General features: G+C 42.5%; 1 protein-coding gene across 3 annotated transcripts; it reads left to right on the forward strand.

The window, feature by feature from the left end:
- Positions 1 to 1,313: 1,313 nt before the first annotated feature.
- On the forward strand, positions 1,314 to 118,653 carry ITCH (itchy E3 ubiquitin protein ligase). Of its 3 annotated transcripts, XM_062204060.1 has the most exons (26): positions 1,314 to 1,400; positions 6,250 to 6,326; positions 19,273 to 19,442; positions 35,240 to 35,330; positions 40,227 to 40,368; positions 45,367 to 45,491; positions 46,434 to 46,571; positions 54,952 to 54,997; positions 56,422 to 56,579; positions 58,425 to 58,620; positions 61,004 to 61,099; positions 64,079 to 64,253; positions 65,611 to 65,680; positions 74,260 to 74,344; positions 76,329 to 76,457; positions 81,936 to 82,008; positions 82,838 to 82,909; positions 85,348 to 85,436; positions 88,712 to 88,871; positions 89,040 to 89,173; positions 89,497 to 89,637; positions 100,679 to 100,799; positions 101,846 to 101,950; positions 103,427 to 103,523; positions 105,702 to 105,774; positions 115,280 to 118,653. In XM_062204060.1, the coding sequence occupies exons 4-26, from the start codon at positions 35,261 to 35,263 to the stop codon at positions 115,377 to 115,379; spliced, it is 2,595 nt and encodes an 864-aa protein (XP_062060044.1). In that variant the 5' UTR covers positions 1,314 to 1,400; positions 6,250 to 6,326; positions 19,273 to 19,442; positions 35,240 to 35,260; the 3' UTR covers positions 115,380 to 118,653. The 3 variants fall into 3 exon arrangements, with proteins under 3 accessions (XP_062060044.1, XP_062060042.1, XP_062060043.1); XM_062204058.1 differs by lacking the exon at positions 19,273 to 19,442; XM_062204059.1 differs by lacking the exons at positions 1,314 to 1,400; positions 19,273 to 19,442 and adding an exon at positions 3,478 to 3,498.
- Positions 118,654 to 119,966: the final 1,313 nt, after the last annotated feature.

Consider the following 119,966-nt stretch of genomic DNA (forward strand, 5'->3'; position numbering starts at 1 on the left):
TTATGAGAAAAAGCTGCCAAAAATTACATTAAAAAATGCAAATTTTCAGGCCCTACCGCAGACCTAGGAATCAGAAGCAGACAGGGCCCCCAGGGATCTGCGGTTTAAACACAGAACCACCTCCAGGTGATTAAGTCCGGACTGCAAGACTCACTGCTCTAGAGAATCTGAGTGGGGCAGGTCCTTGGAGTCTGTTTTAACAAGCTGTCCAAGGGGGTAATGCGGAACCATGGTGGTTTTGAAAGTACTTTGAAAAGTGTGACTTTCCAGATGGTAAAACAGTATTTTCATTAGGAGGAAGCAGGCTAAATAATAATAGCAAAGGTCACTAATTACTGAGTGCTTCCTTGTGCCTCTGAGTCACTACTTGCACAGCCTATTAATTCTCACAAACAACTATGAAGGACTTGGGAGGATGGATTGGGAAGGCAGACTGCCTAGGTTCTTGCCCGGTATGTGACTGTAAGGCGGGGTGACAACGGTCCTTCTCTCATTGATGTGTTGCGAGCAGGGAGGGAGTTGGGTGCTCACTCCTAGAGAACACCAGCCTCTCGGGGTGCCTCACCATGCCCATCATCCCCAAGCCTCCCTGTTAAAGGCTGGAGGAGGAGGGCTTGAGTCCACTCAGTGTCTGTTTTTAGCGACTAAGCTGGGGGCCACTTCTGCAGCGCAGTGGGTTAAGCCCCTACTTGGGATGCCCACAGACATGCCATATAACAGTGCCTGGGATCCAGTCCCACCTCCGCTTCGCTCCCAATCCAGCTTCCTGCCAAAGCATCCCGGGAGGCAGGGGAGGATGACCCAGGTGCTTGGGTCTCTGCCACCCACGTGGGAGACACAGAGGGATTTCCGGGCTGCTGGCTTGGGCTCCGCCATTTGGGTGTAAACCAGCAGATGGAATCTCTCTGTCTCTCCCTCTCGCTGTCACTTTGCCTTTCAAATAAAAACAACAACAACAAAAAAAGAAATGCAAATGATCAGCCTCTGTCCTAAATCTACTGAAACTCTGGGGGCGGGAGCTCAGCAGTGTAAGTTTTAAAAAGCCCCTCAGGCGATTCTATGCACACTGCAGTTTGGCACCTCCAGCTACAGTCTTCAGAGGTTCTGGTGGGCGGGGTGCTAAGAACAAAAAAGGAAAAAAGAAAGCGGAGCTGGGAGCCACTGGAGTCCTCACCTGGGCTGGGAAGAACTCCACGTTAGCAGCGCTCACCAGCCCCCAGCTCTCCGGGCCCGGCAGCCGGCTGGCGCGCAAGGCCTGCTGGGGCTTGTAGTCCGGGCCGCTTCCGAGTGGAGGCGCCTGCGCATTGGCCGCTAACTCGCTTTAGTCGCTGTGGTCGGGGCTCGGGACCGGCTGCCATCTTAGTCGAGGGACTGAGGAGTCGCCGCCGCCCCGAGTCCCGGTAAACACCCGCGGGCAGGCTGGGGGCGGTTCTGGGAGGAGGGGGGAGCCTGGGTGAGAATGACCTGAGAGAACGAGGGGTCGAGGAGTGCGGCGCCCGAGTCAGGACCGCCCCGGCGGCTGCGGCTGCTCCTGCCCTCCTAGCCGGTGTTCGTGGGGGGCGCGGGGAGCACGGGCCAGTGGTCGGGGCCGGGCGAGGGCTCGGATCGGCCGGACACACCAAAGGGCCGGCGCCTGCCGAGTTGCCCCGCGCCCCCTCGTCTCGTGGGCTCTCAAGTTGTGAGCGGGATGGGCCGCGGCGGACGTGGGCAGAGTCCATCCCCGCACCCCTCCGCCGCTCCCGGGGGCCACTCTCCCGAGGCCCGGCCTAGGCGCGGGCTACGTGGCCCTGTGAGGGGCGGCGGCCAGGCCCACCTGCCTCTGGTCTGGCCCTCCCGGGACTGTGCCGAGCCTTCGGTCTCCGGGAGGGCCCAGCCCGGCGGCTGCCGCCTCTGGTCTCTCCCACTCCCCTCCTCCCTCCATTGTCCCCCCGCGTGGTGGTCCCGGGCCGGGCGCCCTGGCCGGCGCCCGCCACCGCCGCCGCGGCGCCGACTGTGCCAGCCGTGGAGCTGTCACTGCCCTTGGTCCGGGGAGTGCCCTTTTCTTCAGAGAGAGTAGCTGTGAATGTGTTCTGAGGGCCGGAACGGGAGGAAGGCGAGACTTTTGAAGCGGTGAACTCAAGTTGTGAGACTCCGTTCGGGCCGCGACTTTGGAGAAACGGGATTTGTGCTCCCGAGGTCATCGTCGGGCCTAATGTTAGCCAGAGAAGTAACCAGGTGAACTTGCGAAGTATCCGAAACTCGCCTTTTCCCCCAGAACAGCTCAGCGGGCTTTGTGGTTATATGAGTATCCCAGCCTTGTAACATTTTTCTGCGGTTCTAACACCGCTGTAGTATACTTGCTTCGGATGGGGGGTGGGGAAGGAAGAGTGGGGTTTTTCTTTGCAAATGATTGAGCCTTTTTTTGGAGCCAGCCTCCTGTGGTCGGTCTTAGGTGGATCGCCCTGCATCTGTTCCTAATATAATTCGACTTTAAGGAAATAGGTAAAGGCAGTGTTATTTCCACCGGCAGAATCGGCGAAGGACTTGCTGCGTCTCTGAAAGTTATCATGGCAGATCTGGTGAGAGCCTGCACGGTGTATTGACATGTTTACTCAAGGTGCAATGACTTCATTTTTCGGATTTAAAAATGAAAGTGGAAATTCTGCTTTTTAGAACAGTGGGTGTAAGTCCAAAAGGACTTCATCTTCAGCGTGCGGGTCAAGGCAGCAGTGATGATGTGAGAATGAAAAAAAAAATATGAGTGCACAGAACTTCACTGTAGTCCAAAGTAAATAATTTCTACAGTCTTTTAAAAACACATCTTTACACCTATTGCGAGAGAAAGGCAAACCAGCGGTCTCCAAATATGACCATTAGGATAATGTTGTTTTAAAAGTAGACACCCAGCTTCTTCCGTCTGAGATTGATTTAATAAATCTGGGTTGGCTTCTGTTTGTTTTCAGAACATGCCTCAGGTGATTCTAATGGTCCTGGGAACTACTGAGGTACACAGTGTTGTGGACATACCAAGGACAGCTCAAGAAACTCTAGAGACTGAGAGAAGAGGAAGTGGTTAGTCCTGACTAGGGGTTGGCCAGAGGAGGAATCTAGACCTGCCCTTAGACCTGTGTTGGATCTTAGGTGATGAGCAGTTACATGACAAAGGTGAGGAAGAGGAAAGAGGGGGTAGAGAGAGGAAACATCTTAACCCTTTGTGATGGCCGGAAGGAAGGGTTCCTGGAGCCAGCAGGTGTGGGATAGGGAAGGAGAGCTTTATGAGATGTGAAGAATGAAAGGTACAAGGAAGCAGCTGTGTGAAATGTTCTAAATATAATGCTGGAAATTTTTAATTCTGTTGTCACTGGAAACATACAGATTTTTACACAGGGATGAGACGTGAGCATCTGTGTTTTAGAGCTTGCTCTGGTGATACCAGTGAAAGGATGGAAGAGTGGCTGTTGCAGAAGTCTAGGTGCGAAGTGACAAAGCCTGACGTTGGGGGAGAGACAGCTGGGATGGGTAAGGGATTGGATTCAGCTTTTTACTAGTGTGGTTTGTTCCTGTATTTTTGGTTGAGGATTTTGGCAGGGAAGCAAGTCTGTGTAACGGACTCATTTTCTCTCAAAGGAACCCATTAGTGAGTCTGAATAGCATTGCCAGGTTATTTACGTTAATAGTATTAGAGTGAATTCTCACAAGCATATATAAGAAATTAGAACCATGTCAGGTGCGATTTAGAAGATAACTTGACTGAAATTGATGACCGTCAACACAGCTGATTCAGGCTTGTTGGAAGTGTTTTTTGACAGTCTACCGAAATTTAATATTCAGTTTTTAGAGTTGGAGATATTATGTACTCCATTTTGGCAAATATATTTTGGTTTATAGGCCAACTTGAATTGAAGTAGCTGTCAGAAGAACTGTGTTTAGAAGGATTCTGGTTGCATGGATTCTCTGGAAATGTGTTATGTTTAGTGTTGCCTCCAACTGGTGGTTACCTAGTGGGTTACAAGGAGTCTTCATTAAGTTTATGGAAAATGCATTTATGAAAACGCTATGAATAGATTCAAAATATGTTGCACCAAAATAAATTTATCTTTTAATTTGATTTTTCACAAACTGTGTAGTACTCTTCTATATATGTGCCAGGTATTTTTTTTAAAAGATTTATTTTTTTATTTGAAAGGCAGAGTTAGAGAGAGATCCTCCATCTGCTGGTTCTCTCCCCAAAAGTCTACAATCACCTGAGCTGGGCCAGCCAGGAGCCTCATTCAGGTCTCCTACATGAGTGCTGGGACCCAAGCACTCTTCTGTTGCCTTCCTGGGCACACCAGCAGGGAGCTGGATGGGAAATGTTGTAGGTGGCATGTGGGTACAGGGGCCCAGACATTTGAGCCATCTTCTGCTACCTTCCCAGGCACATTAGCAGGGAACTGAATGGGAAGTAGAACAGCTGAGACTCAAATCAATGGCCATGTATGATGCTGACATCACAGGCAGCATTTTAACCCGCTGTACCACGGCGGCCATCACAAGGTATTCTCAGACTAGTCCAACCTATTAGTTTTTTGTTTGGTTTTAAAATTATTTAAAAATTTTTAAAGATGTATTTATTTGGGCTGGCACTGTGACTCATTTGGTTAATCCTCCACCTGCGGTGCCAGCATCCCATATGGGCGCCGGGTTTTAGTCCCGGTTGCTCCTCTTCCAGTCTGGCTCTCTGCTGTGGCCCAGGAAGGCAGTGGAAGATGGCCCAGGTGCTTGGGCCCCTGCAGCCGCATAGGGGACCAGGAGGAAGCACCTGGCTCCTGGCTTCAGATCGGCGTAGCTCCGGCCATGGCGGCCATTTGGGGGGTGAACCAACAGAAGGAAGACCTTTCTCTCTGTCTCTCTCACTGTCTAACTCTATCTGTCAAATAAATAAATAAAAAAGATTTATTTACTTGAAAGGCAGTTACAGAGAGAGAGAGAGAGAGTGAGCATAAGTACAAGTGCGATCAATTTTCCATCTGTTGGTTCACTCCCCAAAGGGCTGCAACAGCCATGGCTGGGCCAGACTAAAGCTAGGAGCTTCAAACTCCATTCTGGTTTCCCACATACTGCTTTTCCAGGTGCATTAGCAGGGAGCTGGATCAGAAGTGGAGCAGCCAGGACTTGAACTGACGCCCATATGGAATGCTGGTATCACAGGTGGCAGTGCAGCCTGCTGTGCCACAGCTCTGGCCTTTGTTTGTTTTTGAATTTTTATTTTTTTTAAAGGTCAAATAATTATCTGAAACTAGTTAAGAGTCAGAGCTAGGACTAGAACCAGCTTTTGCAGTGCTCAGTCTGGTATTCTAAAGAGCTTTTGGTGTAAGACCAGGGGGAAAAAAAAAAACAAATGAGGTATTTTCAGCTTATTCCTCTTGACTGTTTAGACAAGAGTTTAACAAGGAACTTTGGCCCAGAAACAAGTTTGTTCTGTTCATTCTGGCTGAAAAAATTTGTTTTAGTACTGGTGGGAAATAGTCACCTGTTTGATTCCCTCCATTCCCCCTCCTACCAACTCTCTTCTTTTTCCTCACCACTTCTGATTTTGGGTATTAGAGATTGATTTTCTCTACATAAGTTCAATTAAAAGCATGTAAGTTTTTTTCCCCCTGTATTTATAGTACTTAGCCAAATTCTGTGCTTATAATAAGCAGTCAGTAAAGGCATGTGGATTTTTTGTGGCTGTAAATGATACTGGCTTTGAGACAATATGAATTAGTAAAGGGTTTCACAGAATTGATTTGTAGCATTCTCTGATTGGGAGGTTAGCCCTCAGCTAAAACTGTTAGGTTGGAAACTATCCTCACCTCAAGGAGCAGTTAACCCTGCTATTCCTGCCCCTGTCTGCCTCTAATCTGGTAGTGCGCTTTCATGTAAAACTGTTGCCCCCTCAACTCTTTTTGCTTTTTTTCAGAACTGGCTGTGGTCAGATCCTTGGAGTGCTTTTTCTTTTCCTGTCCTTAGGGAATTCCCCCTTACGGGAATCATCCTTACAGTGATCCTTATATGTTTATGTTGCGATTTTCATTTGGCCACATGTCCTTTGTACCTAAGTTGATGTCATCCTGTTCTGTGTATGAATCATTCCCCCCAACTCACGCTCTACCTACCTGCTCCATCAAACATTATCTCCTGAAGAATTTTTTAAAAGCCTTTGTGCTGTGTGAGTCCCAAGATCATTGCAAATCTGGTGTGTTTAATCATAGAAATAATGTTAATGGACTCTCCCTACCCTTTTAGGTAACATGCCTTTCACAGTGGCCTTCTGGAGACAACGCCTTAACCAAAAGAAGTGATTTGAACTGTGAGAACTTCAGGTATGGCGACATTCCTACAAGAAAGATTTGGGGGCAGGAGTGATGCAGAGAACAAACCCTGGTCTCATATAACTACTGTGGTGAGATGTGGGGTGAGAGAGCATTGTTGGTGCTGGTTATGTCAGCTTATTGAAGAAATAGGCATTTTCCAAAAGCCTCTTCTACAAAGATTAGCCCATAAACTATACTTTTTCTTAACTTGGGTCCTCTGAGTTTTCTGTATTGCTGCATCATACATATATACTTTGCCATTTGTGCTGTTCTATAAATATTTTTCTATATAAACTTATCTAGATATTTACACATGTATTGGTAAGAAGTGGAGGAATTGAAAAGAGGGCCACATGGTTCAATGGAAGAAAGAGGATTTAGGAAGAAAAGTTTGGGTTCTGATTTGCCTTTACCGCTGACAAACTGGCTTTTGGCAACTTACTTAATCTCCTTGGACCTAAGTTTATGTATCTATAGCACAGAGGTATTGATTTTTATTTGTCTACTTTGTATGATTGTAAATCAGATAAAACATTTTAAATTTTCAGAAAAGAATGAATTCATATTAAGATAATCTTAACATGATTCACAGAATGGGAGAAATTTGGCAATAATATTGTGAAGGAAAGCATGAGAATAAGACATTACTTTAAAAAGTTAGGAGAGAGGGGGCTGGCAATATGGTAGGTTAATCCTCAGCCTGCAGTGCTGGCATCCCATAGGGGCACTGGTTCGAGTCCTTGCTGGTCCTCTTCTGATCCATCTCTCTGCTGTGGCCTGGAAAAGCAGTAGAAGATGACGCAAGTGCTTGGGCTTCTGTACCTGTGTGGGAGACCTGAAAGAAGCTCCTGGCTTTGGATTGGTCTAGCTCTGGCTGTTGAGGCCATTTGGAGAATGAACCAATGGATGGAAGATTTCTGTCTTTCCTTCTCATTGTCTGTAATTCTACTTCTCAAATAAATAAATAAAATATCTTAAAGTCAGAAAAGAGGAACACTACCAGATTTAAAAAAAAAAAAAAGCATAAAGTCAAACTGAATAGGGAGTGAATGAAGTAGAGCAGGTAATTTGGTAGGTAAGAAAGCTGAATAGGGACTGGTGTTGTGCAGTGGGTTAAGCTGCCGCCTAAGATGCGGGCATTCCATATGGGTGCTGGTTCAAGTCCTGACTGCTCCACTTCCAATCCAATTCGCTGCTAATGCACCTGGGAAGACAGCAGAAGGGTCTCTACCACTGATACGGGAGAACTGGATGGAGTTTCAGGCTCCTGGCTTTGGCCTGGCCTAGCCTGGCTGTTGTGGCCGTGGGGAGTGAACCAGTGGCTGGAACATCTCTCCTTTTTCTTTCTCTCTCAAAATCTGGCCATTTGGGGCAACCTGGATGAACCTACGGGGAGATATTATACTAAATGAAATAAGTCAGACACAGAAAATACATAGACAAATACATAATTTCACTTAAGTTGTCGAATCTAAAAATGTCTCACTCATAGAAATGGAGAGGAGAAGAATGGTTATTGGTTGGGGATTAAGAGAATGGGAAAAATGAGATGTTGGTCAAAGGGAACAAACTTGAAGTTATAAGATGAGTAAATTCTGAAGCCCTAATATACAGCATAGTAACTATAATTTGATGATAATCATATACTTGATATTCACTAAACATATCTGAGTTTTTTAAAAAAGATTTATTTTATTTATTTGAAAGACTGAGTTACAGAGAGAGGGAAATACTGAGACATCTTCCATTTGCTGCTTCACTCCCCAAATGGCCACAACGGCCAGAGCTGGGCCAGGCTGAAGTCAGGAGCCAGGAGCTTCTTCTGGAGCACTCTTGTCGTGGATGCAGGGGCCCAAGCACTTGGGCCATCCCCTGATGCTTTGCCAGGCACGGTAGCAGGGAATCAGAAGTGGAGCACCTAGAACTCGAACTCATTCCCACATGGGATGCTGACACTGCAAGCAGTGGCTTTACTGCTATGCCATAGCTCTGGTCCTGGGATTTTTTTTTTTTTTTTTAATATTTATTTGAAAGGCAGAGAGAGAGAGATCAATTGATTTTCCATCTGCTGGTTCATATCCCAAATATCAACAAGAGTCAAGGCAAGTTCGAAGCTAGGAGCAAGGAACTTTAACCAGGTCTCAAAAGTGGGTGGACCATCATCTACTTTCTTGGGCCGTTATCTCCTTTCTTCATATGCATTAGCAAGAAGCTAGATTAGAAGCGTGGGTAGCCAGGGCTCAACCAGGCATTCCAGTTTCTTGTCTCTCCTGTGAACACTGGTATTTATTATTTATTCATCTGTATTATTCAATCATCTTTGTGTTTAGCTTATATTTTTGTTAACTACTTGCCTCATAAGCACTCAAGACCAGTTATGATTTGCTTATGGTGGTGTCCCATTGTTAGAATCAAATGTGTGCTTAATTTGTTCTTTTTGATAATTATGGAGAGAAAGGAAGGAACGGTTAGATTATTTGTGAGAGACATTAGAAAGGAAGTGGGTAAGAGGGAAAGTAGATAAATGAGATCTCAGAGGAAGATGTCTCAGAAGAGGATGAAAGAAAAGGAATGAAAAATACGTAGAAGAACAACAACACAAAAGAAAAAGCAGATGGTGTTATCTGCAGTAAAGGAACAAGGCAGCTTCCTTTCTTCAGTGGTGATGTAATTCCTCTCAAAAAATATGTGCTAGGAAAGATCATTCTGTATACAGAGTATCTTTAAAATATTTCTCAAAGTATCTATTTCATCCTGAGTTCACAAAGCAGTTCTTGGTGGAAAGAGACCTGGGCCAACATTTAGGAGACCTAGGGTTTAACCATGGTGTTGCTGATCACTTAGAATTCTGTTATCTTGGGCACTTCACTTGAATTTCTCTGGGCCTCATTTTCTTCACTTTTTTATTGAATACTTTTTTTTTTTTTTTTTTAAGAAAGGTTGATTTGATTTGAAAGTCTGAGGCACAGAGGAAGAGGGCGAGATGGAGCTGGATCAGAAGTGGAGTATCTGGGACTCGAACCAGAATCCATATAGTATGCCAGCATTGCAGTTGGCAGCTATACCTGACCACAATATAAGTCTCTATTGAATGTCTTGAATATGATGTCTCAGGTCCTTTCTGGTTCATTCTCTTAATATATTTTGTGCTTCATGTGTTTGCTCACTAATTTTTGGGGGCTTTATTGATTCACAAAATAGGACTGCTATCAGAAATATCCAAAAATAAGACTTAAATGAGAAGCCGTGTGCTTTTTTTTTTTTCCCCTCGTTTGACAGGCAGAGTTAGAGAGAGAAAAAGGTCTTCCTTTCAGTTGGTTCATCCCCCAAATGGCCGCTACAGCGGGCACGCTGCACTGATCCGAAGCCTGGAGCCAGGTGCTTTCTCCTGGTCTCCCATGCGGGTGCAGGGCCCAAGCACTTGGGCCATCCTCCACTGCCTTCCCGGGCCACAGCAGAGCTGGACTGGAAGAGGAGCAACCGGGACAGAGTCCGGTGCCCCAACCGGGACTAGAACCCGGGGTGCCGGTGCCACAAGCGGAGGATTAGCCTAGTGAGCCGTGGCACCGGCCAAGCCGTGTGCTTTTTTAAAAAAAAACATTTATTTATTTATTTGAAAGGCATAGTCCCTTAGAGAGGGAGAGACAGAGATTCCCCTATCTTGCAGTTCATTCCCTAAAAGGCCACAATGGCTAGAGCTGGACTAGGCTGAAAACAGGATTCTGGAACTCCATCCAGATGTTCTGTGTGGGTGACAGGGGCCCAAGGAGTATCTTCTGCTGCTTTCCCACTCATACTAGCAAGGAGCTTGATCAGAAGTGGAGCATGCAGGACTCAAACTGGCATCCATAAAGTATGCTGGCGTCGCTGACAGAGGCTCAACCCACTGCACCATAACACTGTCCCCAAGAAGCCAAGTTATTTTAAGTTCTATTTTAAGCATTGACAAAAAAACTTGTGGGTAATCTAAGTTTAGAAATGTTCAGTTTGTAATATTCAATAAGCATTTATTAAGCCACCTTAGTGCTGGATTCCAGAGTATTCAGATATAAAACTGCTTCAAAGATTTTTTTTTGGGGGGGGGGGGGTCAGGGAAGCAAACTTGCTTGTTAATAATTATAAAAAAACAAGATTTTAAAGGCTGTAGAATGGTTACATTGCATTGTAATTTAAGATGTTGGTCCCTTTAACATAAGTGCCTCATTGTGGTAGGTATTGTAAAGCGTCATGATGGAAAAACCAGTTATTGCCCTCAAGAAATGTGCAATTCTTTTTACAGCTGGAAACTGCTTACCCTAGTAGATACACAAAGGGTCTTCAAAAAGTTCATGGAAAATACATATTATGAAAACTGCATGCATTTCAGTTTTTTTGCACCAATATAAATTTTCCTTCCTTCCTTCCTTCCTTCCTTTCCTCTTCCCTTCCTTCCTTTCCTCTTCCCTTCCTTCCTTCCCCCTTCCCTTCCTTCCTTCCCTCTTTCCTTCCTTCCATCCTTCCATCCTTTCATCCTTCCATCCTTTCTCTTTCTCTCTCTCTTTTAAAGATTTATGTATTTATTTGAAAGGCAGAGTTATAGAAAGAAGAGAGCTGTCTTCCATCTGCTGGTTCACTCCTCAAAAGGCTGCAGTGGCCAGAGCTGTGCCAGGAGCCAGGAGCTTCTTCTAGGTCTCCATGTAGGTGCAGGGGCTGATATGGGAGCTAGTCCGAGTCCCAGCTGCTTCACTTCCTATCCTGCTCCCTGCTAATGGCCTGGAAAAGCAGCAGATGGCCCAAGTGCTTGGACCCCTGCACCCATATGGGATACCTGGAAGAAGCTCCTGGCTTCAGACTGGCCCACCTCCTGCCATTGGCAACCATTTGGGGAGAGAACTGGCAGATGTAAGACCTTTCTCTCTCCCTCTCTCTTTCCCTTAACTTAGCCCCTCAAGTGAATAAATAAAAAGATTTATTTATTGATTTGAAAGGCAGAGTTTATCAAGAGCGAGAGCGATCCTCCATCTGCTGGTTTATTCCCTAAATGGCCAAAACAGCCAAAACTGTTTTGGAGTCCCATCCAAATCTAGGAGCCAGGAGCCTCCTCCGGGCTTCTCAGGTGGATGTAGGGCCCAAGGACTTGGGTCATCTTCCGCTGTTTTCCCAGGCACATTAGCAGGGAGCTGGTGGAAGTGAAGCAGCTGGGGCTGGTAGCGGCACCCACATGGGATGCTGGCATCACAAGCAGCAGCTACTCCCACTAAACCACAAGGCCAGCCCCGCCAAAACATTTTTTTTTTTTAAGGCATGAAAAATTCCAGAAGTGCTCTCTGCACTTTGGTAAGCTTTAATGTGCTTAGTCATTTATCTGAAGAAAAAGAGGACTTTCAAATGTAATCTTTTTTTTTTTTTTAATTGCAAAGAATCAGTTCAGTTGGTCACAGAGGTAAGGATACAAAAGGATTATATTGTAGGGGTTAACAGGGTATACTAGAGTTAGGTTTATTTGGAATATTGACTCTTCCATGTACTGTTGGGATGATCGTGGGTGAGTAGCTTAACTTTCGTGCCTCAGTTTCCTCATCTGTACATTGGGAATTGTAGCAGCATGTATCCATGGAGATAATATGTTCCTGCTTGAACAAAACTTGGCTCACAGTAAGCATGAAAATTATCATTTAGGTTCATTAATTGATTCAATAAGCTTATATAATGTTAGCATCATAAATCCCATGCATATGGGGCCAGCATTGCAGCATAAAATCAGGCAGTAGATAAAATCACTGCCTGAAATGCTGGCAATTCCGTATGGCACCTGTTTATGTTCCAGCTGCTGCCCTTCTGATCCAGCTCCCTTCTAATGCACCTGGGAAAGCAGCAGAAGGTACAGAAGTGCTTGGGCCCCTGCACCCATGTGGGAGACTCAAATGAAGCTCCTGGTTCAGTCTGGCCCAGCCTTGGTCATTGTGGCCATTTAGGGAATTAACCAGAGGGTGGAAGATTTCTCTTAATCCTTCCTCTCTCTATGTAATTCTGCCTTTCAAATAAATAAGTCTTTTTAAAAAATATTTGAAATCTTGGGAATGTACTCACCGTGTATCAGTGATTTAAAAAAAAAATGAAAAATGAGGTAGGCATTGTGGTATACTGGGTTAAGCCACTGGTTGGAATGCTGGTTTGAGTCCCACCTGCCCTATACTTCTCATCCAACTTCCTACTTAATGTACCTGGAAGTAGCCAATAATGGCCTAAGTACTTGAATCCTTGCCACCCATATGAGAGACCCCTATATATTTCTTAGCTCCTGACCTCAGCCTGGCCCTGACTGTTGTGGACATTTGGGGAGTAAACCAGCAGAAGGAAGATATTTCTCTGTATCTCTTTTCTTTCTCCCTTTTTCTCTTTCTTTTTCACTCTGCCTTTCAAATAAATTTTAAAAAAAGGTTTTTAGGAGGTGAAAAATAGAGGTAAAATTCATATAAAATTTACCATTTTATTTAACGTTTTTTTTCTAAAGATTTTTATTTATTTATTTGAGAGGTATAGCCACGGACAGTGAGAGGGAGAGACAGGGAGAGAGGTCCTCCCTCTGCTGGTTCACTCCCCAGACGGCCGGAACTGTGCTGATCTGATCCGAAGCCAGAAGCCAGGAGACTCCTCTGGGTCTCCCACGTGGGTGGCCCAAGCACTTGGGCTGTACTCTACTGCTTTCCCAGGCCACAGCAGAGAGCTGGACCGGAAGAGGGGCAGCCAGGACTCGAACTGGTGCCCATATGGGATGCCGGTGCCACAGGGGAGGATTAACCCACCATGCCACGACTCTGGCCCGCAGTTTTTTTTTTTTTTAACAGCTACTTTTAAAGTTTTATTTATTTACTTATTTTCATTTTATCTGAAAGTCAGAGAGACTTAAAGAAATCTTCTACCTGCTAGTTCACTTCCCAAATTCCTACAACAGCTGGGACTGGGTCAGGCCAAAGACAGGACACTAGAACTCCATCTGGGTCTACTGTATGGGTGTCAGAGACCCAACTACTTGAGTCATCTGCTGCTGCTTCCAAGAGTGCACTTCAACAGGAAGGTGGATCAGGAGTGGAAGTGCTGAGACTCAAACCAGGCATTCTGACATGAGATGTGGGCATCCTCAGTGGAATCTTCACAGCTGTACCAACTGCCTGCTTCCAATATTGGCTGTTTTTAAAGTGCACAGTTCAGTGTCGGCTCACTAGTAGTCTGTGGGGATGGCAGACTGAGTGTGGCCCGATCATCTAGCTTTTTTCTAAAGAGAAGCTTGAATCCAGATTTTGTAAGAAATCTTTATTTTTAAATGTTGGCAGCTTACGAATTCACACACTATGGGCCAAACAAATCACCACTGTGGACAAAATGGGACTTGACTTTCTGTGTCATAACCCATGTTCCCTGCTCTTTGGGAAGAAAGCCGTTACTCACTTAAAGATATAAAACAGTTCAAGGAGTGAGCATTGTGGTGCAGTGGGTCAAGCTGCTGCTTGGGATGCCTGCATTCCTCGTTGGAGTGCCTCAGGTCAAATCCCAGGACTGCTTCTGATTCATGTTTCTGCTGATGTGCACCCTGTGAAGCAGCAGATGTTGGCCCGAGACTTGAGTTTCTGCCACCCAGATGAAGTTCTTGGCTCCTCTGCCTTTCAAATAAATTCTTTAAAAAAAGACAAAAGACATAAGTCAAGCAACACCTCAGAGCAGTCTAATGCCTAATGATATATATATGTAGAATAATAAAGGCAGAGAAAAGGGTGGAAACATTGTACAAGGGTAGAGAGACAGGAATGGACTTGGGGTGACAGTAATGTAGTGAATAGATCAGTTGGAGTTTAGTTTAAGCTATTTTGTGCAGGCCTGGTATTAGGAAAAAATTTGAAAAAGTTAAGAGGCCGGTGCCGCAACTCACTAGGCTAATACTCCGCCTGCGGCGCCGGCACCCTGGGTTCTAGTCCCTGTTGGGGCACTGGATTTTGTCCTGGTTGCTCCTCTTCCAGTCCAGCTCTCTGCTGTGGCCAGGAAAGGCAGTGGAGGATGGCCCAAGTGCTTGGGCCCTGCACCTGCATGGGAGACCAGGAGAAGCACCTGGCTCCTGGCTTCGGATCAGCATGGTGCGCCGGCCATAGCGACCATTTGGGGGGTGAACCAACAGAAGGAAGACCTTTCTCTCTGTCTCTGTCTCTCCGTCTCTCTCTCGCTGTCTAACTCTGCCTGTCAACTTTTTTTTTTTTAAGAGACTAATTTTGGAATAACTTTGAAACTTATTGGCTGATAGGATGAAATGATATTTTATGAGGATTTATTTGTCAGTATTGAGTTCTGTAACATTTACTAGGATAGAGAAGGTCTGGAGGCAGAGAGACCATGCTACAGAGATGACATTGAAAACGAAATGAAGGGGACCAAAGCTTATGTAAGAAGCCGAAGTGTGGAGTAGATGACGTCCCATATTGCAAGCTTTTCCCATATTCACTTGTGAACATTGGATATGTGAAGATAATACTTTGTATGGTCTGCCCAACTTTGTGGATCTTGCTTCATCCCTCTCTTACCCCTAACATTCTCCTTACTGAAAGGTTGTATAAATATTCTTAAGATGTCCCACCTTACACTAGTGAAATAGAAAGAAAAGGGACAGACTAAAGTAGTTTGACTACTTAATCAAAACATACCTAGTTTTGGATTTTTGGTGATTTCAGTTAACCTCTGGTAAGCTTCATTAGATTTAGTTTATTTATACATGGAATTTTTGTATTTACTAAGGTTTAGAAACACTGAAAAATGGTTTGCTTTTGGAAAAGATGCAGAGTTTTGCTGCAAAACACTTGACATAATAATTCATGCATCAGAGTGTTTAAAGAAACCAATAAATGTTGTAAGAAGGTAGAGTATGTTTATTCTGTGTAACCTGAGAAAATGAATTTTAGGATTTAGTTTTCACCAGATCCTTTGTTCTATTTATACTTTCTCATGAAAATTTTCTTGACATACATGGGGAAGTTATTCCTTATTCTTGATTAAAATGCAAAATACTACATTTTAAATAATTGTTTTAGCAAGTCAACAAAATAGTGTTAGATTCAGTCTCTTTTTTTAAAATTTATTTATTTATTTGAAAGTCAGAGTTAGAGAGAGGGAGAGACAAAGAGAGTTTCTCCATATGCTTGTACCTTATCTAGATGGCTGCAACAGTCAGGCCTGAGCCAGGCTGAAGCCAGGAGCCAGGCAGGAACTCCACCCAGGTCTCCCATGTGGGTTTGCAGGGGTCCAAGTACTTTGGCCATTTTCTGCTGCTTTTCCCAGGCCATTAACCCATTAACAGGGGGCTGGAGTGGAAGCAGAGCAGCCAGGTTCCGAACCGGTACGCAGATGCTATACCATGATGCTGTGCCCTCCCCCCCCCCCCCTTCTTTCCTTCTTTCCTTTTGAAAGGCAGAGAGGGAGGGTCAGAGATCTTCAGTCCACTTGTTCACTCCTCAGATGACCAGGTCGAAACCAGGAGCCCAGAATCCCATCCCAGTCTCCCACCCAGTCTCTTAGGTATAGGGCCCCAAGTACTTGGGTCATCCTCTGCTGCTCTCCCAGGCATAGTAGCAGAGAACTAGATTGGAAGTAGAGCAGCTGGGACTTGAACCTGTGCTTTTATGGGATGCTGGCAATGCAGGTGGCAGCTTAACCTACTGTGCCAACACACTGCCCCCATAGTCTGAGTATTAAGACTATCTGAGTTAATTCAGCCTTTTTTTTTTTTAACTCTTTTTTTTTTTGACAGGCAGAGTGGACAGTGAGAGAGACAGAGAGAAAAGTCTTCCTTTGCTGTTGGTTCACCCTCCAATGGCCGCCGCGGCCGGTGCACCGCGCTGATCCGAAGCCAGGAGCCAGGTGCTTCTCCTGGTCTCCCATGGGGTGCAGGGCCCAAGCACTTGGGCCATCCTCCACTGCACTCCCTGGCCACAGCAGAGAGCTGGCCTGGAAGAGGGGCAACCAGAACAGAATCTGGTGCCCCGACTGGGACTAGAACCCAGTGTGCCGCAAGGCGAGGATTAGCCTATTGAGCTGCGGTGCCGGCCAATTCTGCTTTTCAAACAAATAAATCTTAAAAAAAAAAAAAAAAAAAAAAAAAGTCTATCTGGGGCCTGCGCTGTTAGCCAATAAAGCCGCTGTCTGCAGTGCCGGCATCCCATGTGGGCGTCGGTTCGAGTCCCAGCTGCTCCACTTCGGATCCAGCTCTGTTATGGCCTGGGAAAGCAATACAAGATGGCCCAAGTGCACCCCTGCACCCGCGTGGGAGACCTGGAAAAAGCTCCTGACTCCTGGCTTCAGATCGGCACAGCTCCGACCGTAGCAGCCATTTGTGGAGTGAACCAGCGGATAGAAGTCCTCTCTCTGCCTTTCCTTCTCTCTGTGTAACTTTTTCAAATGAATAAATCTTTTTTTTTTTTTGACAGGCAGAGTGGACAGTGAGAGACAGAGACAGAGAGAAAGGTCTTCCTTTTGCCGTTGGTTCACCCTCCAATGGCCGCCGCGGTAGCGCGCTGCGGCCGGCGCACCGCGCTGATCCGATGGCAGGAGCCAGGTGTTTATCCTGGTCTCCCATGGGGTGCAGGGCCCAAGGGCTTGGGCCATCCTCCACTGCACTCCCTGGCCACAGCAGAGAGCTGGCCTGGAAGAGGGGCAACCGGGACAGGATCGGTGCCCCGACCGGGACTAGAACCCGGTGTGCCGGCGCCGCTAGGCGGACAAATGAATAAATCTTAAAAAAAAGTCTGTCTGAGGTAAAGCAATATTTTCTTCATGGATGAATAAGGTTACTGGACTGAGCCTCTAAGAAGTGCAGAAAGTTGCTGCCATTACAGAGATACAGCAATAGCATCAAAGAAGCTAAGTTAAAATCTCATTTAATGAGGAATTTTTGCTTTACTTTCATAGTATGGTGTGACCTCGCTTGGGAGTTCATTTGTTCCAGAAATTAAAAGGGATTTTTAGTTGCTTCCTCTAATTGTAGTTCTGCTTTGGAAATGGGGAGAAAAGGAACATGGGAAAGGAATTAGGTGCATTTTCTTCTGTGAAAAGTTGGTAGATAACAGGAAAGCTCAGATTTTTTTTCTGTTCTTTTTAAAGATATTTATTATAGGTCTTAAATAAAGCTATATTCTGTATGTATTGAAATGTGTAGCACCTTGCTGTGACTGCTTTTCCTTGTGCAAAGTGTTGCTGACGTTTTTCTGCTGTCATCTCTTCACTTTTGTCCTTGAAGGTTTATACTTTTTTATTCCTGTCTTTCATTTTGTTGCCCTAATTTTAGTTGATTTTTATTATATCATTGATGTTTTCATTGTGAAGATACCTGTCCTCATTTTTTAAAAAATATTTATTTATTTATTTGAAAGAGTTATAGAGAGGCAGAGAGAGAGAGAGGGAGGGAGGGAGGTCTTCTGTCCTCTGATTCACTCCCCAGATGGCAACAATGGCCAGAGCTGCGCTGATCTGAAACCAGAAGCTGCTTCTCCGTCTCCCATGTGGATGCAGGGGCCCAGGGACTTGGGCCATCTTCTACTGCTTTCCCAGGCCACAGCAGAGAGCTGGATCGGAAGTGGAGCAGCCGGGATTGGAACTGGTGCTCATATGGGATGCTGGCATTGCAGGCGGGGGCTTTATTCCACAGTGCCGTTCCCCCTAATTTTTCATTATTTCGTTTTTTATTATTATAGTAGGATATATAACAAAATTTACCTTTTGGATCATTTTTATGTCTTCATTTCTCTGACATTAGGTATATTTACCTAGTTATGCAACCGTTGCCACTGCCAATCTGTTGAACTTTTTTTTTTTGACAGAGTGGATAGTGAGAGAGAGAGACAGAAAAGTCTTCCTTTGCCGTTGGTTCACCCTCCAGTGGCCGCTGCGACTGGCGCACCGCGCTGATCCCAAGGCAGGAGCCAGGTCTCCCATGTGGGTGCAGGGCCCAAGCACTTGGGCCATCCTCCACTGCACTCCTGGGCCACAGCAGAGAGCTGGCCTGGAAGAGGGGCAACCGGGACAGAATCCGGTGCCCCGACCAGGGCTAGAACCCGGTGTGCCGGCGCCACAAGGTGGAGGATTAGCCTGTTGAGCCACGGTGCCGGCCCCAGAACTTTTTCATCTTTTTAAAAATTATTTGTTTATTTGAAAGGCAGAGACAGAGAGGTTTTCCATATGCTAGTTCACTCCCCAAACCACCACAAGGTTTTCCATATGCTAGTTCACTCCTCAAACCACCACAACTACTAGGGCTGGGCCAGGCTGAAACCAGGAGCCAGGAACTGTATGCAGGTCTCTCACGTGGGTGGCAGGAACTCAAGTACTGGAGCCATCATTCACTGTTTGCCAGACATTAGCAGGGAGCTGGATTGAAAGCTGAGCAGCCAGGACTTGAATTGGCAGTCTGACTAGGGATGTGGGCGAGGTTACAGGCATTGCAAGTGGTGGCTTAAATTGCTGTGCCAAAATGCTGGGGACCTGTGTTTATTTTTATGATGGCTGTTCTTTGAATTCTTTAAAGATTTATTTCTTTATTTATCTGAAAGGCAGAGATACAGAGAGGCAGAGGCAGAAAGAGAGGCCGGCGCTGTGGCTCACTTGGTTAATCCTCTGCCTGCGGCGCCAAGCATTCCATATGGGCGCCAGGTTCTAGTCCTAGTTGCTTCTTTTCCAGTCCAGCTCTCTGCTGTGGCCTGGGAAGGCAGTGGAGGATGGCCCAAGTTCTTCGGCTCCTGCACCCGCATGGGAGACCAGGAAGAAGCTCCTGGCTCCTGGCTTCAGGTCGGCATAGCTCCGACCATAGCAGCCATCTGGGGGGTGAACCAATGGAAGGAAGACCTTTCTCTTTGTCTCTCTCTCTCACTGTCTAACTCTATTTGTCAAATAAATTTTTTTTTTAAAAAAAAAAGGTCTTCCATCCCCTGGTTCACTCCCCCAGATGACCGCAATGCCCGGAGCTGCACAGATCAGGAGCCAGGAGCTTCTTCCAGGTCTCCCACGCTGGTGCAGGAGCCGAAGAACTTGGGCCATCTTCCACTGCTTTCCCAGGCCATAGCAGAGAGCTGCATCAGAAGTGGAGCAAGGGACTGGAACCAGTGCTCATGGGATGTGAGTGTGGCAGGCAGCACCTTACCTGTAGTGCTACAATGACAGCCTTTTTGTTGTCTTTTTTCAGTAGGATTGTTTTTGGTTCTCTAATTATTTTGTAGGCTGCTGTCTGTTTCTTTTCTGCTTCTGTTCTACCACTATTCCTCCTCTGTTTCTGTTATTGACAAAGTAGCTAGAACCATTTACTCCTAAATATAGCCTCTCAGAGGATGATTGATTATATAAAATGTTTTTTTTTTTTTTTTTTTTTACAGGCAGAGTGGATAGTGAGAGAGACAGACAGAAAGGTCTTCCTTTTTGCCGTTGGTTCACCCTCCAATGGCCACTGCGGCCGGCGCGCTGCGCTGATCCAAAGCCAGGAGCCAGGTGCTTCTCCTGGTCTCCCATGCGGGTGCAGGGCCCAAGCACTTGGGCCATCCTCCACTGCCTTCCCGGGCCATAGCAGAGAGCTGGCCTGGAAGAGGGGCAACCGGGATAGAATCCGGTGCCCCAACCGGGACTAGAACCTGGTGTGCTGGCGCCGCAAGGCGGAGGATTAGCCTGTTAAGCCACGGCGCTGGCTGATTATATAAAATGTTAAAAGTAGTAGTTTCTGGAAAGGTGAAGATTGGACCTGGACTGGATCTTCACTGAATTTTCCCCTAGTTTTCAGTATCTCTGTTCTTCCTCTTTAACCATAAACCTACTGGGATAAACATTTATAAAGGATTAAACTTTTAGCTAAGTAAGTTCTTGTATTATTTTAGAGAAGGAAAATACAGGATTCTGTTGAAAGAAATTTGATTCTTTTAGAGGACTTGCTGTTACTGTTTGCTTAAGAAAATACCAACCAGCCTCAGTTTCAAGCAATGTTGTTATCTTTTGTGATTCTGAAGAGGAAGAAAACCTGTTTAATCATTTTAGTGATTTACTTTTATTTAAGTTGATTTCATTGTGTGATGGCTTCAAATTTCTTATTTTTAAACTATTTATTTATTTATTTATTTGAAAGAGGAAAGACAGAGAGAGAGACCTTTTGTCCACTGATTTACTCCCCAAATGACTGCAACAACCAGGGCTGGGCCAAGATGAAGCCGGGAGCCAGGAACTGCATCCTGCTCTCCCATGTGGATGGCAGGGACTCAAGTACATGGCCATCTTCTGCTGCCTTCCTGGGCATATTAGCAAGAAACTGGGTCAGAAGCAGAGGAGCTGGGACTCGAACTAGCACTCTCTAATGGGATGCTGGTGTCACAAACAGTGGCTTACCTACTGTGCCACAACAGCAACCCTTGGAATTTCTTATTTTGAGATGCTGTTTGTCAGAGTTGTTTGTTTTTGCTTTTGTCAAACAAAGGAGTTGTGAATGAGCTTAGTTTCAATATGTATTCTAGTAATTTTGTAGGGTATCAAACTGGGATAGGTGTGCGACACAGTGGTTAAGATAGCACTTGGGACATCTGCATTCCATATTGGTGAAGTACCTGGGTTCAAGTCTCCACCCTGCTTCGGATTCCAACTTCCAGCTCATGTGCACCCTGGGAGGCAGTAAGTGACGGCTCAAGTTCTTGGGTCCTTGCTACCCACTTGGGAGAACCGGATTGAGTTTCAGGCTCCCGGCTTCAGGCCGAGCTGTGAGACTGTGGTGGGAAAATGGGACAGAGAGGCGAGACACCAACGCTCTTAATAAGAAAACAGCTCTGTTTATGCCAGCAGACCCAGAAGAGTTTGTCTCTGAATTCTGGGCCCTGAATAAAGCAGAGCATTGTTTTACATACTCTGGCACAAACAACTTTAAGTTTTTTAGTACATATTCAGTTACATATTTGATTGGATAGTTAAAAGCTATAGCACTGCTAACCAACTGATATACAATGTTACATCTGCATGTATTAAATTTGCTTCAGTTGACCCAGTTGTAGTTGCAGTATTTCTCAGAAAGCTCTTACCATTTCTGCCCTCAGCAATTTTTTTTTTCTCTGCCTCAAGGGGGAGGGGGTCCCTGCCATATGCAACCTGGCCTGGACCTGACTATGCAGTGAACCAGTGGATGGAAGTTCTATCTCTTCTCTTTGCCTTTCAAATAAATACAAATTTTAAAAAAGTTTAAAGAAAAGGACCAAAGTGACTATGTTCAAGTTTAGCAGTGACATAGTATTTTGTGTGTTTGATTACATGTTATTTTTTTTGTCTGTTTTATGGAACTGTGATTTTAATTATGAAATTAATATTGAGCAAGGTCAGAGAGCTCTCTTTCCTTCTGACCTTGGGTAATCCGTTTTTATTGAGTTGTCTTATTATTTTTAAAGATTTTTTTTTTTAAGATTTATTTATTTGAAAGTCAGAGCTACACAGAGAGGAGAGGTGCAGAGAGAGAGAGAGAGAGAGGTCATCCATCTGATGGTTCACTCCCCAATTGGCCGCAACAGCCGGAGCTGCACCAATCTGAAGCCAGGAGCCAGGAGCCTCATCCAGGTCTCCCACATGGGTGCAGGGGACCAAGGACTTGGGCCATCTTCCACTGCTTTCCCAGGCCACAGCAGAGAGCTGGATTGGAAGTGGAGAAGCCGGGACTAGAACCGGCGCCCATATGGGATGTGAGCGCTTCAGGCCAGGGCATTAACCTGCTGCACCAGAGTACCGGCCCCTTTATTTTAAAGTCAGAGTTACACAGAGAGCAGGAGAGGCAGAGAAAGAGTGAGTGAGGTCTTCCATCTACTGGTTCACTCCCCAATTGGCTACAACAGCCGGAGCTGTGCTGATCTGAAGCCAGGAGCCAGTCCGGGTCTCCCACACGGGTGCAGGGGCCCAAGCACTAGGGCTGTCTTGTACTGCTTTCTCAGGCCATAGCAGAGAGCTGGATTGTAAGTGGAGCAGCTGGGTCTCGAGCTGGCACCCATAAGGGATGCCGGCACTGCAGGCAGCGGCTTTTACCCACTCTGCCACAGCGCTGGCACCTGAGTTGTCATATTATTAATGCATTGTAAGTTCTTTTTAAGTTCTGGATATAAGTCCTTCTTCAGATACTCATTTTGCAGGTATTCCAGCTTTTTTGTCTTATTTTCCTAATGGTGTATTTTGAAGAGTAGAAATTCATTATTAAAAAAAACATAAAAACGATTTATTTTAGAAGCAGGGAGACAGAATCTCTTCTTTGCTGATTCACTTCCCAAATTCCCACAATAGCCAGAGCTATGCCAAGCCAGAAGCTGGGATTCAATCTAGGTCTTCCATATGGGTGGCAGTCACCCAGCTACTTAAATCATCATGTACTGCCTTCCAGGGTGCATATTAACAGGAAGTTAGAGTGGAGGACAGAGCTAGGACTTGAATCCAGATGCTCCCATATGGGATGTGATCATCTCAAATAGTGGTTTAACTGCTTGGCTCAACACCTGCTCCTGGAAATTCATAATTTTGATGAAGCTCGATTTCTTAGTTTTTTCTTTTGTGATTGTTACTTTCGAGGTCATATCTAAAAATCTAACTGGGCAATCTCTAACTTCCCTGAATTTCTGTTGGTTTACCTGTGAGAAGATAGAAAGGATGTGTGGCATTTTGCTTCCTTTGAAATAATATTTTACTCTGTGTCTTGGGATTCAAAGAAGGGTAGTGGATAGAATACAAAAGTGATAGTGTAGGCAAACTGGAATGTAGAAATGGCATTGGTTTCACAATTCTGTTTGTTTGCTAATGGGTAAATGGTAATTCGGTTTCTCTCCTGTCCCAATATTTAGGATTCATGGTTGGAAATGATTATCTGTCATTTTCTTTTCTTTCTTTCTTTTTTTTTTAAGACTTATTTATTTATTTGAAAGGCAGAGTTACAGAGAGAGAGAGAGGTCTTCCATTCTGTGGTTCACTCCCCAGATGGCCTCAAAGGCTGCAGCCGTACCAATCTGAAGCCAGGAGCCTTCCCCAGGGGGGTCCAACATGGTACAGGAGACCAAGCACTTGGGCTATCCTCTACTGCTTTTCCAGGCCATAGCAGAGAGCTGGATCAGAAGTAGAGCAGCTGGAACTTGAACCGGCGCCCACATGGGATACTGGCACTGTAGGTGGCAGCTTCACCTGCTATGCCACAGTGCTGGCCCCTCTTCTGGGTTTTTAATACAATCTGAATAATAGTGCTTGTTGGCTTCTTGTGTTTTTGTTTTTGTTTTTGTTTTTAATTTATTTATTTGAGAGGTAGAATTACAGACAGTGAGAGGGAGAGATAGAGAAAGATCATCCATCGGCTGATTAACTCCCCAAATGGCTGTGATGGCCAAAACTGTGATGGCCATCCAAAGCCAGGAGCCAGGCGCTTCTTCTGGGTCTCCCATGCAGGTGCAGGGGGCCAAGGACTTGGACCATCTTCTACTGCTTTCCCAGGCCATTAGCAGATAGCTGGATCAGAAGAGAAGCAGCTGGGACTAGAACCAGTGCCCACATGTGATGCTGGTGCCCCACTTGGTGGCTTAGCCCACTGCATCATAGTGCTGATCTCGAGAATTCATGGATATTAAGAGGTGATCAGAAATAATTTGAGAGCCAAGAAATCCACCTTGATATACGTAGATAGGTTGTATAATTTTGTACAAGCATTATTTGCAAGAGAGCAATATTTATAGTAGTACAAAAGTAGGTAAATTTATTGTGATAGTCAAATTCCTTTAACTCCAGCTGTAATTAGTCAATCAAATGCAGAAATAATTTGCAGCAGTAGTTAATATTAAAAATATTTTTCAGAAAACTGAGAGAATGGAGAAGGAATTGCCTTCTGGAATACTTGGGTAGAAAGTACAAACCAGCTAATGCATGCTAATAACTGTTAGATCTCAGTGCCAATTTCCTTAAACTTTTGTTTTCATACCATTGAATCTTGAAAGTTGTAGCTTCCTGCTTTTTTTTGAATAAGATAGTTGTCTTTTTATGCATGTCTTTTAGAATGCATGTTGATGTATTCCATTGGAAAATGAGAAAGTCACTTTCAGTGATCTTGACATCATTGTGTGATGTTCAGTGCCAGTGTGTCACTATTGTGGGGGAGAGGACGATGGGTCCTATCCTACCTCTCTCTCTCTCTCTCTTTTTTTTTTTTTTTAAGATTTATTTATTTTGCTTGAAAGTCAGAAGTCAGAGTTACACAGAGAGAGAAGGAGAGGCAGAGAAAGAGAGATCTTTCATCTGCCAGTTCACTCCCCAATTGGCCGCAATGGCTGGAGCTAGAATCCTTTGATACTTTGCTCTTTTGCTAGAATAGTGATTTGGGAACATGCAGAATAGCACTGTTCTTGGGAGTCTAGTCGATATTTCCAGTTATTATATATGCTTCGGTATTTTAGGTTGTTGGAGAGTTTTACTTCATTAGATTTTAGTTTTCTGATTATCACTGTATTTTAATGCTTTGAACTCTGTACTTTGTGTATCCACAAGCAACTTTACGGTTTTGCATGATTTCCAAAATGTCTTTGGGTAACTTTTTAAAAAGAAAATAGAGGCTCATAATAAATTATTTAAGGTTTTCTAAGTTAAAACATATATGGCCTATAAAAGTAGCTGATTGTGTTGGATATGTTATTTCTTAATGTAAACCAAATTTCATAATATCTAATTTGTCAATACATAGGATACATATTTGAAAATAGTACTGTGTTGTTGCTTATGGGACAAGATGAAGTGTCTTTTCCACATTTTTTTTTTTTTTTTTTTTTATTTGACAGAGTTAAACAGTGAGAGAGAGACAGAAAGGTCTTTCTTCTGTTGGTTCACTCCCCAAATGGCCGCCACGGCCGGCGCTGCACCAATCCGAAGCCAGGAGCCAGGTGCCTCCTCCTGGTCTCCCATGTGGGTGCAGGGCCCAAGCACTTGGACCATCCTCCACTGCCCTCCTGGGCCACCACAGAGAGCTGGACTGGAAGAGGGGCAATCGGGATTAGAACTGGTGCCCATATGGGATACTGAGGCGGAGGATGGCCCAGGTCCTTGAGCCCTGCACCTGCATGGGAGACCAAGAGGAAGCTGCTGGCTTTGGATTGGTGCGCCGCGCCGCGCCGGCTGCAATGCGCCGGCCATAGTGGCCACTTGGGGGGTGAACCAACCCCCACCCAAAATGGCCTCATCTTAACCTGATTACACCTGGAGAGAGCCTGTATGATCAAATCTTGTGAGGTTCTAGGTTGCCAAGAATTTGGAGGGAAGGGGGAACACTATTTAACACATTACTTACAGTATGTAGCCTTTAAAAATATTTGTTATTTTCAATGTTTTATTTTTTTTTAAAGATTGATTTATTTATTTGAAAGGCAGATATATATAGAGAAAAATCTTCTATCTGCTGATTCATTCCTAAATGGCCACAATGGCCGGGGCTGGGCCAGGCTGAACCTAAACCCTTGGTTTCTCACATGGGTGCAGGTGCCCAATTACTTGCACTTTCCCAGGTGCGTTGGCAGGGAACTGGATTGGAAGTGGAGTAGCCGGGACTCGACCTGGCACCCATGTAAGATACTGGCACTGTAGGTGGAGGCTTAGCCTTCTATGCCACAGTGCCGGCCCCTGCTATTTTTTTTTTTTTTTTAAGATTTTTAAAAATTTATTTGGAAGTTGGAGTTAAATAGAGTGAGAGACAGAGAGAGAGATCTTTCAGCTGCTGGTTTACTCCCCAGATGGCCGCAATGGCCAGGGCTGGGCCAGGCCAAAGCCAGGGGGTTGGAGCTTCATCTAGGTCTCCCATTTGGGTCGCAGGGGCCCAAGTACTTGGGGTCTGTTTCTGCTTTCCCCAGGCCATTTGCAGGGAGCTGGGTTGGAAGTGGAGGAGCTGGACCTGAACTGGTGCCCATATGAGTTGCTGGCCTTGTAGGCGGCAGCTTTACCCACTATGCCACATTGCTGGCCCTATTTTCAATGTTTTAAATGTTGTTTTTTAAAAAAATCATACAGTAAAATGGGCTTTTGGTATACAGTTGATGTACACCACAGTTGGGATACAAAACAGCCCCATCTCAACAAGGCCTCCCTTGTACTGCATTTGTTAGTCATGCCACCTGTTACTCATATCCCCTGACAGCTCCTGATTTGTTCTCCAATTCTCTGATTGCTTTGGTGTGTGTGTGTGTGTGCGCGCACGTGTGCAGGTATAGTATACAGTCTTTTATTGCTATGCAGTAAATTATCCCCAGACAGTGTGTTAATATAACAATCATTTATTTTCCACAATTTCTGTAGGTCAGAAATTTGAGAGCAGCTTGGCTGAGCAGTTCTGTTTTAGTATCTCTCTTGTGATTGGAATCAGATTTGTTAAGCAGGGCTGCATTTATACCTACTCTTTAAAAAAGAAAAAAAGATTTATTTATTTGAAGGTAGAGTTACAGAGACGGAGGGACAGATAGAGATAGAGAGATCCTCTAACTGCTGATTTCCTCCCCAAATGGCCACAGTGGTCAGGGCTGGACAAGACTGGAGCCAGGAGCTTCATCCGGGTCTCCGAGGTGGGTAGCAGGAGTCCAAGTACTTGAACAATCTTCTGCTACTTTGCCTAGCACCTTAATAAGGAGCTGGTTCAGTAGTAGAGCACCTGGGACTTGAACCAGTGCTCATACAGGATGCTGGTGTCACAGGCAATGGCTTAATCCACTGTGTCACAACGCTGGCCACTCATACCTAGTCTTGACTGAAACTGCTTCCAAACTGAGATCTGTTTCCAAGTTGGAGCACTCAGGCAAACTGGTGGTGGCTCTAGGTGGGAGACTTTAGTTGTTCTCTTGGGGCTCTTCACAGGACTACTCGAATATCTTTATGGTATATCTTCATGGTATAGTGCCTTGCTTCTCCCTAAGTAAGCAATCTTGGAGATAAAGGCAAACATTTGTGAAACCCCCCCCCCCCTTTTAATGATTTATTTATTTTTCTCTCTCTTTTTTTTTTTGACCAGCAGAGTGGACAGTGAGAGAGAGACAGAAAGGTCTTCCTTCCATTGGTTCACCCCCCCAAATGGCTGCTGTGGCTGGCGCACTGTACCAATACAAAGCCAGGAGCCGGGTGCTTCATCCTGGTCTCCCATGCGGGTGCAGGGCCCAAGCACTTGGGCCATCCTCTACTGCCCTCCCGGACCACAGCAGAGCTGGACTGGAAGAGGAGCAACCGGGACAGAATAGATTTATTTATTTTCTACTTGAGAGTCAGAGTTACACAGAGAGAGGAGAGGCAGAGAGAGAGAGAGAGAGAGAGGTCTTCCATCTGACGGTTCATTCCCCAATTGGCTGCAACAGCTGGAACTGCACCAATCCGAAGCCAGGAGCAGGAGCTTCTGGGTCTCCCACGTGGGTGCAGGGGCCCAAGGACTTGGGCCATCTTCCACTGTTATCCCAGGCCATTGCAGAGAGCTGGATTGGAAGTGGAGCAGCCGGGACTCGAACTGGCACCCATATGGGATGTGGGCGCTTCAGGCCAGGGCATTAACCTGCTGCGCCACAGCGCTGGTCCCTATAATGCCTTTTGTGACCTAGCTTTAGAAATAGAAATAGTATACTATCAGTTGTGCCATGTGCTGTTGGTCATACAGGTCAGCCTTGTACTGAGGCAGGGGAATTAAAAACGTTTTTGAATAGGAGGAGGTCAGGATTATTTGGAGCCATTTTGGAGTCAGATACCATAGGTTCTAAATTTCTAACTGGCTAAGAGTTGAAGTCCTTTTTTTTTTTTTTTTTCTTCTTAACTCTATCTGAATTCCAAGGTGCTTAAACCTGTTATTCTTGCTCTTTGTGTTGCCCTGTAATGTTTTATGTTTATAAGGTTGAATGGTTAGCCAAAAACACTTGGCTTTTGAGATAAAATAGTTACCTTTTCCATTTAAAAGGTTTCTACTTTTCCTTTTGTCCATGATACTAGTCAGTTTTCTAAGTTATTGTAAGCTGTATTATATAGTCTTTAGGTTTTCTAGGAAAACATTCAAATTGCCTGTGAATTGCATGTTTTGTTTCTAATATTCATACCTAATGGCAGAGCTGGGGCATGAAGATCACTCTATTGATTTTTGTTGTCAGTCTTTTTTTTTGGACAGGCAGAGTGGATAGTGAGAGAGAGAGAGACAGAGAGAAAGGTCTTCCTTTTCCATTGGTTCACCCTCCAATGGCCGCTGTGGCCGGCGCATCGTGCTGATCCGAAGCCAGGAGCCAGGTGCTTCTCCTGGTCTCCCATGGGGTGCAGGGCCCAAGGACTTGGGCTATTCTCCACTGCCTTCCCGGGCCATAGCAGAGAGCTGGCCTGGAAGAGGGGCAACCGGGATAGAATCTGGCACCCTGACCGGGACTAGAACCCGGTGTGCTGGCGCCGCAAGGCAGAGGATTAGCCTGTTAAGCCACGGCACCGGCCAGTCTTTTTTTCTATTGTATTATTTTTTCCTTTGTTCCCTGTCTCTGTTCACCAAACTTGAGCAAATCCACTATTCTTATCTTTTTCACCCTTAATTACTTCTTTTTTGTGACATTTCTTTCCCTACCCAGTCAAAATTAGTTAGAACAGCCTGTAATTTTTTACTGTTATGTGCACATAGTGTGGTATCAATTTTCTGCAATTTGATTACTTATGTCATGATTCTCTTACATTTTAGACATTAAGAGGGTAGAAGCCCTCATCTTTGTGTATTTTTTTTTACTATTTATATATTTGTACTATTTTTTGTATTTTTTTACTATAAATTTTGTACATTATTTACTATTATCATGGAAGTCAAAGTGAAATTTTATGTAGTTTGTATTCATTGGTTATTTTTATATTGTTACTATATACCGAAGACCAAAAAGAGTTTTAGCTTCACTTATTCATAAGTAGTGGCTTTTTTGTATAGGTCATTAGTGCTCCTATTTATTTGGAGGAATTTTGGACAGTTGTTACTGGTTTGGGTGGTAATAATATTTTTAAGCCTTTTACTGTCTCAATGAGAAAGATACCCTAAATTTGAATTCTTTTGAGGTTTGAGAAAAAATTTATCTTGAGTATAATAACTTCTTCATTTTTTTTCTATTGATTGGATAAATATTTGCAGGCTTACTATTAATATGCTTCAAGCACTGTGTTAGGCTCCAGCAATCTAAGGATGAATGGCCCCTGACATTAAAACAATTTGATAAGGGAGACAATTTTGCAAACAGATAGAAAGAGACACATTATTTAACACGTTAGGTTTAAGGCTCTCTTTGGTACTTTCCAGATATTATGTCAGGTTTTTTTGTTTTTATTTTTTTAAGATTTATTTATTTATTTGAAAGGCAGAGTTAGAGGGAGAGATCTTCTATCCACTGGTTCACTCTCCAGATGGCCGCAAAGGCTGCAGCTAAGCCAGTCCAGAGTCAGAAGCTTCATCCAGGTCTCCTACGTGGGCACCCAGGGCCCAAGCATTTGAGCCATCCTCTGCTGCTTCCCTGGGTACATTAGCAAGGAGCTGGATTGGAAGTGGAGCAGTTGGGACTGTAGACAGTGACTTTAACTGCTATATCACATCTCTGGCCCCATTATGTCAGTTTATAAAAACATAAGTGTAATTAAATTATCCCCATTTTATGAATGCAGAAAATGAGCCCAGTGAAATTTAGTAACTTGCTGAAGTTCACAGAGCAACAGTTCTGGAAGGTCTATCTATGATCTGTCTGACTTCAAAGCCTGCGTACTTCCTTACCATGTTATAATGTCTCCTGTAATTCATGATGGGGAAATGATAATAAGAAGAACTTTGTTTTTGCTATGGAGTTTAGGTAGGGGGTACCAGGTAAGTTACGCAGAGGCAGGGAGAAGAGGCAGGGAGAGAGATCTTCCATCCACTGGTTCACTCCCCAAATGGCCACAATGGCCAGAGTTGGGCCAATCTAAAGCTGGGAACCAGGAGCTTCTTCCAGGTCTCCTATGTGGGTGCAGGGGCTGCTTTTCCAGGCCATTAGCAGGGAGCTGGATTGGAAGTGGAGCAGCTTAGATTTGAATTGGCACCCATATGGGATGCCAGTGCTGCAGGTGGAGACTTACTATTATGCCACAGCACCAGCCCTGAGAGACTGAGATCTTTAATCCGTTGGCTCACTCCCCACATGCCTGCAACAGCTGTGGCTGGGCTGTGCTGAAGCCAGGAGCCTGGAACCTAATCCAGGCCTCCCATATGGGTAACAGGAACTCAAGTTCTAGGGCCATCATTTGCTGCCTCCCAGCGTGTACATTAGCAGGAAGTTGGAATTGAAAGTGGAGCTGGGACTTGAACCCAAGCACTCCAGTATGGGATCTTGTTGTCCCAAGTGACATCTTAACTACTGTACCAAACACTTGGCCTCACATCTGAACCTTTGTTTTTTATAAATAAAGTTGTATTTGAGCACAACCCCTTTCATTTATAAGTTGTGTATGGTTGCTTTCACATTATAATGACCAGATTAAATTGTTGCAGATGTGATGTGGCTCTCAGAGCCTAAAATGTTTACTCTCTAGTCATTTTACAAAGTTTTTGCAGACCCCTATTTCAGAGCATCAACTATAGTGAATGTAACGATACATACTTTATGCTTTATAATGATCATTTCTAATGAGGTGACAAATGACCACATTAGTCACTATAATATAATATATATTCTAGAATATAATTAGTCACTAGAATATAATACATATTCTAATATATATATAATATACAATATAAAATATGTATAATATATAATTAGGCTCTCCCAAGTTGCAAAGTTTATTAGGTAATAGACATTTAAATAAAAAGATATTTGTCTAAATAAAGAGTTAGAAACATTACAGTCTAGGGGCCATTGCTGTGGCGTAGCAGGTAAAGGCACAGCCTGCAGTGCTGGCATCCCATATGGGCGCCAGTTCAAGTCTTGGCTGCTCCACTTCTGATCCAGTTCCCTGCTAATGTGCCTGGGAAAGCAGTAGAAGATGGCCCAAGTCCTTGGGTCCTTGTACCCACGTGGGAGACCTGGAAGAAGCTCCTGGCTTCTGGTTTTGGCCTGGCCCAGCCCTGGTTGTTGCAAGCATTTGTGAAGTGAAGCAGAGGATGGAATCTCACTTTTCACTCACACTCTCTTGCACTGCCTTTCAAATAAATAAATATTAAAAAAATTAAAACTAAATTTATAGGGTAGACATTTTTTAAAAAAGATTTTTATTTATTTTATTTGAGAGGTAGAGTTACAGACGGTGAGAGAGAAAGAAAGGTCTTCCTTCCATTGGTTCACTCCCCAAATGGCTGCAATGGCTGGAGCTGAGCCGATCTGAAGCCAGGAGCCAGGAGCTTCTTCCAGGTCTCCCATGCGGGTGCAGCGTCCAACCACTTGGGCCACCTTCTGCTGATTTCCCAGGCTAGAGCAGAGAGCTGGATCAGAAATGGAGCAGCTGGGACTTGCACTGGCGCCCATAAGAGATGCTGGCACTGCTGGCAGAGGCTTAACCCACTATGCCACAGCACCAGTCCCAAAAGAGTGATATTTTCTGTAAAAGAAAAAAAATGACCAGAGTAGGTAGAGCAGATTGTAATATTGTCAAGACAGAAGGTAGAACAAAAGTTTTAAGGTCACAACTTGTTGCCATTTATTTATTTATTTATTGGAGAGACAGAGTTATAGAGAGAGGGAGAAACAGAGAGAGAGGTGTTCAGTCCACTGGTTGACTCCCCAAATGGCTGCAACAGTGGAGCTGGGCTAATCAGGAGCTTCTTCCAGGTCTCCCATGTGGGTGCAGGGGCCCAAGCACTTGGACCATCTGACATTGCTTTACCAGGCCATTAGTAGGGAGCTGGATTGGAAGTGGAGCATCCAGGACTCGATCTGGTACCCATATATGATAGTGGCATCGCAATTGCAAGGCTTAACTTATTTTGCCACAGCACCGGCCCCAACGTGTTGGCATATTTAAGGAATAGAAGACAGGTACTTGAGGAGAGGGGAGAGTAAAAGAAATGTGATCAGGAAATTGGGAACAGGGTCAGGGTACTGTAGGTCAATGTGAGGATTTAGGCTTTTACTGTGATTAAAATGGAAGCTTTTACAGGATTGTATTTTTATTTAATTTTGTATATTTGGGAGGTAGTTGGAGTGGGGAAGAGATTGATCTTCCATCTTATGATTCACTCTCCAAATGCATGCAACAGCCAGGGCTGGACCTAGACCAAAGCCCAGAACCTGAAACTATTCAGGTCTCCTACATGGGTGACAGGGATCCAGGTACTTGAGCTGTCACCCATTGCTTGCTAGGGGGGAAGCTGGAATCAAAAGCAGAGCTGGGACTCTAACCCAAGGACTCCCAATATGGAATGCAGTCATCACAAGCAGCAACTTAACTGCTGTGCTAAATGGCTGTTTTAGAAGGGTTTGAAAATCACAAAAGAGTAATTTTGGCTGTGTTGAGGCTACACATTGAAGCTAAGCAAAGTTAGGGGGATCTGTTAAGTTACTGCACTAACCTAGGAGAGAGGCATAATCTAGGAAAGAGATGCTGTCAGAGGTAGCACTGAAAAAATTGGTGATAGGATGATAAGAAATGATCAGGGGGCCGGTGCTGTGGTGCAGCGGTTTAATGCCCTGGCCTCGCTGTCATCCCATATGGGCGCTGGTTCGAGACTCGGCTGCTCCTCTTCCGATCCAGCTCTCTGCTGTAGCCTGGGAAAGCAGTGAAGATGGCCCAAGTCCTTGGGCCCCTGAACCCATGTGGGAGACCCGGATGAAGCTCCTGGCGCAGATCTGGCTGTTGTGGAAATTGGAGAGTGAACCTTTAGAAGGAAGACCTCTCCTCTTTGCTTCTCCTCTCTCTGTGTAACTCTGACTTTCAAATAAATTTTTTTTTTTTTTAAAGAAATGATCAGGTCCTGGATATATTTTGCAGAAATACTAGAATTTATTGACAGGTTGGAAGGGAAATGTAAAGGGAGTTAAGGATGACTCCAAGTCTTTAGCATCTGGAAGAATGAAGTTGCTGATTGCTGAGTTAAGAATGCTTACAAATGGAGTAGGTTTGCAGGGGAAATCAGGAGTTCAGCTTTGGGTATTTAAGTATAGGATGTAAAATTGTTTTTTGATACTCAGGCAAAATTGTTTAGATAATTAGAAGTCAAGTCTGGGTTAAAGATATAAAATTGGTTGGGACATGTTATACAGTTGCTTTTTAAGGTGTTAAGACTAGGATGACCTGCATCCCAAATAGATTCTCTGGTTTGAGTTCCAACTCCATTTCCAACCCAACCTCCAGCTGACTGGCACTCTGGGATGGCTGTGGGTGATGGTTCAAGGACTTGGGTCCCTGTTGGACCTGAATGGAGTTCTTGGCTTTGGCCTTTGCCTGGCCTGGTCCTGGCTGTTGCAGGCATTTGAGGAGTGAACCAGTATGGAAGATCTCTTTTTGTTTCTCTGTCCTTCAAATAAAATGGGAAAAAAAAAATTTTTTTTAAAGAGTTATTTTTATTTTTAAAAAAGATTTATTTTATTTGAAAGTCAGTTACACAGAGAGGAGAGGCAGAGAGAGAGAGAGAGAGAGGTCTTCCATCTGATGGTTCACTTCCCAATTAGCCACACAGGCATAGCTGCATCAATTCAAAGCTAGGAGCTTCTTCGGGGTCTCCTACGCAGGTGCAGGGGCCCAAGGACTTGGGCCATCTCCTACTGCTTTCCCAGGCCATGGCAGAGAGATGGATGGGAAGATGGGTCTTGAACTGGCACGCATATGGGATGCCGGTGCTTCAGGCCAGGGCATTAACCCGCTGCGCCACAGTGCCGGCCCCTGAAGAGTTATTTTACTTGGAAGTCAGAGTTACACAGAGAGAGAAGGAGAGGCAGAGAGAGAGAGAGAGAGGTCTTTCATCCGCTGGTTTACTCCCCAAATAGTTGCAATCGCCAGAATTGCGCTAATCCAAATCCAGGAGCCAGGAGCTCCTCTGGGTTTTTCCTTGCGAATGCAGGGACCCAAGGACTTGGGCCATCTTTTTCCCGCTTTCCCAGGCCATAGCAGAGAACTGAATCAGAAGTGGAATGGCTGGGACTTGAACTGGCACTCGCAGGGATGCTAGCACTGCAGGCGGTGGCTTTACCCGTTACACCACAGTGCTGGCCCCAAAAAAAACAAATAAATACTAGGAAGTCATAAGACTGGAAGTTGGTTGGCGCTGCGGCTCAACAGACTAATCCTCCGCCTTGCGGCGCCGGCACACTGGGTTCTAGTCCCAGTCAGGGTGCCGGATTCTGTCCTGGTTGCCCCTCTTCCAGGCCAGCTCTCTGCTATGGCCCAGGAAGGCAGTGGAGGATGGCCCAAGTGCTTGGGCCCTGCACCCCATGGGAGACCAGGAGAAGCACCTGGCTCCTGGCTTCAGATCAGTGCGGTGTGTACCGGCTGCGGTGGCCATTGGAAGGTGAACCAACGGCAAAGGAAGACCTTTCTGTCTGTCTGTCTCTCTCTCACTGTCCACTCTGCCTGTCAAAAAAAACCAAAAAACAAAAAACCAAAAAAAAAACCTGGAAGTTACCTTGAAGGGAGTAAATAGAGAGAAGAAAAGAGGGAATCAAGAACTGAGTCCTGGGATATGCCAACATAAAGAGTGGATAGAAGCAAAAAAAACTTCAAAGGAGACTCAGAAGGAACAATCAGTGATGTAGGACATACACCTGGAGAATGTGTCTTGAGAACTGCATGGGAAAAGGAAAACCATTTAGGAAGGCATATTTCATTGTGTCTGATTTTGCCGAAAGGTAAGATGAGTGCCAGACGGTTATTATGGGGCATTTCAGTAGGAAATGGTCAGGTTAGAACTGTTAACATATTTTTAAATGGGAATTTTTTGACATTTATAGTGTTTTCTTTGCCATGTTCAGGTTTGCTGTTCTATCGATGGTATGTCTGACAGTGGATCACAACTTTGTTCAATGGGTAGCCTGACCATGAAATCACAACTTCAGATCACTGGTAAGTCTTAAAAAGATCCAGTACTTCACTCCTCACCCCTTCCCCCCAGATTAAAAACTAATCTGAAGAGAACAGTCTTTTTTTTTTTTTTAAAGAGGGTTATTGACATTGATTCCCTTTTTTTTTTTTTTTTTTAAATTTATTTGAAAAGCAAAGTAATGGAGAGAGGTAGAGACAGAGCTCTTCTATCCAAATGGCTGCAACAGCAGGGACTGGGCCAGGCTGAAGCCAGGAGCCTGGAGCCATCTTCCAGGTCTCCCACGTGGGTACAAGGGCTTAAAGCAGTTGGGCCATCCTCTACTGCTTTCCCAAGTGCATTAGCAGGGAGCTAGATCAGGAGTGGAGCAGCTGGGACTCAAACCGGCATCCATAAGGGATGCCAAAGTTGCAGACTGGGGCTCAAACCCACTGAACCACAGTGCCAGCCCTGAGAGCAATCTTTAGAGACTGTTATATAACAAGTGCTGAATGAATATTTTCTGGAAGAATGAATGAACCATATGTTTAGATATATAAACATTTTTATTTCAGTGTATTCTTGGATATTTTACAGTTCCCTTTCCCCCAAACCCTGATTAAACATGGACACCTGGGGAATTGCTATTTGTTATTCTTTTTTCTTTTGTATTAACAGCTTTATTGAAATTGAATTCAAATCCCTTACGGTTTATTTGTCTGAAATTCAGTGTTTGTTAGTACATTCAAAGAGTTGTGCAGCCATCACCACAATCAATTTTAGAATGTTTTTATGACTTCAAAAAGAAACCTCATGCCCATTATTTATTTATTTATTTATTTATTTATTTTGGACAGGCAGAGTTAGACAGAGACAGAGAGAAAGGTCTTCCTTCCGTTGGCTCACCCCCCAAATGGCCGCCACGGCCTGTGCGCTGTGCCCATTGGAAGCCAGGAGCCAGGTGCTTCCTCCTGGTCTCCTATGTGGGTGCAGGGCCCAAGCACTGGGCCATCCTCCACTGCCTTCCCAGGCCACAGCAGAGAGCTGGACTGGAAGAGGAGCAACCGGGATAGAATCCGGCACCCTGACCGGGACTAGAACCCGGGGAGCCAGCGCCGCAGGCGGAGGATTAGCCTAGTGAGCTGCAGTGCCAGCCCCTCATGTCCATTAATAGTCACTATTTCTTCCAATTCTTTACAAACCAAGCAACCACTAATCTACTTTCTGTCTATAGATTGGCTTATTTGGATCTCTCATATGAATGTGTATTTGTGGAAAGTAGGATTAAAATGTCCATTTGCTTGGTACAAAAAAAATTTGAAATCCATGAAAATTTTTTTTCATAATAAACAATTTTTACTGAGTTTTTGAAAACCTGTCATATAAATGGAATCATACAGTTTGTGACCTCCTGTGTCCTCTTCACTTAGCATAATGTTTTCAAAGCTTATCCATATTGTGGCCTATATTAGTACTTCATTCTTTTTATTGTCTAGTACCATTTCATTGTATGAATATATCACATGTTTATCTGTTTGTCAGTTGATGGATGTCTGAGTTATTTCTACCTTTTGGCTATCATGAATAATGTAATGAACATTAATTTACAAGTTTTTATGAGGACATATGTTTTCAGTTACTCTGAGTATGTTACAAGAACTGGAATTGCTAGGTCATAGAGTACCCATGTTTAGAATTTTGAAGAAATTGCAAATTTTAAAAGCAGCTGCCCTGTTCTCCTTTACCACTACCCTACATGAGGATTCCAGTTTCTCCACATGCTTGCCAATGCTTGTCACCTGGCCTTTTTATTACAGCCATCCTAGTGTGTGTGAAGTGACTTTCCTCTGTGGTGTTGACTTGCATTTGTCTGACCAATGATGTTGAGCACATTTTCATGTACTTGTTGGCTGTATATCTTTGAGAAATGTCTTTTTGAACCCATTTGTTGCTATTGTTAGTTATTATCTGTTTGTTTCTTCTAATCTTCCAGATTAATATGCCACCTGATAAGTTTCATTCCTGCTCAAAAACTTTCTGTGCTTCCTTTGACCTTGGTATAGAATTACATTCTCTTAAATTAAGAACTGTTACAACCTGGCTCCTTATTTAACTGTAGTTGCTGGGAAAGGTGGTGGTGGTTGAAGTATGCTGCTATGTAAATATAGAGACTAGAAAAGGATTCTTCAGGACCTGTGCTGTGAGCCTCCACCTGAAGTGTCAGCATTCCTTATGGGCGCCATTTCGAGTCCCAGCTGCTCCACTTCTGATCCAACTCCCTGCTAATGTGCCTGATTAAGTAGCAGAGGTGGTTCAAGTTTTTGGGCCCCTGCTATCCACATGGACAGGCAAATGAAACTTCTGTCTCCTGGCTTCCACTTGGCCAGCGCTAGACATTGTGGCCATTTGGAGAGTAAAAACCAGTAGTAGGGGGAAGATACCGCGCACGCTCTCTCGCTCTCTCTCTGTCTCTCTGTCTCTGTATGTAACTCTGACTTTCAAATAGATAGATCTTTTTTTTTTTTTTTTTTAAGAGTTATTTATTTGAAAGGTAGAATCACAAAGAGGCAGAGAAAGAGAGAGAAAATCTCCCATCTGCTGGTTCACTCCCCAATCGAATGCAACGGCTGGAGGTAGGCCAATCCGAAGCCAGGAGCCAGGAGTTTCATCCAGGTCTTCTACGTGGGTGCAGGGGCCTAAACACTTGGGCCATCTTGTACTGCTTTCCCAGGCCATAGCAGAGAGCTGGATTGGAAGTGGAGCAGCTAGAACTTGAACCAGCGCCCATATTGGATGGCAGCACTGTAGGCAGTGGCTTCACCCACTACGTATGCCACAGTGTCGCCTCCTAAATAGATAAATCTTAAAAAAAAAAAATCGCACTATAGTTGAGAATAAGTAATTGTGTATTTCAAATATTACAAAGAAATTATAAGTGTTTGAGGTAATAGATGTACCTGTTAATGGGGCCGGTGCTGTGGCATAGCGGGTAAAGCTGCCTGCGGTGCCGGCATTCCATATAGACGCCGGTTTAAGTCCTGGCTATTCCACTTCCAATCCAGCTCTCTGCTAAGGCCTGGGAAAGCAGTAGAAGATGGCCCAAGTCCTTGGGCTCCTGCACCTGTGTGAGAGACTCAGAAGAAGCTCCTGGCTCCTGCCTTTGGATCGGCACAGCTCTGACCACTGTGGCCAGTTGGAGAGTGAACTAGCAGATGGAAGACACCTCTCTCTCTCTCTCTCTCTCTGCGCTTCTCCTTCTCTAACTCTTGACTTTCAAAAAAAAAAAAAAAGAAGATATACCTGTTACCCTGAACTATCACCCATTGTATACATATATACCCAAATACCCCATAAGTATTTGTACTTATGTGTTAGTGAAAAATAAACTATATTAACAAAACGTTTGAATCCAAAAAAGCCACTGGGGGCTGATCGTTTCTTTCAGTACTGCATTGTACTTTCTTCTAAGTTTAATTAGTTTCAGAGGGCCATAAGAGGCTCAGAAACATAATGGCTTATGCATAATTCTTTGGGCTATTTCACCTTTTCTTAGCCAGAAACATATCTGCTGGTTTACTACCCAAATGACTATAATAACTGGAATTTAGCCAGTCTAAGAACTGGGGCCAGGAGCTTCTTTCAGGTCTCCAACGTGGATGCAGGGTCCAAAGACTGGGGCCAATTGTTGGTGCTTTCCCAAGCACATTATCAGGGAACTGGATCAGAAGTGGATCAGCTGGTACTCGAACCGGCGCCCATGTGGGATGCCAGCACTGGGGGACAGGCTTTAACCTGCTAGACCACAGCGTGAACACCCCTGACTTTCTCTCTGTTTTTTTTTTTTTGTTGTTGTTGTTGTTGTTTTAAGATTTGTTTATTTATTTGAAAGTCACAGAGAGAGAGAGAGGTCTTCCATCTGATGGTTCACTCTCCAATTGGCCGCAACAGCCGGAGCTTTTTCCAGGTCTCCCACGTGGCTGCAGGGGCCCATGGACTTGGGCCATCTTGTACTGCTTTCCCAGGCCATAGCAGAGAGCTGGATCAGAAGAGGAGCAGCCGGGAGTAGAACTGGTGCCCATATGGGATGCTGGTGTTTCAGGCCAGGGCTTTAACCTGCTGCGCCACAGCGCTGGCCCCTCTCTTTGGTTTTTTTAAAAATTTATTTATTTGAAAGACAGAGGGGGCCGGCACTGTGGCATAGTGGGTAAAGCCACAGCCTGCTGTGCTAGCATCCCATATGGGCACCAGTTCGAGTCCCGGCTGCTCCACTTCCAATCCAGCTCTCTGCTATGGCCTGGGAAAGCAGTAGAAGATGGCCCAAGCCCTTGGGCCCTGGCACCCATGCAGGAGACCCAAAAGAAGCTTCTGGCTCCTGCCTAAAGCTTGGCCCCAGGTGTTGGGGCCAGTTGAGGAGTGAACCAGCAGATGGAAGACCTCTTTCTCTCTCTGCCTCTGCCTCTCCACTCTCTCTGTAACTCCAACTTGCAAATAAGTAAATAAATCTTTTTTTTTTTTTTAAAGAGTTACGGAGAGAGAGATCCTCCATCCTCTGGTTTATTACCCAGATGGCCACGACGGCCAGAGCTGAGCCGATCTGAAGCCAGGAGCCAGCAGCTTTACCCACTACACTACAGTGCTGGCCTTGTCCATGTACTTTTAATGGACTCGAGTTTTGGAACTATTGATATTGACAGTAGGAATGAACTAATGAGAATTTTTGTATGTGGTTTGGGGAAGTTCTGTGTTTATTAGGGTGGGTGAATATAAAGGTAATAAATGAATGAGATTAGTAAATATTTGAGAACTTAATTGCTTCTCTGATTAGTGGTAATCCTTATGAAATTAAAAATCTACTTAATCTTTATAAAATTAATAAATTTGATTTGAAGACTGAATTAGCATCTCAAATATTGAAATGTTATCCTTTTTGTTTTACATAGTCATCTCAGCCAAACTTAAGGAAAATAAAAAGAATTGGTTTGGACCAAGTCCTTATGTAGAAGTCACAGTTGATGGACAGTCAAAGAAGACAGAAAAATGCAATAATACAAACAGTCCCAAATGGAAGCAACCCCTTACAGTGTAAGTTTGAAAGTATTTTTTACAGTATAGTATTTTATTTAGTCAGTCAGCAGAAATACAGCTTTTAAAAGTTTCTCATATTTTCTTTCTTCTTTCCTTCTCATATTTTTTCCTTTTCCTATGACTCCATCCTCTTATCTCCTATTTGTTTCCCACTGTTCTTCCAGTTTTTCTTTTTTTACCTTCTTCAGTTGATTATGATAACGACTGCTGCCACTGGATAGTAGCATGGGCCTAGAAAGATTTGTAGCATTTTTTTTTTTTTTTAGGTCTATTTATTTATTTGAAAGGCAGAGTAACAGAGTGCGAGATCTTCTGCCTGCTAGTTCACTCTCCAAATGATTCCAGTAGCCAGAACTGGGCCACGCTGAAGCTAGGAACCAGGAACTCTATCTGGGTCTCCTACGTGTATGGCAGGGGCCCAGATACTTGGGCTGTCTCTTGCTGCTTTCCCAGGCAAATTAACAGAAAGCTGATCAGAAGAGGAACAGCCTAGACTCAAACTGACACTCTGACATGGGATGCCAGTCGTCACAAGCTGCAGTTTAGCCTGCTGCATTAAATTTTTTATTAAAAGAAAAAGAGTGCAGACAGTTGTTCTGTTAGTTGAGATCCCTGCATCCGATGTTGGAATGCCTGGGTTCAATACTGGGGTCTGCTTCTGACTTCAGCTTCCTGCTAATGCAGAAAAATACTAATGACTTTAAAAGAAGTTTTATTTACAAATGGTGAAGATTATACATTTGAAACTATAGGCTCCAGGCCGGTGCTATGGCATAACGGGTAAAGCTGTTGCCTGCAGTTCTGGCATCCCATATGGGCACTGGTTTGTATCCTGGTTCTTCACTTGTGATCCAGCTCTCTGCTATGGCCTGGGAAAGCAGTACAAGATGGCCCAAGTCCTTGGGCCCTTGCACCCATGTGGGAGACCAGAAAAAGCTCCTGGCTATGGATTGGTACATTTCAGGCTGTTGCGACCACCTGGGGAGTGAACCAGCAGATTGAAGACCTCTCTCTCTGCCTCTGCCTCTTCCTCTCTAACTCTACCTTCAAACAAATAAATAAATCTTATTTAAAAAAAAAAAAAAATAAGAAAACATAGGGGAACACAACATAGGGGAACACAACAACAAAAAAGAAACTATAGGCTCTTCTCTGAATACAATATGTGCTTTTATGTTTTGTTTTTAATCCTAGTAAATAAAATTTATATACTATACTTTTAAATGAATTCTTGAAGTTCTCAGGACATCTTGATGTGCTTTATGAAGATTGTGAGCAAATGAATGAAATTTAAAATTTTACTGAAGATCACCTTAAGGCCCATTTGCTGAATTATTTTGATGTTCCTATATGCATTTGTTTTACGATAAATGTTTCTACTTTCCACTGGTAGATTGAGTGTAAATTAAATAATACATGATTAAAAAATTTAAAAAACAAGTGAAATTTATCACACTTCTATAAAGAACAGAGACGTTCAGCTGAATAATATACTTAATGTTCATCTAGTTTTCACTAGCTGTGAATGTTTATCTATGCTCACTAGATAGCCACTTTAAGACTTAAGCTGTTAATTCTGTGAACTTCTTAGTGGTTTAAAAGTTAAGATAACAGAAATTCTCTGTGTAGTCCTATATGGTAGTACTGCCATTGAGCCCAGATATTTGGGGGAACTAAGATCTGAAGTTCTTTTCCTGAATTTTTAACTTGCAACAGATTGGCCTATAATTTTTTTAAAAAGATTTTATTTATTTATTTGAAAAGCAGAGTTACAGAGAGTCAAGGGTAGAGAGAAAGGTCTTCCATCTGCTGATTCACTCCCTAGATCAACGGCCAGAGCTGTGCTGTTCTGAAGCCAGGAGCCAGGAGCTTCTTCTGGGTCTCCCATGTGGGTGCAGGGGCCCAAGGACTTGGGCCATCTCCTACTGCTTTCCCAGGCCATTGCAGAGAGCTGGATGGGAAGTGGAGCAGCCAGGACTCGAACCGGCACCCATATGAGATGCTGGCACTGCAGGCTGTGGCTTTACCCACTACACCACAGCATCAGCCCCTGGCCTATAATTTTAATACAGCCTTATTGCTGTATAGCAGGCTTTTTAGACTGCGCTCTAGAACTGAATTGAAGTAATTTAGATAAAACTTTGTATATTTTATGTACCTACTGTCCTATTTAAAAACATGAAGTAGGTAAGGCATTGTGGCCTAGCTGGTTAAGCTGCCACTTGGGATACCTGCATACATCCCTAATCAGAGTGCTAATTCGTTTCCTAGCACCTCTTTTTCTAATCCAGCTTCCTGGGAGGCAGCAGAAGATGGCTAAAGTGCTTTGACTTCTGCCACCCATGTTAGGAGACCTGGTTGGAGTTCCTGGCTTCTGTCTTACAACCTATCCCAGATCCAGCACTTGGAAGACTTCTCTTTCTCTTTTTCTCTCTTATTCTTTTTCTGTTGCTCTGCCTTTCAAAAAGATGCAAATAAACAAGAAGCAAATATTAAGAAATGTAAAGTTTTAAATTTATTTGCCTTTTATGTCTTCTGTGTTATGAATTCTCATTTGGCTAGCAGATAAATATTTTCTTTATTCTTTTTTTTTTAATATTTATTAATTTGAAAGAGTTACACAGAGAAGGAAAAACAGAGAGAGTTCTTCCATCCGCTGATTTACTTCCCAATTGGCCGCAACAGCCGGAGCTGCGTCAATCCAAAGCCAGGACCTTCTTCTGGGTCTCCCACACGGGTGCAGGGGCCCAAGGACTTGGGCCATCTTCTACTGCTTTCCCAGGCCATAGCAGAGAGCTGGATCGGAAGTAGAGCAGCCAGGATTCAAACCAGAACTCATATGGGATGCCTGTGCTGCAGGCAGCTGCTTTACCTGCTACGCCACGCCATAGTGTCGGCTCCTTTTATTTTTATTTATTTATTGCTGGGGCTTGAATGTAGGCACATGTATATGGAATGTAGGCATCCCAAGTGATATTTCAACTGCCAACCCAAATACCTGATATGGAATCCATGTGTTATTTTAAGAGAAGCATCTAGGGGCCATTGTAGTGGTGTAGCAGGTTAAGCCGCAGCCTGCAATTCTGACATCCCATATGAGCACTGGATCGAGTCTTGGCTGCTCCGATTCAGATCCAGCTCCCCGCTAATGCTATTGGGAAAGTAGCAAAGGACCTCCCAAGTGCTTCAGCCCCTGCATCCACATGGGAGACCAAGTAGAAGCTCCTGGATCCTGGCTTCAGCCTCGTCCAGCTCCAGCGGATGGAAGACCTCTTTCTCTGTAACTCTGCCTTTCAAATAAATAAATTAAATCTTAAAAAAAAAAAAAAAATCCTTGGCCGGCGCCGCGGCTCACTAGGCTAATCTCCCGCCTTGCGGCACCAGCACACCGGGTTCTAGTCCCGGTCGGGGCACCGGATTCTATCCTGGTTGCCCTCTTCCAGGCCAGCTCTCTGCTGTGGCCAGGGAGTGCAGTGGAGGATGGCCCAAGTGCTTGGGCCCTGCACCCCATGGGAGACCAGGAGAAGCACCTGGCTCCTGCCATCGGATCGGCGCGGTACGCCTACCGCGGCGGCCATTGGAGGGTGAACCAACGGCAAAGGAAGACCTTTCTCTCTGTCTCTCTCTCTCACTGTCCACTCTGCCTGTCAAAAAATTTAAAAAAAAATAATAAATAAATAAAAAATAAAAATAAAAAAAATCCACAGTGTCTGAGAATTTTGAAAAGAAGAGAAATTTAAATACACTGTACTGCTGAAAGAGATGGGGCTACAATGTTTGTTCAAACTACTTATCACTGTTCAGTGGTTGTAGAAATATGATGGACATAATAGACATAGGTACACCTCTAAAGAGTAGAGCATTTCTTTGGCTTCCAAAATTTGATCACCTGACAAGAATGAAGTATAGAGAAATGCAAACACTTCTGGAAATTGTTTATAGCATTTAAACCATAGGATTATGGTTCCTATTTTTCTAATTTTTTCTTTGACTTTAAAACAGTCAGTATATTTTACACAAGTTCAAATTTCCCAGATTGGGAAAATGCCATTAGAAAGAGCATTCTTTTTAAATAGAAATATTTATTTATTTACATATTTATTTGAGAGAGGAGACCAACAGAGCGAGCGAGCTCCTATTCATTGGTTCACATTCCCAAATGCCTGGAGGCTCAGAATTCAATCCAGGTCTCTCATGGGGGTGGTAAGGACCCAACTACTAGAGCCATCATCTGCTGCCTCCCACAGTGCATATTAATTGGAATCTGTGGAGCCAGGACTTGACCCTGGCACTCCAGTATCAAATGGTATGTCTGGGCATCCCAACAGCCATCCTAATTGCTAAAAGTCAGCCCCATAGAGTATTATTTATTGGCATTTAACAAGGTATGAGTTAGTCTATATTTGTTTAATAGTTGTTATGGACACCTTGTATTTATCAGTGTGAAGCTTGGTATCTGTAATCCTCAAATCATCGTAAGTGACTGAGGAACATTTAGTATAAATTTTAATAATAAACTTTTGTTCAGATTCCTGTTCTACCATTTATTGACTCTGAGACCTTAGGTAATTTGCTTAACCTCTCTCACGATCAGTTTTTATATCTGAAGATGAGTGATGATTGTAATCTGATAGGTTTATTATGAAAATTAAATGAAATAAGCTCAAGTTAAGTACCCACCAGCTATAAAATAAGGATTTGATTTGTAAATTCACTCTAAAAGAACAGTTTGTTGCTTGAAAAGCAGTTTTACTTTTGTTGACAGCATGTGCATGCAGTAGGGCCTATAGTTCAACCAGATGTGAAAATGACCATGCAAGTGTGGAACCATCAGATTTTCCTGAGGTTATAGCACATGGGCATAGATTGGTATACACTAAACCATAAAGTGGTACATTAAGAAGACTTTAGACATTAAAGCTTAATTGTAATTTATGTAGAAACCATTGTAATTTATAAGGCAAATAATATTTTTCCCATTTTTTTCACTTTTAGTATTGTTACCCCTGTGAGTAAATTACATTTTCGTGTGTGGAGTCACCAGACATTGAAATCTGATGTTTTGTTGGGAACTGCTGCATTAGATATTTATGAAACCTTAAAGTCAAACAATATGAAACGTATGTATGTAAGAGTAACAGAAATCGTACTTAGCTATTTGTTTTTCTGGAAGAAAATTATATGCCAAACATTTTATATGACTCATGTTCTCTATCTGACTTTTAAGTTTATTTGGTTATAGGATCAACAAGATAAGAATTTTGAACTATTTAAAGCATTCTAAGTAACTTTGGTTTGGTCATTCATTTTGAATCCAATATTTTTAGTAAACATTTATTCACTTTGTAAATTGATAGTATTAAAGTGATATGTAGTCAGTTATAGCACTAAAACGTTTAGAGCTGAGATGAAGGAACAAATGCAGTTCCACTTCATAAAGACAAGTACAAGTATGATTCATATTCTGGCATTATGTTCCTTTCAAATACTTATTTTTAACATTTCCTCATTTTGGATGGTTGCGGCTTTATTTCCATGTATACCTATATACATCGTCAAGATTTCTAAATATTTGTAGCTTGCTTATTTTAATTAATGTATTATGATTTTAAAGCAGGGATATTTTTCCTACTCTTTTACTATCTAAAGCATACTTTTGAGCATTTTTTTCTCATTTAGGGCTTTATAGTATACTTAAGTTATGTTTTCATTCAGTATGATTCAGGTACATATTGCTGTATTGCAGGTAATATTTGTTGTCATGCTAGCTCATTGTGTACTGCAGCCTTATAGGGAATTTAAAAAAAATAAGTGAAATGATAGAGATATTTAATATTTCACATTATGGAGTTTAAGCATTAGTAAATACTGGTTTTTTTTTTTTTTTTTTAAGTACCGTGTTTTGGTGTCAGAAGGTCTCGAGCATTCTGTGAAGTGTTGTGTAACAATTTATATATTCATATACTCATGTACAGTTTTTCCTGGTGTTAGAATTTAACAAGTTAAGGTGGCAGAAAGGAAGAAAATGATCCATTATTCCCCCTGTCATTTTGTTCTTTCAGTTGAGGAGGTGGTTGTGACTTTGCAGCTTGTAGGTGACAAAGAGCCAACAGAGACAATCGGAGACTTGTCAATTTGTCTTGATGGGCTGCAATTAGATTCTGAGATTGTTACTAATGGTGAAACTACATGTTCAGAAAGTAAGTGATAGTTTTTGCTTAAAATATTTAATGTTTATTCTATTATAAAATAACCACTGTAATGTGCTGTGTATAATTATTGCTGTTTGGGGGCCAGGGCTATGGTGTAGAAGGTTAAGCCTCCACCTGCAGCTCTGGCATCCCATATGGACGTTGGTTCCAGTCCTGGCTGCTCTACTTCCTATCCAGCTTCCTGCTAATGGCCTGGGAATGCAGTGGAGGATGGCCTTGGGTCCCTGCACCCACCTGGGACACCTGGATAAAGCTCCTTGCTCCTGGGTTCATTCAGTCTGGTCCAACCTTGGCTGTTACAGGCATTTGGGGAGTGAACAAGCAGATGGAAGGTCTTTCCCTCTCTCTTTCTCTGTATCTCTGCCTTTCAAATAAATAGATAAATAAATCTTAAAAAAAAAAAAATTGCTGTACCTTTTCAGATTAAGCAAATAATTTTATTTCTTTATTTGAAAACAGACTGATTTTTTGAGCATTTTTAGTGCATTGTTTACATGGTTTAAAAGCATTTAATTTCCAGTAGTTTGAAAAACTAGCCAAATGAAAGTTGAATCACAGTTGGTCCTATAGATTTTTTTCTGTATGCCAGTTAATGTGATGTGTTTGATGCCACACTACCTCCAGTGCCAATGGCAGTCATAATTTATTTTCTGTAGCATGTCTAGTTGAGATTAAATATGACTAAATCCTTCTTAGTACTACTAGACAATTAATGAAAACTGAAATTCATTTGCCATCCCTCTTCCATTTTTGTTTTTTTATTTTTTTAAATTTTTTATTAAAAAAACTTTTTTTTGACAGGCAGAGTGGACAGCGAGAGAGAGACAGAGAGAGAGGTCTTCCTTTGCCATTGGTTCACCCCCCAATGGCCGCTGCAGCCGGTGTGCTGCAGCCGGCGCACCGCGTAGATCTGAAGCCAGGAGACAGGTGCTTCTCCTGGTCTCCCATGCGGATGCAGGGCCCAAGGGCTTGGGCCATCCTCCACTGCACTCCCGGGCCATAGCAGAGAGCTGGACATGAAGAGGAGCGACCGGGACAGAATCCGCACCCCGACCGGTGACTAGAACCCGGTGTGCCGGCGCCGCAGGCGGAGGATTAGCCTATTGAGCCACGGCACCGGCCTCTCTTCCATTTTTGTAAGCTATAATTAGAGAACTTTTTTTGTTACAGTGACAAAATCAATTGCACTGGCCCCTGTTACTACTTTCTATTTTGATGGAAGACTTTGTATTTCCTATTTAAGATTTATTTTATGTATTTGAAAGAGTGACATAAAGGAGAGATAATAAGAAAGAGGTCTTCCAACCCCTGATTCTCACCCCAAGTCGGTACAGTGGCCTGGGCTGGGCCAGGCCAAAGCCAGGAGCCTGAAATTTTATTTAGTTCTCCCACATGCATGGCAGGAGTCCAAGTACTTAGGCAATGATCTGCTGCTTTCCCAGGTACCTTAGCAGGCAACCAATCAGAAATGGAGCAGCCTGGTCTTGAACTGTCACTCAGATGTGGTATGCAGGCATTGCAGACGGCTTAACCTACTGTGCCACAATGTCGGCCCCTACTTCCTCTTTAAAATATAACATTTTTAGTACTTTAAAAAATTGTTAATCATTTCCAGATTTTTTTTTTAATTTGAAATTTAGAGACATATTTCCCATCTGCTGATTAACTTCTTAACATCCAGGACTGGGCCAGGCTGAAGCCGGGAACTTAGTGTAGATCTTCCATGTCGATGGCAGGGATACAACTGCTTGAACTGTTACCTGCTGCCTCCCAGGGTCTGCCTTAGCAGGAAGCTAGAATTGGGTGTAGGGCTGGCATTCCTGACTTTGGACACAGTCTTCCTAAAGTGGCTTCTTCACCACTATGCCAGATGCCTGCCTCTCATGACAGTTTTAAATAACAGAAACTTCAAGATAGTCTTGGTTTGTCCTCCAGATGAATTCTTTAGGGTTAGGGAAGGTAGAGAGAAATTTTGAAAATGGTTATACCACTTCCGATGACACTTTAGTTGGATATTGTTCACAGGAACTGTATAATAATTATTATTTTTCTGTTTATGAATTAGAAGTCCAGAGGTAAATACAAGTTAAATTATCAAACTGCTGTAAGCCTCTGCATTTTTAGCTTCCTAAATTATTTTTCCCTAGTAGTTAAAACTGTTACTAATGCAAAATATTTAATAATTAACAGAAGTAAAACTTCTCAGTCTTCATGTTTCAGAGTGGAACTTTAAGGGCATATGTATTTTTCAGCTTTACTGTTTATTTAAGAAGTGAACTTTTTTTTTTAAAGATTATTATTTATTTGAAATGCAGAGTTACAGAGAGGCAGAGGCAGAGGGGGCGGGGGGAGAGGTCTTATATCTGCTGTTTTCTCCCCAATTGGCCACAACGCCCGGAGCTGTGCCGATCTAGGAGCCAGGAGCTTCCTCTGGGTCTTCCCATGCAGGTGCAAGGGCCTAAGGGCTCAGGCCATCTTCTGCTGCTTTCCCAGGCCATAGCAGAGAGCTGGATCAGAAGTAGAGCAGCTGGATCTCAAACTGGTGCTCATATGGGATGCGGGCACTGCCACAGTGCTGGCTCTGATGCTTGCCTTTTAAAAATTAATTAATTTATTGATTTAAGAAGTGCACACACACGCACACACATGTACACGTACACATACACCTACCCCACATCTATTGCTTCATTCCCCAAACACCCACGACAGCTATGATTGGCCCAGCCTGAAGGGATAAGCCAAGAAAGGGAAACCCAATCTAGGTGTCATATGTGAGTGTCAGAGACCAAATAACTTGAGCCATCACCTGCTGCTTCTCAGGCTATGCTTTTACAGGGTGGGAACCTTTTTTCTGTCAAGGACCATTTAGATATTTTATAACACAATTATCAGTGTAAAAATTAGCCTGGGGGCTGGTGCTGTGCCATAGGGGGTTAAGCTGCTGCCTGCAGCACTGGCATCCCATGTGGGCACTGGTTCAAGTCCCAGCTTCTCCACTTCCAATCCAGCTCCCTGTTAATCTACCTGGGAAAGCAGTGGAACATAGCCCAAGTGCTTGGACCCCTGTACCCATGTGGGAGACCTGGGGGAGGCTCTTGGCTACTGGCTTCAGCCTGGCCCATCCTTGGCTGTTGTGGCTATTTGGGGAGTGAACCAGCAGATGGAAGATGCTTCTCTCTCTGGAACTCTTTCCAAATAAATCTATTTTTTAAAGCATGCCATAAATTTATTGAATTTTGAGTCATGCCTGCAGTTGTCTTGGCAGGGCCAGACCAAGTGATTTCACAGGGCTTATATCACCTGTTGGTCAGTCGTTCCCCACCCTACTTCTCAGGCTATGCATTAGGAGGAAGCTGGAATTGGGATTATAGCTGGGACTTGAATCCAGACAGTCTGATTTGGGATGGGTTTTTTTATTTATTTATTTTTATTTTTTTTTTTGACAGGCAGAGTGGATAAGATAGAGAGAGAGAGAGAAAGGTCTTTTTTGCCATTGGTTCACCCTCCAATGGCCGCTGTGGCCGGCTCATCACGCTGATCCGAAGCCAGGAGCCAGGCGCTTCTCCTGGTCTCCCATGTGGGTGCAGGGCCCAAGGACTTGGGTCATCCTCCACTGCACTCCCGGGCCACAGCAGAGAGCTGGCCTGGAAGAGGGGCAACCGGGATAGAATCCGGTGCCCCAACCGGGACTAGAACCCGGTGTGCCGGTGCCGCAAGGCGGAGGATTAGCCTGTTAAGCCACGGCGCCGGCCATGGGATGGGTTTCTTAACTGCATGCTAAATGCAACCCCTGATGCTTGTTTTTGATAGTTTCTCATTTCTTGCTTATTAATTTTCTTTTGATACATAACTTTTTTAATGTTCTCCGTTTGATAATTCCAGTGTCTGAAATATTTGGGGATATAAATTATTTTATGTCTCTACCTCGTTGAGGCTTATTTTATTTTCATTTGTATTTTCTGTTCTTTGATTGCAAGTTTCTGCTTGATTTTCATTTACTGCAATCTTAAGTGTATACATTGTTTGTTCCAGAAAAAATTTCTTTTGCTTCTGGTAGATCTCAGAGTGTACCATAGAACTGGGAACACGTTAGCACATTTTCAGGGCCTGTAGCATGACATCTCAGTCTCTGGTTTCCTGCTCCCACCTTATTGCTTGCCCAAGGCTTTCTGATCCATCTCAGAGCTGATTACAGCCCTCAGGGTCACCCTGTTTGTCACATTTATTTACTTCATCCTATTCTTACTCTTGTGTCAGTTCATTTTTTGTTTGTTTTTAAGATTGCTAGGCACCCAGGAAACAGGAACAATGTGTTAAATTGCTTTATCTAGCAATTTGGTTATTTAATGGTAGGAGGACCCTTTCTGACTGGCCTGCTCAATAGAAGAGATCTTTGTAGATCTCCAGTGTTTCCTTTGGGTAAAACACATGCATTTGGAAATCTGATCAGTTTTTCTGAAGAAATTGAGATTAGGAATATTTTTAAAAGCAATCCATTTGTTTTATGCTAATTTTAAGTACAGCCATTTTTTTTTTCTTAAAGATTTATTTTATTTATTTGAAAGACAGAGTTACAGAGAGAGGTAGAGACAGTGAGAGAAAGAGAGAGAAGGGTCTTCCATCTGCTGGTTCACTCCCAGAATGGCCACAACGGCTGGAGCAATACAGCCGTTTTTCTTTTCCCGAACATTCATTGTGTAAGTGTCAGATTTTTATTGTTTTTCTTTAACTATTCTCTGATTAGAAAAAATAATTATATCTAAATAAATTTTGCTGTAAATTTATAGTTATGGTTTATTCCATATTGAAGTGAAATAAGGTTGAACAAAAATGGTCTTTGGACTTTGCTAGTGAAATACAAAATTTGTAAAACAATAAATAGCTAATATTTATGGAATAGTTATGTGCTGACACTGTTTCAAATATTTTCATATTTAATTCTCATAACTTCTCTATGAAGTGTCATCAACTTCAATAAGAATCTTTTTTCTTGGGCCAACATTGTAGTACAGTGTGTTAGTCTGCTGTCTAAAGCTGCCATCCCACATGAGTGCTGGTTCAAGTTCTTGCTGTTCTACTTCCTATCCAGCTCCCTACTAATGTGCCTGGGAAAGCAGCGTAGGATGGCCCAAGTGCTTGGGCCCCTCCACCCCTATGGAAGACGCAGATGAGCCTCCTGGTTCCTGGCTCCTGGCTTCAGCTTGGCTCAGCCTTGTTCACTGCGGCCATTTGGGGAGTGAACCAGTAGATGGAAGATCTCTCTCTCTCTGAAGGAAAAAAAAAAAACAAAAACACCTTTTTTTCTTTACTTAGCGGCAGAGATAAAAAGTCCTCTCATCTTGTAGTTTACTCCCCAAATGCACACAGCGGCCAGGGCAGCCAGGAGCCAGGAATTCAATCCAGGCCTTTGTCATTGGTGTCAGGGACCCAATTTACTTGAACCATCACCTGCTGCCTTCTTGGAGCTGCACTGATGGGACTCTGGAGCTGGAGCTAAAAGTTGAATTCATATACTCCAGTGTTGGAAATGAGCATCTTAACCACTAGGCCATATGCATATCCAGTCCCTATTTTAAATATGAGGACAAAGGCACAGGCTTTTTCTGGGTCTCCCACATGGGTGCAGGGTCCTTGGGCCATCTTCTACTGCTTTCCCAGGCCAAAGCAGAGAGCTGGATCAGACATGGAGCAGCCAGGACTTGAACTAGCGCCCATATGGGATTCCAGCGCTTCAGGACAGGGCATTAACCTGCTGTGCCACAGCGCCGGCCCCAGATTATTTTCTTAATTTTGAGAAAAATGCAATACTAATTTACTGAATTTTAGTAACCTTTGCTGTCTATTTTGGTGTGGTTTCCTGATTTCATTTATGTTCCATTTATCATTTATTTTAGTGGAATGTATTCTATTTAAGATAATTCTTATAAAACTTGAAATTTACCCTTTTACTGTGAAGTATATGTTGTTGTAACATTTTTTACCATTTAGCAGCCTTTTCAAGTTGTGTTTTATAAATCCTAAAATTTCCCATTTCAAATATACAACTTACTGATTTTCACTGACAAATCTAACTATTATTGTAATCCAGGATTAGAGTATATTTACCCTTCTGCCTAGAGCACTGATGTTTTTTATTGAGTGAAGTTATTACCTGATTGTAGAATAAAAAAGCCAATTAAGATTGTTAAAAAATGTACCAGCATTGTGACACAGCAGGTTAACCACCCCTGCCTGTGATACTAGTACTCCACATTGGAGTGCCGGTTGTGAGTCCTGTTGCCTCACTTCTAATCCAGCTGCTTGCCTGCTAATGCACTTGGGAAAACAGTAGATGATGGCCTGAGTACTTGGGCACCTGCTACCTATGCAGAGACAAGGATGGAGTTCCTGGATCCTGGTTTGGTGTGATTTACTACAGGTCATTCCTAGGCTGAACCAGCAGATGAAAGATCTTTTTCTCTGCTTTCCTTCTCTCTGTCATTCTGCCTTTTAAATAAGTAAATAACTTTTTAAAAAACCCTTAAAGTAATTTTTGTTCATTTACAGGAAATCCTGTTCATTCTTGTGGCTCTAGAGCAACCAGTAATCTGGTTTTTGTCTCTAAAAATTGGTCTTTTCTGAACCTTTTGATATAATATGTGGTCTTTTGTGTCTGGCTCCTCACTTAGTGTTAGGTTTTTGAAGTTCATTCCTGACATAGCATGTTTCAATATTTTGTTTTTGTTATTGCTGAATAATTGTTCATTGCATAGATAAGCTTGGTATGGTATGGTGGTAAATCAGCATTTTTTAATGAGTTAACCTATTAATTACACTCTGGGTAAAATAGGAATGATTTCACTGAAACCCTCACTGTATTCAGGGAAATTTTTCTTTTACTTAAATGGACCTGTACTGTTAAACTTGATCCTTGTTTTTGCATTTTATAGTTTTTCCTTTTTCTTCTCTGTCCAAAATCTGTTTTTACTGCTGTCATTGTACAGCTTCTCTCTGACACGGTACAGTACACAAACTCTCACTGAGTCTTAAGAGATACTTTCTATGAAGAAAATACGAATACTGTGGCATTCATTTCTGCTACTTTGACTCATTTTTGCCTTTCCTATTTCTTAAAGCTATTTCCCAATCTGCTGCATAAAGAGAAGTTTTTCTATTTTCAGAATCTGTTCTATTGGTCATCCTGGTTATCTGCATTTTTTTTTTTTTAAAGAATTATTTTGAAGGACCAGCACTGTGGCATAGCAGGTAAAGCTGTTGCCTGCAGTGCTTGCATCCAATATGGGTGCCGGTTTGTATCCTGGCTTCTCCACTTTGATCCAGCTCTCTGCCATGGCCTGGGAAGGTAAAGATTTATTTATTTGAAAGTCAGAATTAGAAGGAAAGAGAGAGAGAGAAAGAGAGATCGATCTTCCATCCATTGGTTCATTTCCAAGATGGCTACAACTGCCAGGACTGGGCCTGGCTGAAGCCAGGATCTTAATTCAGATCTCCCACATGGGTAGCAGGGGCTTAAGTATTTGGGCCATATTCTGCTACTTTTCCCAGGCCATTAGCAGGGAGCTGGATCAAAAGTGAAGCAGCCAGGACATGAACTGCACCTACATGGGATGCTGGCCTTGCAGGTGGCAGGCAGCTTTATCCATTGTGCCATGACACCAGCCCCAATCAGCATTTCTTGATGAGGTATTTGGGTTACAGAGATGGTTAAAACATTAGGTTTGAGCTAGAGTCAAGCATATATTCCAAAAAAGGCATAAATAGTATGTAAGTAATATACTTTTACTTGTTCACATTTGCTACACAATAATAATAAGCATTTACACAAAATTTTGGTAAAACTTCTCTTCAATTTTGTGAACATATATCACATTTTCCCTTTTAAAAACTATACTGGGGGGGCCTGCGCTGTGGCGTAGTGGGCTAAGCCTCCACCTGTGGCGCCAGCATCCCATATGGGTGCCGGTTCATGTCCTAGCTGGTCCGCTTCTGATCCAGCTTTCTGCTATGACCTGAGGAAGCAGTAGAAGGTGGCCCGCGTGTTTGGGCCCCTGCACCTGTGTGGGAGCCCTAGAAGAAGCTCCTGGCTCTTGGCTCTGGAATGGCCCAGCTCCAGCCATTGCAGCCATTTGGGGAGTGAACCAGTAGATGGAAGACTTTTCTCTCTGTCTCTCCCTCTCTTTGACTCTGTCTCTCAAATAAATAAATAAAATCTTTTTTTAAAAAAATATTGGAATTAACTAAGTTAATAGTATGTTTTTCTAAAAACATTTTTAATATAAAGGTTTTGGTTGCATGGCATGTTTACACAAGTAATTGAAAACTGTTCTCTTGAAACTCATTTTCTGTTTGAATTTTATTGATGTTAAAGGTGCTTCACAGAATGATGATGGCTCCAGACCCAAGGATGAAACAAGGTAAGAGTTCACTGACTGCTGACCACAAAATTCAGAAAGATACAAGGGAGGTTTTATTTATTTATTTATTTATTTATTTATTTTTTGGACAGGCAGAGTTAAACAGTGAGAGAGAGGGACAGAGAGAAAGGTCTTCCTTTTCCATTGGTTCACCCCCCAAATGGCCATTACGGCTGGTGCATTGTGGCCGGTGTGCTGCACGGATGCGAAGCCGGGAGTCAGGTGCTCCTCCTGGTCTCCCATGCGGGTGTAGGGCCCAAGCACTTGGGCCATCCTCCACTGTTTTCCCAGGCATGTTAGCAGGGAACTGGATTGGAAGTGGAACAGTCTGGACTCAAACTGGCGCTCATATGGGATACTGGTGTTGTAGATAGTGGCTTAACCTGCTATGCCACAATCCTGGCCCCGTCTCTCTTCTTAAAAATATTAGATTTATTTTGTTCAGGCTTATTCTGAAGGTCCAAGAGTACAGGTTGAGAAGCCTTCGCTGAGGCTTCTCTAAACTGGCAGTACATACTGCTGTTTCTAATCCATGACCAGATCCCCTTTGGGAGAAGTGATAACAGCAGTGGTAGCTCGTAGTCTGACATTTCCTGTTACTGTCCTTCCATTCTTTTTCTCCAGTTGATATCCCTTGGAAGGGATGACATCTGTTTAAAAAGGTCTGTGGGGGCGGAAGCTTCTCATATCAGAGTGCCTGGGTTTGAGTCCATGGGTTGAAGTCCCAGCTTTGTTCCTGATTCCAGCTTTGTGTTGTATACCCTAGGAGGCAGCAGATGATTGCTTAAATAGTAGGGTTCCTGCCCCCAGCATGTCCAGGTGGGCACTTGGGAAGTAAACTACTGCATAGAAGATCTTCGTCTGTCTTTGTCTCTGTCTCTGCTTAATAAATAAATAAATAAAAATTTTAGAAGATTTGTGGCACATCTACACTTGACCACCAACTTTTTAAACACTTTGTATACCATTGTACTGGAGTGTTAAGAGGTGCACAATCCCTAAGAAATAAGTATATGTCTTCATTCCTGCCAGCCGTGCCTCAAATGTGAAATAACATTAATAGCCAGTGGAAACCAAGGAAGCAATAATGAACTAGTTATCTGTGCTTAAGATAAAGTAGTGCCCTTTGTAATACATTGGAATTTTGAGATCTTGACTTTGTTCCTCTTTATATAGGGCCTTCTCAAGACATTTTTTAGAATCTGAAGCAGCACACCTAGTTGTTCTGAATGGTTCCAAGTGTTTCTGTACTCACAAATAACTCTTCTATGTCTGATTGTATTAGACTTTACCCAGTGGAACTTTGTTTCATGAGGCTGTTCTGAAATTAGGAATGTTTTCTCACAATTGTAAAACTTTCAGTTTTGCTCTTCCTGCTGACTATTTTCTTAAATTCAAAAAGCATTTATTTTCTCCTTACCCAGAGTGAATACAAATGGATCAGATGACCCTGAGGATACAGGGTCCAGTGAAAATAGGAGGGTCAGTGGGAATAATTCTCCATCACTCTCAAATGGCGGTTTTAAACCTTCTAGGCCACCAAGACCTTCCCGGCCACCTCCACCCACCCCACGTAGACCAGGTTTGTATTCCAGCTTTAAGTACTATGTTGTATATAATTTTTTTTTTTTTTTTGGCAGGCAGAGGAGACAGACAGAGAAAGGTCTTCCTTTGCCGTTGGTTCACCCTCCAATGGCTGCTGCGGCCAGTGTACTGCAGCCGGCGCACCGCGCTGATCCGAAGCCAGGAGCCAGGTGCTTCTCCTGGTCTCCAGGCGGGTGCAGGGCCCAAGGACTTGGGCCATCCTCCACTGCCTTCCCGGGCCACAGCAGAGAGCTGGCCTGGAAGAGGGGCAACCGGGACAGAATCTGGTGTCCCGACCGGGACTAGAACCCTGTGTGCTGGCGCAGCAAGGCGCAGAGGATTAGCCTAGTGAGCCGCGGCGCCGGCCTATATAATGTTCTATTTGGGAATTGATTTCTAGATATATTTCAGAAGTACTTTCTCGGTCAGTTTTCTAGCTGTATTTTTACATTTTAAGATTTTGCCCGTGAATGATCTTTCCTGTAGGTAACCAAGAACAACCTTTTCCCTTAATTTTTCTTCCCAGAGTGAAGTTGCTGAGGAAGAAAAATCATGTGTACGTTCTATAAAGTATAGACTGTATAGATAAGAATGCAACTTTTTTGCATGGTTGTAAATATGTAACGTAAGCATGGCATACAGTAGAGAATTTGGTTCATTATTCCCATTTGTATCCTTTTAAAAGACACTCATTACATGGCAGATAATTCAGTAGTGCTAAATGATAATCAGATTTTAAAGCAAAACTTATACAGTGAGTATGTTTCATGTAGTTAACAGTTTAGACACTTACATATAGAATATCCATTTTTCTCATTAACCCAAATTTTTAATCTTATTATTTCCCTTACCAATGTATGACCAGAAAAATGCAAAGTAATTAAACCAACGATTGTTATAAAAGTTAATTGCCCTCAAGTCATTTTATTAAATGATTTAATGTTTAATCATATGCCTTCTCCTTATGTAGATAATTGTATTAACTGTGTATTCCTGCTCTTTAAGATTTGGAATAATACTGATGACTTCCTTTAGAAATTGTTTTGTCAACAAACACATTGAAAGACATTGCAAATGTAGCAAGTGCTTAATAATTATTTGTAATAATATTACTGCATATCAGTCAGATCTTTCATATAGTAACACCAAAAATTAGTCTCTGATCTGCAGAATTTCATACGAAAGGTATTTTTAAGGACATAGAAAATTACAAATGAACTTAAAAATACCATGGAATATGGTATTTTATTTTATTTTTTATTTATTTTTTTGGCAGGCAGAGTGGATAGTGAGAGAGAGAGACAGAGCGAAAGGTCTTCCTTTTTGCCGTTGGTTCACCCTCCAATGGCCACTGTGGCTGGCTCATCGCGCTGATCCGAAGCCAGGAGCCAGGTGCTTCTGGTCTCCCATGCGGGTGCAGGGCCCAAGCACTTGGGCCATCCTCCACTGCCTTCCTGGGCCATAGCAGAGAGCTGGCCTGGAAGAGGGGCAACCGGGATAGAATCCGGTGCCCCGACAGGGACTAGAACCCGGTGTGCCAGCGCCACAAGGTGGAGGATTAGTCTGTTAAGCCACGGCACCGGCCTATGGTATTTTAATTTTAATATTAATTTTTCCATTACTAAAAGTTTTTATTTCTTGTGACATCAGGACACCAGAGAAGCTGTGCTTTGTAATTAATAATAAAGCACAGGGTAAATGATACCTAAGAAATTGAGAACAAATCTATTAATTGGAAACTTTTTCACTTCCCTACCTTTTTATTGTTCTGAAGATAAAATTCTATAATTAATTTAGATTTTGGAAAATAAGAGTGTTCCTACTTTCCCCAAATCTTGTGTAGCATCTGTCAATGGTTCTCCACCTGCTGCTTCTGAAAGTGATGGATCAAGTACAAGCTCTCTGCCACCCACAAATACAAATATAAATACAAGTACATCTGAAGGAGCAACATCTGGATTAATAATTCCTCTTACTATATCTGGCGGCTCTGGCCCTAGGCCATTAAATACTGTAACTCAGGCTCCCCTACCACCTGGGTAAGTAACATTTTTTGGTGAATATTTGTTTTGTTCTTGTTTCTACATGTAGTCATTAAAAAGGAAAACAATATTAAAATAATTTATTTCAATAACAATCTTCATCTATTGTAATTGATTTTGAAGGGTCTAGAGTAAAAAAAAAAAACACATTTGAATTCTCTCCCTTTTGTTTCTAGGGTAAAATCAAATAGTAGGTATATTTAAATTATTTGTTTTTATTATTATTTATTTAAAAGGCAGAGAGAGACAAAGAGAGATTGCCCATCTACTGTCAAATTCTCCAAATGCTCACAATAGCTGGGGCTGAGCCAGGCTGAAGCCGGGAGCCAGGAACTCAGCCCAGGCCTCCCAGATGGGTGACATGGACCCAAATACTCAACCCATTACCTATTGCCTCCCTAGTTGTACACTAGTAAGAAACTGGAATGGGAAGCAGAGCCGATATTCAAACCCAGGCATTCTACTATCCAATGTCAGGTGGTGGGTTAATCACCGTATCAGATACCCCAAGAATCATTTATATTTTGTTATAAATGGACATATTAAAATTGTGTTTTTCCATGGGGTATCATGTGATTTACTTTTTTTTTTTTTTTTTAACATTTATTTATTTACTTGAAAGTCAGAGTTACACAGAGAGAGAAGGAGAGGCAAAGAGAGGGGTCTTCCATCCATTGTTCACTCCCCAAATGGCTGCAGTGGCTGGAGCTGTGTCAATCTGAAACCAGGAGCCAGGAACTTCTTCTGGGTCTCCCATGTGGGTGCAGGGGCTCAAGGACTTGGGCCGTCTTCTACTGCTTTCCCAGGCCACTTCAGAGAGCTGGATCAGACTTGGGGCAGTCAGGACTCAAACCAGCGCACATATGGGATACTGGCACTGCAGGCTGGGGCTTTAACTTGCTGCAGCACAGCGCCATCCCCATCGTGTGATATTTTGATACATATAACTGTGGTATAATGTTGGAATCAATATCTGTATTTGCAAACACTTCGAATGTTTTCATGTCAAAGAAATTCTAAGACTTTTCTTTTTCCTTTTTTAAATGAGCAGTGCATTATCTATAGTCACTCCGCTATGCAGTAAAACAGAAGAATTTATTTCTCCTAAATGTATCTTTGTATCCATCAGCCAACTTTCTCCATCCCTCCCATTTTCCTAGTCTTCCCAGCCACTTCTATGAGATTAAGTTTTATAGATTTCACGTTAGTTGAGATCATGTGGTAATTTGTCTTTGTGTGCCTGGCTTATCTCATTTTTAATAGAATGATCTTCATTTTCACCCATGTTGTTGTAAATAACAAAATTTCACCCTGTTTTTTGGCTGACCAGTATATTTGTGTGTATGCCACATTTTTTTATCCATTCATATTTTGATGGACACTTAGATAGTTTCCATTTATTGTGAGTAGTGCTGCAGTAAACATGGGAGTATTTTTTTTTAAATTGAAGGACCTGAACCAAAGGAAGTTAACCAAGGTCAAATAATAAAATAGCCACCTAATTCAAACTGCTTTTCTGTTTGATGGAAGGAAATCCCATTTTAAATATAAAGAATTTTTTTCAGTATAAATTTATTATAGCAAAATAATAGTTTAGGGAACTGAGAAAATTAGTATTTATATTCTATTTTAATCTCTACTGATTATCTTAAAAATAATATTTTTAAATTAATGTAAGACCAATTTTTATACATATAGATGTGGTGGCATTCAAATTACTCCAGATCTCAAAATGCTAATCATAATTGATTGCTGTATTCATAGTTGGGAAGCCAAATTTGCAGGGTATTTGTACAAGAGATTAGCAAAAAGAATGAGTGTTTGTAGAAGTTACTTTTACTTAAAAGCTATGATGGTTTACTCCTATATGCTTCAATTTGGGGATAAACTCACCAAGGAAGCCATAGTACTCAGATTGGCCAGGTAAAAACTTACTTTCTTGTACTGTACAGGAACCCATGTGATAAAGTCTTTTTCTTTGATTTCAGTTTTTTTCCAGAATTAATATAGACTATTACCCTCCAGTTAGTTCAGTCTTTGTTTAGTTTCATTGAATTAACTATAATATTCTTTTAACCCTCAAATCCTAAATTTCTCATTCCTGATCAAATTAAGAATGAGTTTGGTTTCCTAGGTAGACTGAACTCCAGCCTTTTTAGAGCAGACTTTTGCATAAAAGAAATGTCATTCCATGTGTATCACTCTCAGAAAATACCATTTCTTTACTTTATTCCTAAATTCTGTTGGTATCTTTATAACCTGATGTGCTTAGTTGCCTCAGTTCTGTAATAGTTATATAAGGGGAAAAGGCAAAAACAGGATTAGGAAGCCAAACTACTCACACATAAATCCTACCAGCCTTTGTAATTTTGTGTTTAAGGTGGGAGCAGAGAGTGGACCAACATGGGCGAGTTTACTATGTAGATCATGTCGAAAAAAGAACAACGTGGGATAGACCAGAACCTCTACCTCCTGGGTAAGTATCTGAATTAAAAAAGAAAAATAATCTGTTTATTCAGCCTATATATAATCTTCCTTGATTCCTACTTTTTTATTGTCAGCCCTTTATCTACTTTGTTTTGTGTGGGTGAAAACTAGAGAATGAGAATTGTTTGAGTGCGATGAATGATTTTTATTTTCACTTACTTCATTTTAATTTTTATTATTTAATTTTCTTTTTGTTTGAAAGGCAGAGGGACAAAGAGAGACAGATTTTCTATCCACTAGTTCACTCCCCAAATGTCCACAACAGCCAGAACTGGGTCAGGCTAAAATTCTATCATGAACTTTCCCAACTGTTTTGCAATAATTTTATAATATAAAATTTTTTTATATAGTAAGGACTTTATCTTATATTTGGTAGGAGCTATAATTCCTATTCAATTAAATAACTTCCCTTCCTCTTGTAGAAACTAATCCTTAAACCCTGCAGCTCTGAACCAGGTAAATAGTTCAGACAGGAAAACTTGAAGAATAAGACTTGAGGAATTTTTATATCAGAAATGAGTGAAGAGGTGGGTGTTTGGCACAGGGCCTTAGGATGCTTACATCCCAAATTGGAGTACCTGGTTTCAGTTGTAGCTACTCCACTTCAATCCAGTTTTCCTGCGAATGCACATAACAGGAGGCAGCAGATAATGGCTCAAATACTTGGGTCCCTTGCCACCTACATTACAGACCTGGATGGAGTTCTTGGCTCCTTACTTCCGCCTGACCTAGCTCTAGTATTGTGGGTTTTGGGGGGTAAACCAGCAAATGGAAGATCTTTATTTCTCTTTCTCTCCCTCTTTCTCTGCCTTTCAAATAAATAATATTTTAAGGTAGTGCTTTACTTATTAAATTAGAAGATTATATCTTGTTGGTGAGGAATTTTGCCTGGTAACTTTACTGGAGATAGTGTAAATTAGTTACAGCTCCTATAGGAAGCATGGATAGTGTATCGACACACATGTGTGTATCCATAATAATGCATATACTCTTAGTAATTCTCTCCAGGAAATGTGTCTTAATTCAAAGGAAGAAAAAAAACTTACTGTATTATTGTTTTGCTGTTTATAATACTTAGGATAATGGAAGCAACCTTAAGTCACCAATTAGGCAGCAAGTTAGTATCAGCTATCACTCAATTAAAAAAGATTACTTTGTAATCATTTAAAATGATTTAAAAAAAATATTCTTTTGAAAAAGTCCTTAATATCTGTAAGGAACTGTATGCAATTTGTGTTCCTGTTATGATTGCAGAAGTAACAAGATCATTGAGAAAAAATATAACTTTTTCAAGATTTATTTATTTGAAAGTCAGAGTTACCAGAGACAGGTAGAGAGAGGTGTCTTCCATCTGTTGGTTCATTCATCAAATGGTTGCAACAGCCAGGGTTGGTCCAGACAAAAGCCAGAAGTCTGAAACTCATCCAGGTCTCCCACGTATAGTAGGGGCCCGAGTACTTGGGCTTTCTCTGCTTTCCAAAGCACATTAGTGGGAGCTAGTTTGGAAGTGTAACAGCTAGAACTTTTGAACCATTGCTCAGATGGGATGTCAGAATCACAAGCAATGACTTAACCTGCTGGGCCATAGTGCTGGCCCTGAGTTATTTTCTCAATGATTGTTTTAAGACTGTTTAAGATTATTTAAGGTTGAGCTTCCGCCTGCGGCACTAGCGTCCTGGCTGCTTCACTTCTGATCTAGCTCCTTGCTAATGGCCTGGGAAAGCAGCAGAAGATGGCCAAGTGCTTGGGCCCTGTACCCATGTGGGAGACCCAGAAGAAGCTTCAGATCAGGCCAACTATGGATCTTGTGGCCATTTGGGGAATAAACCAGTGGATGGAAGACCTCTCTCTGTCTCTATAACTCTGCCTCTCAAATTTTTAAAAATAAAAAGACTTTAAAGATAATTGAAAATAAATCTTGATGTGAATGGAATGAGAGAGGGAGCAGGAGATGGGAGGGGTGTGAGTGGGAGGGAAATTATTGGGAGGGGGGGAAGCCATTGTAATCCATAAACTGTACTTTGGAAATTTATATTTACAAAATTAAAAAAAAAAAAGACTTACTGAATATGTATTGCATTTTAAGGACTTGATTGATATATTTTAAGAAAATTTAGGGCCAGCACCGCGGCTCACTAGGCTAATCCTCCGCCTGCGGCGCCGGCACACCAAGTTCTAGTCCCAGTTGGGGCGCCGGATTCTGTCCCGGTTGCCCCTCTTCCAGGTCAGCTCTCTGCTGTGGCCAGGGAGTGCAGTGGAGGATAGCCCAAGTGCTTGGGCCATGTACCCCATGGGAGACCAGGAGAAGTACCTGGCTCCTGCCATCGGATCAGCGCAGTGTGCCGGCCACAGCGCGCCAACCGTGGCGGCCATTGGAGGGTGAACCAACGGCAAAGGAAGACCTTTCTGTCTCTCTCTCTCACTGTGCACTCTGTTTGTCAAAAAAAAAAAAAATAATAATAATAAATTTTGGGGCACATTCCTCTTAAATTCATTTACAGAACTTTTTTTTTTTTTTTTTTTTTTTTTTTTTTTTTTTTTTGACAGGCAGAGTTAGACAGTGAGAGAAAGAGAGAAAGGTATTCCTTTTCTGTTGGTTCACCCCCCAAATGGCCACTATGGCTGGCACATTGCGCCGATCAGGAGCCAGGTGCTTCCTCCTGGTCTCCCATGCAGGTGCAGGGCCCAAGCACTTGGGCCATCCTCCACTGCCTTCCCGGGCCACAGCAGAGAGTTGGACTGGAAGAGGAGCAACTGGGACTAGAACCCGGGGTGCCGGCACCACTGGCTGAGGATTAGCCAAGTGAGCCGTGGCGCCAGCCATTTACAGAACATTTAAAAAACTTGTATGAGGCCTTTAGGCACTTTAAAAATTGTTTGTCAAGGTAAAATCTTATGTCTGTTTCATAAGTATTTGTTGTATTAGCTTGGTTTTTTTGTTTTTTGGTTTTTTTTTTAATTTATTTAGCTGGGAACGGCGGGTTGACAACATGGGACGTATTTATTACGTTGACCATTTCACAAGAACAACAACGTGGCAGAGGCCAACTTTGGAATCTGTCCGGAACTATGAACAGTGGCAGCTACAACGTAGTCAACTTCAAGGAGCAATGCAGCAGTTTAACCAGAGATTCATCTATGGGGTGAGCAGCATGTTTATTTATGTAATAAACTAATAAAAGTATTCAGGTTTAAAAATTTTATTTTTTAACAAATATTTATTTATTTGAAAGTCAGAGTTATGCAGAGGGAGAGAGAGAAGCAGGGAAGGGGGTTTTCCATCCTCTGGTTCACCCCCCAGATGGCCACAACAGCCAGAGCTACACCTATCTGAAGCCAGGAGCCAGGAGCTTCTTCCAGGTCTCCGATGTGGGTGTAGGGTCCCAAGGACTTGGACCATCTTCTGCTTTCTCAGGCTATAGCAGAGAGCTGGATCGGAAGTGGAGCAGCCAGGACTCGAACCAGTGTGTTTATGGGATGCTGGCATCACAGGTGGTGGTTTTACCCACTGTGCCACAGCTACAGTCCCTAAACTTCTATTTTTTAAAAAATTTATTTCAGAGAGAGCTCTCATTTGCTAGTTAACTCCCCAGATGCCTACTAAGGTTGTTTTGGGCTGAAACTGGGAGCTGAAAACTCAGTCCAGGTTTCCCATGTGAGTAACAGGGGCCCAATTACTGAACCATTGCCTGTTTCCTCTTAGGGTGCACATTAGCAGAAAGGTGAAATAGGGAGTGGAGCTAGAACTTGGTATTTGAATCCAGGCACTCTGATATGGCATCTTTACTACTGGGCTAATACCAGCTTTACCTGTGTTCATTTTTTCCCCCTTTCCTATCCATACAGTCTGATTGATTTTCTGAAATTCTTGCTCTTTGGTTATAGAGTGATTATAAATTACATAAAATTTAGACAACCTATTTTAGTTCCTATAATAGAGCCAAAGATATGAATTAATTGAACATCCTTTTTAAGATTTATTTATTTATTGGAAAGGTAGCATTATGGAGTGAAAGAGAGAGGGAGAGACAGATCTTCTATCCACTGCTTCACTCCCCAAATGGCTACAACAGCCAGAGCTGGGCCAGGCCAAAGTCAGGAGCCGGGAGCTTCTTCCACGTTTCCCATGTGGGTGCAGGGCTCAAACACAGCCATCTGATAACCTAGTTGCAGGTATTACAAATAACTTTAGGGGGATATATTTTTCTAATTTTTATATTACTGATATAAAATGTATAGCAAAGAAAAAATGATAATTTAGGAGGTAAGGATTCTGTATTTGTATATTTTAATTTCAAGTAATTTTACATGTTAGATAATGCCTACACTCTACCACAGTGAAGAGTATTGGCATTTATCGGTAACCATGTGACACTTGGCTAAGGTGCATGCTCTGTAAGAATGTTACATGTTCAGGAGATGCATATGAGTACTTATAAGGTTGCTCTGAAATAATGTTTAAAGTTTTTAATTATTTCACCATTTTGTGGTTCATTTTAGAATCAAGATTTGTTTGCCACATCACAAAATAAAGAATTTGATCCCCTTGGTCCTTTGCCACCTGGTTGGGGTAAGTCATTTATTTATTTTTTTATAATGAATGTCATTTTATTTATCAGATATTTATAGATTCTTTGCTGTTGCTTTAGTGAATATCTAGGAAGATTTTGGGCTTATCAGTTTATTTCAAGGTGCCATATGAGCATTAAGTTCCCTAGATGTTCTAAATTGACTTTTACTAAAATAAACTTTCATTTCTTTTTTAAATATTTATTTATTTGACAGCTAAAGTTATAGACAGAGAAACAAAGAGAAAGGTCTTCCTTCTGTTAGTTCACTCCCCAAATGGCCACCATGGTTGGTCCTGCGTCGATCCCAAGCCAGGAGCCAGGTGCTTCTTCCTGGTCTCCCACGCGGATGCAGGGGCCCAAGCACCTGGGCCATCCTCCACCACCCTCCCGGGCCACAGCAGAGAGCTGGACTGGAAGAGGAGCAACCGGGACTAGAACCTGGCGCCCATATGGAATGCCAGCGCCTCAGGTAGAGGATTAGCCAAGTGAGCCATGGTGCCAGCCCCAAAATAAACTTTCATTTCTAAAGTTTGAAAATACTGATTACTCAGCATTAAAAAGGGAATGGTCTGTTGATAACAGCCATCTGGATGGTCATCCAGAGCATTATGCTTAGTGAAAAAGCTAATCCCTGAGGATTATATAGTGTTGGGTTAAATTTATATAACATTCTTTTTTTTTTTTTTTTTTTTTTTTTTTTTTTACAGGTAGAGAGGACAGTAGAGGGAGACAGAGAGAAAGGTCTTCCTTTTTGCCATTGGTTCACCCTCCAATGGCCACTGTGGTAGGCGCGCTGCGGCCGGCGCACCACGCTATTCCGATGGCAGGAGCCAGGTGCTTCTCCTGGTCTCCCATGGGGTGCAGGGCCCAAGCACTTGGGCCATCCTCCACTGCACTCCCTGGCCACAGCAGAGAGCTGGCCTGGAAGAGGGGCAACCGGGACAGGATCGGTGCCCCGACCGGGACTAGAACCTGGTGTGCCGGCGCCACAAGGCGGAGGATTAGCCTAGTGAGCCGCGGCGCCGGCCAAATTTATATAACATTCTTAAAATGACAAAACTAGAGGTCTGCAACTGATTAATAGTTGTCAGGAGACAGAGTACATGAAAAGTGTGTAAATACCAAAAATAATAGAAGAGGGGAGTCTTATGTGATGATAGAACAGTTTGTAAGTTGATTGTGGGAGTGATTACATGAATCTATAGAAGGGGTAGAAATGGAAAGAATTATATATTCATAGGGGCCACCTTTATGGCACAATGGGTTAAGGCTCTGCCTGCAATACTGGTATCCAAATGGGTGTCAGTTCAAATCTCAGTGGTACCACTTCCAGTTCTGCTCCCTGCTAATGCACCTAGGAAAGCAGTGCAAGATGGCTCAAGTACTTGATTCCTTTACCCATGTAGGAGACCTAGGTAAAGCTCCTGGCTTCTGGCTTTGGCCTGGCAAAGCTCTGTCCATTCTGGCTAAATGGGGAGTTGACCACCATATTGAAGATCTCTCTTTTTCTCTATAACTCTACCTTTCAAATGAATAAAATAAAAATGGGTCCTTTTTAAAAAAAAAAAATTATCTTTACAATGATGAATTTAGCTTTAAAAAGGGTGAGAAGTTGGTGTGGTCGTTGTGTAGTGGGTAAAGCCACGCCTGTGACACTGGCATCCCAGATGGGCCCCTCATATCCATGTGGGAGACCCTGATGAAGCTCCTGGCCACTGCTTTGGCCCAGCCCCACGCTGGCTGTTGCTACCATGAGGGAATGAAACAGCAGATGAAGCATCTTTCCCTCTTCTCTCCTCTCTATAACTCTTCCTAAATAAATATCTAAACCTTTAAAAAAAATGGTGAAAAGTTAACAAGGTTTGCAGTTAACAGTATTTATCATTTTTATTTATTTATTTGAAAGGCAGAGGTTGAGAGAGATGGAAACAGACAGAGGTCTCCCATCTGCTGGCTCACTGTCCAGATCCTAGAAACAGCTAGGGCTGGGCCAGGCCAAAGCCAGAAGCCAAAGACTCAATCCAGTACTTGAGCCATCACTTGCTGCCTCCTAGGGTGTGTATTAGCAGGAAACTGGAATCGGGAATGGAACAGTGACTCAGAATTAAACACTCCCAATGAAATGGCATCTCAAATGGCATCTTATTTTTTTTTAATATTTATTTTATTTATTTGAAAGAGTTAGAGAGGTCTTCCATCCACTGGTTCACTCCCCAAATGGCTGCAACAGCTGGAGCTCGGCCAATCCAAAGCCAGGAGCCAGGAGCTTCTTCTAGGTCTTCAACACAAATGCAGGGGCTCAAGGTCTTGGGCTATCTTCTACTGCTTTCCCAGGCCATAGCAGAGAGCTGGGTCAGAAGTGGAGCAGCCAGGACTCAAGCCGGTGCCCATGTGGGATGCCAGCACTGCAGGCTGGGACTTTAACCCACTGCAGCACAGCGCTGGCCCCAAATGTTTTTTTTTTTTTTTTTTTGACAGGCAGAGTGGACAGTGAGAGAGAGAGAGACAGAGAGAAAGGTCTTCCTTTTGCCGTTGGTTCACCCTCCAATGGCTGGCGCGCTGCGGCCGGCATACCGCGCTGATCTGATGTCAGGAGCCAGGTGCTTCTCCTGGTCTCCCATGGGGTGCAGGGCCCAAGCACTTGGGCCATCCTCCACTGTACTCCCTGGCCACAGCAGAGAGCTGGCCTGGAAGAGGGGCAACCGGGACAGAATCCGGTGCCCCAACCGGGACTAGAACCCGGTGTGCCGGCGCCGCAAGGCGGAGGATTAGCCTAGTGAGCCGCAGCGCCGGCCTCCCAAATGGTATCTTATTCAAAGCCAGAAGCCTGTCACAGTTTCCTGGTTTTTAGATTTATTTATTTATTTGAAAAGCAGAGTTACAGAGAGAAAAAGAAACTTTCCACCTGCTGGTTCACTCCTCACATGACCTCAACAGCTGGGGCTGGGCCAGGCTGAAGGTAAGAGCCAGGAGCTTCCTCCAGGTCTCCCATGAGGGTACAGGGGCCCAAGGTCTTGGGCTGTCCTCCGTTGTTTTCCCAGGTACATTAGCAGGGAGTTGGATTGGAAGTGGAGCAGCCAGGACTGTGTCTGCTTTTCAGACAAAAATGAAAATAAAGAATTTTTTTAGATGGCCCAACAGCTATAATGATTTAAAAAATAAGCCCATTGTGGCACCAGATCAAATTTTATCTTAAAAATGCAGCTGTTTCCTAATATTGGGATAAATTCAGAGAGTGATATTTCCAGACAGTCTTATTGGGAAACATTTGTCCCCAAGATAGATCATTCTAGCACTCCTGAGTCATGGAGAAAAAAATTAATGTGTCAAGATTACACATTAAATTCTGAGCAATAAATGATACTGACTTTATAGCACCTCTCCCCTCCTTTTTGGCTCCCCCCCACTCCACCCCCCGCTTTGAGAAATCTTATTCTTTCATTAAGATTATTCATCCTCAAAACACTCCTTTGAATTAAAAAATGTCTTAGGCCATACTTAAAGGGTAGATATATGAAAGTTATTAATTTCTGTCTTTTTTTTTTTAAAGATTTATTCATTTAATTGAAAGTTAGACTTGGAGGAGATAGAGAGAGAGAGAGAGAGAGAGAGAGAGAGAGATCTTCTGCTGGTTCATGAACTCCCCAGATGGCCACAAGGCCCAGGACTGGGTGAGACTGAAGTCAGGAGCTAGGAACTTCTTCCAGGTATCCCAGTTGTGTGCAGGGGCCCACGGACCTGGGCCATCTTCCGCTGCTTTCTAGGCCATTAGCAGGGAGCTGGATTGAAGTGGAGCAGCCAGGCCATGAACTGGTGCCCCTAGGGGATGCCGGTGCTACAGGTGGCAGCTTAACTTGCTATACCACAGCACCAGCAGAATTTCTGTTTTTACTAAAGCCTAGTGATCTGAATGAGTTTTCTGGCTCTGTTGGATCTCCAGAGTAGTCAGGTGTGGTTGATCTGAAGCAGTTTTCAAAAGGAGGTGTTGAACTTGTTCTATCACATTGCATTCTTAAACATACCTAGTTTGCCCAGATTTATTTTCTGAGTTTCTGTTTTAGAGAAGAATTAATAGGATGTATCTGATGGTCATGTATTTATCCTCCTAATTTTAAGAGATTTATTTATTTATTTGAAGAGAGAGTGAAAGAGTAGGGGTCGAGGGAGGGAGGGAGGGAGAGAAAGAGAGAGAGATCTTCTGTCTGCTGGTTCATTCCCCTAATGGCTATAATAGCCAGTGTTGTGCCAGATTGAAGTCAGGAGCTCTTTATTAGTTTCCTATATAGGTTGCAAGAACCCAAGTAATTGAGTCATCTTCTTTCAAAGTGCAGTAGCAGAAAGCTGGATTGGAAGCACAATAGCTGGGATTCAAACCAGCACTTCAGTGAGGGATGCAGGCACATCCCAAATGATAGCTTAACTCCAACACCCCTGTCCTTTTGATTTTATTGCAGAAAAATTAGGACCTGTTCATGATCATGGTCATATACATATACAGACTGCTTTACTCCTTTGGAATGGCTGTAGGAAATATTGTCTCCTGTTTATAGAAGTCTGAGCAGTGGGCTGTGTTGCTTTTATTAGAAAAGCATGTGGGCCAGTGTCGCGGCTCAATAGGCTAATCCTCCACCTTGCGGCGCTGGCACACCGGGTTCTAGTCCCGGTCGGGGTGCCGGATTCTGTCCCGGTTGCCCCTCTTCTAGGCCAGCTCTCTGCTGTGGCCAGGGAGTGCAGTGGAGGATGGCCCAAGTGCTTGGGCCCTTCACCCCATGGGAGACCAGGAGAAGCACCTGGCTCCTAGCTTCGGATCAGCGCAGTGCGCCGGCCGCGGCAGCCATTGGAGGGTGAACCAATGGCAAAGGAAGACCTTTCTCTCTGTCTGTCTCTCTCTCACTGTCCACTCTGCCTGTCAAAAAAAAAAAAAAAAAAAGCTTGTCTTACAGGCTGGTCCTTGTCTTCTGTATATATTGTTTTCTGGATTTTTCTGATTTTATATGTTAGACAACAATATTCTAAAATACTATCTCTGGTGACCCAGCTTATTTTGGCTTCTAGCTTCTTGCCCTGCTGTTTTATAGTCTGCTTATTTTTAGATTTCACACTCCTGAAATTTCACACCCCTTCCTAAATGACCTTGTGATTCTTCTACTCAGGCTGAGCACTGCATTATGACTCTGCCTTTGTGGAATGTGCCTTATTTGTAGAGCCAGTAACAGTACTACTTCCACAACAAATGAGCAGACAAGTACCTTTTATACTTTCAGAATTGACACAGGAAATAGAATCCCAGCTTATAGCCTATTTTTTTTATTTACTTGAAAGTTAGAGTTTTGTAGAGAAAGGGAGAGACAGATCTTCCATCCATTAGTTTACTCCTCAGATGGTCGCAACAGCCAAGGCTGGGACAGAACGAAGTCAGGTATGCCACCTGGGTGGCAAGGGTCCAGTCACTTGGACCATCTTCTGCTCCCTTCCCAGGTGCGTTAGCAAGGAACTGGATTGGAAGTGTAGCAGCTGGGACTCAAACTGGCGCTCAGATAGGGTGCTGGCAGTGCAGGCCACGGCCTCACCCAATACACCACAATGCCAGCCCCTGTTTTCTCATTTCATGGTTGCTATGAAAAAATACGCATAAGGCCCATCAGTTTCTATTTTTACTATTTAAACATCAAGTCAAGGAGTGCTCCGATTTGCATTCATATTTAATGTTCAATAATTTCAGTATTGTTTATCATGTGTTTTTTTTTTTTTCCCTAGCCAACTAAGAAATCAATTCTATAGCCACAGTACCTCCTCTCATTAAGTAGATAAGCCTTTAGCATGCAAGTGTGTCTACCTATGAAATTTTCTGGTTTTCATAAGCTCTTCCAAGAAATGCTCATATCATCAGCATATACTTAGATAGGAGCCAAATTTGCTGTCAGTTTTATCTTGCTTCGTGTTAGTTTCTGAAAGGAAAACCTCATACCTTGAAACCTAAATTTACATGACAGAAATAGATAAATATAGGAATAGACATTGTGACACAATGGCATAAGCTGCTACTTGTGATGCCTGTGTCCCATATTGGAGTGCCAGTTTGAATATCATTTGCTCCACTTCTGATTCAGCTTCTTTGAGAATGCATCCTGGGAAGCAGCAGATGAGCTCAGGTGTTCTCCCTGCACTCTGTCCTGTTTAAGTGCTTTTCCCCACTACACACACATGAAGGACTTAGATGGAGTTCCAGCTTTCTAGCTTTGGCCTGGCCTACCCCTAGCTGCTGTGGGCATCTAGGGAGTGAACAAGTAGATGGGAGAGATCTCTCTGATTCTCTACCTTTCAGATAAATGAAAATAAGTACTGGGGATTGCACTGTTGCATAACGGGTAAAGCCTCTGCCTATGGCACCGGCATCCCACATGGGCACCAGTTGGACTCCCAGCTGCTCCACTTCCAGTCCATCTTATCTTCATTCTAAGCACCTGGAAAAGCAGCAGAGGTTGGCTCAAGGGCTTGGGGCCTTGCAGCCACATGGGAGACCCAGATGAAGCTCCTGGCTCCTGATTTTGTCCTGGCCCAGCCCTGGCTGTTGTAGCCATATGGGGAGTGAACCAGCAGATGGAAGATTCTGTCTGTCTCTTCTGTGTGTAATTCTTACTTTCAAATTAATTAATTAGTTTTAAAAAAAAGAGTTTTTTAAAAGATTACTATATTTTCAGCTATGCACTTAGGGTATGTTTTTTAGGTTATAAAAATTAACAGATTATTTGAATACATATTTTTAAATAAGAAAGACAGTTCTAGATTTGCAGATTTAAAAAATTCACTATGACTACCAAGACATGAACTTGCCTTTTTGCCATGTTGCAAGTATAAACTGTGGCACTATGTGTGCTATTTTTGCTTTAAGACAACCATGGAGTTGGTGACAAGTCTCTGTGTCCAGAATACCTTGAGCACAAAAGCCTAGTTAATATTCAAGGTCTATAAAGAGATGCAGAGTTCCATTTTTCTGGATGTTATGCAAGCCTGGAATTCCTTTTTGTTTTTAAAGATTTATTTATTTATTTGAAAGACCAAATTATCAGGGGAGCATGGGGGAGATCTTCCATCTTCTGGTTCACTCCCTAAATGCCCACAACCACCAAGCCTTGGCCAGAATACAACCATCCGGGTCTCCCATGTGGGTGCCAGGGCCGAAGCACTTGACCATCCACTGCTTTCCCAGGAGCATTAGCGGGGAAATGAATCAGAAGTGGAGCAGCTGGGATTCAAACCAGTGCCCATTGGGATGCTTGAGCTGCAGACAGAGGCTTAACCAACTAAGCCACAGTGCAAGCCCCAGTATATCTGGAATTCTATTTCCATTTTAGGCTCCGCTGATTTAGATAGTAGTTGAGATGTCAAGAGTGATTCATAATACTCACTAGAACATTTCTTTATAACCTGTAACATCACTAGTATTTGAAATCATGCAAACGATGTAGGAAATAGAACTAAATGCTACCAAATACTAACTTGGCAAGGTATAATTTGGCTTGAGACACATCCTATAGTATCTAGCTTAAAGAAAGATCTTAGGGATCTAAATAAATGTTATTAGAAAATTAGATACCAGTTTTTCAAACCAGAATATAAAAATTAGTTTTGTCAACATGCAGTTAAACTTGTTTGAAAATTACTAATTTCAGAAAGTATACTTGTTAAATTTGAATTCATTGTTTAATCTGTAATACATTATTCATTTTGAGACATGTTGGCCAAGTTAAAAAATTTCAAATATAAGAAGAGTTCCATCTTGTGAAGAATTACTTGATAGTGGAACAGAGATAGCAGAACTTAATATTAAAACTTCAAAGCTGTTGCCTTGGCTATTAAAAGAAATGATATCCTGGGCCTGCCCTGTCACATGGAAAGATAAGCCTCTGCCTGTGATGCCAGCATCCCACATGAGTGCTGGTTCAAGTTCTGGCTCCCTACTTCCGATTCAGATTCCTGCTAATGCACTTGACAAAACAGTGGAAAATAACGCAAGTACTTGGGCCCTTGTACCTATATGGGAGAACTGGAAGAAGCTCCTGGCTCCTGGCTTTGGCCTGGCGCAGCCCCAGCTGATGAGGCCATTTGGGGAGTGAACCAGCAGATGGAGGATAACCCTAAATGGAGACCTGAGTTTCTCTCTTGTCTCTGCTACTTAATTCTAAGATTTTGAGTAGATCATTTAATCTGAATTTTCTTATCTTCAGGATAAAATAAAACCACCTACCTCATAGTAGTGGTAAGAATAAAATGAAATGTGTGAAAAGCTGAGTAAAAGTTATTCTTGTTTTTGTTAGAATGAGCAGAAAGACTCAGTTGGCAGCACATTGTATAGTAACTCAACTCAACATCTAGAATATAATGATGTTTCTCTAAAGTTTGATAAGCATGTGTGTTTAATAATCAAGTGATAAATCTTTTAAAAAATCAATAATTAAGAACTATAAACCCAAGAAAATAATGAGAAATTGGCAAACTCGGCTCATTTTGTTTTAATTTGAGGAAAAAGACTATGCCAATGTTAATGCTTTTGTTGTTGTTGTTGTTTTTAATAAAGAGAAGAGAACTGACAGCAATGGCAGAGTGTATTTTGTCAACCATAACACTCGAATTACACAATGGGAAGACCCCCGAAGTCAAGGGTAAGAACTTTTAGTTACCAGTGTGTATATATATATTTAACATCATAAAGATTATATGTTATTTCTAAGTTATGAAGAGGATCAGATTTGCATATTCTTTTCCAAAAGGCATTAAACTGTAACCTACATGCTTTGGAGAGAGAAAAAATTATACTATTACTTTCATGTAATGAGAGGCTTGGGAGGTTTCTTGGCAGCATAGAAAAAAATTCATTGGTACATTGGTATATAAAAATACAATAATATAGTTAAAATATTCACATATTAGTGAGATGAGATTATTAATTTTGATTAACTTTTTAAAATTATTTATTATTTGTTTATTTTTAAAGATTTATTTATTTGAAAGAGTTAAACAGAGAGGAGTGGCAGAGAGAGCGAGAGAGTGAGCTTCCATCTGATGGTTCACTCCACAATTGGCCGCACGGCCGGAGCTGCGCTGATGCGAAGCCAGGAGCCAGATGCTTCCTCCAGGTCTCCCATGTGGGTGTAGGGACCCAAGGACTTGGGCCATCTTCTACTGCTTTCCCAGGCCATAGCAGAGAGCTGGATTGGAAGTGGAGCAGCCGGGTCTCAAACCTACATTCATATGGGATGCCAGCTCTCAGGCAAGGGCATTAACCTGCTGCTCCACAGTGTGGGCCCTGAAATTATTTATTAATTTGAGAGAGAGAGGGAGAGACAGAACTCCCATATGCTGATTTCACTTCCTAAATGCCTGGAATGGTCGGGTCTGGGCCAAGCCAAAGCTAGGAACTTGGAGCTCAACCCAGGTCTCCCACATGGGTGAAAGGAACCCCAATTACTGTCACCTATTGCCCACCAGGGTGCTTATTCATAGGAAGCTGGAGTCTCAAGTAGAGCTGGAACTTGAACCCAGACACTGCAATATAGGATACTGGCATCCTAAGTAGCATCTTAATTGCTGTGCCAAATGACTACCCCCATCCCACTGTGGTATAGTGGGTTAAGCTGCTGCCTTGCAGTGCCAACATCCCATATGGATGCCAGTTCAAGGCCTGCCAGCATCTCCACTTTTAGTACAGTTCCCTGATAATACACCTGGGAAAGCCGCACAATATGGCTCAAATTCTTAGGTCCCTGCCACCCATTTGGGAGCTCCAGGTGAAGTTCCTGGCTCCTGGCTTTTGCCTGGCCCAGCCATTGCAGCCATTTGGAGAGTGAATCAGCAGATGGATGGGAGGAAGATCTCTTTGTCACTGTTCTCTTTCTGGAACTCTGCCTTTCAAGTAAGTTAATAAATCTTTAAAAAAAATTCCTGCTCCCAGATCAGTAATTTTTTAAAAAGATTTATTTATTTATTTATTTAAAGGCAGAGTTACAGAGAGGCAGAGAGAGCGAGAGGGAGGTCTTCCATCTACTGGTTCACTCCCCAAATAGCTCCAATTGCCAGAACTGGGCTGATCTGAAGCCAGGAACCTGGAATTTCTTCCAAGTCTCCCACACAGGTGCAGGGGCCCAAGGACTTGGGCCATCCTCCACTGCTTTCCCAGGTCATAGCAGAGAGCGGGATGGGAAGTAGAGCAGCCAGGACTTGAACTGGTGCCCATATGGGATGCTGGTGACACAGGTGGAGACTTAGCCTACTATGCCACAGTGCCAACCCCTTTAATAAACTTTTTTTTAAAGACAAAGAGTAGGGATGTTGTTGGGGTTTGAAAATGGAGATGAATGTGAAGACTTCTGCAGCAGAATAGGCAGAACTTCATTACCCTGAGATGTTTAGGTTGGGTTATTAGGTAGATGGAGAACATAGCCTGTGTAGAAAATGGACTGAGTGGTCTTTGGTTCTAATGATAACTTTAATGTGTTTGTAGGATATCTAGATAGAGATGTCTACCACACAACTGAAGATACTAGACTAAATCATTTTCTAAAAGATTTCTGCTATCTGGATATTTTTAGCTTCTACACTGGGTAAACAAGCAACCCTTGAATGTGTTTTTTTTCCCTTATTTTGTAGTCAATTAAATGAGAAGCCCTTACCTGAAGGTTGGGAAATGAGATTCACAGTGGATGGAATTCCATATTTTGTGGACCATAATAGAAGAACAACCACCTATATAGATCCTCGCACAGGAAAATCTGCCCTGTAAGTTTTTTAAACATTGTAGATTAAAATTAACTTCTTCATTTTTGATGTAAATATATGCATTAACAAGGAATGGATGTCTTACTGTTTCTTGAGTTGACTTACCAATTTGACTATGTTTGCTAAGTCATCCGTTTTTAAATCAGTTTATTTATTTTATATTGTTGAGGTTTAAGATTTCTATGTATATAGATATGCATCTCTTGAGGAGGAGGATATGTTCTCAGAAATGGGTTGTTAGGTGATTTTTGTCCTTCTGTGAACATCAGAGAGTACACATACACAAACCAAGATGATATAACCTAAAATAAACCTAGGCTACATCGTGTGTGTGTGTGTGTTTGTGTACGTGTGTGTACGCGCATGTGTATTTTGGTATAATCTGTTGCTCTTGAGGCCTTGATGCGATTGAACAGCACAAGATTAATTCGAACACAAGAGAAAATGATATATTCAAGAGATGTGGTATGGGACTGGCACTGTGGTGCAGCGAGTGAAAGCCCTGGCCCACAATGCTGCCATCCCATATGGGTGCCAGTTTGAGTCTGGGCTACTCCACTTCCAATCTAGCTCTCTGCTATGGCCTGGGAAAGCAGCAGAAGATGGCCCAAGTGCTTGGGTCCCTGCAGCGGTGTGGGAGACCCAGAAGAAACTCCTGGCTCCTGGCTTCGGATCAGCTCAGCTTTGGACATTTCAGTCTTCTGGGGAGTAAACCAGTGGATGGAAGTCCTCTTCTCTCTGTCTCTACCTCTATCTGTAACTCTTTCAAATAAATAAATTTAAAAAGAGAGAGAGATGGGGTAACCATGAGATGTATAAGGCTGCTGCAAGTTTGTTATAGCATACTATTTATTTATTTATTTTCAAAGAGTTACAGAGAGATGGAGGGACAGAGAAGGAGCCATGTTCTGTCCTCTGTTTCACTCTTCAGATAGGCAAAACAGCCAGTTCTGGGCCAGGCCAAAGTCAGGAGCTTCACCTGGGTCTTTCACGTTGGTGGCAATTGATCCAAACACTTGGGACAATCTTCTACTGCTTTTCCTAGGCCTTTAGCGGGGAACTGGATTAGAGGTGGAGCAGGTGGAACATCAGTCAGGGCCCATATTGAATCCCAGCATCTCAGGCAGCGTCTTTAGCCACTATACCAACCTCCATAACATACTATTTAATAGTAAAAATGTTTTTAGAAGTACACTGTGGCCGGCGCCACAGCTCAATAGGCTAATCCTCCGCCTGCGGTGCCAGCACACTGGGTTCTAGTCCTGGTCGGGGTGCCGGATTCTGTCCCGGTTGCTCCTCTTCCAGTCTAGCTTTCTGCTGTGGCCAAGGAGTGCAGTGGAGGATGGCCCAAGTCCTTGCGCCCTGCACCCACATGGGAGACCGGGAGAGGCACCTGGCTCCTGGCTTCAGATCAGTGTGGTGCACCAGCCACAGCGGCCATTGGTGGGTGAACCAATGGCAAAGGAAGACCTTTCTCTCTGTCTCTCTATCTCACTATCCACTCTGCCTTTCAAAAAAAAAAAAAAGAGAGAGAGAGAGAGAGAAGTACACTGTAGGGGCCAATGCTGTGTTGCAGCGGATTAAAGCTCTGGCAAGCAGTGCCAACATCCCATTTGGGCACTGGTTCAAGTCCTGGCTGCTCCACTTCCAATCCAGCTCTCTGCTATGACCTAGGAAAGTAGGAGATGGCCCAAGTGCTTGGGCCCCTGAACCCATGTGGAAGACCCGGAAGAAGGTCCTGGCACCTGGCTTTGGTTCAGCTCAGCTCCAGCCATTGCGGCCATTTGGGGAATGAACCACCAGATGGAAGACCTCTTTCTCTCTCTGTCACTACCTCTCTCTGTAACTGTCATTCAAATCAATAAATAAATAAATATTTTTTTTTTTAGAAGTACACTGCAAAATGACAGTGAAAAGTATAATAAGTATGTACACCAGTAACAGACCAGCATTGTGATACAGTGGTTTAAGCTGCCATTTGTAATGCCAGAATTCCATATCAGCATACAAATTCAAGTTCTGGCTGCTTTACTTCCCATCCAATTTCCTGCTAATACAACTTGGAGAGTAGAAAAGATGGCCCAAATACTTGTTTCTTGCTTCCCATGTAAGTAGGAAACTTTGGCCTGCCCCAGCCCCAGCTATTGCAGTCCTTCGGGGAGTGAACCAGCAGATAGATCTCTCTGCTCTGCTCACTTCCCAAATGGCCCCATGGATTGGGGCTCAGCTAAGCCCAAACCAGGAGCCAGGAACTCCCATCCCGCTCTCCCAAATGGAACTCAAACACTTGGACCATCCTCTGCTGCTTTCCCAGGCACATTAGCTGGGAGCTGGATCAAAAGCAGAGAAGCTAGGGGCCAGCACTGTGGTGTGGTGGGTAAAGCTGCTGCAGGTGGTGCCAGCATCCCATATGGGTGTGAGTTCAAGTCCCAGCGACTCCATTTTGATCTAGCTCTCTGCTGCTGTGCCTGGGAAAGCAAGGGAAAATGGCCCAAGTGCTTGGACCCCTGCACCCATGTGGAGACCTGAAAGAAACTCCTGTCTCCTGGCTTTGGATCAGCCCAGTGTTGGCCATTGAGGCCATTTGGGGAGTGAACCAGCAGATGGAAGGTCTCATTCTGTGTCTCTCAATTTCTTGTCTCTGTGTCACTGTGCCATTCAAATAAATAAATTAGTCTTTTAAAAGAAAATAAGGAAGGAAAGAGAAAGGGAGGGAGGGAGGGAGGTGGAAAGGAAGGAAGGAAGCAAAGGAAAGAAGGAAAGAAAGAGGAGCATCTGAGACTCAAACTGGTCCTCTGATATGGATGCTGGGGGCAGAGATGGTGGATCTGCACATCAGCCTCTTCACACTTAATGATGAAGTAACTCCGCAAAATCAAGAGTAAGACAAGGCTGTCTACTGTCTCTACTTCCATTCAACATTGTGTTGGTAGTCCTTGCTGCTGAAATGAGCTAAGAAAAATAGAGAAGGAAGAAGTAAAGCGATCTTTTTTTACTTTGATAATATAATTGTGTGTACAGAAAATCTTAAGTAAAATCAGTTGTTTCTCCACTGAAATACATTGAACATTTAGCAAATGAAATGAAAAGTCCAAGAGGAAAAGCAGGGGCTGGCGCTGTGGCATAGGTGGGTAAAGCTGCCGCCTGCAGTGCTGGCATATGGGTGCCAATTTAAGTCCCGGCTGCTCCACTTCCGAACCAATTCTCTACTGTGGCCTGGGAAAGCAGTGGAAGATGGCCCAAGTCCTTGGGCCCTGCACCCGCGTGGGAGACCTGTAGGAAGCTTCTGGCCCTAGCTTTGGATTGGCATGTCTCTGGCTGTTGTGGCCATCTGGGGAGTGAACCAGCAGATGGAAGAACTTTCTCTTGCTGCCTCTCCTTCTTCTCTGTGTAACTCAGACTTCCAAATAAATAAATAAATCTTAAAAAAAAAAAAAAAAAAGGAAAAGCAGGTAATCCAGTGATGTATGAATTCCAAGGCTAGTTGGGAAGCCCCATGGTATCATTGTTGAATTGAGTTTCTTTTTCTTCTGTGATCCCAGGGCATGATCTTCATCCTCAGTATCACCTCACCATTGTGACATGTGCTGCAACCTGTTATCAAAGTTGTATTCTAGGCTGGACAATGGAGAAAGGGCGAATTGGAATGAAAACAAATTCCCTTTTCAACTATCTGGTGCTCTTCAAAAGAACCTTCCTGAAAGTTCCATATAATACTTCCACTTAGAGCTCATTTGCCAGACTCAAGTCACATGACTAAGAAATAATCCTTATCCTAGATAGAAACCTTCCCAGTTGTGTATCTGAAATCTTACTTTAGGATAGGAGAGAATGGATGTTGGGATAGACTGTATTCTCAGATGGAACCTATACATAATCCTGTTAGATTTGGCTGCATAAAAGGGAAAAATCTCACAATAATCCTTCAATAAGATCAAAATTTATTTCTTGGGTTATTTGGGAACTCTTTGTATTATTGCTTCATAATTTTTGTTTTGTAAATTTAAAGCTATTCTGAAATAAAATGATAAGAGACCCTGAAATTTATCTTTGTTTTTTTAAAGATTTATTTATTTTGAGCTGGCACCGTGGCTCAATAATCCTCCACCTACGGTGCCAGCACCCCAGGTTCTAGGCCCGGTCGGGGCGCCAGATTCTGTCCCAGTTGTTCCTCTTCCAGTCCAGCTCACTGCTGTGGCCCGGGAGTGCAATGGAGGATGGCCCAAGTGCTTGGGCCCTGCACCCACATGGGAGACCAGGAGAGGCACCTGGCTCCTGGCTTCGGATTAGCATGGTGTGCCGGGCGCAGTGAGCCGGCCACAGCAGCCATTGGAGGGTGAACAACAGTAAATGGAAGACCTTTCTCGCTGTCTGTCTCTCTCTCTCACTGTCCACTCTGCCTGTCAAAAAAAAAAAAATTGTTTATTTGAAAGTCAGAGTTACACAGAGAGAGAAGGAAAGGCAGAAAGAGAACGAGGTCTTCATCTGCTGTTCACTCCCCAATTGGCCACAACAGCCAGAGCTGCACTGATCTGAACCCAGGAGCCAGGAGCTTCTTCTGGGTCTCCCAGGCGGGTGCAGGGCCCCAAGGACTTAGGCCATCTTCTACTGCTTTCCCAGGTCATAGCAGAGAGCTGGATTGGATGTGGAGCAGCCAGTACTCAAACTGGCACCTATATGGGATACCGGCACTGCAGGCCGCGGCTTTACCCAATACGCCACAGTGCTGCCTCTAGATTTATCTTTCTTTCACTTAAAAATGATCCTAAGGAAATTTATTAATTTAAAAAAGGTTGTATTAGGAATATATTGTAACATAGGAATACCTTGAATTAGGAATATATTGTATAAATACCTATATACTACATAGGTATTTGTGTATTTGACTACGAAGTACTGAGCTAATTATGATATTTTACTTTCCTTGAGCAGTATCTTTTACAAATAGATAGGTGGGTATTTCAGAAAATTTGTGGAAAATGGAATTAAGGGGTAAGTTTATTTTGGTGCAAAATTTCTTTGAAATCCATACAGGTATTTTTTTTGTTTTGTTTTGTTTTTTTTTTAACATACTCATTTTGGGGGGTGCTTAGAAGATTTATTTTATTTATTTGAAAGTGGGAGGTAGAGACAGATCTTCTACCTGCTGGTTCACTCCCCAGGTTACTGCAATGGCCAGAAGTGAGCCAGTCTGAAGCCAGGGACCGGGAACTTCTTCCGGGTCTCCCACGTGGGTGCAGGGGCCTAAGGACTTGGACCATCCTCTGCTGCTTTCCCAGGCACATTAGCAAGGAGCTGGATCAGAAGTGGAGCAGCTGGGACTTGAAGTGGTGCCCATTTGGGATGCTTGTGCCGCAGGCCAGTGCTTTAACCCACTGCGCCATAATGCTAGCCCCAAAATTGTTTCAAAATACAGATTTTCTAGAAATTTTTGAAGACCCCCTCATAAATGTCAAATTAACCTTTGTTCTTCCTTAGAGACAATGGGCCACAGATAGCCTATGTTCGGGACTTCAAAGCAAAGGTTCAGTATTTCCGGTTCTGGTGTCAGGTTAGTATTGGGACTATATCTCTACACTCCCTTTCCTTTGTTATTTGATATATATATATAACATGGGGATTGCTGAAAATATTAACTCATAAAAACAGGTAAAATGAGGAGCATTAGGATCTTTCTTCTTTTGAGCAAATTATCAATCAAGACTAATTGATTAAATTATCGATGGGGTGATTTGTGGCTTTTTTGCTGTCTAGAAGTTTAAGCTTAAAAGTAAAGACGTTGCCATTTTTTCTTCAGTATCCATTACTTTCATGTTGCTGAAATCTTCAAACATAAAACATTCTCTGATATGTAAGTTGTAACCAGGTAGTTTCCTAGCTAGCATTTTGTATAAATGACTTTGATACATATATCTTCAAATATACACGAACATATACACACATTATATTGAGTGCTTCCGGATATGATCAACTACTTCTTACAAATAATAGACACTTACTTGAATTAATGGTTTCTTTATGGATAATACATTGAATGTATTAAAGTGTTATGATAGCTAATTTTAAACTTCAAACTTTTGTAATTAAATGGGCCCATGGGAACAAGAATTTGAATTGGCTTTTTGAAAATAAAAATTTTTATTTCATTCATTATTAAGTAAGAACTAGGCACATGAGATCTTGCTTTTTTTTCCTGTTTCTTATCCGATAATCTGTAATTAGCATGAATTCTCACAACTGCATTTGTTAACTCTTATTAAATATAAATTCATATGTATAGTCTGTTCCTGTAAGCAAAGGTAAAGTACAACTTCCTGTTTTGTTTTTTTAATAGGCCATTTTAATGGTGAGAGTTGACTTAAGTAATTCTTATATTTCAGCAACTGGCCATGCCACAGCACATAAAGATTACAGTGACCAGAAAAACATTGTTTGAGGATTCCTTTCAACAGGTACTGACTCATTAACTCAGTACTTTGCCACATAGCTGTTACTAGGACCTCCATTTGAGGTTGAAAGTTTATTTTGGAGCTTAAGTTGGGAGGTGTTCAAATTTTAAGTCTAATCTCATTGCCTTAATTCTTAATATTTAGGAACATGCAGATAGTGGAGTGTGTGTGTGTGTTTTGCTTTTGAATATCAATAACAAAATGATGAGTGAGTTTTGAGTTTCTGTTTCTAAGATTCTAAGTGTTTTATCTGAAATAGATATGAGGGTATTTTAGAAAGTTTGTGGAAATTAAGAGGTAAATTCATTTTAGTGCAAAAATTTTTGATAGCTTTGCATAGTTTTTTCATAATATGCATTTTCCATGGTATTTTTGAAGACCCCTGTATGCATGATTTTGAAGCTACTTGCATCAAAATACTTATCTTTTATTCTTATTTTTCCACAAACTTTTTAAAGTACACTTGTACAAGTAATAAAATGGACCTTCAGGAGGCAAAGGTCTGGAAATTCTCATCTGAACAGTGTGGAACAGGTAGAAAGTTTTTATGCTTACATGTTACTAGATTTTTATAAGAAGTATATGTTACTTTTATAATTTTGAAAAGATTTTAATGTGGGAAAGAAATTAATGACAGTATGCTTAAAAAGATACATGTGTTTTTGTAGTAGTCAGCAAATTGTTTCACTTGCCCTCAGAACCAGAGTTAATATACTCCACCTTTATTTTGCAAATATCACTAACAACCAAGTACAACTAAACATTAAGAGGTGTGTTACAGAAAAAATTAGAACATCAGGATAGTCCTTTTGTGGCTAGGTGTGGATTTGATTTTTTTAAAGCATTTTTTATATTATTATAGTAGCCATAGCTTTAAAAAGTACCAAATTAATGCAGAAAAAGTAGATTATGATAGTTGACAGTTCCAAATCGCTTTCAAAACAGTTATTTCATTTTCTCATGGGACCTCAATTATTAATATTAAAGGGAAAAGCCACTTGGCTTCCTGCTTTGTAGGAGCAGACAGCTTTTTAGTGGGAGTTGGAGCTTGACTGGGGCCATTTAGAGAATTATGAGTCACTCCCTTGTTCTGATTTAAGTCTCCAAAGCCATTACCCACCCCAGCCCTGGCCGATTTCTGATTTTCATATTCATAACCACACTTTCATCACTGAATAGTCAGCCTCTTTTCAGCCAATTTATTGGAACATTACTTGGTGGTAGCAGTGCTGAAAAGTTGTAAAAAATTATTAAACTGTTCCTTTATGTTTTGACTTTTGTAACTTGAAATATTTTGCAGAATTACAGACCAAATGGTGCCAAAATACTTACTTAAAAAATTATCCTACATTTGACAAATAATTGGGTAATAAAAAAAGAACCCGTTTGATTACTTAAAGGTATTAAATCTGATAGCAAAATTAACATCAGACTTTCTTCATAGATGTTGGATAAAATTACTCTGGGTAGTGTTTTCTCGTTAACATTGCATAACTGCTTATGAGAAAATAGTGGGAGAAAAAATTTTTTCCCTTTATATTAGGCATTTGTAAGAGGGAATTAGTTAAAGGTGGTTTTAACCTTGTGACAGCTCTCATTGCTGTGTACCTAACCTATAGTATGTGAAGAATATTTGTCATAAACACATACATATGACATAATTGTTGAATTTTTTTATTATACTCGTGGAACATGGATTCATAAAACTCTTTGTAGGGGAACTGAGAAAACACTGGCATTAACAGCTTACTTACTGATTATATCTGGATATTTAAATACAATAGTTCATTCTGATAAAGTACGGGCATTGTATCAACTTCTCCTCTAGGCTCTTGCATTATTTTAAAGAGCATTTGGGTAAATAGTTTTACAAAGAGGAACCAAATGACATATCCATTGTAGCTCAATAATGGTATTCCGTAAATATATAGATGATCCTGTTAACTACCTATATTTAATTAGTTTTTTCAAGTACTTAAAAGTTGTCACTGAAAATGAATTTCCAAAATGATTTTCTTTTCCAGGTTAGCCAGTTGGCTATTTTGTATACCCTGACCGAAACCTAACAGAACAAAACCAAACAAAATACAGAACCCACCTAAATAAACCCCTAAACCATGGCCATGCCCACAATAACTGTGCTCTAAGCAACTGATAATAGGCAAATTTATAGGTCAATAGTAGCATCTTTAAAAAGAAAAATTACATGTGTATGAACTATGTAAACATAGAGGTGTGTATAATATATAAAATATTAATGAAGCATTATTTTTGTATGTGTGGTATTGACTAAGACCATAAATACTATTTTAGATTATAAATACTATTTTATGTCATGGGGAATTTATGTTACTATAAGAAAGGAGATATCAAACCTAGAAGTGGTAGAATGGTGTTTCCACAATTGCTTTCATCAATTCTTTTACTTTACTGTTTTATAGATAATGAGCTTCAGTCCCCAAGATCTGCGAAGACGTTTGTGGGTGATTTTTCCAGGAGAAGAAGGTTTAGATTATGGAGGTGTAGCAAGGTAGTGATAATATGAGTACTCAGAACTTAGTTCCTTTCCTCCAAAGGTATCATTACACTTTGCTTGCAAGTATTTTCTCAATTTTGTATTTTAGGAAAATGAAGTGTAGCAAATTATTTTGTTTTCTTTTTGCTGCAGCTGAGGAATTTCAACAAACATTAATTCAGCACTTTTTGACAGGCAGTTAGACAGTGAGAGAGAGACAGAGAGAAAGATCTTCCTTCCCTTGGTTCACCCCCAAAATGGCCGCTACGGCCGGCGTGCTGTATCAGTCCGAAGCCAGGAGGCAGGTACTTCCTCCTGGTCTCCCGTGCAGGTGTAGGGCCCAAACACTTGGGCCGTTCTCCACTGCCTTCCCGGGCCACAGCAGAGAGCTGGACAGGAAGAGGAGCAACCGGGACAGAATCTGGTGCCCCAACCAGGACTAGAACCCGGGGTGCCAGCACCGCAGGCAGAAGATTAGCCAAGTGAGCCGCAGCGCCTGCTAATTCAGCACTTTCAAAGTTACCGCTAATTGATTACACCCACATCACTCAGTTAATCCTCAGGATAACCATATGAGATGGAATTCTGTCAGTGATTAAGAGGTTTAGAGAGTCACCTAAGGCACACAATAAATTGTAGAGCCTGGATACAAGCTTTGCATCATTTAACTAGTAAACAGTGTTCAGTCAACCACCTAATGTTGCAGAGCACACAAGCCCTATAGTAATCCGAGTATTTTCCCCAGTAATACACTATGTACATTGATACAAACAGTAGTTTCTTAGTTCCCAACTGAGTTAATATGCCATGAAAATATAGACGACTGTGTAAGATATGAGTTGAAGTGTTAATTTGTTTTAATTTTTATGTTTATTTGCTCATTATTTGAAAGGCAGAGAGACAGAGAAAGAAGAGGGATCTTCCATCTCCTAGTTCACTCCCCAAATGCCTGCAGTAGGCAGGGCTGGGCCAGGCCGGAGCCAGGAACACAAAACTTAGTCTGGGTCTCCTGTGGGGTGAAAGGGACCCAAGTCTGTCACCCAGGGAACCCCTTAGCAGGAAATTGGATCCAAAGTGAAGGAGCTGGGACTCTAACCAGGTGTTTTGATACAGGATACAGGCATCTCAAGTGGCATCTTAACCACTTCACCAAATACCCACTTGAAGTTCAGATTCTTAATTCTGCTTCGTATCTGAACATTTACTCAAAACCTGGGAGATAGCCTCAAGCAAGAAATTACTTTGCTTATTCCATAACAGTATGTCACCCCAGGTTAGAATGGGGCAGGCATGCCTTCATTCCATATGCCAGCCCCTGCAGCTTACTGCTAGTGCAGACCCTGGGAGGCTGTGGTGCTGGCTCATGTAATTGAGTTCCTGCCGTGTGCATGGGAGAACTGGATTGAGAACTGGCCGTGGACATCTCGGGAGTAAGCTAGCAGATGAGCACTGTCTTTCTCTGTCTCTCTCTCTCTCTCTCACTCTCTTGTTTTCTCTTCTACCCCTCAATGTAAATAAATTTAATTATTTCTCTTTTGTGGGCTTAGCAATGGCAGTAGGAAAGGCAAGAACTTTGGAGTAATACTCGATTTGCATATTTTTTCTGCCCTCAATAATATGTCCTTTGCACAGATAACTCCTATAAAGTTGGGAGTAGTAATATCTGCCTTTGTAGGATTATTATGTAGCTCAGAGCTGAATCTTTATGTGCCCACTAACTAGCAGCTATACTTTAGTAGTTCTTTATATCATGTTTCTAAGTTCAAATGAAACTATTTCAAAATACATGAAATAATCACAGATAGATAAATATGAGTTACAAGTTCAGGATAATGCAGGAAGAAGGCGATCATTCATTCCTGATAAAAAAAAATTGAGTAGCAGTTTAAAGTGTCAGTATTATCATCAGAGGCCATGAACTAACAGGAAGAGAGATCTTGGGCACAAGTTGATGCCACACATATTGCCCCACATCTGCTAAGACTCACCTATGTTAATAATTAGTATCCATAGTCTTATGTTAATATGGTTTGAAGTTTTCACAGCATTCGAGTTAGAGCTTCTCAGAACTTTTTTTCTAATAAATGAGGGACTGGAATTAAGTACTTTACTGCATCTGTGTTATTGGAAGATTTTTCATACCCATTTAAAGATGTAAGGAATAGTGGTGCACTTGATGAGGATCAGCATAGGACTTAGTAATACGAATATTAGACTTATTTTAGCCACTCTTAATTACGTACAACTTGCTGTACATACTATTTCATCAGTTCCGAGACCAACATTTTCACATTTTAATATATCTAAAATTGAGGTGTATATTACATTATAATTGAAGAAAGTGGGTTATCAAGTAAAAATGCCTTTGGTATCAATGATGTCTTAGATTTTTTGAGATATAATAATAAGTACTGGCCGGCGCCACAGCTCACTAGGCTAATTCTCCGCCTGTGGCACCTGCACCCGGGGTTCTAGTCCCGGTTGGGGTGCCGGTTCTGTCCCGGTTGCTCCTCTTCCAGTCCAGCTCTCTGCTGTGGCCCAGGAGGGCATTGGAGGATGGCCCAGGTCCTTGGGCCCTGCACTCGCCTGGGAGACCAGGAGGAAGCACTTGGCTCCTGGCTTTGGATCAGCACAGCACGCCGGCCGCAATGCGCCAGGCCGTAGCGGCCACTTGGGGGGTGAACCAATGGAAAAAGGAAGACCATTCTCTCTCTCACTGTCTAACTCTGCCTGTCAAAAATAATAATAATAAGTACTATGTAATTATCATCTCTGTAAAATGGATTCTAGTTGGGACCGGCACTGTGGCACAATGGGATAAATCATGCCTGCACTGGTGGCATCCCATATGGCTCTGGTTTGAGCCCTGGCTGCTCCACTTACCATCCAACTCCCTGCTAATGCTCCAGGGAAATCTGCAGAAGATAGCCCAAGTCTTTGGCCCTCTGTACCCAAGTGGCAAACCCAAATAAAGCTCCTGGCTCCTGGTTTCAGCCTGGCCTAGCCCCAGCTGATGCTGCCATTTCGGGAACCAGTGTATTGAAGATCGATCTCTCTCTCTCTCTCTCTCTCTCTCTGCAACTCTGCGTTTCAAATAAATAAATAAATCTTTAACCAAAAAAATAGATTTGAGTTGAACAGAAGCAGTAAAAAATCAATGTGAGATTAAAAAACTATCACCAGCTGAGGAGAAGGAAAGTAGATTCCTAAGAAATTTGTGGCACTGCTCTTTGATTTGTTAGCGTGATTACTTGTAAGATTTTTCATCCTTAATTTTCTTTTGATTTCAGAGAATGGTTCTTTCTTTTGTCACATGAAGTGTTGAACCCAATGTATTGCCTGTTTGAATATGCAGGGAAGGATAACTACTGCTTGCAGATAAACCCTGCTTCTTACATCAATCCAGATCACCTGAAGTATTTTCGCTTTATTGGGAGGTTTATTGCCATGGTAGGTACAGATGAAAAGCTGTGCATTTACTTTGCTCATTCAGCAATACTAAATTTTCTTCTATGCGCCATAATAAGGAAATCTTTCTAGTGAAGAATTCATCTAAAATTTTAAAATAAAATTACTATTAAATGTTATCTTACATGGTATTGTATCCTTTTTTCATAGGCTCTATTTCATGGGAAATTCATAGACACAGGCTTCTCTTTACCATTTTATAAACGTATCTTGAACAAACCAGTTGGACTTAAGGATTTAGAATCTATTGATCCAGAATTTTATAATTCTCTCATCTGGGTTAAGTAAGTTTCTGCTTACATTAATTCTTAAAATATAGTTTATATGCTTTTATTATGTTATTGGTAGCTTATCCAAACTGTAAGCATATATTGGTTTATTGAATTTAAATTATCTGTACATCAAACTGATTATTCAGTCTAACTTTTATAGAAATACACCTAAGATTTTCAGCAGTAATATGTCTTTGGAGAATAATCATACAATTTCTTGTGTTTTGATGTTGTAGATTAATGTTAATTAGTTAAGAAGAGTTCTTTAGGTAAAGAATTTTGAATTGTAATTGAATTGGCAGTTATAAAAATTCTACTTCTTTTCTTTTGTGCAGAGAAAACAATATTGAGGAATGTGGTTTGGAAATGTACTTTTCCGTTGATAAAGAAATTCTAGGTGAAATTAAGAGTCATGATCTGAAACCAAATGGTGGCAATATTCTTGTAACAGAAGAAAATAAAGAGGAATATATCAGGTGAGAATGCTCCTGTTGGACTATAGCCCATTAATAATTATCTAGAAGTACTAATAGATACTATTTGAAAAAAATTACATTTTTATTGTTTTCCTATATGAGCAATTATTTTTCATTTCAAGTTTTAGCCCAGAAGTGGGAGTTTTAAGGATAGAATTTCTGGCCGGCGCCGTGGCTTAACAGGCTAATCCCTCCGCCTTGCGGCGCCGGCACACCAGGTTCTAGTCCTGGTTGGGGCGCCGGATTCTATCTCGGTTGCCCCTCTTCCAGGCCAGCTCTCTGCTATGGCCCGGGAAGGCAGTGGAGGATGGCCCAAGTGCTTGGGCCCTGCACCCGCATGGGAGACCAGGAGAAGCACCTGGCTCCTGGCTTCGGATCAATGCGATGAGCCAGCCACAGCGGCCATTGGAGGGTGAACCAACGGCTAAAGGAAGACCTTTCTCTCTGTCTCTCTCTCACTGTCCACTCTGCCTGTCAAAAAAAAAAAAAAAAAAAAGATAGAACTTCTGCTGAATCACTTTTTAAATACCAGTTCTGTACCCACTATGCCATATAACAGATACTTGTAAAATTCACAAGTAAAATGATTGTCTATAGTTTATTCAATCTCATGTTTTATATTAGCTTATACTTTTAGTCTCAAGAGTTACTAGTTCATTCAGATGTTCTCAACACCAGTTATGTCCAACAGGGATTAAATTTAGCATATGTGCTTTTTCTCAGATTCTGATTTCTAGATCTCTTGGAATTTTTTCATAATTAAAAGTGCACAGTTCGGGTTAGGCATTTGGCACAGTAGTGAAGATACAGTGGCACGCCTGCATCCCATGTCAGAATGCCTAATTCAAACCCCTCTTCTACTTCGGATCCAATTTCTTGCTAATGTATATCCTAGGAGGCAGCAGGTGATGACTCAAGTATTTGGCTCCCTGCCACCCATGTGGGAAACATGAATTGAACTCCTGTTTCTGGCTTTGGCCTGTCAAACGCTAGCTGTTGTAGGCATTTAGGAAGTGAACCAGTAAATGAATTATAGCTAGCCTCTTGCTCACTCTGTTTCTCTGCCTTTCAAATAAGTAAACTTAAAAAAAAAAAATGCACGCAATGTAACTGTTACCAAATACAGTGGACAATTATCAGTTTTAATTGGTAAATAATCTATTAAAATTTTTTTTTAGCTTTTCAATTTGTTATTTACTGACTGACTCCCTAAATGCCCACAATAGCTGGAACTGGGCCGGGCTGAAATCTGGAGCCCAGAACTCAATCTGGGTCTCCGACATGGGTGATAGGGACCCATGTCTTCCTTCCGCTGGTTCACTCCCCAAATGGTCGCAATAGCTGGAACTGTGCCAATTCGAAGCCAGGAGCCAGAAACTTCTTCCAGGTCTCCCACAAGGTTGCAGGGCCCAAGGACTTGGGCCATCTTCTACTGCTTTCCCAGGCCATAGCAGAGAGCTGGATCGGAAATGGAGCAGCCGGGACTCAAACTGGCACCCATATGGGATCTGGCACTGCAGGAAGTGACTTTACCCACTATGCCACAGCACCAGCCCCAAAAAGCATGGTTTATACTCATGTCGAATTTTTTTTTTAATTTAATGTTTGTGAGGTTCAGCCATGTTGGGTATATTAGTTTTTCATTCTTTTTTATTGTTGAAGTGTTCCACAGTATTTACATCCATTATCTTATTGATGAACATGTGGGTTGTTTCTCAGTTTAGGGCTATTATGAATAAAGCAGCTAGAAACATTCTTGTTGAATCTTTTGGTTAACATATTTGTTTTTCTCTTGGGTAAATGCCCAGGAATAATGTCGTGTTTGGGTAGGTCCTCAGCTTTATTAGAAACTGCCAAACAGTTACAAAAGTGGCTGTAGCCACTTTTCCTACTAAAAACATTTGAGAGTTACTTCACATTCTGCCCAGTAAGTCAGTAGTATCATTGTGGTTTTAATTTCCATTTCTCCCTTGACTAATGGCATTGAGTAACTTTTTATGTTTGTATGTATTGATATTTTTGTAACTATTTTGTGAAGTATTGGAATGTTTTGTCCATCGTATAACTGATTTATTCATTTTGGGAGTACTTTATGTATTCTGAATCATTTATTTTAGCCCTCTGAATTGTTGTTGTTGTTGTTGTTGTTGAATGGTTATTCATTCATTTGAAAGGCAGAGCAACAGAGAAATAGAAACGGAGGTCTTCCATATGCTGATTCCTTTAAAGCTTTAAAGTACCAACTAGGCACTGTTTCAGCTACAACCCACAGATTTTGATATGTTGTGGTTTTGGTTATCCTTCAGTTTAAAGAAAAAAATTTAAGACTTATTTATTTGAAAGGCTCAGAGAGAAAGATCAGTCCATCCATTAACCTATCTTCTAAGTTACCATTAATAGCTCGGGTTGGGCCACCCTGAAGCCAGGAGCCAGCAACTCCATTCTGGTCTCCCAGGTGGTTGACAGAAACTCAAGCATTTGAGCCATCTACCCTGCCTCCCAGATGTATTAGCAGGGAGATGGATTGGAAGCAGAGTAGTTGGGACTTGTCTGATGTGGCCGTCCCAAGCAACCACTTAACCATCTGTACAACAATGTGTGTAGAAGTACATTTTTAAATTTCCAAATGAAATTTTCTAAATATCTCTCTGTTGTTCTCTAATTCAATCCCATTATAATCAGAAAACATTCTTTGTATTATTTCATACCTTTTAAACATTTTTTTAAGAAGATTTCAGTTCGGCCAGCGCCGTGGCTCAATTATTAAAAATTAAATAAATAAATAAATAAATAAACTGAAATCCCTTTTTTCCCCAAGATGTATTTGTTTATTTGAAAGGCAGAGGCAGAGAAAGGAGGGAAGGCGCTCTTCCATCCGCTGGTTCACTCTGCAAAGGGCTGCAACGGCCGGAGCTGGGCCGATCTAAAGCTAGGAGCCAGAAGTCTCCTCGGGGTCTCCCACATGGATGTGCGGGCCTAAGCACTTGGACCTTCTTCTACTGCTTTACTAGGCCATAGCAGAGAGCTGGATCTGAAGTGGAACAGCTGGGACTTGAACAGTGCTCACATGGGATGCTGGCACTGCAGTTGGCAGCCCTACCTGCTATGCAGCAGTGCTGGCCCCAACTGAAATCATCTTTTTTCTTTTTTTTTCCTGACAGGCAGAGTGGACAGTGAGAGAGAGAGAGACAGAGAGAAAGGTCTTCCTTTTGCTGTTGGTTCACCCTCCAATGGCCGCCGCGGTAGGCGCGCTGCGACCAGCGCACCACGCTGTTCTGATGGCAGGAGCCAGGTGCTTCTCCTGGTCTCCCATGGGGTACAGGGCCCAAGCACTGGGGCCATCCTCCACTGCACTCCCTGGCCACAGCAGAGAGCTGGCCTGGAAGAGGGGCAACCGGGACAGGATCGGTGCCCTGACCAGGACTAGAACCCGGTGTGCCGGTGCTGCAAGGCGGAGGATTAGCCTAGTGAGCTGCGGCGCCGGCCAGTTTATTTATTTGAAAGGCAAAGTAGGACTGGTGTGACATTCCACGTGTTCTGGCTGCTCTACTTCTGGGTAAAGCAGCAGCAGATGATCCAGGTACTTGGGCCCCTTGCACCCACGTGGGAGGCCAGAAGAAGCTCCTGGCTTCGTCCTGGCCCAGCCATCTGCGGAGTCAACAAGCCAATGGAAAATATCTATGACTCCCTCTCCTCTTCTCTCTCTCTGTAACTTTGCCTTTCAATAAATAAATAAATAAATCTGTAAAAAAAAAAAAAAAAAGGAAGGCAGAGTTAACAGAGAGAGAAAGGTCTTCCATCTGTTGTCTCTGTCCCCAGATGGTTATAATGGCCAGGGCTGAGTCAGACTGAAACTAGAAACTAGGGGTTTCTTCCTGGTCTCCCACATGGGTGGCAGGTGACCATCCACCCCTGTCTTCTCAGGCCTTTAAGCAGGGAGCCTAATTGGAAGTAGAGCAGCCGGGATTCTTGAACGGATACCTGTATGGGATGTTGGCGTTACAGGCAGCAACTTAACTTGGCTGTGCCGCAATATCAGCCCTCTTGTTAAACATTTTGAAGTTTGTTACTTTTTTTAAAACATTTTTTATTATTATTTGCAAGTCAGAGTTACACAGAGAAAGGTAGGTAGGTCTTCCATCTGCTGGTTCACTCCCAAATTGGCCACAACAGTTGGAGCTGTGCTGATTTGGAGCCAGGAGCTTCTTCCAGAAGCTCCTTATTCTTATTCCATCTTATTCTACTTCCCCAAGCCACAGCAGAGAGCTGGATTGGAAGTGGAGCATCCGGGTCTCGTACCAGCACCCATAAGGGATACCAGCACTTCAGGCCAGGGCGTTAACCTGCTGCGCCACAATGCCAGTCCCTAAAGTTTGTGTTATAAACCAACGTATGGTCTGTCTTGTATACTTGAATGTATGTACTGTCATTGTTAGATTAATATTTTATAAATGTCGAGTCACATTAAATGATAGTAATATAAAGGTCTTCTATATCCTTACTTTTTGTCTACTTCTTCCATCAAGTAAATGAGGAATGTTGAATTCTTAACTATAAATTATGTTTCTTCTTTTAGGCACATCATTTTTTCTGTGTTTTAAAGCTTTTGCTAGTACATCCTTACATGTATTTGATGAATTGACTCCTCATTCTTTCTGTTCATATTCCTTTTCCTAAAATCTATTTTTTAAATATCTCCACTCCAGCTTTCTTGTGATTATTATATGCATGGTACATTTTCCTCTACCTTTTTACTTTTTGCCTATGAGTTTGGATTTAAATATGTTTTCTTCTAAGCAGCATAATCTTAGGTCTTACTATTTTCATTCAGCTTGATAATCTCTGTTTTATACTTGGAGTGTTCAGTATGTTTATATTTAGTGTTACTTCTAATATGTTTGGCCTTCGACCACTGATACTTGTTTTTTGCTATTCACAAATCTCACCTTTTTTTTTTTTTTTTGGACAGGCAGAGTTAGAGAGAGAGAGAGAGAGAAAAGTCTTCCTTTTGCATTGGTTCACCCCCCAAATGGCCACTACGGCCGGCGCACTGTGCCGATCCAAAGCCAGAAGCCAGGTGCTTCCTCCTGGTCTCCCATGCGGGTACAGGGCCCAAGGTCTTGGGCCATCTTCCACTGCCTTCCCAGGCCACAGCTGAGAGCTGGACTGGAAGAGGAGCAACCGAGACAGAATCTGGTGCCGCAGGCAGAGGATTAGCCAAGTGAGCCGCGGTGCCGGCCAACTATTTTTCATTTTTTAAAAAAGGTAATCTGCTTGCAGCGCCAGCACACTGGGTTCTGGTCCCGGTCAGGGTGCCGGATTCTGTCCCGGTTGCCCCTCTTCCAGGCCAGCTTTCTGCTATGGCCCAGGAGTGCAGTGGAGGATGGCCCAAGTCCTTGGGCCCTGCACCCGTGTGGGAGAGCAGGAGAAGCACCTGGCTCCTGGCTTCGGATCAGCGCAGTGCGGCGGCTGCGGCAGCCTTTGGGGGGTGAACCAACAGCAAAGGAAGACCTTTCTCTCTGTCTCTCTCTCACTATCCACTCTGCCTGTCAAAAAAATAAAATAAAAATAAAAAAATTTTTAAAGTAATCTGGGGTGAACCAGTGGATGGAAGACCTTTCTCTCTGAGTCTCTCACTGTCTAACTTTATCTGTCAAATAAATAATAAATAAATAAATAAGTAAGTTATTTATTTGAAAGGCAGAGATACAGAAAGAGAAGGTGATGGAGGGGCATGGAGGAGAAGAATCTTCCATCTGCTGGTTCACTTCCCAGATGGCTACAACAGCCAGGACCGGCCAGGCTGAAGCCAGGAGCTTCTTTTAGGTCTCTCATGTGGATGCAGGGACCCAAGTACTTGGGCCATCTTCCTCTGCTTTTCCCAGGCACATTAACAGGGAACTGGATCAGAAGTGGTAACAGGGAACTGGATCAGAAGTGGAGCAGCCAGCGCTGCAGGCGGAAGCTTAATCTTCTACACCATCCCCGGCTTGTTTTTCATTTTCCTAAGCTGCTACATGTCCCTCCTTTCCTGCCTTCTTTGACTTAATAAAACAGTTTTTACTGTTTGCATCTTTTCATTGATTATACTTTTTTTTTTACTTTTTTTACTTTTTTAGTGGCAAATCCAATGGTTATAGTAATATGCATCTTTAACTTATCCCTATTTATCTAAAATTAATACTCTTGTATCTTGCTACAGTACAATTATAGAAAGCTCATGATTCCACTTACCTCATTCAGCCCTTTGTAATGTTGTTGTCATATTTTATTTCTACATGTTATAAATATCTCATAATACCATATTATTGCTGTAAGTAATTAAGAAACATTTTAAAGTTTATTATTTATTTGATAGGCACACTGAGCTCCATTCGGCTGGGTCATGCCCCATATGTGGGGCTAAAGCAGTAACAATAATCCAGGTCTCTCACGTGGGTAATAGGAGCCCAATTACTTGAACCATCACGGCTCCCTCCCTGAGTCTGTATTAGAAGGAAGCTAGAGTCAGGAGATAAAGCCAAGCTTCAAACTGGGCCACCTCAGTATGTGGTACAGGCATCTTACTTAACCTGCTTCTTAAGTGCTTGGCTAAACACCTGCTCCTCAATAAATTTTGGGCTGGCACCATGGCTTAATAGGCTAATCCTCTGCCTAGCAGCGCCAGCGCGCCGGATTCTGTCCCGGTTGCCCCTGTTCCAGCCCAGCTCTCTGCTATGGCCCGGGAGTACAGTGGAGGATGGCCCAAGTGCTTGGGCCCTGCACCTCCATGGGAGACCAGGAGAAGCACCTGGCACAGCACGCCGGCCGTGGCGGCCATTGGAGGGTGAACCAACGGCAAAAAGGAAAACCTTTCTCTCTGTCTCTCTTTCACTGTCCACTCTGCCTGTCAAAAAAATAAAAATAAATTTTGAAATATCACCGTTTCACTTCTTCCCACAGATTCATTTTGCTTTGAAACTTTGTATTTTAATTTTTACTTATTAAGACAGAGCAACAGAATTCCCCTCTGCTGATTCACTCCCCAAATGCCCAAAGCCAGGAACCTAGATCTCAATCCAGGTCCCCTCTTTGGTGGCAAGAACCCAACTACTTGAGCCATCACATGCTACCTCCCAGGGAGCACATTAGCAGAAATGCTGGGATCCAGAGCAGACTTGCTACCCAAACCCAAATACTTCAATATTGGATGAGGATATGCTAAACAGTGTTGTAACAGCTAGGTCAAATGCCTGCTCCATTTCCACTTTATTTTTACAGAGAATACTTTTTCTTCAGCCCTTAAAGACTATGCATCCTACATGGGCTTTGGAGGCTGTGAGGCAGCACCTGCCTGTCTAAATCGGGGTGGTGGCGTCTGGCCTTTGCAGGCTTCATGAGATCAATTTCTGACCATCTTGCTGTGAATGGCACAACTCACACACTAATGTAGCTTCACATACAGCTTGGGAGGCATATAGGTATCAAAAACAATTCAGAGATGGCTCTGACAACTCTGTCCTCCATTATGTTTTGAATGACAAACTTTTTTTTTTTTTTTTTAAGGATTTATTTTATTTTATTGAAAGGCCAAGGTAGAGAGGGGGAGGGAAAGACAGATCCCCATCCACTGGTTCACTCCCTAAATGGCCACAATGACCAGGGTTGGGCCTAACTGAAACCAGGAGCCAAGAACTTCTTCTAGGTCTCCCTCATGGGTACAGGGGCCCAAGCACTTGAGCCATCTTCTGTTGTTTCCCCAGATGAACTTCTTAAAGGTCTCATCCATCAGCATGCATGGAGCACAGTTAGTGCAGCAAATAGGCTGTGCATTGTTCCTCCTTTCTTTGTCATCTTGGAACTGAGGGCCTGAAAGAGGTCTTTACTACTTTTCAAGTAGATGTTTTAAAGGCTTTGGTAACTTCAACATTCAACGTTGGGCCATCTGTATGTCTTATTCTGTAGACTTTTTCTTGTGGTTATGGGTCATGTTTTACTGCTGCTGTATGTGTAGTGATTTTTTTTTTTTTTTTTTTTATTGTGGATAATACATGGTAGGAACTCTGGGTTCTTTTTCCTTTCCATAAAGAGAATTGAGTTTGTTCTGACAGGTAGCTGAAATAAGGACAGATCACTTTGATCCTGTGGAAACTTGCTCGAGCAGTCTTCTCTTTCTTTGCTTTCAGTTGTAAAATGTAACCCTTATTCCTAGCATATACTCCTTTCAATGGAAAGTACAAGGTATTTACCGAGGCCCTCTACATTTCTGAGGTGTAAACTCTTAAATTGTTATCTCTTCAAGATAAGGTAACTTAAAATTTCTACCTAAGCCTTTGATACTCCATTTGTTGCTGTCGACAGGATTTTTTGGTGTCTCATCAGCCTATGTCATATGCATTTAGGAGTCAGCTAAGAATTTGAATTTGTTGTGCAGATTTGGGAGCTCAGTCTTTGTCTTCCTTCTTTTTGGAATTTTCCCCTAGATGTTTGGCAGGTTCAAACGCCCATTTGTCTTCAACCCAGTAAAACTATTGCTTTCTCGTTGAGCTCTATTCTCTGTCAATCAGAACATGACATCTGGGGAAAAAAACTTGTTAAGTGTGGATCTGCTTGTTCTAGGATGCTAATATCTTCCTTTTGGGAATCTCATCCCCACCAGTTGGGGCCTGCTTTCCATTTCTTGATGATGCTTTCAAACATTTGTGTTTTATAGTATACCCAGCATTTATTATAATTGCCAGGAAGATTAGTCCATTACTACCTAAATTGCATTTTACAAAATTTCAATTCTAAATAAACCTTAGAACTCTAAAAGTCATTATAAGTTGTTGTCAGAGAAACAAATGCTTAAAATACACACTTGTTGCTCATTAAGAATTTTTTTAAAGATGTGTTTATTCGAAAAGAGTTACAGAAAAAGATAGAGAGGTCTTCTATCCACTGGTTCACTCCCCAAATGGCTGTAATGATCATAGCTAAGCTGATCAAAAGCCTAGAGCTCCTTCTGGCTTGGGTGCAGGGGCCCAAGCACTTGAGCCATCTTCCATTGCTTTCCCAGGCCAAAGCAGAGAGCTGAATCTTAAGTGGAGCAGCTGGGACTTGAACTGACACCTATATGGGATGCCAGAACTACAGATGGTGGCTTTACTGCTATGTCACAATGCTGGCTCCTCATTGAGAATTTTTTAAAAGTAAGTAGTCTGGGGGCCAGCGCTGTGGCGCAGCAGGTTAAAGCCCCGGTCTGCAGTGCCGGCATCCCTTATGGGCACCAGTTCAAGTACAATCCAGCTCTCTGCTGTGGCCTGGGAAAGCAGTAGAAGATGGCTCAAGTCCTTGGGCCCCTGCGCCCTCGTGGGAGACCCAGATGAAGCTCTCCTAGCTCCTGGCTTCAGATCAGCTCAGCTCTGGACATTATGGTCAAATAAAATAAACCTTAAAAAAAAATAAGTAGGCCGGCGCCGCGGCTCACTTGGCTAATCCTCCGCCTGCAGCGCAGGCACCCCGGGTTCTACTCCCAGTTGGGGCGCCAGATTCTGTCCCGGTTGCTCTTCTAGTCCAGCTCTGCTGTGGCCTGGGAAGGCAGTGGAGGATGGCCCAAGTGCTTGGGCCCTGCACCCGCATGGGAGACCAGGAGGAAGCACCTAGCTCCTGGCTTCGGATTGGCGCAGCGCATCGGCCACAGGATGCTGTCCTTAGTGGCTATTTGAGGAGTGAACCAATGCAAAAGGAAGACCTTTCTCTCTCTCTGTCTCTCTCTCTCTCTCTCTGACTCTGCCTGTCCAAAAAAAAAAAAAGTAAATAGTCTATAAGATGGAAAATGTCAGTTTATACATTTGTGTGATTTTAAGTCTATTAAGATACATAGATGTAGATGAAGGTTGGAAGAAAGGCAAGGATGAAATTAGAATATTTTGTACAGAACTTTCTGTAAAAATACTTTTATTAAAGCAAATTATGAGGAAGAAAAATCAAAAGTATAAGACTGTCGATGTATAAACTTGTTTTAGAGTCTGATTCAAATAATAAATTCTAAAAATAGAATTAGAACTTGAGAACTGATTATCTGATATTAAGGAATTATTGTTCATTGTTCCGGTGCATTTTTTTTTTTTTAAGATTTTATTTAGTTGAGAGGTACAGTTACAGACATTGAGAGGGAGAGACAGAAAAGTCTTCTGTCCGATGGTTCACTCCCCAAATGGCCGCAATGGCTGGAGCTGCACAGATCTGAAGCCAGAAGTCAAGTGCTTCTTCCCAGTCTCCCATGTGAGTGCAGGGGTCCAAGAACTTGGGCCATCTTCCGCTGCTTTCCCAGGCCATAGCAGAGAGCTGGACTGGAAGAGGAGCTGCCAGGACTAGAACCAGCGCCCATATGGGATGCCGGTGCTGTAGGCAGAGGATTAACCTACTGCACCATGGCGCCAGCCCCTGTTTTGGTGCATTTTATGGTGTGATTGTGTTTTTAGAGATTAACCTCAGCTTATAGAGACCTATACTAAAATATTGAAGTTATATTGGTGCCGGCTCTGTGGTACAGCTGGTGAAGCTGCCGCCTGCAGTGCCAACATCCCATGGGGCGTGGGTTCGACTCTTGGCTGCTCTACCTCTGATCCAGCTCTCTGCTGTGGCCTGGGAAAGCAGTAGAGGATGGCCCAAGTCCTTGGCCCCTGCACTCATGGGAGACCTAGAAGAATCTCCAGGCTCCTGGCTTTGGATTGTCACAGCTCCAGCCATCGCGGCCAATTTTGGAGTGAACCATTGGATGGAAGACCTCTCTCTCTCTGCCTTTCCTTCTCTCTCTTTGTAATTCTGACTTCCAAATAAATAAATAAAAACTTTTTAAAAATTAAATTACATCTAAGGAATGAGTAGGAGCATAGATGAAATAAGGATAGCATTGTGATAGAATTAGACACATGTACAGAGGTGTTCATTATACTCTACTTTAACATATATTTGAAGCTTTTCATAGTACACATTTAAGGTTTTTATTTTAATTTTCAGAATGTAAAGCTTTAGATCTATAAGCTTTCTGATAGCTTTTTTTATATTTCTTTACCAGAATGGTAGCTGAATGGAGGTTGTCTCGAGGTGTTGAAGAACAGACACAAGCTTTCTTTGAGGGCTTTAATGAAATTCTTCCCCAGCAGTATTTGCAATACTTTGATGCAAAGGAATTAGAGGTAATGAGTTTCTTTGTTCTCCCAAATCAATGCTGATAAACTTTTCAGGTATCTTAAGGTATCACTTTTCCACCTTTTACATGGCAATGGTATTTTTTTATGCTGACAAGATGTTTTGAAATTTCCCAGTGGTTAAAGAAAACTATTATTTCTCCAAAGATAAGAGCATCAACCCCACCAAAAAATATTACTGTGAGGGCTTTTCTTTTACAGTTGTGTGACTTCTTTCCCTGCATATGACACCATACATGGAAACTCATTTTCATGACTAATGTAGATACAGTTGTTTTCTCCTTTTTATTTGAAAGGTGGAAAGACAGAGATCTTTATTTCCCTGGCTCACTCCCTAAATGCTCACAATAGGTGGATTTGGACAGACCAAAGCTGAGAGCCCAGAAATTCCTTTGAGTGTCCCACATGGGTGGTAGGGACCACTTTAGCCATCAGCCTGCTGCCTCTCAGGATGCACATTAGCAGGAAGCTGGATCAGAAGGAAAATCCTCAGACTTAGGGGCCAGCACTGTGGCATAGCGGGTAAAGCTGCTGCCTGCAGTTCCAGTATCCCATTTGGGCGCTGGTTCAAGTCCCAGCTGCTCCACTTCTGCTTCAGCTCTCTGCTATAGCCTGGGAAACCAGTAGAAAATGGCCTGAGGTCCTTGGGCCCCTGTACCCGCATGGGAGACCTGGAAGAAGCTCCTGGCTCCTGCCATTGCAGTCATTACAGGAGTAATAGGAGCCTTTCTCTCTTTCTCTCTCTTTCCCCCCCTCTCCTCTCTGTACCTCTGCTTTTTAAATAAATTTTAAAAAAAGACACAGACTTATACTAGGCACTACAATACACACAAGTGTCCTAAATGCTGTCTTAACTGCTGTGACAGATGCCTGCTCCTAGATAAAATTTTTAATGTACAGTTTATTAGCTGAAGCATGCTGATTTAATATATTTATTAAAGTTGTGTGTGATGTTAGTCTTTTTTTAAATCTATGTCTAACATTTTTTTTTGTACAGTCACCTAATGAAACTTTTATCTTTTTCATCTCTGAAGGTCCTTTTATGTGGAATGCAAGAGATTGATTTGAATGACTGGCAAAGACATGCCATTTACCGGCATTACACTCGGACAAGCAAACAGATCATGTGGTTCTGGCAGGTTTGTCTCAAAACTATTTCTCGTGGTATACAAACAGAATTTTTAAAAATTGGCTTATCACATATGGAAATGAGTCACCAAAATGAATACCAGTGTGTGCATTATAATAATTACAGCTGGCACCGCGGCTCAACAGGCTAATCCTCCGCCTTGCGGCACCGGCACACCGGGTTCTAGTCCCAGTCGGGGCACCGGATTCTGTCTCGGTTGCCCCTCTTCCAGGCCAGCTCTCTGCTGTGGCCCGGGAAGGCAGTGGAGGATGGCCCAAGTGCTTGGGCCCTGCACCCCATGGGAGACCAGGAGAAGCACCTGGCTCCTGCCATTGGATCAGCGCGGTGTCTGTCAAAAAAAAAAAAAAAAATTACAGATTTTTATAGCATTCTTTTAATACTTTTACCAAATAAACACAAACTTGTACATTTGCCCAGAGTGTAAAATAATTCCAGATGTTGAGATTTACCTGCACACAGGGCTGGCACTGTGGCGTAGTGGGTAAAGCCGCAGCCTGCAGTGCCAGCATCCCATATGGGCGTGGGTTCGAGACCCAGCTGCTCTTCCTATCCAGCTCTCTGCTATGGCCTGGGAAAGCAGTAGAAGATGGCCCAAGTGCTTGGGCCCTTGCACCCACTTGGGAGCACAATAGGTGAAAAATTATCGCTCACAAAATACACTTGGCTGTACCAAGCTGGGCTTTTAGCCTAACAGTGTTGACATCTGTGTCCCACATTTGGTCTTGGCCTGACTCCAGCTTCCTGCTACTGCGGACCCTGGGAAGCAGTGGTAATGGCAAGTAGTTGGTTTCTGCCAACCACATGGAAGGCCTGGATTCAGTTCCAGCACCTTGGACCTAGCCTTAGACCTGGCTCAGTCTTAGCTGTTGTAGGCATCTGGGGAGTGAATCAGCAATAGAAACTGGCTCTCTGTTTCTCTGTCTCTCAAACAAATAAAGTACCAGAATAATTGTGCTATAGGCTACAGACATCCTCCTAAAGCCTAATGTTTTGAGTTAGAATTGTAGTAGAGAAAACCCATGTAATTCTGGTCTAGCTATACCACAACCTAAAGAGCATTGTGATATTATTGGGATATATCTATATCAGAATTCTGTGAGTTTTATTTCATTTGTTCATAAAACAATCTGTAATGAACCACGCCTTGCATCTTATGCCTGAATGTCCCTTTTAGACAGGCAGATTTAGCAGCGTGGGGCTACCCTAGAAGAGCTTATCTTGAAAGTACATGAGTAGCAAGCTGTGGGGCCCAAGTCCTTTTTCTCCCTTTAAAGGTGTGGTTCTAGAATCTATATAGAAGTAAGTTAGTTTGGCTTTGACAAACATGGAAATGCCAGCTTCATCCAGAAGTCATTATCTAGTACAGCTGACACCAGGGTTTCCTTTAAGACTTGATCATTTTTATTTCTTAGAGTGCTCAATGTAACATATGACCTATGTGTCTCTTTAAATGTGCTTTTAACAGTTTGTTAAAGAAATAGATAATGAGAAGAGAATGAGACTTCTGCAGTTTGTTACTGGAACCTGCCGATTGCCAGTAGGAGGATTTGCTGACCTCATGGGTATGTAGGAAAGTCATTTTTCCTATCCAAAATTGTTGTCACACTGCCATTAGATAAATGTATCTACAGCTTAAAGAAGTAACAAAGACAAGTTACCTTGTGTTTGTGTAAACTTCTAAATCACTCTGTAGAAATTTTTGGTTCTCGGGATGCAGCAGGTTAAGTGCTGACATCCCACTTCAAGTTCTGGCTGTTCCACTTCTAGTCCAGCTCCCTGCTATTGCGCCTGGAGAGACAGCAGAAGATGGGGCCCTGCACCTATGTGGGAGACTCAATTAGAGTTCCCGGCTCCTGCCTTTAGCCTGGCCCAGCCCAAGCTGTGTGGCCATTTGGGAAGTGAACCAGCAGGTGGAAGAGAAGGAATGATCCTTCTCTTTCTCCCTCCCTCCCTCTCTCCCTCCCTCCCTCCTTCCTTCCCTTTCTCTCTCCCTCCCCTTCTCTCTCCCTCCCTCACCCTCTCTCTCTCCCTCTCTGTAACCCTTGCCTTTCAAATAAATAAATTTTAAAAAAGAAGCAAACTTTGACCCTCAGGCTAGATGCCACAGTTAAACTCAGTAGGATGGCACTCTTCTGTGTGTATGTCTGTTTATTCATTCAGTTAGTCATTTGGTAAACAGTTTAGTGACTCCTATGAGCCAAGTACTATTGGTTGTTATTAATAAGAATGTGCGGTAGTGATTTGTACTTTCCCTGTTGTGTTCAGAACCACTCTTCCCAATCAGTCTAGGAGCCCTTTGAGATATAGAGCCCTATCTTCAACATCTTTTAATTTCTGGAGCATGCCACTGGTTCACTTCTCAAATGGCTACAATGGCTGGGGCTGGGCTAGGTCGAAGCCAGAAGCCCAGAGATACATCTAGATCTTCCACATGCCTTGCAATGGCCCAGATATTTGGACCATTAGCAGGGGGCTGGACTGGAAGTAGAGCAGCCAGGACTTGAACCTGTGCTCCAGTATGAGATGCTGGTCTTGCAGGCAGCAGCTTAACCCAGAGCACCACAAAGCTGATCCCAGCATGATAATTTTAACTGTCCTTTTAAAATAATGATCATTTTCCATGTCACTTAACTTTTTTTTTATGTAACTACTCTCAACAATCTGTTATTAAATACAATTATCTTACCAATTTGTGTTTATACTAGGTTTAGTCAGGTGGGACATGTGAAAATTCCTTGTGCATGATGGTCTCCTATATTGCAGAACATTTAGAATATATGGCTAGTTCCAATCATTATGACCAGAAGTAAATATTTCTAGGGAGTAGTAGTGACCTTTTAGAAAACCAGTTCTGGGGCCGAAGCTATGGTGTAATGGGTAAAGCCGCTGCCTGCAGTGCCGGCATCCCATATGGGTGCTGGTTTGAGTCCTGGCTTCTCCACTTCCAATCCAGCTGCCTGCTAATGTCCTTGGGAAAAGCAGCAGAAGATAGCTCATGTGCTTGGACCCCTACACCCACATGGGAGACCCGGTAGAAGCTCCTGGCTTCTAGTTTCAGAGCAGCCCAGTTCCAGCTGTTTTGGCTATTTGAGAAGTGAACCAGCTGGTGGAAGATCTTTCTCTCCTTCTCTCTCTCTGTAACTCTGCCTTTCGTAAATAAATCTTTTAAAAAATAAAATCAGTGCTATATGATCCCCATTTATAGCTATCTTCAGCAGAAGATAAATGAGAGGCAAGAGAATTGGTATGTAGGTGTGGGTATTAGTGTAGGTATGTATTTGCTACAGGATCTCTAAGTGCAAACATTGTTAATATTGGATTCACTAGGATATTTACATTTAATAAAGTTTCAAAATTTTTGTACTTAAATCAAGTTTTATAAAGCAGTAGATTGTAATTTCTCTATTTAAAACAACTAAAATTAAGCTTTTTAGACTTATGTGAGCTATTAATCATTCTGGCTAAGGAATTCTAGATATAACTACATATATACTCAGTTCCTCTCGGGGATATGTTAACAAAATGGTCCTCAGACTTTTGTGTATCACAGCTACCTGGAAGCTTAAAAGAAACTTTGCTTAGCTCCCCATCTAAAGTTTCTCACTCTGTGGGCTTTGGGGTAGGGCCTGTGGATTTGTGATTCCAACAGATTCCATGATTATGCTGATGCTGCTGGAGTAGGGATTACATTTTCAGAACCACTGGACTAATGAACTGTTTATTATTTCATTATGTTTTAGGGAGCAATGGACCACAGAAATTCTGCATTGAAAAAGTTGGAAAGGAGAATTGGTTGCCCAGAAGTCATACTTGGTAAGTAAGATCAGAAACAATGGAAAAAATAGCATTTTACAGTTTTCCTATAGCTGTTCAAAGTGTTAGAAATTCAAAATGAGTGGGGCCAACGTTGTCATATACCGCCTGCGATGTCAGCATCCCATATGGGCACTGGTACAAGGCCTGGCTGCCCCACTTCGATCCAGCTCCTTGTTTATGCATCTGGGGGAAGCAGCGGAAGATGGCCGAAGTCCTTGGGCCTCTGCCAACCATGTGGGAGACTTGGAAGAAGCTCCTGGTTCCTGTTTCGCCCTAGCCGAGCTCTGGCTGTGGCAACCATTTAAGGAGTGAACCAGTGAATGGAAAATCTCTCTCTCTCTTCCTCTTCTCTAGTTCTACATTTCAAATTAAAAAAAAAAAAAAAAAAAAAAAAAACTTTAAAAAAATTCAAAATGAAATATTTTCCCTTTGGCACACAATTATTTTTAGCAACTTTTTTTTTTTTTTTTAAAGATTTATTTATTTATTTGAAAAGTCAGAGTTACACAGAGAGAGAAGGAGTGGTGAAAGAGAGAGAGAGATCTGCTGGTTCACTTCCCAACTGGCCACAATGGCTGGAGCTGTGCCTATCCAAAGCCAGGAGCCAGAAGCTTCTTCCAGGTTTTCCCACGTGGGTGCAAGGGCCCAAAGACTTGTGCCATCTTCTACTGCTTTCCCAGGCCACAGCAGAAAGCTGGACTGGAAGTGGTGCCCATGTGGGATGCCAGCACTGCAGGTAGCACGTTTACCTGCTACACGCCACAATGCTGGCCCCAACTTTATTGAGGCATAATGTATATACCATAAAATTTATCTGTTTTAATTCTATGATATAGTACATTTACAGAGGAGTATACTCATTACTACAGTCCAGTTTGGGAGTGTTTATTTGTTTTTGTTTTTTAGAGAGAGATTTATTTATTTATTTGAAAGGTAGAATTACAGAGATGGCGAGGTAGAGGTCCAGAAAGAGATCTTCTGTCTGCTATTTTACTCCCTAAATGGCTGCAACAGCCAGGTCTGGGCCTGGCTGAAGCCAAGAACCAGGAGCTTCATCTGGGCCTCACAATGTTGGCAGGGACCCAAACACTGGAGCTATCTTTTGCTGCTTTTCCCAGGGCACTAGCAGGAAGCTGGATTGGAAGTGGAGCAGCCAGGACTGAATCAGCACTCTTGTGGAATGCCAGCATCACAGGCATTGGTTTAACCTGCTTTCCCCACAGTCTAGTTTTAGAGTATTTTTTTTTACCCCTGAATTTTTGTTATTTCCTTCATTCCAAAATAATCAGTTTTGCTCATTTGAAACCAGTGCCTTTCTCCACCTCTGGAATTTTTTTAAAATGTGATATTTGATTACTTTTTTCTCTGAAAGAACACAAAGTTGAGAGCTCTACTTTCTAATATGGTGACCAGAAATCCTTTTTTTTTTTTTTTTAATTTTTTAATTTTTATTTTTTATTTTTATTTTTTGACAGGCAGAGTGGACAGTGAGAGAGAGAGACAGAGAGAAAGGTCTTCCTTTGCCGTTGGTTCACCCTCCAATGGCCGCCGCGGCTGGTGCGCTGCGACCGGCACACCGCGCTGCTCCGATGGCAGGAGCCAGGTGCTTCTCCTGGTCTCCCATGGGGTGCAGGGCCCAAGCACTTGGGCCATCCTCCACTGCCTTCCCGGGCCACAGCAGAGAGCTGGCCTGGAAGAGGGGCAACCGGGACAGAATCCGGCGCCCCAACCGGGACTAGAACCTGGTGTGCCAGCGCCGCAAGGCGGAGGATTAGCCTAGTGAACCATGGCGCCGGCCCCCTTCTTTTTTTTTTTTTTTTTTTTTTTTTTTTTTTTTTTTTTGAGAGCTGGATTGCAGGAGGAGTAGCTGGGACACAAACCCAGTGCCCTTAGGGCATGCTGGCACTGCGTGTGGAGGCTTAATCTACTAAGCCACAGTGCCTGCCCCTAAAAATATTTTCTCTCTTATTTTATTTGAAAGGTAAAGAAAGAGAAAAAGATCTTCCTTCTGCTTCTTCTGGGTTTACCACATGGGTGCAGGGGCCCAAGGACTTGGGCTATCTGCTACTGCTTTCCCAGGCCATAGCAGAGAGCTGGATTGGATGTGGAGCAGCCGGAACTCGAACAGTGCCCATATGGGATGCCGGCACTGCCAGCTCTGGCCTTACCCACTCCGCCACAGTGTGGTCCCCTCAAGTGACATCTTAACCCATGTAACAATGGCCACCCATATTTTCTCATTTTAAATGTATTAACCACATCTCTAAAAATATATAAAACAGAACCAACCTTAATTATTACCTCAAATGCAATAATATGTTAGGGTTCAACCTAATGTCAATAATATTTGACCTTTATTTTCTAGGACATATTACAGTGGTTGTATATGGATATTCCTTTTTTTCCCCACTCTCACCTCTTGACTGTTTAATGTCTTTTCCCTTAGATTTTTATACATAGATCTAAAAATTCTTTTTTAAAGATTTTTTTATTTGGTTGAAATGCAGTGATAGGGGCTGGCATTGTGCACAGCGGATTATTCCACTCTTTGCAATGCCAGCATCCCATGTGAGTGCCAGTTATGGTCCCAGCTTCTCCACTTTTGATCCAGTTCCCGGCTTCTGGCTCAGCTCTAGCTGTTGCAGCAATTTGGAAAGTGAACCAACAGAAGATCTGTCTCTCTCTCTCTCTCTGTCTCTCTCAGAGTGATACAGAGATCTTCCATCTATTGGTTCACTCCCCAAATGCCCACAAATAGCCAGAGCTACACAAAGCTAAAGCAAAGCCAGGAGCTAGGAATTGCCACGTGGGTGGCAGCGTCTCAAGTAGTTAGGCCTTCATTTGCTGATTTCCAGGCCCATTGCAGGAAGCTGTTTGAAGGTGAAGTAGCTGTGACTCAGAACTGGCATTACAACATGCGGTGCTGGTGTCCCAGGCTGTGGCTTAACGTGCTGCACCACAACATCCACTTCAAGTTGTCTTTAATAAATAACAATTTCCTTGATATGTAATTCACATACCATTAAACTCACACTGTTAAAGTGTGCAATTCAGTAGTTTTTAAGATATGTATAGGGTTATGCGACCTTCACCACTAATTATAGAACATTTTTTTAAAAGATTTATTTTATTTATTTGAAAGGTACGGTTAGAGGGAGAGAGAGAGATCTTCCATCCACTGGTTCACTCCCCAGATGGCTGCAATGGCTAGGACTAGACCAGCCTGAAGCCAGGAGCCAGGAGCTTCTTTCAGGTCTCCCACATGGGTAAAGGGGCCCAAGTACTTACTTGGGCTGTCTTCTGGTGCTTTCCCAGGCACATTAGCTGGGAGCTGGATTGGAAGTAGAACAGCCATGACTGGAACTGGCATTCATATGGGATGTTGGCATCACATGTGGCAGCTTTAGCTGCTATGCCATGACATCAGACCACAGAACATTTTTTTCATCACAAAAAGGAACTGTATAAATTTAGCAGTCACTCTCCATTTGCCACTCTTGGTAACTACTTGCTGTCTCTGCAGATTTTTCTATTACAAACATTTCCTATAAATGGAATCATACAAGATGTATGTAGCCTTTTGTGTCTGGCTTCTTTCACATAGCATAATGTTTCAAGTTTTTCCACATTGTAGTATATGCCAGTATTTAATTTTCTTTTTATTGGGATAAAATATATATAACATAAAATTTGTCATTTTAACCTTTTTTTTAAGTCTATTCATTTATTTGAATGGTAGAGTTACAGAGAGAGATGGGGAGAGGCAGAGAGAGATATCTTCCATCTGCTGGTTCCCTCGCCAGATAGCTGCAATAGCCAGGGCTAAGCCAGGCTGCAGCCAGGAGCTTCATCTGGGTCTCTCATGTGGATGGCAGGGGCCAAAACACTGTACCATCTTCTGCTTCTCCCAGGCCATCAGCAGCAAGCTGGTTCAGAAATGGAGCAGCCAGGACACAAACTGGTACCCAGAGGGATGCCCGCATTGCAGGCAGCAGGTTTACTGCTGTTCCACACTGCTGAACACAATTTTAACCATTTTTGTGTGTGTAGATTGGCATTAAGTACATTCACACTGTTAGGCAGTCACCACTGTCCATCTCTAACTCCATCTTATAAAATTGAATTAGTGTGCCTCACTATTACGCTTTCTGTTTCTGGCAGGCATCATTCTACTGAGTTTCTATGATTTTTGAATCCTTTAAGTATTTTTTAAGTGTAGAATCATAGCTTGTTTGTCGTTTTGTGATTGACTTATTTTACTTAAAATAATGCCTTTACGGTTTGTGTGTGTTGTAGCCTGTATCATAACTTCCTCCCTCTTCAAAGTTAGATAATATTCTGTTGTATGTACCACATTTTATTTATCCACATATCAGTAGAAACTTGAGATCTTTCTACCTTTTGACCATATTGAATAATATAAATTATAAAAAAAATATAAATTATAAGACAGATATGTAAGTATCTGTTCATGTCCCTGCTTTTAATTCTTTTGGGCATTTATCTAGAAGTAGAATTGAGAGGTCATATTATAATTCTATTTTAAGTTTTTGGGGAACCACCATTATTGCCTTCTGTTTTTAGATAATAACCATTCAAATGGATTTAAACTAGTATCTGACAGTTTTTTTTCTTTGTGTTTCACTAATGATGAATGATGTTCAGCATCTTTTCATGTGCTTACTGGCTATTTGTATATCTTTAGAGAAATTCTTATCCTTCACTGATGTTTTTGGAGTTCCTTGGTTTGTTTTGTTTCTATCTTTTCATTGTGTTGCAAGAGTTCTTTATATGTTCCAGATACCGATCCCTTATCATATAAATATAATTTGCAAATTTTTTTGCATTTTGTGGGTTATTTTGATAAAGTTAAATATATCTCTTTTTTGTCACATGTATGCTTGATATCAAAGAAACCATAACTTAACTGAAGTTCACAAAGATTTATGTTTTCTTCTAAGAATTTTAGATCTTAACATTTATTTTTTTAAAAATTACTGGGGCCAGCATTGTGGCATGATGGGTTAAGCCACCACCTGCAACGCCGGCATCCTTTATGGGCGCTGGTTGGAGTCTTGGTTGCTCCACTTCCGATCCAGCTCCCTGCTAATGCACCTAGGAAAGTGGCAGAAAATGGCCAAATCTTTGAGCCTCTGCACCTATGGAGGAGACCAGGTTGAAGCTCCTGGCTCCTGGCTTCACACTGGCCCAACCCTGGCTGTAGTGACCATTTGGGGAGTGAACCAGTGGATGGAAGACTTCTCTCTTCTCTCTCTCTCTCTCTATATATATATATAACTCTGCCCTTCAAATAAATAAAATCTTTTTAAAAAATTATTTTATGTATTTAATAGGCAGAGGGAGAGACAGAGATCTTCCATCTGCTTGTTCACTCCATAAATGACTGAAACAGCCAGGGCTGGGCCAGGCTGAAGCCAGGAGCTCAGAATTCTGTCTGCATCTCCTACATGGATGGCAGGGGCCCAAGTACCTGGGTCATCCTATGCTACTTTTTCAGATTCATTAGTAGAGAGATAGATTGGGAATGGAACAGCCAGAACTTGAACTAGTGCTATGATAAACATGATATGCTGACATTGCAAGCAGCAGCTTAACCTGCTGTGGCACAACACTGGCCTCGATCTTAACATTTAGGTCTCTGATCCATTGTCTTTTTTGTTCATGGTATAAGATAGGTTTCTGTCTTGTTTTTTGTTTTGTTTTGGATTTTTTATTTATTTGAAAGGTAGAGTTGGCGGGGGCGGAGGAGAGATCTTTCATCCATTGGTTCACTCCCCCAAATGGCTGCAGCTGGGGCCAGTGCTGTGGCACAGCCGGTTAAAGCCCCAGCCTGCAGCACTGGCATCCCATATGGGTGCTGGTTTGAGTCCTGGCTGCTCCACTTCTGATCCAGATCCCTGCTAGTGCATCTGGGAAAGCAATGGAGGATGGCCCAAGTCCTTGGACCCTGTACCCATGTGGTAAAACCAGAAGAAGCTCTTGGCTTCTGGCTTCGGATTGGCTCAGCTCCGGCCATTGTGGCCATTTGGAGAGTGAACCAGCGATTGGAAGACATCTCTCTCTCTCTTTCCCTCTGTCTCTACCTCTCTCTGTAACTCTGTCTTTCAAATAAATCAGTCTTTAAAAAAAAAAAAAAAAAAAAAAGGGCCGCAACTGCCAAGGCTAGGCCAGGCTGAAGCCTCAAACCTGGAGTTTTTCAGGTCTGCCATGTGGGTATAGGGGCCCAAGCACTTGGGTAATCCTATGCTGCTTTCCCAGGTTCATTAGAAGGGAGCTGGATCGAAAGTGGAGTAGTCAGGACTTGAACCATTGCCCATGTGTGATGCTGGAGCTACAGGCAGTGGCTTAACCCAGGATGTCACGATGCTGGCCCCACATTCATTTTTTACATGTAATTATAGATATCCAGTTGTCTCAGTATCAGTATCATCTATACTATTCTTTCTCCCATTGAATGATCTTAGCACCGTTGTTGAAATTAATTGATTATAAAATATGGTTTTAATTTCTGAATTTTCAGTTCTGTTGATCTCTATCTTTAATGGCAGCAGCACATTGCCTCTATTACTGTAGTTTTATCAAAAGTTTGAAATTTGGAGGTATGCATCCTCAGCTATTTCAAGGTTGTTCTGACTATTCTAGACTCCCTGGATACCATATGAATTTTAGGATCAACTTGCCTATCTCTACATAGGATTCAGTTGGGATTTTTGTATGAAATGGTAGATCAGTTAAGAGAATATTGTCATCTAACAAATACGAAGTCTTCTGATCCATGAATGTGGATATCTTTCCATTTATTCACATCTATTTTAACAATGTTTTATAGTTTTCATTGTGTAAGTCTTAACACTTTTTTCTTAAATTTATTTAGCATTCTTTTTGATGCTATTATAAGTGGATTTTTTTTTTTAATTCGAAAGGAAGAGACAGCGATCTCCGATCCACTGGTTCACTCCCCAGATTCCTACATTAGCTTGAAGCCAGGAGCCAGGAACTCAATCTGGATCTCTCAGTGGATGGCAGAGATACAACTGCTTGAGCCATCACCACTGCCTCTCAGGATGTGCATTAGCAGGGAGCTGGAATCAGGAGCAGAGCTGGAACACACCCCCAGCCCCCGCCATCATGGGCACTCTGATACGAGATGCAGGCATCCCAAGCAGCAGCAGGAGCTGTTGCTCTTCTTTTTAATTAATTAATTAATTGATTGAAAGGCAGGGGGTAGAGATTCACTCCCCAAATGGCTGCATTCACTCCCCAGGACTGGGCCAGGCCAAAGCCAGGAGCCTAGAAACTCCCTGCTTTCCCAGGTGCATTAGCATGTAGCTCAATGGGAAACAGAGCAACTGGAACTCAAACCAGTGCTTTGATATGGGATACCAGTGTCCTAGGTGGCAGCTTAACCTGCTGTGGTACAACACCAGCCAAGTGGCTTCCTCACCTCTGTCAGGCAGCTGCCCCTGGGATTGTTAATTTCATTTTTTGATTGTTGATTGCTAGTGTATAGAAATACAATTAATACCTGCATTTTCCTCTTAGAAACATTTTGATCTCACCTTTAATCGCTTATTTTCCAACTTGGAACAGACTTTGCTGTGCTGCAGTTACACTGTTGCAAACAACTGAGCTCAGATACACCTGTAAACCAGCCTCGTTACTTTGTCAGGATGCATGTTTCCATTTGCAAGAACGAACACTAGATGTACATTTCTTTTCATGGCAGCATTTTTTTTCCCTATGGCAAAGATTTTTCTAAACCTAAAAATGTATGAGGACAAGGCTTTGGGACAGATTCATTATGTATTATGATACTGATAGGCCCCCATATTACAAGATGTCCTTTTAAAAACTTACAGCTGGGGCTGGCATTGTGGCACAGCGGGTCTCGCCTCTGCCTGTGACTCTGTGACATACTGGAGCACTGACTCAAGTCCCCGCTGCTCTTCCCATTCCACTCCCTTCTGATGTGCCTGAGAAAGCAGCCATCCACATGGGAGACCTGGATGGAGTTCCAGGCTCCTGGCTTTGGCCTGGCCCAGACCAAGCTGTTGTGGCCGTTTGAGAAGTGAACCAGCAGATGGAAGATCTCTTTCTCACTTTCTCCCTCTCTGTCACTCTGCTTTCAAATAAAATAAACCTTTTTTTTTTTTTTACTATAAAATCTTAAAACAAAAAAAACCCCTCACAGCCACGAGTAGGACAGAGAAATTCAATGGGAATAGAATATTAGAGCAGAAAATAGTTTCCTATTCTTAAAATGGTATAATTTAGGGGCTGGCACTGTGGTGTAGCAAGTAAAAGCCACCGTCTGCAGTGCCAGCATCCCACATGGGCACTGCTTCGAGTCCCAACTACTCCACTTCCATCTGGGGAGTGAACCGGAGAATGGAAGACCTCTCTCTCTCTCTAGGCCTCTGCCTCTAACTCTGCCTTTCAAATAAATAAATAAATAAATATCTTTATTAGAAAAATGGTATAATTTAAACCTTTTGATAAGAGACCTTATGGCCCACAATTACTCTCTGGTCCTTTACAGAGAACATCTGCTGATCACTGATGAAGATTAGAGTGAATGAGGGTATTTTAGTATGTGCTGAGCACCCGGTGCTGTGCTGTGTGCTTGTTTCTTGACTCTGAGAGAGAACTGTTGTTACTCTCATTCTAGCAGACCAGAAACTGAGACTTGGTAAGTTAGGGAGCACTTGCTTAAAGACCTGGTGACAGAGCTGGAATTTGAACCCAGTTTTGCCTGACTTTAAAATCAGTATTGTCAAAAAAAAAAAAAAAAAAATTATAAAGGCCGGCGCTGTGGCTTAACAAGCTAATCCTCCGCCTTGTGGCGCCAGCACACCGGGTTCAAGTCCTGATTGGGGCGCCGGATTCTATCCCGGTTGCTCCTCTTCCAGGCCAGCTCTCTGCTATGGCCCGGGAAGGCAGTGGAGGATGGCCCAAGTGCTTGGGCCTTGCACCCCATGGGAGACGGAGACCAGGAGAAGCACCTGGCTCCTGGCTTTGGATCAGCGAGATGCGCTATCCACTCTGCCTGTAAAAAAAAAAAAAAAAAAAAAAAATTAAAAAAAATCAGTATTGTGTGGCAGGCATTTGGTGCAGTGGTTAAGTCATCCTGTATCAGAGGGCCTGGTTCAAGTCCTGGCTCCTCTGTTTCTTTCTCTGGGATGTGTGATGGTGATGGCAGGTAATGGCTCAAGTACTTGGGTCCCTGACACCTACACTTATATGAGAGACCTTGATGGAGTTCTGGGCTGTTGGTGTCAGCCTGACCCAGTCCTGACTCTGGTGAGCATTTTGGGAGTAAACTACTAGATGAAAGATCTCTCCCTCTTTCTCTCTTTCTTCCATTGAAATGAAAATAAGTGAAATTAAAATCTGTGTTTGCTTTACTACACTGCCTGTGTGATTCTTTGTATATTTCCTTTTCTCAAGCTTACAGTTTTGTTTTTTGGTTTTTTTTTTTAAGTTTTAACCGCCTGGACCTGCCGCCCTACAAGAGCTATGAGCAACTGAAGGAAAAGCTGTTGTTTGCCATTGAAGAAACAGAAGGATTCGGGCAAGAGTAACTTCTGAGAACTTGTACCACCAAAGGATAAGAACTTAATTGCAATGCTTGTCCTTTTCCTTCTCTGTTGCACATCTTGTTGTAAAGTTGGACTGTGACTGTAGAGAGTTGCTGAGTATAAGTAAATTTGCCTCCCAGTGATTCTGGATTTCTCTCCAACACTTCCAGAAATCTTATCTGCAAATGACTTGTGAAACCTTACTTAACATGAGATTTAACAGCAATGAAATCTGCCCTGTCTTATTCTACTAGATTGTTTCCTTAACAATTTTATATTTGTGTCAAAAGTCTCACTTGGGAGTAGGGTTTTGTATTTTTGAGATTCTGCAGATAAGCCAGGAAGTCCCTTAGTAACAGCAATATACAAGATCTTCCTGTTAAGCCTCTTGATAAGAGGTATATGTTAAAAACACAGGCTTGGCCCAGTTTCTGGGGATGTGAACAGACTTAGAGCTTGTGCTCTTCCTCTCCTTTCAGCCTGGCCTGACTGTTTTTCCTTTCTGGAGCATGAATCCATGCATCATTTTGATGTTATTCCTGGAAGTGATGCAAGACTCTTCCATCTCTTCTGCAGAGTAGCTTTGTCTGTGTGACTTCAGGGAAAAGTTGCTCCTAGCCCACAAATGACTTCATACCTCTACTCATTTGGAAGTTTGATTGTTTTAATTGCCTTGAAAATACTAAACTTTACAAACAATATTGATACCATGGTTCCTTCACTGTTTCTAAAAGTTAATCTAGAATTGGAATTCATTTAGCTGAATTCATCTAAGACCATCATTGATGATATTTGTATTGTACAATTTTATTTTAATCCAACAACTTCAGTTATGTTTAATTATTGCTAAGGAGTTCAAATTGTAACCAGAGTACTTTTCTAGTCCAATCAGAGGTCAGTGAAACAGCTTCTAAAATTATATTTTCATTTCGGAGGAAGTGCTGTGGTACTGGCTAAAGAGAAGGTGGTAACATCTAGTAACCAAAGAATTATATTCTCTGCATGAATTAGAAGTCTTCAGATTTATCATTTCTTTGACACATGGTGGAGTAACCATTGCCATTCTTTACATTGTACTGTATTGGATTAATATCCCTCATCTGTAATATCCTTTTCACCCACAAAAATTGAGCAGATTTTCCTTTTTTCCCATGACTATTTAATTTTAGACTGCTCCATTAGTAACTGATTAATGCACTTTGAACATCTACATAGTTAATTCTTTGAACTTGGCCTACCGTAAACAGTTAAGAAGGCTGCTATGATAAATTTGACTTTATTGGCAGTGGGATGAAGCTTAAGCCAGCAGTCTCTGTACTAGCTGAACCCTAAGGACAGCCTTCTAACTCATGTAACAGAGATGCTGGTATGTTTCAGTGTGAGAGCATGAACAAGCAGCATTAAGCTAAAAATAAGCAGAGAGTAGCAGGCTTCCATTCCATATAGAAAGAAGAATTATTTTTATTCCTAACTGCTCTTCCTGTTTATAAACTAGAACAACCACAAAAAGCATTTTTTAACTTGTGTATCTGTCTCTAAGACACTGCCATCGTAAAGCAGAGACTTACATGAGTGAAAGGGTTGCCTGATTCAGAAATTGTCAGTGTAAATAGGAAGATTAGGCTCTCCCCAACACTTTATTTTACATACCCCAGGAAAAGTAGTAGGGCATACTAAAAGTCCTAGTCGTTTTCAAAATAGGGACTTTGCCTTTTTTTTTTTTTTTTTGGTAAGGGAAATAATGCTGTTGCTTCGTCTTACAGAACGAATGTCTGCCAACTACCCATTCATTATATAAGTCTGAACTTTGATAATATATGGCTATGAAGATTAAGCCTTCTATTAAGATTTCCTATTGAGGTGAATTCTCATAGTGAAATGTAGTTCCTGCAATATTTACTAGAGATTTATGAGATTAAATTAAGAGATAATGTAAAGAATAGACCTTTTTTTTGGTTCTACATAATGCTTCATGATTCACTTAGGGACCTAGAAATATTGTGTGAAAATGTATAAATATTACCCAAAAGGCTTTCTGCCCTATATTTTTAAAATACAGAATAGCTATATTTGAAGTAGTCCTGGCCCTAGTTCTATAGGGCTTGGCTATTTAATATTTTTATGGAAGAAATGTTTAGTTCTGGAAAAGGTAAATGCTTGTATATATTTTTGCAGCCTGGGATCTCCCCTACTCCATATCTTCCTTTAATTTAAGTGGCCACATGTATATGTCTTCCCTGCTGTGTTAGGAAAATGGGGGCTGGATATCCCAAGAATCAGAGGTTATATAAAAATTCTGCAAATAGACAGCAGACATAAATTTTGGTCCAAACCGAACATTTGGAAATAGATTTATTGTAAGTGTTTAATTAGAGCTTTTCTTAAATCTGAACTAAATTGCTTTTAAAAGCCCTTTTTCTTTGTAAGCATTGTAAATGCTAATAAATCCTGTTAATTTTTTTTACTGCATGTTACATTGAAATAAAAACAAGGTAAATGAGCAATTGCCTTATTTTTCTGCTCTTTTCAGGGTTTGGGGAAAATAGCGTTCCATAGCCTGGGTCAGGAGGGAAGGACCTCACTTGTTTCATCAAATGGAGTGGTTTAAAACTGATCCAGTAACTCATAATAATGATTTTCTGCTGTCTTTTATGGCCTCATGCCAGTGCAGAAGAATCCAATTTCATAAGACTTACAATAACTCTATTTAAAATTCAGCTGCTGATTTTCATCAAGAGATTGACATGCCAAAGTTGCTTCATCAGAAATTTTAATGAAGTATAACTCAGCTACCCACAAAGGTCTCATCCTAAATGAACTATTTCAGTCAAGCTCACTGTACTGCTTTTTATTTATTTGGTTAATAATCTGAAATGTTATCAAGGGTGACTCGTGGAATTACACCTTTCCTCAGTGTGTATTCCTTTCTTTGTTTTGGTTGTAACTCCATCCTTCTTCACTCCTCTAGGGGTGACTTCTGCTCAGTAGTATTGGTATCTCCAGCCCCCCACTCCACGCCCTTTTCTCTTAGAGTTATTTACAATATTGTTATATATTTTCATTAACTAAAAACAGGGAATAGTTGCACTGGATTGTATATTACTGTATTGGAGTACCTTTATTTTCCTGAACTGTTTTCAGATACTCAGGTAACCCCGCAACTATCACGGAGAGCCAGGTGCTTTTATAAAGTTCCTTCAGGGGATTGGTTCATTTGCCTTTCCTTAAAAGATGTAAGACTTGGTTTATAATTAAACTGTTTTGGTCCCTCATTTGCACACTTTTCTGTTAGTCTTGGGTGAGAAGGTTTTCCTCACCTGCAGAGAAGCCTTCTCTGTGAGTGACTCCTATTGAACTTGCCCTGCTGCTATTCTAAGTGGCAGGTTACAGCCTGTTCTGTGGAGTAGAAAAACTAGAAAGAGATACTCAGGTGACATTGAATTTGGTATCTATGTTGAAGATGAAGACATCTGCAGGGGCCACTGACAAACATGAGAGCTTCTATTTGAATAACTTTTTTTATTTGAAACGGAGCAAAAGATCTTCCATCTGCTGGTTCACTCTCCAAATTCCTGAAACTACCAGGACTGGGCCAGGCTGAAGTGACCTGGAACTTAATCTGGGTCTCCCACATGAGTGTCAGGAATCCAAGAACTTGGGTCATCACCTACTGCCTCCCAGGACACATCAGCAGGAAGCTGGAATTGGAAAAAGAAAACAAGACTTGAACCCAGCCAGGCACTCTGTTTATGGGATGTGGGTGTCCCAGATGGTCTCCTAACTGCTATGCCAAATGCCTCCAACTATGAGTGCTGTATAGAGACCCACTATGACTGGCTATTCTCAGCAGGCTGGTCTGCTCACCAGCTTCAGTAGACCTTTTTCCTATGAGAACACCCAGATGATCATGCTTTCCTTTAAAATGGGCTCCATGGAGAAAGGCTATGGGAATTGGGTTTGACAGAGCACCCATCCACTGGTTTATTTCCCAAATGCCAGCATTGGCTGGGACTGAGCCAGGCTGAAGTCAGGAGCCAGGAATTCCAGGTCTGATAGGTGGGTGGCAGAGGCCTAAGAACTTGAGTTATCACCCACTACCTCCCAGGGTGTACATTAGCAGGAAATTGGAATTGGGAGTAGAGCTGGGACTTGAACCCAGGCACTGTACTCCCAACACAGGATGTAACTGGCTACCTTCCCCCAGTCCTCTATTCTCACCCAATTTTTAAGAAGACTTATCTTGAAGCCAGCCTTGTGCCAGAGAGGGTGAAGCCACTGCCTGCGATGCATCCTTTATTCAAGTCCCCATTTGAGTCCTGGCTACCTCACTTCTTTTATTTATTTATTTATTTATTTATTTATTTTTTTGGACAGGTAGAGTTATAGACAGTGAGACAGAAAGGTCTTCCTTGTGTTGGTTCACTCCTCAATGGCCGTGATGGCCAGTGCTGCGCCAATCCGAAGCCAGGAGCCAGGTGCTTCTTCCTGGTCTCCCATGTGGGTGCAGGGGCCCAAGCTCTTGGGCCATCCTCCACTGCCCTCCCGGGCCACAGCAGAGAGCTGGACTGGAAAAGAAGCAACTGGAACTAG

This window comes from Lepus europaeus, chromosome 10 (genome assembly GCF_033115175.1).
Source record: "Lepus europaeus isolate LE1 chromosome 10, mLepTim1.pri, whole genome shotgun sequence".
In the NCBI taxonomy this organism is placed as follows: domain Eukaryota; kingdom Metazoa; phylum Chordata; class Mammalia; order Lagomorpha; family Leporidae; genus Lepus; species Lepus europaeus.

Excerpts from the sequence above, each read along its gene's own strand:
- ITCH (XM_062204060.1), top strand. The coding sequence starts at position 35,261 with ATGTCTGACAGTGGATCACAACTTTGTTCAATGGGTAGCCTGACCATG. Across the intron at positions 58,621-61,003 it reads CAGGCTCCCCTACCACCTGG|GTGGGAGCAGAGAGTGGACC; the intron begins GTAAGTAACATT and ends TTTGTGTTTAAG. Across the intron at positions 105,775-115,279 it reads TTGCCCAGAAGTCATACTTG|TTTTAACCGCCTGGACCTGC; the intron begins GTAAGTAAGATC and ends TTTTTTTTTAAG.